General features: G+C 40.3%; 11 protein-coding genes, 2 long non-coding RNA genes and 2 pseudogenes across 18 annotated transcripts; 5 read left to right on the top strand and 10 right to left on the bottom strand.

The window, feature by feature from the left end:
- Positions 1-1,719: 1,719 nt before the first annotated feature.
- Positions 1,720-4,010, bottom strand: LOC115740150 (auxin efflux carrier component 2-like). Its single transcript, XM_048281575.1, has 6 exons — positions 2,867-4,010; positions 2,497-2,710; positions 2,289-2,374; positions 2,044-2,201; positions 1,874-1,950; positions 1,720-1,789 (listed from the first exon to the last, which is right to left on the bottom strand). The coding sequence occupies exons 1-6, from the start codon at positions 4,002-4,004 to the stop codon at positions 1,720-1,722; spliced, it is 1,743 nt and encodes a 580-aa protein (XP_048137532.1). The 5' UTR covers positions 4,005-4,010.
- Positions 4,011-5,040: 1,030 nt separating this feature from the next.
- Positions 5,041-8,166, bottom strand: LOC115740103 (isopentenyl-diphosphate Delta-isomerase I). The gene is made up of 6 exons (XM_030673477.2): positions 7,860-8,166; positions 7,056-7,111; positions 6,651-6,742; positions 5,913-6,015; positions 5,667-5,804; positions 5,041-5,543 (listed from the first exon to the last, which is right to left on the bottom strand). Exons 1-6 carry the CDS (start codon positions 8,087-8,089, stop codon positions 5,290-5,292), a joined length of 873 nt encoding a protein of 290 aa, XP_030529337.1. The 5' UTR covers positions 8,090-8,166; the 3' UTR covers positions 5,041-5,289.
- Positions 8,167-13,082: 4,916 nt separating this feature from the next.
- LOC115740097 (eIF5-mimic protein 1-like) lies at positions 13,083-18,672 on the top strand. Its single transcript, XM_030673471.2, has 8 exons — positions 13,083-13,219; positions 13,820-13,843; positions 13,991-14,096; positions 14,201-14,269; positions 15,702-16,195; positions 16,815-17,076; positions 17,705-17,913; positions 18,295-18,672. Exons 1-8 carry the CDS (start codon positions 13,215-13,217, stop codon positions 18,359-18,361), a joined length of 1,236 nt encoding a protein of 411 aa, XP_030529331.1. The 5' UTR covers positions 13,083-13,214; the 3' UTR covers positions 18,362-18,672.
- Positions 18,673-25,399: 6,727 nt separating this feature from the next.
- On the top strand, positions 25,400-29,997 carry LOC115740089 (probable protein phosphatase 2C 33). Of its 3 annotated transcripts, none has more exons than XM_030673459.2 (7): positions 25,400-25,751; positions 25,813-26,184; positions 26,296-26,608; positions 27,842-28,231; positions 28,323-28,440; positions 28,917-29,140; positions 29,224-29,997. In XM_030673459.2, exons 2-7 carry the CDS (start codon positions 26,120-26,122, stop codon positions 29,692-29,694), a joined length of 1,581 nt encoding a protein of 526 aa, XP_030529319.1. In that variant the 5' UTR covers positions 25,400-25,751; positions 25,813-26,119; the 3' UTR covers positions 29,695-29,997. The 3 variants fall into 3 exon arrangements, with proteins under 3 accessions (XP_030529319.1, XP_048139514.1, XP_048139519.1); XM_048283557.1 differs by having other exon boundaries at positions 25,400-25,927; positions 26,056-26,184; XM_048283562.1 differs by having other exon boundaries at positions 25,400-26,006; positions 26,089-26,184.
- A 1,760-nt stretch (positions 29,998-31,757) lies between these two features.
- On the bottom strand, positions 31,758-34,814 carry LOC115740281 (annotated as a pseudogene).
- Positions 34,815-35,019: 205 nt separating this feature from the next.
- LOC115740091 lies at positions 35,020-44,756 on the bottom strand (annotated as a pseudogene).
- Positions 41,157-42,260, bottom strand: LOC125316151. The gene is made up of 4 exons (XR_007199469.1): positions 42,200-42,260; positions 41,737-41,850; positions 41,480-41,525; positions 41,157-41,279 (listed from the first exon to the last, which is right to left on the bottom strand). It is a non-coding gene; the product is annotated as an uncharacterized LOC125316151 (long non-coding RNA).
- A 2,114-nt stretch (positions 44,757-46,870) lies between the features above and the next one.
- Positions 46,871-52,599, bottom strand: LOC115740090 (serine carboxypeptidase-like 21). 2 transcript variants are annotated; one of them, XM_030673460.2, is made up of 14 exons: positions 50,898-52,599; positions 50,623-50,771; positions 50,220-50,296; positions 49,943-50,065; positions 49,690-49,792; positions 49,562-49,599; positions 49,393-49,494; positions 49,134-49,214; positions 48,812-49,054; positions 48,610-48,675; positions 48,396-48,517; positions 47,721-47,834; positions 47,442-47,487; positions 46,871-47,082 (listed from the first exon to the last, which is right to left on the bottom strand). In XM_030673460.2, exons 1-14 carry the CDS (start codon positions 51,041-51,043, stop codon positions 46,999-47,001), a joined length of 1,494 nt encoding a protein of 497 aa, XP_030529320.1. In that variant the 5' UTR covers positions 51,044-52,599; the 3' UTR covers positions 46,871-46,998. The 2 variants fall into 2 exon arrangements, with proteins under 2 accessions (XP_030529320.1, XP_048139526.1); XM_048283569.1 differs by lacking the exons at positions 46,871-47,082; positions 47,442-47,487; positions 47,721-47,834 and adding an exon at positions 48,008-48,262.
- Positions 52,600-52,749: 150 nt separating this feature from the next.
- Positions 52,750-57,879, bottom strand: LOC115740092 (aspartic proteinase 36-like). Its single transcript, XM_030673463.2, has 10 exons — positions 57,293-57,879; positions 56,392-56,521; positions 56,045-56,292; positions 55,719-55,943; positions 55,252-55,414; positions 55,083-55,156; positions 54,803-54,893; positions 54,451-54,526; positions 53,943-54,014; positions 52,750-53,085 (listed from the first exon to the last, which is right to left on the bottom strand). Exons 1-10 carry the CDS (start codon positions 57,505-57,507, stop codon positions 52,940-52,942), a joined length of 1,440 nt encoding a protein of 479 aa, XP_030529323.1. The 5' UTR covers positions 57,508-57,879; the 3' UTR covers positions 52,750-52,939.
- Positions 57,880-64,422: 6,543 nt separating this feature from the next.
- On the top strand, positions 64,423-67,350 carry LOC115740256 (thioredoxin F-type, chloroplastic-like). Its single transcript, XM_030673742.2, has 3 exons — positions 64,423-64,836; positions 66,803-66,902; positions 67,008-67,350. Exons 1-3 carry the CDS (start codon positions 64,517-64,519, stop codon positions 67,140-67,142), a joined length of 555 nt encoding a protein of 184 aa, XP_030529602.1. The 5' UTR covers positions 64,423-64,516; the 3' UTR covers positions 67,143-67,350.
- A 1,895-nt stretch (positions 67,351-69,245) lies between these two features.
- LOC115740251 (glutamine--fructose-6-phosphate aminotransferase [isomerizing] 1) lies at positions 69,246-76,309 on the top strand. Its single transcript, XM_030673735.2, has 11 exons — positions 69,246-69,709; positions 70,902-71,074; positions 71,841-71,952; positions 72,733-72,878; positions 73,355-73,519; positions 74,020-74,380; positions 74,467-74,717; positions 74,824-74,938; positions 75,110-75,365; positions 75,444-75,615; positions 76,008-76,309. The coding sequence occupies exons 1-11, from the start codon at positions 69,502-69,504 to the stop codon at positions 76,089-76,091; spliced, it is 2,043 nt and encodes a 680-aa protein (XP_030529595.1). The 5' UTR covers positions 69,246-69,501; the 3' UTR covers positions 76,092-76,309.
- A 425-nt stretch (positions 76,310-76,734) lies between these two features.
- LOC115740257 lies at positions 76,735-97,519 on the bottom strand. The gene is made up of 3 exons (XR_004015363.2): positions 97,509-97,519; positions 90,569-90,573; positions 76,735-77,755 (listed from the first exon to the last, which is right to left on the bottom strand). It is a non-coding gene; the product is annotated as an uncharacterized LOC115740257 (long non-coding RNA).
- On the bottom strand, positions 77,907-81,833 carry LOC115740252 (protein KRI1 homolog). Of its 3 annotated transcripts, none has more exons than XR_007196989.1 (3): positions 79,718-81,833; positions 78,616-78,808; positions 77,907-78,339 (listed from the first exon to the last, which is right to left on the bottom strand). XR_007196989.1 is itself a non-coding variant. In XM_030673736.2 (2 exons), exon 1 carries the CDS (start codon positions 81,705-81,707, stop codon positions 79,746-79,748), a length of 1,962 nt encoding a protein of 653 aa, XP_030529596.1. In that variant the 5' UTR covers positions 81,708-81,833; the 3' UTR covers positions 77,907-78,339; positions 79,718-79,745. The 3 variants fall into 3 exon arrangements, 1 of the variants encoding a protein (XP_030529596.1); XR_007196990.1 differs by lacking the exon at positions 78,616-78,808 and having other exon boundaries at positions 77,907-78,096; positions 78,238-78,327; XM_030673736.2 differs by lacking the exon at positions 78,616-78,808.
- Positions 82,959-87,963, bottom strand: LOC115740253 (ER membrane protein complex subunit 10). Its single transcript, XM_030673739.2, has 8 exons — positions 87,593-87,963; positions 87,429-87,491; positions 87,249-87,344; positions 86,673-86,720; positions 86,474-86,545; positions 84,099-84,157; positions 83,541-83,631; positions 82,959-83,453 (listed from the first exon to the last, which is right to left on the bottom strand). The coding sequence occupies exons 1-8, from the start codon at positions 87,902-87,904 to the stop codon at positions 83,295-83,297; spliced, it is 900 nt and encodes a 299-aa protein (XP_030529599.1). The 5' UTR covers positions 87,905-87,963; the 3' UTR covers positions 82,959-83,294.
- On the top strand, positions 91,235-93,484 carry LOC115740255 (protein LIFEGUARD 4-like). Its single transcript, XM_048272948.1, has 4 exons — positions 91,235-91,696; positions 91,912-92,025; positions 92,523-92,680; positions 93,038-93,484. The coding sequence occupies exons 1-4, from the start codon at positions 91,441-91,443 to the stop codon at positions 93,242-93,244; spliced, it is 735 nt and encodes a 244-aa protein (XP_048128905.1). The 5' UTR covers positions 91,235-91,440; the 3' UTR covers positions 93,245-93,484.
- Positions 97,520-104,182: the final 6,663 nt, after the last annotated feature.

Below are 104,182 nucleotides of genomic sequence, written 5' to 3'. Positions count from 1 at the left end.
AAATTAAAATGACAAAAATACCCTTAAGACCAGACTCTTTTTTGAGACTTAATTGTCATTTTATGCCTTTATTTGACACAAAATTCACTTCAAACCCTTATTAGAGAAAATAAAGGCACTTCAAGTCCTTATTTGAAATTTTGCCCCATATTTTAGGGAAAACATGTGTCTTATCTGCATCACTCAATTTTGAATGGACTTCTAGTACAGTGAACATTTTTTTTATATCATTTTACGTTTTAAATTGATTTATTACGTTATGCTCTTCTACGCACATATTAGTTATTAACAACAACAAATCAACTTAAACATTTGTCGCTCTGCAAGATTTTTGGCCCCATTGCCAACTATGCAATTCGCGTGCATGTCACATATGGTCTAAGTAGAGAAAATAAGCTTATACTCATTTATACTAGCTGTAAAATGCACGCTCGACGCACAAAATAAACGATGAGAATAATGTGACTTAATGTGGCCGGTTCAAAGAAGGTGAACAAGGTATTGAACATAAGAGGGGTGTCCAACAATCTTGTAGAGGGACAAACTTTTAGTTGGTTTGCTTTTGTTAATAATAACTAATTAGTGCGGAAGATAGCACAGCATAATAAATCAATCTGAAAACATAAAATGATATAAAAATGGTTGGCAGCACTATAATTCCAATCAAAATTTAGTGAAGAATATAAGACACGTGTTTTCCCAAAAATATTCCATCATGTGAAAGTGACCAACTTTAGAACGAAATGTATCGTCCATTACTTTCTTCAAGTTCGGGCATCCTAAGATGCGCTCGAAGTTATTGCGTCAAACTCCCAACTATTTCTAATTTGTAGAAATCACATTGTGCAAAGTTTTTCTCAGAATGCTATTAGCTAGTGAAGTATTTTATATCTATGTAGAGGCGTCAAACAGGTGGGTCGGCTTGGTTTAGATTGGGTCGAATATGATCCGATCCATATTGACCAATTTAACATATTTTCATGTAGTATAAATGTAACCATTCATACCCGACCCAACCCATACCCGACTCATATCACGAAAAAACTTTCATATTTAATCAAATTTAGCAAAAATTATTAATTATTAAAAAATTATATTACTAAAACATTATGGACAATTTCTATGAGTACTTGAATAAACAAAAAATAATAATAAATCATTTTTTCTTTTCCTTTTTTTTCAAAGTCCAGCAAGGGTCACAGCGGACTTGTCCTCACCGAACTGGTCCAAAAAAAAAAGTAAAAGAAAGAAAAAAAGAAAAATCAAAAGAATATAAAAATAAAAATAAAAGAATCAGAAAAAAAAAATTAGATGGATAACCAATTTATGTCTCATTTAAAATCCATTTAAGATCCATTAAGTTGTTAAGTGACTCATTTAGGATCAAAGTTTGTTAAACAATCCATCTATGAACTACACTATTAAATACAGGTTAAAATATGGGTACTTGACCTATTTTGTCACATTTGCATCTACGGTACAAAGTTTCCCTGCTCTTGCATAAATAATCCTAGAAATGGCATGGCATACAAGATGCATCTTCACCCTATAAACGAAAGATGTACACAGGAACTTGGATAACGCAGACTAACTGCACTGTGAGTAGCCAAACGAGTATCATTTTACAATCTGAGCACTCATATCTTATTATGAAGACATCCATCTTCAACCATCTTCTTCTTCCCTCTGCATGGAGCCCAATTCACTCAAGCTTCCATCCTAGATCGCTGCGAGAACCACACCGTAGAGCAATGCCACCGGCAACGATACCAGTATTCCGAAGACGACCCTGCATATTACGACTTGCCCTTCAATGTTAGAATACAGCAAGGTAAATCAATTGAACGCGCACAGCCGAGGAGGATAAACTTACGCAACGCTCATTATATCGGCATGTACTTTGTATTCGCTGGCGAATACAAATGGAATAATCCCTTCTGGAAGGGCGGCCTGCAATTTACGAGAACCGTGATGTTTCAATGCTTTGCAGATGCCTACCTATATTACAAGAATATCGAGTAGTTAACTTATAAGTTACTTCACCTGTAAAATGGATATGCGCAGAAGATTGCCACGAAGACCCAGCGCAGCCGAAGTAGCAGCAGCCACTAGAGGTCCTACTATGAACCTCAAGGCCATGGCCAATGTTGCTAACGAATATCCGCAAGGTATCAGTTTCGGCTGCGATCCCATGAACAAACCTGTTTGCTCAAGTACATGAGTGTGAAGTCATTCATACTTGGAAAGCATCAATCACAAATGAGTGAATGTGTGTACTGTACAAGTACCTAGACTGAACATTGCCATTCCGAGACCTGTATTCGAGAGTATTTGTATCGACCCCTCGATGATCAGAGGCAAACGGAGGTGCAACCTGCAATTAGGAAGGAAGGACAAGTGAATTCTTGATCATATTTTCAATATAATCACAGTCTCGAATGCGAAAACCCTGAATGCTGCTACAAGTAGAGACTTTAAGAGGGAGAGACGGCGTACTTGAATGAAAGTAGAGACCAAGCTAGACCCAGAATGCTGGCGTATATGTTAGGGTTTCCACTGAGCTTCCTCCAAACCATCAATGCGACGAGTCTTGCCATCACACTCCCTGGAGGCATCCCAAGCTCAGTATGCACTGCATTCCATTCTTTATCGTTCATCTCGGATGCATTCTCGGCATGTTCATTCAATCTTTCTCGAAAATTTTGACCGCCTGCGACAAAGCAAGCATCAAATATAACTGGGAAGCATAGCGCCATAATCTTTTTTGTAATACATTTCGGATGCCACGATTTGTGAGGTGTGACTAGTGAAGGGGATGTTAAGGTTTCGAAAGAACCTGTAAAAGTAGCTGTTTCCTCTTGAACACCAAGATCAGAAGAACCATGTGTGATCCTAGAGCTGGCGTATCCCAACTTGTCTGTGCTCGAGCCCCAATCATACATGTGAAGCCCCTTAGCAGGCACTGCACTGGAGTTATTGTCACTGAATATCATTGGCACCTCGCCGGGAGCCGTCATAAAAATCGAGTGAGAAGGCTGGTGCAATGGAAACCGGAAGTCTTTTATCGACTCGCTGCTCTGATTCCTTCCTTTGTAACTTCTCTTGCCAGTGCGAGGGATTTCCGCATCAACAATCCAATCAGCTTGTGCATTTGTTGATTTTGAATCATGTAAAGAAGATGCGGCCTCTGTACTGCCACTATTTCCGTGTTTTTGGCTTCCATAAAGACCGTCAGGTTTATTAAGGCTTGATGTTCTTGACCAAGACTGCAATGAATAAATCTCTACCCCGGACAGGTTTGAAGCACGTGGGGTTATCGATATGGAACTCAATCTTTCAAGGGATTTACGAAGTGTGGACTCCATGGAGGAACCGGAGGATCTCCTGACCACTACGCGAACTTTACCATCGTCATCTATCTCCGCCTCTGCCTCTAACGGTTCGCGACCATTGAGCGAAACAACATCAGGATCGACCCTGATGGAGGTTATGGCCCGTGCACAATCAGGAAATTGTTCATTGATTAGGATCATTGCACCTTTATATTCAAACAAGATTAGCAGTAGTGTATACCATATTAAAGACTGCAGGACCACTATTTGAACCATCAGACTACCTGAGGATCCTCCGTACATGGCCTGGAGGAGAGGAATGCCTATGATCAGAGTGTTTGGAAGGGTGGAGAGGGAGAAGAAAGAAATCACCCACTCGAGGCTCGCGTTCGGGCTAAAGATGAACCACAGTGCAAGAGAGGCTAGAATCACCACTTTCTGGAGAGCGTCAGCTCCAATAAAGCGAAAATTCATGTCGTAGAAGTTGCAAGTTGCAATCACGTGGAAGGAAAGAATGGGGACGGCGAAAGTGGCCACGTACTTGTTGATGCCGGCACACTGTTGCGGGGTGAAGATCTTCCAAAACCGAATGGAGGCATAGGCTAAGATCATGGCCACATACAAGGGAGTGATCGCCTCAACGACCTTGTAAATGTCCTTACCAGAAATCATGTTTTTTTTTTTCAGAGAAATGGACTAAAGGGCAGTGAACTGAAAAACTGAACGAAAATGGCAGGTTTTGATTGATTAGGCTGCTGAAATTTTTGAGGTGGGAGGGAAGGAAGCAGAGAGAAATGAATCAATCATCCCTGTAGATATAGGAGGAGGCCAGGGGTGAACTGAGTAAAGGTCAGATTGCATGCCTGAATAGGTGTATCAACTCCAGAGATTTATTTCTTTAAGAGGATTGCATAATAAATATGACAGAGATCCTCATCGTTTGCATAAAGTGCAATCTGACGCCAACACCCTCTCAATCATAAAACCGAACTGGCAAAATTTACTTATCCAATCTTTCCGTCACTTCCGACGTCTATTTCGACTAATCCTTGCTCATCAGCTGCTCAAGATGCTGAGTCTTGCATTCACCGCTCAAACAAGACTCCGAAAAGGAAGAAAGGAAAAAAAAAGGGCAAGGAAAGAAAAGCTTGATTCAGTCCTGTTGACAGGCCAAGTTTTCCAGACATTGCAGACAACATTCCAATGTTTTACACCCTACAAGGGATTTACTTTTTTCCCTCTCTTTCCGTCAAAGCCTTGGAAAGGGAAGAGACAGCAATTTCTACAGTCCGTATAGACTCACTTTTTGCGCTCCAACGGTCCTGTTCACTTTGCCTTCTAAGAAGTTCAATGGTTGTTTGCTGGCATTCTGTCAATCGTTCATGGTATCAATGGTATCCCCCCTCTCTTGCGACTTGCAAATTTGGAGGCTCGATTGGTTACCGAGAGATGTCGTTGAGAAAAAACGGGGGTCAATTCGAGCCTTTTGCCCTTGTTTCTTTCCACTTCAACGTGTGTCGTCCAGTGTTATAATTTCCAAATCTTCACTCAGTTTCTCAGTTTTCTTATGCAGGTTGACACAGCTTTCCTGGAAATGGTTGCGTTTATGTATTACTGAAATGAGCACCCTTGACATTTTGTACAACATAAGACACCTCGACTTAAATCTACAATCAGGATGATGGACTTGTCTGCAAACATCATGAGATTCAGAAGATAAAAGAGAATTAATTGATATCATAGACCAATATCCAAAAGCATGTCTTGGCATAAGAAGAGATCTTATAAAAACCAAGGCAGAAGAGAAGCTTTCAACTGAAAAAAGAGCAGACCATTACTAAATAACCACATAATGCCTGCTGCTTCGGAACCTTTCGACATGTGACTTTATTGATATACGGCAGTCGAGGATGCTGTCGTCAGCATAGATCCCAGAAGTGTTCGTTTCTAACCGATCTTAAGTGAGCTTGTGAATGTTTTCCATATCAGCAACCTCCTTGAGAGTCCCTTTTTCGACATGATCCCACCACTTGAATAAGAAATTGTCCACGACTATTCTGAACCAGGGTGACAGCTTCAGACCTTCCTCACCAGCATCAACTTTCCTCAGCAGCTCTTTTAGCTGCTCCCTGTTCACATATTTGATATCGACGACTTCATCAGGATTTGGATGGACGCCGACATCTCGAACAATAAAGAGCAAGTAGTCAACTGCAAATCAAGAATGCAACTCAGTTTACAGACATCTTAAGTTTGCAGCTTACGAGCAAATGAACCCAAGTACCGCAAGAGTGAACTTGAAAAATACAGGGCGTATAAAGTAAGTGTACTCACGTTCATGTTCTCCCCACTTGCCGTCAGAAGGAGCCTTATACAGTATGCGAGTTAGCGGGATGAATTCATCAACTGGCACATCCTCAGCAGGAATGCCCAACTCATCCAAGAGCTTCCTCTGTGCAGCATTCCTGACACCTGGCAATCATATAAAAGGGATCAGGATTTCATGATGCAGAGTAGCATTGAATAATTTACGAAATAAAACAAGTTTACAAAAAGTGCATCTAGAGTGGTGTTTATTACCCAGAGCGTTCTCATCGATAAGCTCGGACTCCCGGTACAACGGATGACTGCAGCAGGTGTTTGTCCATACAAGGGGGAAAGTTACCTTTGTAGCAGATCGTTGCTGTCCAGATACATGACAAAGTCAATTTACCTAACAGCAAGGATGAAAACATTCTTCCACAAAATAGTTAAGTGATAGCTGACCACGATGACACTAACATGGGACAGGAGAAACTTGAATGTGGAAAACAAAGGATCGCTATAGGTAAAGCATATATTGATTGGTGTAGCAGTTTTTAAGCATCCCACTTCTCTGTCTTTTTTGCTAATATAATATGCGTCTTAATTTGACACGCCCAACTTTAAAGTTTACCAATGCAGTCGCGCAGAAAAAAGCCAAATCATACAAAGGCAATAGATTCTAAAACAATTCAATCCAACGGAAACATGAATCTACCTCTCCGCTAGCATCCTTGAAGTTAATGCACACACTGCTTCAGAAAAACAAACTGAAACTGAGTCCACCACAACTAAGACTCCTACTGTTAGCCGAATTTCACTATAGTAGTTCAACATACAAGATTGTCCATATTGTGGGACTACTTACCTATTCCCTGATAAGTTTTTAATTAAAACAAGGATGATGAATGGCTCAATGAGTTATTGAAGAAGACAACGCAAAGTAGTCATTTGCTCCCAAACACTCATTCCCATCATGGGTATGCACTGCATTCTAGCAGTATATTAGCTTCATACCTGAAGCAGTAACTCATACTTTGTGTTGAACAGGAATACACTGAAAGCTCTATGCAAGAGATTTTCCTTTTCAATTTTTTCCATCAAGTGACCTGCAGTTTTCCAAAATCATTTCAGAAGAAAAGGCAGAAGTGAGCAGGAGAACCATTACCGAGCACATCAGGAATAGGAAAGTTCTAGATTAATCACATCCGGTACATGTAGTTTATAATGCATGCACTCAAAATAGTTAAAAACTGAAGCCTCCATGTCCGCGCATACATTTGATTTTACAAAGCAGGGTTATCCTCCACAATGTAATAGTGAAATTGTGCAGAATAGGAAAGGAGGAAGAAAGCCTACAAATCCTGCAGATTCAAACCCAGAAAATCACTCGACTAACATGCACCAAGAACGATGGCTTACAATTATATTTCGATTCATGACCGACAACCTGATCATTTTCGTCAACCAAAATGCATCTGCAAGAAGCCACGGTAATGGAAACATCAGAACATACTAACAAGGGCACAAGGGATAAAAGGTCAAGCAAATTAAATACTTAAGCTTGATAACCTAAACCCCCCGAGATCACAAGCGAGAGATGCAGAATAACTTGGAAATTAGAGGGGCTTGTGAAAAGACCCAGAAATCAATCAAAAACAAAGTCGGTACTAACTTGCTGCTACGTACACATGATGGTGAGTCGGACCAGGGGCGGAAGATATCATAACGAGCAGTAGTTACTGTTCACTGGAAGTGCAAGCAAATGAATGGAAAAAGCAAAAAGCGTGCAGCTATGTCTCCGCAGCCAGCAACTGTTGCCTAATGATGGAGCCAGAAAAGAAACAGAACATGGCATGCGAACCCAACTGATCAAAACAGCCAATCCAATTGAGTTATCACGAGAATCACCGATCACCCGCTTCACAAACTAGTAAAAATTCTTCAGCTTTGATAGGCGAGAAGGACGAAAATAAAATCACACGCAAGAATTTCAGCTCATTTGCCATTGCAACTCTCTGATTCACCTATACAAGGCCTCAATTCTATCCCAAAGACCAAACTTGTAGACAATTAGACGCACAATACCATGAATTAGCAACATGGAAGCTCATAATCCTCACGAAAAAGCACCAAAAGCAAGCGAAATTCATAAATCTTTCAGGCGTCAGCCAACGACAACGAATTCACGAGGGATATTGAAAGAGAGAGAGAGAGAGTGCGGACTCGTCTTCGAACATGAGGCGCCTCTGGACAGCGTCCATTGCGCCATCGGGAGCTTCGCCCATGCTGGTGCTCGCGGGAGATTGAACGGACACAGACGCTCTGATGCTACTGAAGGCCCGGCGGTTCGTGAAGCTCCGGAACGGGACGAGATGGGAAGGGAAAGATGGCAACTTGCAGTGGCAGCGAGAAGCGAAGAGAGCCGGGCTAGAAAGGCGAGCCGTCAGAGACATTGGGTTGGAGGAAGAGGAGGGAGAGCTCGGCTGCTTCGGGTTGGACTGAGAGCATCCGCCATTGTTGAACGCAGAGGTTGGTGGGTTTTTATTATGTTTTTATTTTATTTTATTTTTTCCCATCACTAAAATGGGAAAATAGAATTTTTTTTTTTTTTTTTGTTTCTTTTTGGGTAAGTTGGTGGATGTCATGCATTGATTGATGACAAATTTTAGTCGGCTGTGAGGTGAAGATTAGCTTTGTAGGATTAGGAATTAAGGTTGTCTTTTCTTTTTTTTTTTCTTTTTTCTTTGGTTCTGGTGAAGCATGTCAAACGTGGGAATCGACAAATCTTTGTTTGGGTTTCATTTCTTCGACCATCTTCGATTCCCTTCGCACGTTTCCCATCCACAAAATTAAAAACCTGAATCCCACTGATGATCAAGTAGAAAATGACTTCTCTTGAGGATCCTAGATTTTGTGAACACAAACTACTCGCCAGCGTCACGTGTTATCGCTTTTGTGTTTTCGGTATGGTCTTCTCCGCCCTAGGAGCTTGTGTAGCACAAAAAGAGAGATGGGATTGACCCGATGATGAACCGCCGGCACCTTCCTCGGTGGGGATCCCGGCGTGCTTCTCCCATGGCCTTTGCGGTTGTGGCCGGAGCTCATACGGATGAATGGGCATCTCATAGGAATGCCCCATTCCTTCCCTTCCTTCGTCATCCAAACGAAGTGATCCGTGATCGGTCAGAGGCGAGGGCCGACGAAGTTGACCTCGTTGGCCTCCGGCGAAGCTCACTCTTGTCGACCTCGTCGGCCTCCGGCGAAGCTCGCTCTTGTCGGCCACCGGCGAGGGCAAGGTCGCGCAGTGAAGGTTGGCCGGTGAGGGCGAGGTCGCGTGGCGACGGCCAGCCTTGTCCTCCCCAGCGAGGTTGACCTCGTCGGCCCTCTCCTCCGACCGATTATGGAGGTTCGGCGACCGGCCGGAGGAAGAAGGAAGTGAAGGGAAAAAAAAAAAGAAAGGAAAAAAAAGGAATGAAAAAATAACCAAAAATAAATATATAAAAAATTTAAAACATTATTAAAAAAAAATTCACGTCAACATCGGCCGATGGTCATGTCGGCGATTTTTCAATCAAAATTTGCCGGATGGACTGAATTGATATAAATACAAAAAGTTTAAAACTCAATTGATAAAAAAAAAAAGTTTCGATTTGAATTGACACAATTGTAATAGGTTTAGAATTTTTTTTAATAATTTTCTCCTCATATTTCTTCTTCAATAAAAAGCAATATGACTAACCTAAGAAAAGATATCTTCAAATTGAAATCTAAAGGTTGTTAGGGATAGAGATCTTTTGCTTTTTAACTACAATTTATTGCACTATTACGATATGGGTCACCACTAGCCACTAGGTAATCTTTTGGTAATACATCCATTGGAGGCTTTTGTCGAAATTGGCTAGGGTCGGCTCATATGAGAAGCAGCCTCCAATGTGACTCTTGTGACCTTTTGTTCACACTTGTCGTGGAAGGAAATCTACATGTTTTTTTACTTTTATTTTCGTTCGAGGAGAAATCCACATGTTCAATTATACACATAAACTAAGGAAAATACCACCAAAAATCCTGAATTATACCTGTTGTGACACATTTATCCGGAACTTTTTTTATTTTTGTGATACCAAAAATCTCAAAGTATGTCCTTTGTGACATATTTACCACGAACTTTCTTTTTGTAGCACTAAAAACATCAAACTTGTACTCGTGCGACACATTTATCCTTCATTAAGGTTTCGTCAATAAATGACGTTAAATATCTAGCGTGGCGGTCGACGTGGCATTGTTATTTTTTTCTAGTGTAAATTAGGCTGATGTGGCGCTTATATTACGGAGGAAAAAAAAAACTATGAAACCCCTAAAAGAAAAAAATCAAACCAAAGGAGAGAGAGAACCGTCAGAAAGTCCAATCTAAAAGCTGAAAGGAGACCACATGAATATAAAGAGCAATAAAATTCATTATCGTTCTGATACCATATTAAAAAGTCCAATGCAAAAGTCTAAGCTGATAAATGAAGGAAGACCACATAAATATAAAGATAAGACTTGTTATCAGGCGATGTGAGACAATGACGACGACGACGACAACTTCAACATCGGCCACCGTCGGATCTACAGAAAGAGAGAGGTGGTTATGTTGGCTTTGAGATGGTTGAAGATCTTCAAACGGGGACCGTCGATGGTGCCATCGTTCCTGAGCAACTCCAAGACGTCTTCTAAGGTAATCACCGAAGCTAGAGTGGGAGAAAAAGACACCATTGATATCGTCAACAAAGCTACGGATACACACAAAATATGACAAATTGCAAATCAAGAATCAACCCAGAACTCCAAGACATAAACTACCACATAAAAAAAAAAAAAAGAGAGAGAGAGAAGTTCTCAAATCCATCAAACTTTCTCAGGCCACACCTAGAGATTCTTAACCTACGGCCACAATCTAGGCAAGCCAAGTTGTTACGCTAGAGTCTCGAAGCTTCTTTGCCATCTGCTCGATTTGGGCAAGCCCAGCCAGGACGCTGAACTCGACGCCGTCTGGGACCAAGCCCTGCTTGGCCGCAGGGGGTCGCAGTCCACGGTGGTCGACGATCCTAGCTGGCGAAGTCGGGGGTGGCCCCCCGGACCATCCACAATCTCTCTCCTCTAGTTTGTTTCTTTTTTCCTTTGCTTTTTTAATTTTATCTTTTCAATTTTTTTATGATGTGGCAAGCGCCACATCAGCCTAATTTATTCTGAAAAAATATAACAATGTCACGTCAGCCGCCACATCATATCTTTAACGCCGTTTATTGACGAAACCTTAACGGAGGGTAAATGTGTCATATGAATATAAGTTTGGGATTTTTGGTGTCACAAAGAAAATTTCGGTGAAAATGTGTCACAATAGGCATAATTCGGGAATTTCTGCGCCACAAAAAAAGTTCAGGATAGATGGCTCACATTAGGTATAGTTGAAGGATTTTAGTGGTATTTTCCCAATAAACTATAAAAGTCACAAGGTGAACACTTTCTAGTATTCTTTTACAGTAATAACGGGTTAAGGAGATACTTCCTAAAAAAAATTATATTTTTTTTCTCTTAAAAGTCATGTGCATTGTGCTTATTGACGTAAAAAAGAACAAAAGAAGGGTTAATCGTTGATAAAATGAAAATTTATGGAGAGTTTGGTAACAGTTTCGAAAGTTAGAGGACGAATGCGTAATACATCAAAATTCAAAGCGTAAAATGAAAAGTACATTAAAAAGATTAATTTTTCAGTAACAATAGAAATGCGACGACATTCACCGCATACTCTCCCCTCGCCTCGAGCGGTGATTCCATCCCGTCGGCGGCTGTGCTGTCTTTTGCCACATTGGATGACACCTTCGGCTCCGTCCCCATCTCCGTCGCCTCCTTCGGCTCCGGCACATCTCCGTCCCATCCTTCGGCCCCAACATCCTTACGCGAGGGCTTCGACCCGGCCCGCTCCATATTGTGGGTCAACGCTTGGACAGTCTCCGTCAACGGGATGGTTATGCAGGAGAGGGAGTACTTCAAAACACTGTCAATTAGACTTTCTTTTATCACCTACTCAATTTGATGGTTGGTCATAGTTTCGTAGAATTTACAAATTGAATGAGTTGTTAGGGGCAAATTTGTCCAATCAAAGTATACAGAGTTTGGAAAAGTTGTGGAAGAAGATGTTTTTAGTTGTTTAGTCCAATCAAATGTGTGTGATGAGAGGTAAAAAGAAAACATGCAAGAATGATAATTTATTTAGAAAAGAAATTGAAAAACATGGAGGACTTGAAATCATTATGCGATTTAGGAAAGTATCATGTTTTAAGTACTAGTCAACATAACAATTATCTCGATTGTGTCGTCATATTTCTTTTGGTTAGCATACAAGAGTTAATTTTAAGATTCAATTCCCTCTATAAGCTTAGTTTCCATACAATGGAGATAACATAAGTTAGTAATTAGTGGGTAGAAGTATACTAGAAGTGTCAAAAGTTATGTATGACGATCATTTAAGTGCCAAAAGTTTTCTCCAGAACACTTAAGTATTAATTATTTTTTTTAAATAATCACTTAATTGCCAATATCGATATGTTTGGCCAGAATTCGACGTGCCATTTTTTTATTAGTATTTGAAGTCGATGTGGCTCGCCGGAGGTCCACTTAGCAATAAAAACTAGAGAAAAGTTAAAAAAAATAAGTTAAAAAGTACAAAATACAAAATTAATTAGATTAAAATAATAAAATTAAGCTAAAATAAAAAAAAATTAGAATACAAGCTGCCGCAACCCCACCATTGCCAGTGGTCGGTAGGGCCGTGGGGGTAGCCGGCTGCCTGTGCAACCCTTTGTTCTCTCTTTCTTTTATAGCTTTTCTTCTTAATTTTAATTTAATTTTTTCAGCTCGTTTTTACTTTTATAAATCCACACCTAAGTCCACATGGACTGTATTTTACAAACAATTGGCCGCATCAAATTTAAAAAAAAATTAATTATAAATGCCACGTAATCACTTTGGTCAAAATTTTTCGTCCGAGGCACTTAAATGATCGTTTTCTCTCCGACTTGCCACTCAAGTGATTCGGCGAAAATTTTTAATACTAAAGTGAACGCCATACACAACTTTTAACACGTACTTTTCTCGTAATTGATGACACACATGTCTAACTTGATTTTTACTTATTATTTATTTATTTTCGGTCGAGAACATGTCGTCTAATTAAAGTCACGTTTTTTATTTTGAATTTAAAGTTCTTGAAATTTTGACGATACTCCACATGGAGATTCAAATACGTCGTTTCCATAATTTTTTTTTTCTCTAATTTGAAACAATATATTTTACAATGACCATTTCTTATGATTGCTATAATTGTTTTATTATAAATTATAGCTAAGTTATCCGATTCCGAACCTTGGAATTTATTGCCCTCTTTTTTAACTGCCCATCATATTCTCTTCTCCATTTCTCCAAGAAGACAAATCTCTCTTTCTCCTCCTCGTCTTCTTCCTCTTCCTCTCGAGCAATCTCTCTGGGCGCAGAGTCTCTCAGGACTCGGTCACCTTCGATCCCTCCTCATCTTGGTTTATGAGGTAATCTCTCTCTCTCTCTCTCTCTCTCTCTCTCTCTCTCTCTCACGCTTAATCTTTACGCGCTGTTGTTGGTGCTACCCCGGAAGATCTCATTCGGTCTCGTCAATCTATCGACGCGCTTCTCGACTCGTCTAATTGCGAAAGATCGAATCTTTGGGATCTTCATGTCGTTGGTGTCTGTTCTTTGATCGGTTTCTTGATTTAAGACCTGGATCCTGTCAACCTTCCGTTGTCCTTACATGTAACGATGTGCAGCTTATTCAGCTGAGCTCAGTTCGATTGAAGATTTCTTTTTTTTTTTTTCGGTTCGCATTAGAACGCCCCAATTTTGGTCCTCAAAATTTGGTATTCGGGCTCTCCGAGGTTTTGTTGACTGAAGAATGATGTCGCGTTTCGTCCTGTGTTTCACTTTGCGACTTGTAGCTGATTAATCTCCTCAAAGATTGCTTTTTTACTCTACGTTCGGTTCATCTGCTTTGTCAAAATGGCGGGCTTTTATTTGTTCCTCCTTTCTGAGTTCATTGAGATGACTCAGAATTGTGGTTGAGCTGTAGAGATGGGTGACTTTTAGCTGATTCTAGATTATTTTCGTGTATGCAGCTCGAAGGAGAAACCCACTCTCGGGTAAGTCTGCAGCTTTCCCGTATATCTCATGCAGTTTTGGTTTTTGCTATTCCATGATTAAGACAGTTCTTTTACAACTGCTTAGTGAGGCTAAGTTCTATATGGAAATTGTAGTCTTCTTTTGTGATACTCTACTACTCCATGCAGTGGCACGCGGATTAAGACCCGCAAACGGAATATTGCTGCTCCACTGGACCCTGCAGCATTTGCTGATGCAGTGGTCCAGATTTATCTGGATAATGCTGGTGATCTGGTAACTGTATTTTGTAATGAAGACATTTTCCAGCACTACGCATGTTTGTTGCACCCGGTGACCAAAATTTCATGCAGCTTACTGAATATTTAGTTTTTGATCAGGATCTTCTTGCAAAAAGTGTTGAAGCTTCAGATCTCAACTTCTCAAGATATGGTGACACCTTTTTTGAGGCAAGCCTTTTAATACTGTAGTTCTTTTCCTCTCCTTCCTTCCATTGGCATCATTATCTAGCAATGGCCTTGTACCCCCTAGATATTGAGACTGCTTGGAGCCTTTTGCTAGATGCAATACAACTATGCAGCTTTTTGTGCATATGTAAAGATTTTGTTTTGTCTTATTATTGTCCATATAACCTTGTCAGGATTAGAGCTTCCTGCTGATTGAATTCCAATGAATACTTTTGGGTTTCATGATGTTGACAGGCGCTTGCTAGTAGCCTAGAAGCTAGCTACCAATTATGTTTAAATTAAAATATGGTCAACTGACTAGGTTTACTGTATCAATATTTTACTTCTACAATTTATCGGAGTGTTAACTGCTAAGCTCTGCATGACATATGTTGGAAGTGTATTCATCATTGAACTTTCTGGCTTGGCATGCTAGACCATGTATTTATCAAAGAAAGTGATTCAATTCACTGAAGTTTTGTCATTACAATTGAATCAACAGATCTCTTGTTGCATTCTTTCTAAGTTACACTGACATAGTAGTTCAAAATAAAGTAAAATTTTCACTTGCAAAGAATAATAATTCCACATATAACAAGGATATCATAACTGTATGAAAAGTGAGGGAGAATGTTTTAGACTTTTGTCAAGCTTTCTTTTTCAAGAAAGAACATTTATTGCTCAATGAATTAATAAGTTTCCATCTTCCTAACGTTATGAGGATTAAAAAGAATTTAAATAATATTTTACTCGAAATTTTTGCGTTTTATGAGGTGTGGACTAAAGGAAAAAAAAAATCTTTGCATTAGCCCCTTTCATTAAGAACACCATGTACACTTATGGCCTAATGGATGCTCATTAGTTGGTAAATATATTTATGATATTCATGGGGAAAAGGGATTAAAAATAACCAAGTGATGGGGGGTAAGGGATCTGGCCATAGAAAAGGAAGAAGTAGATGAGAAAGAGATACAGAGAGTGGGCTGCAAGTTGGGGGGGCCAAGTACTTAACTTGTCAAAATGGAAAGCCCAGTTTTCATTTGATCACATTGACACCAAGAGGAATTTCATTGGGCTGAGGGGACCATGGCCCCTTCCAGCCCCAGTCTGATCCATCCTTTGTATACATGTGCTTATGTGATTCCTTGAGTGGGTGCAATTTGCTTTCTGTGAACTTACTCTTGTCATTGGACCAAAAACAGAAACTTACTCTTTTCATAGTCATATATTCTTGGGAGTTGCCAAAGTTATGTTGATGAAGATTATAAGAAACCTTGACTTTTGATATGCGTATAAGCTACAGACATTTTTAATGTACTGCATTTCTTAAACATGAAGCTATTTTTATTGAATTTTTCTGTCTTTATCAGTGGGCAGTTCTGTTTTATATTCATTCTGTTACACCATAAATATTTGAATTGTGTTGCCATGACAGGTCGTTTTCACGGGAGGGCGTACACAACCTGGCACTACTAAACCTGATGAAGGGGAGCGCCACCCTTACTCTATTCTAGACTGTGAGTCCAAGCGTGAAGCAATCCTGCCATCTGTTATCTACATACAGAAAATTTTGCGGCGAAGGCCGTTTCTCATCAAGAATCTCGAAAATGTTATGCAAAAACTTTTACAATCGATGGAGTTTCTTGAAGAAAATGAAAGGAAGAAACTGGCAATTTTTACGGCACTTGCGTTCTCCCAGAAACTATCTGGGCTTCCACCGGAGACCGTATTGCAGCCCCTGCTCAAGGATAATCTCGTGGCAAAAGGGCTAGTTCTCTCATTTGTAACTGATTTTTTTAAGGAATATCTGGTGGACAACAGCCTTGATGATCTGATTGCAATCCTAAAGCGTGGAAAGGTGGAGGATGATCTTCTGAAATTTTTCCCATCGGCTAAGCGCTCTGCTGAAGGTTTCTCTGAGCATTTCACGTGAGTACCTCTTCTTGTAATGTGAGATGACTAAGAAATTTCCTGGTATTGTCTTTGGTGTGTGTCGATTTGTCATTTATGGTCTAGACTATATAACCTGCATACTTGTGATTTTCTTCTTCTCGAGACCTTGTTTCACTGTTTGCTTGAGCTCTGAATCAATCTGAAAATGTTAATGGCTATTGAGAAAGGGCCGTTCCTTGCTGTGTACATAATACAAGCTTTCAGCTTTAAGCTAGCGGGTTCTTGCACAATCTAGGTGGTGAAAACTCAGTTCTCTCTCTCTCCCTGTCACCATATGCAAGCATCTTAGTGCTTTGGTAATAGCACACTGGGTTTGTAATTCTCCCACTAATAAGATATGGAGAAATGTCTTGGCAACCTGAATATTATTATGCAACATCTGTAATCTCTGTGTAAGAATCTTACTATCCAAGTTTTCGCTGTTAATTTCACTGGTAGTAGTCACTACTTTGACTTTATTATCGTCATATTTATCTTCATAATTTCCGTCTTTACTGTCAATATTATAGTCATATCTCTAGTTGCAACCTCCAATCCCTCCTTCAGTCTTTATTTTACTTCAAAGGTTTACACATAAAAGTTTTGTTAATCTCAGCAAGGAAGGGCTTATACCCTTGGTGGAATACAACGAGAAGAAATTATTTGATGGGAGACTGAAGGAGATGAAATCTGCCCTGACTGCTCAGATTGAAGAGGAAACCGATATATCTGAAGTGATAGACACTGTGAAGCAGCGCCTTAAGGATGCCAAGTTACCCGACATTGAGGTGGTGCGACTGCTATGGGATGTCATTATGGATGCTGTTCAGTGGTCTGGGAAGAATCAGCAGCAGAATGCTAATGCAGCTCTGCGTCAGGTGCACTTGTTTTCTGTCTCCCTTCTTTCTTGTCTTTTGTATCGTGATCATCTAGTTTTATCTCATGAGCCAAAATGATTATGACTTTCACATGAATCTTTGCCATGTAAATGACGATGGTGATTTCCCTGGCCATGGCAACCTTTTGAAAACCAGATCAGCTGAGCTGGTTTAACAGGGAGCTGGTTGCCTGTCTGGTCGAGTTCATAGTGCTAGAAAATGTTGCTGATGATTAATGACATGCTGCTTGATGGTTTCGTATACTAGAGGCATATTGCATGCGCAACATGAATGTTTGCCTGAAGGATTTACTTAAAAATTGAGAACAGGAACTGCTATTTACATAGCAGTTTGCTTAGTACAGATGGTTGATGTGCATTGGAGATGAGTTAAAATGACACATTAGAATGTTGGATGTTATTAAGAAGTTGCCATTCCTTAGAAATTCTCCAGCTCTGTGTTCTAACCAATCAATATCTGATTGGTTTTATACTATCTTGACAACAGTTCCACTTTGGTCATGCGGATGTCTTCTCACCTGTTGAAAGTTTATTAACCTACCTTTACAAGTTCTCGTGAAACTTTTACTTTTTTAAAGGTTTTAACAACAATTTGCTTCATTTTGAAGGTAAAAACATGGGCCGGACTTTTAAATACCTTCTGCACAAGTGGGAAACTTGAGCTGGAGCTCATGTACAAAGTCCAAATGCAATGCTATGAGGATACTAAGCTGATGAAGTTGTTTCCTGAAATTGTGAGGTCCCTCTACGACCAGGATGTGCTTGCAGAAGACACCATTCTTCATTGGTTCAGCAAAGGAACCAACCCCAAGGGCAGGTATACCTCCCTTATACATTATTGCACCGATGAATGCCTGCAGAGGACAGCGTCAGTTTCCTGTGTTCAGAACTTTTATTGAGTTGCACACAATTTGGTCATGATATATTAGGAGTAGGAATAAAGGAGGTCAGTATATGGATTGACTTGACACAGTGAGCTGTGTGTGGTTTGGCTGGATCTGAAGTGAGGCAAATGTACATAAACGACTTGTGGCCTTAAGAGACCTGGGTTTACAGCGTTCACTCATTATAGTAGGTGTGTCGAATTGGATCAATTTGCTCTGGATAGTTTCCCTTCTTTTGTCGTACTTGATGTGACCTATTGATTTCTGTGACCTGCCTGCCCAACAATCGCGTCTTATTTAGTTGTATTGTGCAGGCAAATATTTGTGAAAGCGCTGGAGCCTTTTGTGAATTGGTTGGAGGAAGCAGAGGAGGAAGAGTAGCCGCAGCAACAATGGCAGTCGATAACACCATAGCCAATCTCGTTCCTATGTATTACTATCGCTGGTTACCTTTCTGCATAACGCAAGACTTGTTTCCACGTGCCTGGGTACCATTGACTGCCTGTTGGTGATCATGACGACGAAAGACTAGACGCAGCCACAACGGCATATGATGACACCATAGCCAATCTTGTTCCTATGTACTAATATTGCCGGTTAGCTTTCTGAATAACGCAAAACTCGTTTCCACGCTTCTGGGAAACATTGACTGCTTGTTGTTGATCATGATGATGAAAACTGTGAATTATTTTCAAGTATGCGACAAATAAATCTGTCTCTAATGGCATGGTTTGTGGGGGGAGCCTGCAAGGTGGTCCTTTGCTTGGGTCATCTGGAGTCCTAACCCACATGACTGAACGAGAATGAATGAAAAGCCAAGCGCATGTGTCCTTAGAAGGGTCACTGCAATGCATTAGCCTCACCAGAAGGAAGGAATTCAAGATAAAAAAGAAAAAAGAAAAGAATCAGCTTGCGTCATATGCATTGACAAACAAAACTTGATTTCTTCTTCTTTGTTTTCTCTTTACCTTCTTGGTGGACAAATAAAACGTGAGTGCAGAAAGCTAGGATCACCTTTAGGTAGAGAGTCCAGAAAGTCAAAAATATTTTGTGGAGGAACTTCTGGTTTTGGTAGGTAAAGAGGCGAAAACGACACGACTTTTGATCAAGAGGACAAGATAGTCGATGAACTTTGATGATGGCATGAGTTCGGCCCGGTGGTGGCTCGGCTTGTCGATTTTCTACTTTTATTCTTGTCGTCCGAATGATTGTGTTGTGGGGCAGGAAACTGTGGGGGAATTTCTTGGCTAGACTCGCGCTTAGCGAACCCGGTATATCGCAGTACCCGGTATATCGCAGTGCCCACATGATCAACGGCTGTGATTTAGCAGGATCAACATCAATATTTCCCGGAAATTACAAAACAAAATGCCCTTCCCTTGGTTCGAATGCACGGGACAACCCAATTGGTAGTCCATTTGCTTGCACGGCTGAAGGAGAGCTTCTGGAATGGAATTGGATTCCGAGCGTTTTGGTCTTGTTTTGCAATAAATGAGAACCATGACATGAAAAGTAATGTGATGGTTATCCTTCCCCCAAGCAGAAGCCCATGCCACTCTTTTGGCGTTGGATGCACGACAGCCATCGTCTAAATCTCCACTCTTCTCTTGGCCTTTATGGCTAATTAGCTATTGCCGCCGCGGCTCTCTTTCCTTGCGCGCCACGCACAAAGCTAAGTCCGCGAGGAATGGTCATGTACATGCCACATATCTTCGGATCGGGATGTTAAGCGAATCTGACGCGATGCCCGAGTGTTTTCCTTCGATCTTCTCCGCGTCGATTTCGAATCATCAGGTCTGGGCACGACAGGACCCTCTCATTGTTGGGAGGTCCATGCTAAAAAATGTCACTGTTCCAATTCCTCATGGAAGTTCTGAATCCTACACCGTTATGACTCTTATGAGAGGCCTTGAATTCCCCACGTAGCACGTGATGAGAGTGCGACTAGGTAGGGCAACACCTTTTGACTTGCTCTCGCATTGCCAGCCCCCGCAGAATCATTACAAAGTTACCACTTGCGTGTTGATAGGATTTACGCTATTAAGGTTGCGTTTGTTTTGAGAAATATTTCATGATAAAAAAAATAATTTCGAGAAAATATTTTTTTTTTAGGAGTATGTTTTTCCCTAGTTGGTTTTCCGTCGACTGATTATTTGCGATAAAATAAATGTGTGAAAGTCTAAAAAGTAAATACACGAAAAATTCTTCCATGCAAACAAACACTCCCTGTATAAGAACGTCTGCTTTGTTTTGGAAATTGAATGGTGGGTCGGCATCTTCCTCTCGAGTTCATTCAAAGTATTTCATGTAGGGGTGATCGATTCTCGATGAGGTCCGATCTTATCCAAAAATCGGAAACCGGATCGGGAATATCAATTCTCGATTTTTGGAACCATGAACTGGATCGGTTCTCGGGCGATTTAATAGAACCGCTGTATCATTAATAGGGGTGAGCAATACGAACTTTAATTTTAATATATTAATTAGAATTAAGTTTACACTTAAGAAATAACAAATAATCAGTAGATTATTAATTTTACATTTAAGAAATAAATAAATAAATAATAATCAGTCCGATCCCTCTTGAAACTGGATGGAAAATCATGAGTTTCAATTTTATGAAATTGGAAACTGAATCGAATCTGCCGGTTCGGTTCAGTTCGATTCGAGCAATTTTTAATTCGATCAGTCCGTTTTGTTCACCCTTAATTTCATGCACGTGGGATCAATAAAACTAGGGTTTTTCTCCCTGTGCATGCGTGCATTATTTGCCCTAAGGTTGAACATTCGATGAGTTATGAAAGGACAGAACATGGAGCCACCGACTTTCGGGGGTTAAACTTACAGCTGCGTGGGTTGTCTTGTCGTGTCTTGAGATCGACGAGGAGGACATTCTCATTGACAATGGGCGCAAGCCGACGCTGCCACCATGTGGAAGAGAGAGAGAGAGAGAGAGAGAGAGAGAGAGAGAGAGAGAATCTATTTCTTTATACACGAAATCGAGCAACTCTGACCGATTCTAGGATTTGATTTAGAGCGATGGAAATCCTGCGATTCTGCTTATCTGGTCGTGTTCCGGCTCGACACGAGATAATTATTTAAAAAGTTTAAGATTAATTTAAGATACAATGGTCACCATCCCAGGCTGATTCACACACACTATCATACCATCTTCGATCGGACCCATAACCTTCTTTTTCAACCGGCCAATCGACACTATATTATAGTACCGTCAATTTAATCTTAAACTTTTCAACCGAGTCAATTTAGTCTTAGACCTTTATCAATTCAATCATAAAATGAAAAATCGTCAAAAATTTTTATGACTAGTCAAATCGTCAAAATGTTCGAAATTGAATTGACACAATGAAAATATTTAGAATTGAACTGGCAAAATTATTGAAAGGTTTTACGATACAATTGGGTGGCACAATTGAAAAATTTAATATTAAATCAGATAATTTCATCGCTTGAGATGGGCATCGATCGTGCGGATCACCGGCATCATTCTAGGTGCTTCATCACTGTCTTTGATGCATGATGCCTGGCTGTGATGGAACATGAGGGCGAGGAACCAAGTACGTCTCTGGCGTGTTTCACGTGGGGGCTTCGAGCTAATAATTCGATCCATTGAGGCCGACAACCAACGATCTAACCATATATGCCAAGGTTTGGTTGAATTAAATGATGAGGTGTTTAATAATATAGAAATTGTTACTTTATGGAGAAGAGCTTATTCAAATGCAAGTACGATTATTCTAGCTTTTAATAACCAGCTTGGCTATTCTCTGTTGTTTAACTTTGGTGATAACCGATAAGCAGCCATGATTGGAGGACATGCCTTATAGAAATCGAATGCTCGATCACATGCTTCATTATTGAAAGGCTAGAGCATTATAGAAAGGAAAACCGAAAAACCAAACCGAATCGAATTGAATTTTCGATTCGGTTTGTATTTGGTTTGGTTTGCAATTCGATTCGGTTTAGCTACTCATCCTAATGGTTCGATTCGGTTCAATTTTTCTAAAAAAACAAATCGAACCGAACCATTGACACCCCTAATGACAACATTGATGATAGTTTTGGAAAAAAAAAAGGGCAAAATTATGCCATATTTTATGTTGGATTATCCAATCCAAAAGTTTAAAGGTGCGCATGACAACACTTCTGAAGTAGAATTTTCTGCTCCAGAAATGCTTTCGCGGCAGAAATCCGTATGCCAATGCAAATTTTAGAGCAGAAATCTGTTTGATTTTGTAATTTCATTTTTCTACTTTGCGAGCCTTTTTTTTTTGGCTTCGAAAGTAGTTTTGGAGCCGGTTGAAGATGTAATTTTTTTTTTCACTTCTCTTTAAAGATAGAAAAATTAATTTATGATTAGAAGCAGAAATGGAAAAATCAATGGGCCAAAAAAAATGAAACTCACTTGCTTTAGCTGTCGTACTCAAGCTGACACAAAAGCATGTTGGTACTTTCTTGGCTAATTTCTGTATGCTTTTTCATAAAGTTTTGTGCTCATATAGATGGACAGATGGTTAGATAGTCAACAATAATAAAGGATTGGCACAAAAATGCAGCTAGGCAGATGATGTGCTAGTGATTCCCATCCTCTTTTTCATGGTAAGAAATTTCATCAAATCTAGCATCTTACTTATTATTATTATTATTATTATTATTATTATTATTATTATGTGAAAGAGTCACCTTTTAGACAAGAATAAGAACATTCCTCGGCCAACATCAAAAGAAGCCTCGCTTTCGATTTTCCCATTTTCCTTCCACTCTATGGTTGATTAAATTAGATATCACCACGACAATTCACTTTTATATTCTTATTTCGCACCAAAATAAGTCGAATTTAATCCAAGAAAATGGGCGGCAAAACTAATGATAGAAATATGAAAAAGAGGCAAGCAGCTGATCATGAAATAAAGTTAAGAAAACAAAGCGCAGAGGAGCAAATCATACCACAAAATAGAAAGAAAAAAAACCCCACTTTTTATCGGGCTTATTAAGGGGCATAAAGGGAGTGATACCAGATAAAGTTGGCAAAACATGTTTTGAGATAACATGGAAGTTAATGGATTTTGTAATTTAAGTCTAACGCAAAAAAAAAAAAAAAAAAAACTAGAAAAATCGATGAGGAAAGGTAAGGATACCCTAAAACTCACGTAGTTAAGTAGAAGTATCGGACCCTACTTTACGAGAAGAGCTAGACGCCAAGAGTTTCACTATGACCGTGGAGAATACACGGTTTACAATCGCTCAACCAGATATATATTTTACAACCCTAGTTAAAAAAATCAAAGCAAGACCCACACATCTCACAATCTCTTACGGAAAAGTTTGCTTAGAAAATTTACGGCGCGCAAATCCGAACACTCATTTTATTTGTTCTGATGTATAATAACAAGAGTAGAATTCAGTTTTTATACGTTCTATTTGACTTGCTGACACAAAATAGAGATCCAACTCCAACGGGGAAAGTGTTTCAATGAATTTTTACTTGTTTCGACGTCAAACTACGAGTCTTATTTAGATTTGGAAATTTTACTTAGACCCCACCTTTTCAATAATTCAAATTAGAGACATAATTTAACAAAAAAAGATTAAGTTGATGTAAAAAGATGGGTGGGTCTTTTATAGGTCATTATTTGCGAGATTCTACTATCTTTTGAAAATATTCTACCCGAATCTCATTCTATTAATCCCAAATATTATGGCCATATTTCGACCGTCATTAACTTTTAGCTGTCGTACTCAAGCTGACGCAAAAGCATGTGGATACCTTTTTGGCTAATAATTAAAGGGATATGTGCACAAAAAATATTAAAAATTGGCACAAAAGTGTAAATGAACCCCAAAAATTGTAAAAAGTGCAATTAAGTCTTAAAAATTATCAAATTCGTGCAATCGAATCTTTCCGTTAACTCCGTCGTCGTTTTGATCTAAAGATGATTTTTTTAATACAAAATTTATTTAAGTTATATTAGATAATAAGTAAATTTTAAATAAATACAAAAAGGAAAAAAAAGAATGAAGATGTAGGTGAGGGCCGCCAATTGCTCTTGCCCGTGACCCGGCGACCTCCGCAAACCATTCCCCCATCGTCATCGGCCCTTCCTGGAGATGGTGGGGTGCCGGCGACAAGGGCTACAATGCAGCCCTTGGTTGCATTCTTCATTCCCTTTTTTTTTTTTGTATTTTTTTAAACTTTACTTATTATTTAACATAACTTAAATAAATCTTATATTAAACAATGAGATTTAGATCACAATGACGTCATTTTGACCTCATCAACATCATATAGAATATAAAAAATAAAAAAAAGCAACATCAATATATTTCGTTAGCCAAAATTGAACGGAGTTAACGAAAAGACTCGAACGCAACAATTTGACAAGTTTTAAGACTTTATTATATTTTTTTTCAAGTTTTAGGACTTAATTGCACATTCTTAATAAGTTTTAGGATTTTCAGTGCACTTTTTTTTAAAAAATAATTTTCATCTAGTTTTCTATTCATATTTATCTTATTACATAGTCAACAATCCTTTTTCATTAATACCAATAATAATAAAGAATTGACACAAAAAAAAAAAAATCAAAATGCGATTAGGCAGACGGTGAACCATTGAATCTTTTCCTCTTTATAATTGTGATAAATCAATCTAGCATCTTACATTTTTGATAAAGTCTCACACTTTCTAGACAAGAATAAGAACATCTCTCGGCCAACATAAAAGAAGGCCCACTTTTAATTTGCCTCATTTTCTTTTCTTCCACTTGATGGATTATTAAATTAGGAATTGTGCGATGGGCTTTTAAATTCTTGTTTTGCTTAAATAATTTATTCCAAAAAAATTTTCCAAGGAAAAAATGGAGGCAAAATACTATGAGTTTTAGACAAATGTAGAATAAAAATGCACCATCGAATCAAATAAAATGGGAGGTAAAAGATCCAAAAGAAAGTACCGAAAAATCGAAAGAGCGTAAATCCAAAGGAAAAAAAAATGTCCATTGTACATAAGTTCCGGAGCAAAAATCCATTTGATAAAGCAACTTCTGGAATAGAAATTCATTTGATTACGCAACTTCATTTTTCTACTTTTGAAACATATATATATATTTTTTACTCTATAAATAGTTTCGAAGTCACTTGAAAAAGTAGAAAAATTAACTTCCGGCCAGAAGTTGATTTTCGGAGTAAAAGTGTTGCGATGGCCCCCTAAGTTTCTTCATTTCCTGGTTATCCACAATTATTAACTATATACATGTGTGAATATTGTTTTTCGTGTTTTTGTGTAGTTCTGGTTTATTGTTAATAGCCTCCGCAATTATCCTAAGCTCCCATTAAAAAGTCTAATAACTTGTGTCCCTTCTTCACTGTTTGGGGCTCTCTCCATCTCTCTCTCTCTCTCTCTGTCTCTCTCTCTCTGTGCCCACTGGGTGTTTCTGGTGGATCCTCATTGGGATGCTCTGTTTCTGCTTCATCTTCACGGGACCTCTCAACTCCGTTTCTTTCTCAGCTTCATTTGCTTGATTTCGAGAAGCTTCGTGCTTTGATTATAGTTCTTGCGTCAGAGTCGCTTGCTTGCTTGCTTTGATCTGCGAAGCAACGAGTGATGCTGTGGGGCGGGGATCTTTACCTCTCAGTGTAGACATTTGAGTGATGCAAGTTTGATCGTGATAGACGCGGTCGAGTGATTGGTTGGATCAACCGAGTTTTGTCCTTGAAGTGGTTTCTTCTGAAAGGTTACTGGATTGGATTTGTCTGCAGATGCGTTTTTTTTTCGCTGCACGATCTGCTGCCGTTTTTAGCTGCCGTCGTAGAAGGATCATCTCATTCGTGTTTGGAAAGTGAAAAGAGAGAGGAGGAAAGAAAACATTTTGCTGCATACTAGCTTTTTGAAGGCCTTTTATTGCTGCAATTAGCTTGTGCCACAAGGTGGATTTTTTTTTTGTTTCCCCAATTTTTTTTTTCCGCGGCGGGTTATGCGAGTGAAACAGGTTGCGAGCTTAAAAGGGTATGTGGCAATCTGCTAGAATCCAGATAGTATTCTGATGTACTTGTAGACTAATGCTACTGTTGGGTTGTCATTTAAGAAGCCTCATGAAATAAGGGCTGATCAGCTGATTAATGTCTGATTATCGAGTTGTGAATGCACGAGGTTGGAATCCTTGCTTCCTGGTCGTAGCTGAGAGGTAAGACTGAGTCGCAGGATCTATTAACACTACTCGTTAAGACCAGAAATTGAGGTCATTTTAAGCAGGTTCTTGCCAATAGTATCTGACGGATCCATCTTCTGATAATAGGGAGTCTAATTGTGTGGCTGCTCTGGAGTGCTTAATAAGCATAATCAGGGCCCTGAGAATGGGGTCCTGCTTATCCGTGGAAAGCAGGAGCCCTGTCCCCGGCTCACCAATATCTCCGGCACTGAGCGTTAGGAAGAGGAAAAACTCGAAGAAAAGACCAGGGTCGCGAAATTCTTCCTTTGACTACCGGAGGGAGGAACCATTGCATAGGATTCCTGGAAGGTTATTTCTGAATGGATCAAGCGAAACTGCCTGCTTATTTACTCGGCAAGGAAAGAAAGGGACCAATCAAGATGCCATGATTGTATGGGAGGTCAAGTCCTTTCCTCCTGTATTTTGCTAAGTTCTGGGGATGGGGATTAAAAACTTTTTGCATCATTTTAGCTTGTAAAGAGCAATACACAAGTTTCTGAAGGTCTCAGCATGCTTGATGTGTCATACAGGGTTTGCTTCCTTTTCATGTTGTGCACTTAAAGGGATTGAACATATTGTTATATCTCCACGTTAGCTTACAATAGGTACTTAAATTATTTGAACGGTATCAGCTTCTTGAGATTTGGCAATAATGTAACCATCTCTACCCAGAAAAAGCTGTTGCTGTATCAAAGTGGAAAGCATGTTCATTTTTTAAAGTCTTTGAAGGCCTAATTGAGTTGTAGATCAACTTTTGACATTGCTTTTCTTAAGTAGATGACGTTTTCTCTTTACTGTGAGTTAGTCTACCTGCACGAATATGCGAACCCTATCTATCCTATTTCATAATGACTCTCTTTCCATGTGTAGAGATCCATGCTATCAGCTTCTATTTTCTGCTTAAGGAAAGAAACACGATTTTCCTATGTTCTAATTCCTCTCTGCATATTGTAGTTTCATACGGTAATGCTCACCTTACTGGTTGAAAGTTTCGGTATATTAACTTGTTACTTTGGAAATCGGTTTTTGCGAAAAGAAATGGTTGGCTTACCTCCTTTGTCTAGTGAATAATTATGAGTACATGAAGTTCCTCTTGGATAAACACCTAGGCAGATGATTTTGTCTGAGTGCAATTTATTGTAAACTACAAGTGCAGCTATTTGGTTGGGTTCCCCATTTGGTCTGTTCATAAATGTTGCTATTCTGTTGTACCCTTCTTGACTGCTCATCTGCTTATATTGTTTGAATAATTACCTCTTCTTATCTATTCAGTTGTTGCTGACGTATGGTTGTAGGCACTTGTAAATGCTATCATGACGTTTTTTTCTCTTTCCTTGGTGAAAGGTCTCTATAGTTTCACCTGGGAGTTGATGATAATTCTAATTTTATCAAGTAATCATGAAATAGAATGATGAAGTTCTGTGTCTTCTTTGTCTCATGGCTTGAAAAACAAAGAAGGTCTCTCTCTTCTGCACCTTTTATGTTCTCAAAGTCGTGTTAAAGGTTTGGAGACTATGTAGCATTGGATGGTGGTGTCATGTTTTAGCAATGCGGTTTGGTTCCTTGAATAATTTATATGTGTGCTTTTTCAATATGAGTTCTCCTCTCATACAATAAAGTTGTGAATTTTCAGAATTTCTGCTCAAGGAAAGACACAGTTTTTTGTGGTGTCTTTGATGGCCATGGGCCCTATGGTCATATGGTTGCAAAGAGAGTGAGAGATTCACTTCCCCTAAAATTGACTGCTCATTGGGAAGTCTCTATAAAAACTGCGGATGCTCTCAAAGAAATCAGCCTTAGTGCCTTGACGAGCATGAATTCTGAAGATACTGCCTCAATATCTTTGGATGAGGAATCAAGGGTCTCTACTGACCTGGAGGAAACGGAAAAGCACCCTGAGGTCTTTCAGGCACTCAAAAAATCATTTTTGAAGTCTTTTAAAGTCATGGACAGAGAGCTGAGGATGCATGCTGACATTGATTGCTTCTGCAGTGGGACAACAGCAGTGACGTTAGTCAAGCAGGTTACTACCTAAGCATAATTAAGGACCTTCATTCTGATTTATCTTCATAATAAAGGGATCTTGATAATGAGTTCGTCTACGGTTTTGGTAGGGTCGATACCTTGTGATTGGCAATGTTGGGGACTCCAGAGCTGTACTAGGTACACGAGATGTAGATAACTCTCTCACTGCAGTTCAGTTAACTGTTGATCTCAAGCCTAATCTTCCAGGTTTCTCTCTCTCTTTCTTTCTCTCTTTCTCACAATCGAAAATTGAAAAGAAAAAAGGAAATGGGAAAAGTCATGCTTATGAGCTATAATTGCTTAGGGCTAGTGCATTGTTTAATTCAAGAAATTTGGTAAAAGAGAACACACATACAACGAAACTTGTACACCTTGCTTGTCAGCAACCAAGAGATGTAGTTAAAAGGGGCAAATGGCAGGATTAGATTAATCAGTTGTATAGATCATATTGAGCTTTTTATAACTATATGACATTATTTCTGTGAGGTTTTGACTCGAAAGTGATGAATTTTCGGGAACAGTTTACAATGCCTACCAATGCAGAAAGTCTCTTCCTTCTTATGTCTCTTGGGTCTAGATTCTGGAGTTGGATGCCAAAAGAGTGACTGAGTTCTCACCTAATTCTTGCAATTTCTTTTAAGCCATATTTTTCTTAAGTATCTTATTCCTTTGATTTGAGACAGCGGAAGCAGAGAGAATCCGGAAGTGTAGGGGACGGGTATTCTCTCTTCTAGATGAACCAGAAGTTGCTCGTGTCTGGTTACCACACAATGACTCCCCTGGCCTTGCAATGGCACGAGCTTTTGGTGATTTCTGCCTTAAGGATTTTGGTCTAATCTCTGTACCTGAAATATCATACCGATGTCTAACAGAGAAGGATGAATTTGTTGTTCTGGCAACAGATGGGGTACTTGGTCAAGCTGTAATGCATCACCACTTCCTTTAGTTTAGAGATAATAAAAGCGATTAATATTCCTAAATTGTTCACAGGTCTGGGATGTGTTGTCAAACAAGGAAGTGGTAGACATTGTTGCTTCAGCCCCAGCACGTTCCTCTGCAGCTCGAACCTTGGTGGAGTCAGCAGTTCGGGCATGGAAGTGCAAATACCCCACTTCCAAAGTTGATGACTGTGCTGTTGTTTGCCTCTTTCTGGACTCCGACAATTTGTCCACAGCATCCAATTTAAAATCCAAGGAACAACTTACTTTGGGGGATCAAGTTGACACAAGCAGTAACAGAGAAAAGGTTGTTGCAATGGCTGACCTCTGTGGATCAGACGTGATGGTTGAAGATGGTAAAGATTGTGCATCTAGGCATGAGGAGATGCATTCCAAATCGGAGAAAGATTGGTCTGCTCTTGAAGGAGTGTCTCGGGTAAACACTCTCTTGACTCTGCCGAGGTTTGTTGCTCAAAAGGAAACAAAGGCAGTTAGGGATCCAAGGAGTCTCAAACAATCATAAAGAAGGTTTACCTCTGTCATTCGCTTTTCAACACGTCGTTTTCTTTTCTCCCCTTTCCCGTTTCTTTGTCTGCAGAATGGATGGGAGAAAAGGATACACATTTAGGTTTGGCAATTGTTCTGAACAGTTAGGCCCGGCTTTATTAGCATGCCTGGGACTGGGAGAATGTCCAATCTCTCGTTTTTGGTGTTGGATGGATGTGCAATTTTGTAGAAATCCTACTCTCCGCCGATTGTTATTTTCTATATACAGAACATTTGTGCCTCACAATTGTGCTGGAAATCCAATTATTGGCATGAATGATCTTCTTGTGTTAGAATATGGACCAAACTCGATGCATGTGCTTTCTGAGGACACTATGCAAATGACATCTTATTTGAAATTAGATTATTGTTTTTTCCAAGTACATGGGGGAGTTGTATTTGTCATGCTACTTAAGTGTAGAAGTATGTCAGATTGGCCTTCCATCTAACCTTCCATCTAACCAACGGCTATCGAAGTCTGATGCCTCCCTTGGCTTGTAATAGGGAATCATATTCCCAGATCCCTGAACAATGATAAACAATATCAGAAGGTGATACAAGTCATGGTGACTTGTTTACGATGGCTTAATGACTTTGAGCAGTCTTTTCAAAAGAAAGGAAAGTTGCGAAGATTTCACTGTATTAACTAGAGGGTCAAGAAGCACTTCCATTTTCAGGCGTCAACTGTGCAGGTTTTGTAAAATTGGAACTGTGTATGTCATGCCACATTCTACCAAAGTTTTTTGCCTGAGCATGCAAGAACATGGTACTTTCATATGTCTAATTTCTCTTCACGAATCCGAAGCTAATTTCTTAAAGTGAAATAACTCTTGAGCTAATATGGGAGTCTCTTTGCTAATAACCTTGATGGTCAAGAATGTGAGGTGGTTGTCAAATCCTTTCAGATACCTGAACTATTTTCGGAAGAAAAGAGCTTTCCCAGTGCATCACAGGACAATAGCTAGTTCTAATATTTGTGAATACTATTCTTAAATGTGGGTGGTAATATAAAAAGATGAAAACAAATCAAAATAGAGAATCTGATTAAAAAAAAAAAACTTTGCTTCTGACTTGAGATCGCGCAAATCCCACAATTTTTACTTTTTCTTTGATGATCAGGTCTCCTTTGCCAAGTCACATCTTTTATAGAGATTTACTCACAAGTTGAAGTGCATCAATACAGATTCTGATCTTATTATCACCGTAGGCTAATAGGTTAATCTAATAAATTTGTACAGCGATAATATTCAAGAGATTTGGCACCTTAAAGAGTGTCACTCAATGGACACCACAAATAAATTAGAAGAATAAATGTGAAATTTGTGGTTGCAACTTGCAACCAGTGGGTCAACCACTTGCTTTCTTTATGTATAAGATATTGGATTTGCCTTGACTTCCTGCAAGGAAAAGGAAGGAAAGCAAAGAACTCATCTGACATGGACCATTCCTTGCTCCTGATATTCTCTTCCTCATTGGTTGAGGCTCCTGAGTTGCTATAGTTTATTGGAATTCACAGGCGCGATTGGCTTGTGTTCATCGTTTACTGTTTTCTGATAGGGGTAGCGAGGCTCGAGAATATTGTAGCCATTTTAGACCTTCTGTCAGCTGGAAAATACCAAGAAATTCAAGAAATCAGCACCCTAATCTAGTTACATATCTGTTTGAGCATACTTCGTTTCTTCTTTGATTTCTTACTACATTGCACAAGGAGCAGAAATTATGCATAAATACAATATCTGGAAGTTGCACCTGGTAAAAACTTGTCGATATTTTTGCTACAGCTTCCGCTGGGAGGGTCGTTGAATTTTCCCTTTATGTATGCTCAACGTACCCTTCAAGATGAAAAAGATGGATTGCATCAACCAAAAAGTAATTCCGCTAATAAATGCATAGTATCACATGCCAATCCTTCTGCTCATATAGAAAGAAAGTCATACATGGTCTCAATCATTTGATATAGCACTGTCCGTGCTGCACAGCATGGTCTGAACTCCCGGATGTAACCCACCTCAAAGAAGTCGCTCGAGATTGATCCTATACCTAAAAGTGAATGGCGCGCGAGCAGCAAGGCCATCCAATTTGACATCTGTTAAGTCCATTCCCCACCATGTAACCCTGCAGACTGCCTATTCAAATTTCCATTTTGAAACAGAACCTCCAAGCCATTCATTGAACTAATATACTGCTCAGTGCTTTCAGCAGAATACTGGAAGAGGACATACCTTGAAATTGATTAGAGGCTCTTCACCATGTTCAATACCTGTACATGGAGAGATAAAAAATTCAGACTGAACTGAGTAACATGAACTATCCTTTATAGAGGTTAGTGTATTCTTCCTTTTACCACTTCAGAAGCAAGAGTTGATTCCATCATAGGACTCTCTGGAGAAATAAAATGGATTTGAAAGGAACTTTGGGTAAAGGTCAAACCACTAGATGAAAAGAAAGGCAAATATGCAGGCCAAGAGTTGGAACATAGAGAACTAATCGATGAATGGTTTTACAGGCTGCCAGAGCTGCTGCCATACTATCTATGCCATTCAACTCCAGAAATTGGCCAGAGCACTATCTTTCCTGCTGGATTTTCTTGAAACATTTATATAAGTTCAGAACCTCTTTACCTTGAGAAGAAGAGCGTGCATATCAGATGCGGTATGTAGGTCTCCTATCAGACAATTCCTTGGATCGTCGGAGTAAGATAAACCTACTCCACATGGTGAATCCAGATATAGTACGTTGGAAACCTGAAAGATGTACGAAAATCTTCTATCAAGGAAATCATTTTCTTAAGAGAATGAGCGACCAATGATGTATATTCCCTCATAAGATCATCCCAATAAGTAGCGTACCTGGTAAATTTGGTTTCCAATAATCAAAGTTCCTTGTCAACCTTGGACCAGCTGAAGGGATTGAGGTGCAATGTGGGAAAGCTTTCCTTTGACTTTCCTGCTTTAAAATAAAATGGTCCTTGTGAGATTTGTGAGACCATTGTCAACTTTTCTAAAAGTTTAAGTTGTTAGATGAAAGCGTGGTTTAATAGTTAATTACTCTATCACTCCCTCTCACGCTTAGTCTAGTCTTTTGCCTAGTACTGACTAGACTAAGCGTGGACATACTTAATTAGGGAGGCAAATAGGGCCTGGAAAGATTTAAATTCAAGACCTCCTGCTCTAATATCATGTGAAATTTTGTGGGACCACTGCCAACTGTTCAAAAGCTTAAGCTGTTAGATGAAGGCGTGGTTTAATATTTAATTACTCCATCAATCCTAATGGAGGCAAAGAAATGAAACAGAAATACATCTTTGACAGCAGAACACATGTAACAGAGAAATGTCTTATTATTAAATACCGTGTTCGAAGATAAATCCACCAAGGCTAGAGCACCCAGCTCCACCATTAAGCCATAACACTACAGGGTCTTTGCAAGGATTTCGTTCAGATGCAACCAAGTAACAGCACATATTCTTCTTTAAATGCTTTGCATCTACTGTCACATAGCTGCGAAGGTTGAAATGCAAAATATTTTCATGATAATGAAACACCAAGAGTCAAGAGATCAACAATAGCTTGTTACAGGAACATGTTGTAAGAACATATTACTCTGCATGATGTTCGGAGGGAAAAGTGCCAGTGAAGCCAGGTAGGTAATAATTAGAGATTCCCTAGGAGCTGCTCTAGTTACTGAAACAGTGTAAATTAAGCTAGACGCTATGATGGATATTAGTTTCAAGATGACCATGCTTCTGTATCTACTAAATGATATAAATGTGAAAATAACAGATAAAATTACTATTGGTAGTGTAGGGAAGATTAGAAGTAGACTATCATGTATTTCTGAGTGGGAGTGGGAAGGAGAGAGAACAGAGGAAGAAGAAAAGCAAACATAGAAAATAAACTGAAGGTGAGTGAGACTAAGTACACATCCGAAGTAGGAATGTGCAGTAATGAAATAAGACGTGCAGGAGCTTGGTGTGATGTAGTAACCGAAAATGAACTGATTTGGGGGATAGTACTGGATAACACACTGTAGAAGACAGTGATTACAAGAAAATTTGAATGGAACAAGGAGTAAGTAACAAATGAAAGAGAAGTAGATGAGTTGCCTGCGATGCTTTATGCAACCATTTGCATTATTCTGAAGGATCTCCTTATTGGAACCGACTGAAGATAGGGTATTCTGTGTAATTCTTGTTTTAAATTCTTATAGTGCTTTTTAATGTAAAGTCTGCACCAAGCTTGTATTTTGTCTAATTCACTAGCTTGCCCTCAAGAAACTTGATCCTTGTTATGGTATTTAAAAATATATGTTTTGATCACGAGATGTTCGTGTTAGTTGTGTTAGTCCCACGTGGGAAAATCAGTATGATGTGGGTGGTTAATATATCCTAATGAGCCCATAACTTGTAAGTTAGATTGAGCTCCCAACAAATGGTTGATAGTCCTGTTGGCATGCCCCTCTTTCATTCAATTATTTTTTTTTTTCGACAACAGGCCTAGATAATCACCTCGATGAAATTGCCATGTCGCCTTTGCTGGAAAAGGAGATGGTGCCTCTGTTCTTCAGCTTTAGCGCTCTCTGAATCATATGATAGAACGGTACACCAGCTTTTGGGTGCTGGTGTCATCTATTTTCATTGCCATTCTTTTTCCTGAGGCATTTATTACGGACAATGAGCTTGACATCTTTAGTTTTCTTGCCACACCGTGTAAATTTTTGAATTTCTTATAGGTAGTTGAAACAAACTTTTCTATCATGTCATAGATGGCCATGGTCCATGGTTGTCAAGCGAGGATCCAATTTCCTAGAAATTGAGCGTTCCCTGGGAACTCCATATCAAAACTGAGATGTTCTCTGAAAATTTAGCCTTAGTGGCACTGCAGGAGTGGCTTCTAACTTGCTGCCTCAGTGCGCGTCAACCCGAATTCTGTCGGGATTACTCTGAAGAGACATTGCTGCCTTGGGGTGCAGGGATGAGGAAGCAAGGGCATCCATTGAGCTGGAGGAAACAGAAAAGCACGGGGACACGAACAGCTTTTTGAAGGCCTCGAAAGACACGAACAGCGAGCTGAGAGGCTTGTTCATCTTATTAGACATTATTTCATGATTCATTCCTCACTTTTGCATCCGCAAAGTAGATGAAATTCTTGGGTTATTTGGCTAATATACTTCGCAGAGGCAATCCAGACCATAATAATCATGCCTAAAGTAAGCGTGTTTGGTGTGGGATATATGTCGAATTTGTTCTATTCCTTTGCTTTGGATGCTTTCATCACAACTTATCGACCCAGGGAGAAAGGGCTGTGAAGTTGAAGATATTACCGAATGATTTTGCAATCGTTCTGGTACATAGAAGAAGTTGTATGTCCTCATGCACTAAAATTGTATGATGAGATCATTTTGATTCAATGAACAGGGTTCACAATAACGCTATATCGGTTTTCCATCTGACCAGCAACTATAAAACTCCAACGCCTCTCGTGGCTTGGTTTGAGGGACCATGGGCCCCGCTCCCTGCACCAGTGAGATAGATGGTAGTATCTGGAGGGGATTCTCTGAAGAATTTAGAAGGAAAAAATGTGGCAACGGTATGCATCCTGCAGCCTTCAATGAAGTTCCTTCGTCTTACAGACTTTCACTCGGTAGTCAGCTTAATGAATGATGAAACAACGATAGTTAAGAGGGAGCATATGTTGCACATAAACTTGATTGTTAAGAATGTGAATTTGTTGTCATATCCTTGCAGATACCTGAACCATTCAAGAAAGCATGCATAGTTAATGTTCAACAGCATAGCTTAGTTCCACTGCAATTTGGTGTGCTTAGCAGCAATTGGTGATGAAAGGAGTGGGATTGACGCGTCCTATTCGGTAAAAGGTCATTTTCTGGTATTAAGTGGTCACACAATTCTGCAGCTGCTGCTGATGTGACCGGAATACATATAAGAGTCAAACTTACCCTGCGACTTGATTGTTAATCATCCAAGGCCACCACACATCAATGATCTTGTATCCCATTGATCTGGTCCATGCATGAGTCCCAGTGAATGGTACTGCCATATCATGATCTCCACTGCCAGTACACCAACGAAAGATGAATTTACAGTAGTCAATACATTATTAAGTCAATGCACAAGCAAACTTCTGTTGGTCTGTCCAATTTAGCAAAATGTAGAGGTGCCACCACAACACACAAAGTTAGTGCCCAGAAAGTTCCACCCTAGATTTTTGCACAGATGCTCTTGACTGATGCTCTCTTTAGCTCAGTCAACAAAAGTTCCAGGTCACTACCAGTGTCCTTGTTTCCAAGAAGTTGGACATTGTTGTGGCCCTCGTACTTGTCTATCTTGACAATATGAGTTTAGCCCATCCAAGTTCTCCTCAGCTAGTAAAAACCGTATGACATGGTAAAATTGGACCCTTTTTCTGGAAACAAATGGGGTTTGATAGAAGATCTAGCGTGTTACCATGTTATAGTGGATGCAGGATTGCTCTGTCAGATATCTCACCTATATATGAGCGCTCGGTATCCCTGGGAAGTCAAGTTTTTGTGGTAAGGGATCATGCTTCCGGTATCACCCGAATAATTGTTCATGACTCTTCTGGCACTTATCCACCAAGAACCCGCCATGCTGGCCTATTGAAGGCAATCCAGACCGGTCAGTTATTTGACACTTGATACAGTGATGCGAAATGAGGACAATTTTTTCATTACTGGTGCTGCATGAATAGCTTTGCGAACTGCTTCATCGTTCAACCATGCAACTGCAGCTTCATCATCCTGTGCCATCACAATTCAGCATGTAAAACTGATTGTAAGTACTGGAAATGAAGTACTAAAAGAAAAAGAAAAAAATCCTTGAAGAGAGCTAATAAAGCAAAATCAATTCATACTTAGTAAAACTTTGACTAACTCACCACACATTCAACGTGATACAGTAAAACTTTGACTAACTCACCACACATTCAACGTGATGCTCATCCTGTGGTCCAGGGCTTGAAGCTCCAGTGTCTCTTGCGGTCCAAAAAGGTGAAGCTTGACCAAACATTCTCGTTCGCTTTGGGGGAGGCTTCTTATGCACCCCCATTTGGTGGAAGCCAAAGGCATATTTGTGCTTTCACTTTCATTCTTGGTCTCTGAATTACTGTAGCATGGCTCGAGAATGTCATACCCGTTTAGACCTGAGACAGCCTAGAAAGTGGACAAAGCACTTGAGATAATCAGAGCCTTGACTCATGTATAATCTACTTGAGTACCTTTCCCTCTTCCTTAAAATTTACAGAAGATGCACGGAGTCCTAAAGGAAGCTTTCTTAATTGCCAGTATAAGACAGTACGTGACATTCTCACCTGTTCAACTTTTTCAAGATTTGTTTGACAGGTTTCACTAGGAGGATTGTAGAATTTCCCACCTCCTGTGGTTTGGCAAGCCTGAAACGATCAAATATGATCCTTGTTAAGCTCGCCGTTAATTAGCATACAGATGGCTTTTCGTATCACACAGGGATTTCAACAATTAATGCTTGATCTGAAGTTAGTCAGTAGTTAGTTTTTGTGTGGCACAATTACTCACGCCAGTGTCAATTATCTTGCCACAGCAGCTTTAGTGCAGTAAAATCTCTGAGCGAACTCCCTGATCCAACCCACCTTGTAGATGTCACTTGAGATCAGCTCCATTCCAAAAGCAAAGGGCACATCAGCATTGCCATCAAATTTTTCATCTGTGACCCCATTTCCCACCATGTAACCCTTCATCATGCCACTTAGGCTGAGATCTCAACTAGCTGTTTCAAATTCATGATCATTCCCTGAATGCTGCATTGCCTAGAACCATTACAGCATATGAAGAAAACGTACCTTGAAATTGATAAGAGGCTTTTCACCAATATGAATTCCAACAGGGAGAGTAAATCTCATATTACTTATTCAATCCAATACAGGAACCTCGTCTCTGGTGAGTATGTATCACCTTTTACCACTTCCGAAGTGAGAGTTGGCACATAAACTCCTGCATAAGACTCTCTGGAAATGTGGAATGGATTTGACAGGAACTCTGGATAAAGTTTGAACCACTAGATGGAAACAAAGAACCAGTATTAGCTCTGACGCATTATTTTGGCCTGCTGGTTTCCCAAAATTTATCCTGATTATTTTAGGACCTCATTAACTTGAGAAGAAACACATGCGTACCAGAGGCAGTCTGTAGGTCTCCCGTTACATAATTCTTTGGATTATCGGAGTATGATAAACTGACGCCACATGGGGAATCCAGATATATTATGTTGGAAACCTGAGAGATGGGCAAGAATATGGTATCATACAAAGGGTCAAGCCTAGAAGATGATTTACATTAGAAATGACAGTAAACCCAATCCATGAGTCGATGTGGCATGCTTGGTTCATATTCTTCAGTTTTAATCTGGAACAAACCATACTGCTTAGTTGCAACTGAAAAGATAGGTTTCCACGACCTTGGACCAGCTGAACTGGTTGAGGTGCAATACGAGCAAGCTTACCTTTGGCTTTCCTGCTTGGAATTCAAATGGTCCTGGAAACAGGCGCTAGGCTGTTAAGCGGAGCACGCTATGTCCGAGGGAGATATGCTCATCACATAAACTATGGTCGCCAGGGATTAACTAGGATAACATGTTCGTAGACGAAGCCATCAAAGCTGGAGCAACTGGGTCCACCATTGAGCCACAGTACTACAGGATCTTTTGAAGGATTCCTTTCTGAAGCAATGAAATGGTAAAACAAGTTCTTTCTTCCAGGACTTCCATCTATAGTCACATACCCGCAAATTCGGAATTTCAAACTCCCGAGATAACACAGATTCAAGTAAAAAAACCGCTTGTCGCAAGAACATATGTGTGGTTGTATACCCTTCATAATGTTCCGGGGGTAGAGTTCCTTGGAAGCCTGGCAACGAAGTTATGAGAGATTCCTTAGGAGCTGCTCTAACAGATGAAACAGTGAGAAGCAGCGCGGCTGATATGCTTCATACGAAACTCAAGACTCATATGTCTGCATGAAAATGGAAATTCTCGAAGCTCATGTATCCCGCGTAACCTATAAACATTTATAAATGGAACCAGGAGTCCAATAGATTGTGTCGTCAGGGTCGGGGTCGAGATCGAGAGTAAAAGATGGAAGAGAAGAGACAAATAGGAGAAGCTGAAATGAAAGAGACAAGCAGAATGAGATGGTTGATATGCTTTGGTTCAACCATTCCTCATTTGACGGAATTGTATCAATCAAAAGGGGTGGCGGCAAAGTTGCATGGTAATCCGAGTTCTGGAACCTTGTAGTCCCACTCCTGTCTATATTGATAAAGGAAAACGTGTTGGGAGCAGGCAGAGTTCCAAACTTCCAACACTCCTTCACACGAGGAGATTGTCAAGGAAGAGCCCAAATCTTCACAAGTATCTAGTTTAAGCTAATATGACATGGACAGATTAAGATTATTAATCGCTCCACGCCACACCAATTCTCTGACATGGGATTTTGCTGACATAATTCACAGCATGCCTCTCAATAATCTCTGCCTTAAGTGTGAGCTCAATGATGGGTCTGCTTCCCTTAATTCAGGTTTCCTTTCACATTTAGATATCTCTACTTGAATTTGCACTTTGCCACGTGTGAGGACAACAACAACAATATCGCCCACTCTCCTTCGCCAGACAGAACAATGAAAGTTGCCATCGGGATGGTTATGATTCACTATATACTGGAACTAATATCCAATTAATCATTAATTCTAATACCACATGTTAAGCATGAAACATGTAAAAGAAAAGGAATTATAGAAGAAGACTGATAATTTTTGTACGTGAAAAATCTTTCAAAATCAGGAAGCAAAAAAATCATTGTACCCAACTATGCAATCTTATTCACTATCGGTAACAAGATTTAGTTCAATTACAAAGGAGATGCATATAAAAGTATGGTGGAAATTACATGTATACCATTTTTGAAAAAATGCGCCACGGGGCGTGGCCCTGAACCTCTTCCATGAGTTTTGGCAAAAATAATAATACCACAAAACCTGTGACAAATTTATATCAAATTATTTTTTTGAGCAAAATAAACTCCAACCTAGTACACTTATAACCAAAATAGACCCAAATCAGTACATCTATAACAAGTTTACCCCACACTAATTTTTTTGACTAACAAAAACCCCATACTAGTACACCTATTTCAAATTTACCCATCATTAATTTTCATTGAATTGGATTAATATCATTAAAAATCCCAAATTGATGCACATATAACAAATAGAGGGTAAAAACCCCAAATTGGTATAGGATCTCTCTCCTTCAAAATTAGATGTGAAAGTTTACTTTCATCCGGCTCAAGTAGTTATACCAAATAAAAAAAAGGGTTCACCTACAAACACTTTACACCCAATCATTCCGGATAACGCTTGCATCTTTGTCAACCGCCAATTGTCATCCAGTTCATTAATTTGATAGCAATATTTAATGAAAACCAACGGAGGATAAATTTGTCATAAATGTACCATTTTGGAAATTTTGGAGGTCAAAAAAATAGTTTGGGGTAAATTTGCCACAAGTGTACAAATTTGATATTTTTTGTAGTAAAAAAAAAATACTTTAGGGGTAAATTTATCATAGGTGTATCGATTTGAGATTTTTTGTGATAAAAAAAAACAGTTTGAGATAAATTTGTCACAAAGGTACCGATTTGAGATTTTTCGTGGTAACATATACGTTGCTTCATGGCTTTTATGGGACCATTGCCAATTTAATATTTAATTATTCTAGCAATTGCCTTAGCGAATGCTCTCATACGATTATGCTTTCTACGCTTTAACAATACACCTAAGATGATCACCGCGACAAAATTTGCTAACAATCGCCACGTCGCCTTTCCTGGAAATAGCGATGGTGCCTCCGTTTTTTTAGCTTTTCCGCTCTCGTCATCACATGATAGAACGGTTTGCTAGCTTTTTGGGCGATGGCGTCATCTATTTTCACTGCCATTCTTTCCTTTGAGTCATTTATTGCTGCCAGTAAGCTCGACATCTTTAATTTACTCTCCACAAATTTGTTGTATGTCCTTGAAGAGACATGCTGCCTCGGTGTGTAAGGATGCGGAAGCAGGGACATCCATTTCAGCTCAAAGCACAGGGACTCGAACAGGTTTTCGAAGGCCTGAGAAAGGCATGAACAAAAGAGCTGAGAGTTTTGTTCATCTTAGGAGGAGAGGCAATCCTGAACATAGTAGCATCCTAGGTAAGTGTGATTTGGTGTGGGATGTATGTCGAATTTGTTTCATTCAATCGCCTTGGAAGCTTTCATCACAACCAACTTTCGAGTCCTGGAGAAAGCTTGGTGGAGTAGAAGATCTTATCGAATTTGGCTATCTTTCAGGTACATAGAGGGAGTCGAGTGTCCTCATAGCTAAAACTGTGAGATGAGATCATTTTGATTTAAGAACTGGGAATACATTAACGCTAGATTGGCTTTCCATCTAACCAGTGACTATAAAACTCCAATGCCTCTCATGGCTTGGTTTGAGGGACCGTGTGCCCGGCTCCCTGCACCAGTGAGATAAGCAGTAGAATCAGCAGGCTTTTGTCTGAAGATTTTAGAAGGAAAGAACAAGGCAACGGCATAAATCACGCCGCCTTCTATGAACTTCCTTCCTCTGATGGAATTTCATCTGCTAGGTAGCTTTTCAACAAAATCGTAAATGATGAGACAAGATTACTTATAGTGAGAGTTTATTGCACATAACCTTGATTGTTAAGAATGTGAAGTTGTTGTCATATCCTTGCAGATACCTGTACCAATTCAAGAAAGTATGTATAGTTAATGTTTGAGCTGCATAGCATATTTCACTGCGAAACGGAGAGCTTAACAGTAATGGGTAGTGAAAGGAAAAGGTTTGGCGAAAAGTCCTGTGGGTAATAGGTCACATTTCTGGCACTAAGCAGTCACACAATTCCATGGCCGCTGCTGATATGACCCAAATGTTTTATAGGCCAAACTTACCCTGCGACTTGATCATCAGTCATCCGAGGCCTCCATTCGTCAATGATCTTGTATCCCATTGATCTGGTCCACGCTTGAGTCCCAGTGAAAGGTACTCTTCTATCATGATCTCCACTGTCAGTTCACCAATTTATGAGCAATACTAAATCAGACAGTGCATAAACAAACTTGTATTGATATATCAAGTTAGCAAAATGTAAAGATGCCGCCACAACACACTAAGTTGGTGCCTAGAAACATCTATCCTAGATTTCTGTGCCAATGCGGTGTTCGCTTTAGCTCAGTCGACAAAAGTTTCAGGTCAATACCAGTGTCCTTGATTCATAAACAGTTGGACATTTTTGTGACCCTCCTACTTGTCTATCTTCACAATATCAATTTAATTTCATCCAAGTCCTACTCAGCTAGTAAGAAACTGTATATTTGTGGTTAAATCCTCCGTTTGTTCTGTCTGATATCTCACCTGTATATGAGCACTCGGTATCCCTGGGAAGTCAAATTTTTGTGGTAAGGGATCATGCTTCTGGCACATATCCACCAAGAACCTGCACCGGTTGCCTATTGAATGTATTCCATATTGATCAGTTATTTGACGCTTGATGCAGTGACACAAAATGAGGAAATTATTTTTACTACCAGCGCTGCATGAATAGCTTTGCGAACTGCTCCATCATTTCATCCATGCCACTGCAACTTCATCATCCTGTGCCATCATAACTCAGCATATAAAACAGACGGCAAGTACTGGAATTAAAGGGAAGATTGCGAGCACCAAGTAAAGCAAAAGTACCCCCCGAAGAGAAAGTCCTCAAAGAGTGCTGATAAAGCAAAATCACATAATACATAATAAAACTTCGACTAACTCACCACACATTCAATGTGAAACTCGTCCTGTGATTCGGAGCTTGCAACTCCAGCATCTCTAACAGTCCAAAAAGGTGAAGTTTGACAGAACATTCTTGTTCGCTTAGGGAGAGGCTTCTTATACACCCCCATTTGATGGAAGCCCGAACTCATACTTGTGTTCCCACTTTCGTACTTGGTCTCTGAATTTGGGTAGCAAGGCTCAAGAATGTCATACAAGTTCACACCTGAGACGGCCTAGAAAGTGGCCAAAGTACTTGTAAAAATTAGAACCTTGATTAATTCATATCTACTTGAGCACTTTTCCTCTCCCTTAACATTTACATAACATGCACAAAGAACTAAAGAAACCTCTCTTAATTTCCAGTATAAACAGTACGGTGACATTCTCACCAGATGAACTTTGCGAAGATTCACCTTGCAGGTTTCACTAGGAGGATCATAAAATTTCCCACCACATGTGGTTTGGCAAGCCTGAAACGATCAAATATGATCCATCTTAAGCACATTGTTAAATAGCATAAAGAAAGCTTCTGGCATCACACAGTAATTTCAACATTCAATGCTGGACCTAAACTTAGATTTTGTGTGGAAGAATTAGGGCATGTATGGTAACACTCCCTGGAAAGTGTTTCTGTTTCAAAAGTGTTCCGTGCCAATGTTAATATCTTCCTACAGCATCTTTAGTGCAGTAAAATCTGTGAGTCAAATCCCTGATCAAACCCACCTCGTAGATGTCATTTGAGATTAGCCCTATTCCAAATGCAAAAGGCACAACAGCATTGCCATCAAATTTTTCGTCTGTGAGCCCATTTCCCACCATGTAACCCTGCATTAAGCCTTTTTGTCTGAGATCGTATCAAATTTATAGATCACTGAATGATATGGAATACGAAGAACATACCTTAAAATTGATAAGAGGCTTTTCACCAAGATGAATTCCTGCAGGGGGGTAAATCTCCTATTACTTAGTGATTCCAACACAGGGACCTGGCCTATTGTGAGTTATGCATTACCTTTTACCACTTCAGAAGCAAGAGTTGGCACATAAACTCCGGCGTAAGACTCTCCGGAAATGTAGAATGGATTTGAAAGGAACTCTGAATAAAGTTCGAACCACTTGATGGAAACAAAGAATTACTGTTAGCAGTGACAAATAATTTTGGCTGGCTGGTTTTTCCAATGCTTTTCTAGATCAGTTCAGGATCTCATTACCTTGAGAAGAAACGCATGTGTATCAGAGCAGTCTGTAGGTCTCCTGTCACATAATTCTTTAGATCGTCGGAGTAAGATAAACCAACGCCACATGGCAAATCCAAATATATTATGTTGGAAACCTGAAAGATGTCCAGGAATTTGGTATTATAGACTGCAAGAATGTGGCATTAAGTGTCAAGCCGAGAAGATGATTGATAATAGATATCACATTATATTCAATCCATGAATCAATGTGTCATGGTTGATACACATTATTCAGTTTTAATCTGGAACAGAACATACTGCTTAGTTGCGACTAAAAAGATAAGTTCTCAATGACCTTGGACCAGCTGAACAGGTTGAGGTGCAATACTGGCAAGCTTCCCTTTGGCTTTCCTGCTTGAAATTTAAATGGTCCTGGAAAAATGCACTAGGCTTTCAAGCAGTGCACGACATGTCCAAGTGAAATATGCTCATCACATTAAATATAATCACCAAGGATTAACCTCCATACCATGTTCATAGATGAATCCATCAAAGCTGGAGCACCCCGGTCCCCATTAAGCCACAGTACTACAGGGTCTTTTGAAGGATTCCTTTCTGAAGCAATGAAATAGTAAAACAAGTTCTTTCTTCCAGGACTTCCATCTATAGTCACATACCTGCAAATTCCAAATTCAAACTCTTGTGCTAACAAAGAGTCAAGTTGAGAAACAGCTTGTCATGAGTACATATATGCGGTTACGTACCCTGCATAATGTTCAGAGGGTAGAGTTCCATTGAATCCTGGCAACGAAGTTACGAGAGATTCCTTAGGAGCTGCTCTAACAAATGAAACAGTGAGAAGCAAAGCTAGTGTTATACTGGATATGAACTTTGAGATTGTCATGTCTGCACAAATTTAGAACTTCTTGAACCTCATATATCCCGTTTAACCTATGAAAAAAATTTATAGATGGAACCAGGAGCTGAATTAGAATGTGTTGTTGTTCAATGGATAGAAAGGGAGTAGGAGATGAAAGAGGAGACACAAATAGGAGTCCCTGAAATGCTTTGCACTATCGTTTTGTATGGAAAAAGTACCTTTGTCCCGGACAGAGCAATGTTAACTGATTAAAACAATGAAGAAGAGAACTTGAAACAAGTATGGAACAAGTGATAGATGAAAGAGACAAACAGAATGATTTGTTTGACATTCTTCGGTTCGATCATCCAATTTTTTAAACGGATTGTTGTATTAATTGAAAGGGATGGTGGCAAGGTGGCATTCTGTTTCTCGCTCTAGCCCCTTGCTAGTCCTTTCTTGTCTACAATTGTTTTTCGATTACAGTTTCCTCTTGCCTGCCCTTAAATTTTCTTTCTCCTTCTTGTTTTCGCCTGGAAAAGTTCCGGCCTGCAACCAGCACATTCAGGTCTTAACGTCATTCTTAACCACCTAAAATTCAGGTGTATTGGACTTGCACGAGTCTGGAGCCGTGCAATAACTTCCATCAATCAAATTGTTTGTTCTGACTATGCTGCTCCACTGTGCTAGGAAAACATGACGAATTGGCTGGGTAGCATATTACAAAACAAAGTTTCAGAGAGAGGTAAAATCAATGCATAATGACACAAATGGTTCCTGAACTTTGGCCCAATGTGCAATGCGGTCCCTGAACTTTTAATTTGTTCAAGATGGTCCTTGGACTTGGTGCATGTTCAATTTAGTCCCATAGCTACTTATTTACATACATCATGTCAACAGCATAATAAACGGCAATAATATCTAGCGTGGAAAGAACATTATCACGGAATCTTCTCTTTGTGTGTTTGCTATCTGAGGAAGTAACAGGACTTTCTTCAAAAGACGATATTCTAGTTGGTTGCAATGACAGAGCATTCTGTCCGATTGAACGCTGAAACTCATAACTTCTGAGATGTATTAAGAATGGAAACACTTGGGAGACGATAGATGAATGGATGAAACAAACAAGAAAGAGGGGGCTGAATTTAGTATATGGCTGCTTTGGTTATCCAATAAGTAAGAGACTAGTCTCACATTCCTATTCGAGGTGCGGAAATGAACTTAATCTGCGATGATTCATTGCAGAAAGAGTCACGGATTTCATTTTCTGGGCTTAACTACATCGAAAAATCTGACAAGCGGGTCCATATCGGCATTAGTCCTACTACATAGGACGGCTGGGATCCACGTCAGCGATTTCCAGTCAAAATAGGCCAGATGGACCATAATGGCATAACGTGAAAAAGTTTTGGACGTTTAGCAAAATTTGAAAGTTTTAGGACTGAATTGGTACAAGACATCAATGACCACGTTCGTCGTATCTCGAACAATCCTAAACTACGCATTTGCAAAGCAGTTTCTTGATTTACCAACGACCTGGGAATCTCGATAAAGAAAAGAGAAGATAGACAAGGAAACGATATTAATTTCAAGGGGCATTTCAATAACTCAAGATGTCTCACAAATGAAGAACATCGTGCCAATGCCATATACATGAATTTAAATTTCTCGAATTCTGTTTTGTGTGCAACTTTCATTTTCTCCCGCTTTGCTGACAATATTTGGCGTTGCGCTTCGGCTTAGATGGTCCATTTGGTGAGCCGATAAATCACTTTCTTCTGTTTATCCTTTGTAAAATCATGTAAACCTATGAGTAAGCTGGTGGGCGGTTTGTGCGTACTTGAATGCTTTGTGCAATAGTCTTGTTGTCTATGGGAAAGGTCATTTGTGCAGGGGGAAAGTTGGTCGAAACCAACGGAGCGAATAACTCAGACATGAACGTAGAATAACAAGCGAAAGATGCAAAGAGACAGACAGAAGTGTCATCATGTAAAATTCCCCCACATCTTCGACATGATGAGCTATCTTAATGAACTGCATGACACTATGACAGTGCACGATATCTCCCCAGGCTTCCAGGAGGCATCAATCTTGAACCGCCGCTGTAGAACACTTCATTTGGATTTGGCATGTCATTGTGCCTTTAATACGCATAAGCGATGGGTCCATTTCTTTATTCGCTAGCAATATCCGGTGTTGGATACTATATATCACCCTAATCAAAGGTACGAGGATGAAGCATTCACAGATTGCTCACTGTCCCTAATATTCGTAATCTTCTCGCGGCTTAAAGCGTAGAGATAATGAATGTTGCTATCATGAGAAAATCGAGCAATCTAGTGAAAGCTGTCCAGCTACTAGATCGGGTTTCCATCCAGCCAGCAAGTATAGAAATCCAGAGCTTCCCTGGGCTTGTATTCTGGAACAGTGTGCCCTGCTCCCTACCCAACCAAATTCAGAAAAAGTTAGAAGGTATTAGCATGGGATGTTGAGACAAATTTTCTTTGGAAGGAGAAGAATGCGAGGATACATAATGGAGGTACTGCCAGAGCTGATAGCAGTCGTCAAACGTTGGTTTTGGACAATGAAAATCTCACTTGTTGAGAAGAAGAAATAACCACAAAAAAAAAAAACCGAAAGGAATTCTTATTCCTAAGGACGCTAGCAATCCTGTGCAATATGATGTAGGAGTCAAAAATAAACAAAACTCCTACAGTTTTAGCAGGTCGAAAGATTTGGTACGACTGCATTGCAACATTTGAAGATGGACAAGACTGTTGATGTAGTTTCACCGACATACCTTGATGGTGAGGAATGTGAGGTTGTGATCATATCCTTGTAAGTACCTATGACAAGTCAAGGTCCAGTTTAAATCAGCTATAGTATAGCGGGATTTCATTATGCTCGCAAGTAAAGGGACTCCTGACAACGTTTACTTAGTGTTCGTTACAGGGTTAGGTATACCTGTTTTGAGTTTGCTGGGGTATTTTATGCTATCTGCAACAATCTCTCACCTTCATTTTTTGCGTTTTCTCTATCATGAATACTAGAATTGAGACATACAAGTTTGGAAATTTACCCGGCTACTTGGTTGGCTGACACCCAGGGCCTCCATTCATCCAGAATTCTATAGCCGAGGGATTGAGTCCATGCTTGGCTTCCAGTAAATGGCACACACATGTCATGGTCTCCACTGCCAGAGAACAGGATTTTTAGCTTTTTTGGGGATCCTAGGTTTCTTGGAGCTGCTCAAGAAAAAAAAGAAAAACCAGGAAAAAGGAAAAGAAGGTCGTGTATTGCCTGCTACTTTGGTGACAGAAAAATCACATTCCTCTATAATGTGTCAACCTGAAAATGAATCTATCACGAAGAAGGGAAAATGAACTCTCAAGTCTGTAACTTTTTAAATGGCTCGATCATTTAAAATCTTGGCCAGTGGTTCACATCGCGTACAGTCAGAATGCCACTAGTTTGAGACGACCAGGAAAGGCTAGTCAAATACACACGAACAGAGCCCAACATGTTGGGTCTAGAAAATAATATAACGCCACCAATGCAGCTCAACATGGTGGGCCTAGAAAATAATGCTGTCCCAGGGATACTGATAGCAAGAGAATCATCTTGAACCACGAGATAAGAAAGAAATGACTGTTTCTTTTAACATCATAATAATTTTAATATGCAACATGGAGATATCTGAAGGGATAACCCACAAATTAGCTAAGTCCACAACCTATTTGACCTGGAATATTACCTGAAAATTAACGCGCGATAATTCTGGGTAGTCAGATTCTTGTGGTAAGGTATCATACTTCCAGAGTTCCTACGATACTTGAGTCGTCCAGTGCATAGTTCCCATGGACCTGACACATTTACCTGCATTTTCATTCACAAAGGAGATAGTTGAAAAAACCCTGGTTGTAGAATGAATGTGTCAATTCCATATTTCAGAGAACCAGTCCAAGTACCAATGCTGCGTGAATTGATTTCCTAACTCGGTCATCGTTCAGCCAGGAAGTTGCAACTTCATCGTTCTGTAATCAAAATAAAGCATTCGTCATAATAGCATCGTCTAGACACATCTGACCCTCCAGCAAGAAAAAGAAGCATCGTGTAAATGGACAAGTCTCTGCTGCGTATGACATATCAGCATTTCATCAAGTAGCTTACAACACAGGCGATGTGAAACTTTTCAGCCAGTTGAGGCCATAATGGAACAGTGCCATCTCTAACAGGTAACCACAGAGGCCAAGCACGACCAAACATCCTCTTCCTCACAGCAAGAGGTCTCTCAGTTACTCCCAACTTCTGGAAGCTTAATGGTAAGATCATACTCCAATTTGTATCTTGCTTGTTCAATGGATCATGATAGCATGGTTCGAGGACGTTGTATATGTTCAGACTGCCGATTGCCTGAGGACCAACCCTTATCAGCAGAGAGCACACCAGTTTGTCCCTAATTTAGAAGTAACTGTCAAGATCGTCATGATACCTTTTTCACTTTACGCAGGCTAGCCAAACAACTCTCACTATCGTTGTTGTAGTAGACTTCCCCACAATTTGCATAAACTTCCTGCGAGAAATGATATTAGACATTCATAGTGCCAACAGAGAGAATAAATTTGGTTGAATCTGGGGGAAGATGAAAGAAATTAGACGTAAATAAAGATCCTTTTTTTAATGTTGCTTCCCAAAGAGATCACTTAGAAATTGTCAAGATATCTGGTACAGCTAAAGAAGATTGAACCCACATGAAAGATACCATTTGAAATTAGCCCCATTCCATGCACAAATGGTATAAGGGCAGTGCCATCAAATTTCGCATCTGTTACCCCGTTTCCCACCATGTAACCCTGCGCAGGATGGAAAAGTCTCAGTAGATGATATTGCCATCCTTATCAGGATCGCTGAATTACTTACCTTGAAATTGATAACTGGTTTAGCGCCTTCATTTATACCTGCAGAAGGACCATTTACTAAACCTGAATTTCGTCTTTGATTATACTTTAAAAAAAAAAGGATACATCTGCTAAGCAGGCAATAATTACCCTTTACTACTTCAGCTGCGAGAGTAGGAACATATACTCCGGCATAAGACTCTCCAGCAATGTAAAATGGGTTATTGATGAACTCTGGGAATAGCTCAAACCACTAGGTGCAGGAAAATATAATTGGTCAATTAACTCCACCAAACTCAGGTCAGTAACACCAATCAAGTATGTCGAATTCTTTTGGTGTGAATGCTAATTTCTTAGGATTATGCACACTGAAATACTTTTGTCTGAGTAAAGATGACGATACCTTCAGTAGGAAAGCATGAGCAGCAGCGGCTGTTTGTAGGTCTCCTGTATCATAATTATGAGAGTTCGTCGAATAAGACAGGCCAACTCCACAGGGTGAATCCAAGTAGACAATGTTTGAAACCTGAGAAAATGAAAACGATTTGCTTGATAAGGAAATTGAGACTATGTCGATGGGAAGAAATGGTCATTTAAAACTTAGGCTGCAAAATAAGTAGGAAAGTTTCCCTCCTCGTCAAAGTGAAGAAGGAAATGACAGTTCAAAAGTAATAAAGGACCTTGGACCAGCTGTATGGATTCAAATGCAATGTTGGAAGGGCACTTCTAGTCTTTCCTGCTTCGAAGTTGAACGGCCCTGTGGGTATGGTCAGCTTAATTACCAACGTAATAGCATAATTCAAACTCATAGACGAGGACAAAGCAACGAGAAAAAGTCTTAACAGACTAGGATCTCATGGGTGTAATTGTGCACAGAATACGTAGTCACCTTTGTGCATTCGCAACTATTCAATTCAAAAGTATTCATACTATATACCGAAATAGACAGTTACTCTACATGTAAGCCATCTAATCAGACCTTGTGCTCATGAAGCTTTAAGAAGTACCGAATTTAAAGCATGCAATCCACCTTCAGAGAGCATCTGAGAAAATGAAGAGATTAGAAATGAGAATCAAGCATACCGTGTTCGTAGACAAAGCCATCGAAGCTGGAGCATCCAGGCCCGCCATTCAGCCACAACACAACCGGGTCTTTGGCGGAATTTCTTTCTGACATGACCAAGTAGTAGAAAAGATTTCTTCCAGCTGTATTGTCATCTATGTTCACGTACCTGCAAAACCTCAAACAAGATTTGTATTGCTATTATAAACCCAGAAGAAAGAAAGACTTTTTTTTACGGTTATTAATTTAGATGACCAAAATCTTTCTTGCATAATACAATCTAAAAAGAACCAACCCGGAGTAGTGGCGTGAAGGGAAAGTGCCAGTGAAGCCGGGCAAATATGTGACGAGGGACTCTTTTGGAGCTCCTTCAGTGAAAGCAACACTCAAGAGCATCGTGCAGAATAATAAGTCAACGCAAGAGCGGTACTTCTTCTCCATGGCTTTTGGGGAGGCAAACGATCAAGGTTGGGAACTGATGACTCGCGCTAGCTCAAAGTACACCGAGGTACAAACACAGAGTGATATAGATTCATCTGAGAACAAGACAAAAGTCGTGCTTGGACGCTAATGGGTCAAAAAGGGAGGAGAAAAGCCGAGAGCAGCATCTTCTTTTTTTGGGTTGTCGACCGACCAATCATCCGGAGCGGCAGTGGTGGCCACTGTGAAAGCAGAGAATGTGCGGTCGATGTAATGACTGAGATTTTTTCAGGTTCCTTCGATTGCTGCTTTGGAAGAACTCTGCTTCTCTCTCTCTCTCTCTCTCTCTCTGTGGGAAGGTTGTAACACACAGCCAAAGCAGAGGGAGGCGTTGCAGGAGCAGACAAGGAGCAGTAGTCAGGAGTCAGACATTGATAAGAGCATGATGGGGGCGTGAACTTCAATGTGTGTCTGAGAAAAAAACAGAGGACGGTTGCACTTATTAAGTATAGTTTGCCGTGTGATTTTGGCTTAATTCTCGAACGGTTTGGTCAGTTGTTAGAATCTGTCGGTCATTTTTCCTACCTCATCCGAGACTTATGGACTCCCCATCAAAGCAACCAACTGAACAAAAGACACCAAAAGGGAAAAACCTTTTTTTTTTCCCTTTGTTGAGGCCTGCGGGGTGGTGGATCAAGATCCAGAAGTAATAGGTGAGCTTATTACAGATGATGGAACTGCCCAGAGCATCTTAGCACGCTCTAGTGTAGTGACCCTATCTGTTCTTATCCTGTTAAAGGGGAATGGCCTGATAACTTCTCTCATGTTTCAAGAGTGAAAGTGATTGATCTAAAGAGCAAACATTACTGCCTGCCGCCTGGCTATACCGTATTTTTCACTGCTGGGAGACTATTTAGTAGAGAAGAAGATGCTGTGGCTGAATTTCCTGTCAAAGTCACAGTTTAACCCATTTGACTCTGGTTGATTTTACCATCTTGAAGCCATAGCCAACACTTACAACCATGCTTTCTTGCTTAACACTCGTCACTCCCGGTTACGTTCAACCGATTCTCACCGGGGCGAAAATCGTTCCTCTTGCATCTGCATTGAATTATACTCACTGCTCAGGTGAGTTTTCGCTTTCCTTGTGCCCCCATGATTCGCATTCCATTCCCATTAAAAGAAAACAGGCCAAAGCTTTCAAATGGGTAGAAAAGCATGTTCTTCACACTTCCCTCATTTCAAAGTGAAATTAGTACGTGCAAAAAGCAGTTTCCGCTTAATTGCCACCTCTTTCTCAAATGCCCATCCAGTCAACACCCAGATAACTCATAACCAGGACCCATGATCAAAGGAACGCATAGAAATAGTTGGATCCTCTCAAATTTCAATCACTCGTCTGCTAAATGATGCTTCTCCATTCTTCACCTCGATTCATAATCACCTCGATGTGCAGTTATTCCAATTGCCTGACTTGTATTATGACCTTTCATGTCTTCGCTGTATACAGCAGACTAGAGGTAGATTACAGTACCATGGACACCAAAAAACTGGCGGATGTGATTTACAGCACCAAATCAACACGACATGTATACAAAAATACACTGTCAATGCGTTCAGCCACCTGTGGCAAAGCCCCAGACAAATGGTGAAAGAAAACATTCACTACAGAGAAAGGTTTTCTTGTCCTACTAAAGCTGTTGAATGGACCAGTTAAGATCTCTATAATCAGCAAATTGGTATGCAGTGTGAATGCCTTTAAACAAGAGAGTATTTTACAGAAGAGAGATCCTCGTACAACCCTGAAACAATTGTAAAAAAACTGTTACCCGAGGTAGTAAAGTGTAAGAAAGAATTGCGATTGTTTGTAAGCATCGTTCTGTTTTGTTTGGTTGAGACTTTGAACTTGTTAATCTGCTATAGGAGACTGTGCAGCATATATACGAACAATGAAAAAACCGAGAATACTCGTCCAATGACAAGGGTGGCACTTGAACTCAAGTCATGCGCACCCACAGAATACACTGCTCCACTATTATCCTTCACCTTGATGCTCGAAGAACCTGGAATTAGAACGGAAACATTACTGCCAATCCAAATATAAGGTGAGTGCTTGTATTGAAGGCTTTAAGATGAATCTGATCTAAATCCTTTTCTTTTCTTTTTTTTCTTTCTGAGAAAATGTCGGTGGATCTTTTATTGGTTTAAAACTTGAGGAATCACAAAGAAGTGCTGGCGGGAACTTAGTTCCAACTTCCCCCTAAGCAACCACATAAGCAATCTTGTGTAAACAAATTGGACTGGATCACACTAATATTGCACCTTGAGTTACTAGATTTTTCGTTGGTTGACTCATGTCATACCATCAGCAAATACATGTTATGAAACAAAAGGAAATGACAAAAGTTCAAAGAACCATGGGATATGTCATTCTGTCACTTTAAATCTCATAAAAATTGCAAAAGCTATTTGAATTGCCAGTCTAGAAGGACAACAAAGCATCTAGCCAGAGACAGACATATCTCAAATTAACATGTTAAGAAAAAAAAAGAAAAGAAAAAGGACCAGTCACACCATGCACTGAACAAAATAGAGGACAATGAATAACTGTCTGATCTATGACAAGTTAACTGACAAGACCTTGTCAGATATCCAAGAAAAAGGCTTAAAGTTATACATAGTGGAAACTTGCATGTGGATGTAAATGCCCCGGGTTGATATAGTCAATGATTTATGTTGTATTTGAGCTCCCTTTTGGTTTTGGGAGCAGTTTTGTATATGGCTTAGTTTTTGGGCTCTTTCATATGGGTTTGCACCTTCTTGGTGCCTATTGTTGAACTTTCTAATCTGCGAGAATAATGAAATCCACAATAAAAACACAAGTTCTACCAGTAAACACGATTAAGAGGACAGCACTCACAGTTGTACTCTGTCCATCCAATTGTCTGATTCTCCAGATTATACAAAACCAGTTTATTTGAAAGCACCAAATCTGCATTTAGACATACAGGTAAAGCTTCAATATGTGATCAAATCCCGTAGTGTTTAACAGTGACTGAATGATCCTGCATGGACCAACCTCTCCAAAGTATATAAAAATATACATATATGTATTTATATAGGCAGAGAGAGAGATGTATTTGTCTGGCTGAGTAACTAGGTAAAAGCTTTTCTAGCTAATGGTAAGAGTTGTTAAATTAAAGGAACAATCGTCCAGTTCCTCCTCTTTACCAAAAAGTGGCAAAACCACTGGTGCACTGACTGATTAGTCAATATATATGCAAACTCAGTTCGTAGAGTGGGCAAGAATCGTAGAAATAAGCCCCACTTTTATAGCCATGTGAACCTAAACAGTGAATCCCGGTGACTGACTAATGCTTTGAAACTGCCAGACGTATTAAAGGTTTGTTAGTAAAAGTTAGCAGTACCTCCCAGAAGGGTCATGTCCTTTCCATCCTTAGATTGGATCCCGCTGTCCATCCAACCAAAACACCAAGCATCTTCCTGCATATAGGTCATGAAACAAGTGATGTTTACCAGAACTTCAGAGGTACTCACAATCAATTCGTCAGTTTCATGAAAGAAAGAAACCAAGACAATCTAGTACGATAGCCATTTGGTCCTTGTGACATAAGCATAAGCAACATAAAGTTAGAATATCCTCAACATACAACGCTTGGGAGGAACCGAAAATCAAAATAGCTCCATTGATATTTCCATGTCTAAAACAAATCTAGACTAGAAAGCTAACTGTTAGTGTGTGAAGAATCTATTACTTACACGGATCTGGAACAAGTAATCATGAGGATAAACTGTCAAAGTCAGAGAACCGGCAAAATGAAACTTGACCACCGGAAATCCATCGTCAACACTGCAATCACAGAGGAAGATAAAATAAGAAGGATTCCTTTTTACTCTCTGTTCAACCATGACTTTACAGAATGATAGATTGACAAAAAATGTCTTCACGCGACAGGCATGCTAGAACCTAAGGGCTTGAGAAACATATAAGATAAACATAATTTCCTCAAAGTATGGAGATGAAATGAAGAGGTGTCACCTTCCAACAAACTGGAAACAAGAGAATTGCTCCTCGACAGTATGTAATTTCAGTCCAGGTTGCTTAGCCATGATCTAATCACATAAAATTAGTAAAATTAGCACGATAAGTAAATGAAAAGACAGAATTTAAGGGGAGAACTAAGTAAGAACGGTTAAAAATCGTATACCGCATTCATAAGTTGCTTATAAACCTCATCTGGAAGATAGGCTAAAGTTGTGCCACTGTCAATTATTGTTCCCTTCCCGTCCCCACTGTCAAATACATCTGTCGGAAGTGGTAGAACATCACCACCCACCTCAACTTCCTTCATAATAACATTGTAATGCGGCCTAGAATAGTAATGAGGTACAATTACAAAGAATGCCAGGAGCTGATTAAATGGGGCACAAAAGATCATGACAGAGATGCATTCTTTGATGAGCAATTGTCAAAGAGATGCATACCTAAACACTTTACAGCCAATATCTCCAAAGAAACTTTTAAGGGATCAGTCCCACAACAAATGAATAAGGCAAAAATGTTTCTATTGAAAACCATTTGCTTTATACATTTTACAAATTGAAAACTTCAACCTAATGACAACAGAATAATAATGCCACAACAGAGATGAGAAGTAGAAGCTGCGCAACATACTGGCTTGGTACCAAAGGAGTAGTGTTGACTTTTGGCTGCATAACATCTCCAATAGCAAAAATTCCGCCACCATTTACACTATCCAAGCAGTGTGCAAAAATCTTTTTCACCTTTCCTGATGAAGCAAGCTGAGAAAGCATGGATGAATTCGCTTGTCCAAAACCGAGAATCCCGTCTAGAGCTTCAGAGGATGAGCCAAGCTCTCCAGATTGTTTATCCCCACACCTATTAAAGGGAAAGAAAAATCCATGAACAAAGAGAGCCAGGCCAGAATTGCCAGGCATGCTTCACAATAGAAGAAGTGCCACATGTAAACTGCCACACACCCAAATGTGATACTCCCATTGGTGGATGACGTTTGAAGGTTTCCAGTCACTTGATCTAACTGCACAGAATCCTTCACAAAGTATCCAGCGGTGGAGCTTCCATCACCATATACCACATTATACTGGCAAAGCAGATCCGGCCTGCATCCTGGAAGGGGACCATTGTATGTGGAAGTGCAGAACCCTTCATCGCACGTCACCAGGTTTCCGGTTGATGAGCTCTTAGGATCATAAAGTGAGAGTTCTATCTGTATCAGAACAATCATAATGTATCTGAGCTCAACGAAAAGGAGCTAAGTTAAATCTGAAGACAATAGTTTGAATATTGGGAACAAAAGAAAACATACGCCAAGGTCACTTTTCCTTGGACACTTGTCACAGCCGATACAATTCACCCACAAGATGTCGCTTCCTGTATCAACCTGCACATAGTAGTCCTTTGAGGGAGTTCCAATCCCAATTTTAGCGAAGTACAGCCTGCAAGAGGCAAAAGGTCACGCGGCTTTAAATTGACTATGCCAGACAACTGAATCACTCAGTTAGCTTCATGAGAAGGTTATGGCCAGAAATTTAAGTCCTCGGTCTACATTTCGTCAAAGACAGAAAAGTACCATGAGACAAAATTAAAATTCATGTGCTGCTTCTTATTGGAGGAGGGCAATAAAAATAGAAAGCTACTCTGCAGTCAAATTAATTAAAGAAGCACCCATTGAGGCTAGAGCAGTTACCTTGATTAAACATACAATGAAAAACAACAAATGGAAAAATGGCTTCTAACAGAGTGGCAATTCAATTATGAAGAATGACCAAAGGAACTAGTGCTCTACCAAAAGCGGCTAAAGGAAGAACAGCAGCAGAAATCCAAGTATCAGAATTAGCAGGTAAACTTAAGCACAAGATTAGCCAGCCACTTAGCCATATCGTGCGTTCTTCTTTCCAAATTAAAACGAAAGAAACTTAATGCCGACATTAATCACCACAAAACACGGCCTCTAGGAGCGAAGCAGAATCTGACTTCAATGCAGAGGAGAATGCACCGGGAAGAAACCTATTCTAGCAGAAACCCGTATGAAGATTGATAAGCCGGGACAAAAATCTCAGGAGGGTTGGATCCAAACAACGCCAAGAAAAAGGTGCATAGCAGATCAAACGGATTAACAAGAAGCAAGCAGAACGCAAAATTGGAGACCTGGGAACCAGACAAATTCCATGTGTACACAAGAGAGAGGCTGAAAGAAGAGTGCAGACCCAGTTTCAGAAGGATGGCCATTGCCGCCCAAATGGAGATCGACGGCGGAGAGGAGCCTCCCGTGGCGGCGAGCGTCGTGGGCTCTCATGGCGGTGAGACTCCTGTCTTCGCGTCCCTTGAACTTGTTATGAACTTTGAACACCACATTCCCACAAACCACCGGGGTCAAACTCAACACCGCCGCGATTGCCAACAACAATCTCCCCAGATCCATTTTCCCAGACGATACACAGATTGTATGCAGAAAGCACCAACCCACAAAGCAAGAACCAAACTTTCCTCTTTTTCTTCCCCCAAAGATTGGTGCTTTCTGCAACTAAAGCATTCGAATTTGGTTCATGGATTCCTCAGATGCAGAACCATCCGTACACGAAGAGAGAGAGAGAGAGAGAGAGAGAGAGAGAGAGGCGTTTACAATGGAAGCAACACCGACGCCGGTGGTGGGGATTGTAATAACGGGAAGGAGGGGAAAAAAATAGTAAAAAACTTTCGATCTCTGCCCGTTTTGTGTTGACGTCCGTATCTCCGACAAAGTCATGGTCCTTGGAGTTTCCTTTGCTTGCTCATGGTCAATACGTCTCTCTCTCTCGGCGACCCTCTCTCGCTTTCTCTCTCCGACCAGGTCGATATTCAACCTTCCCTCTCGAATCTCCACGCACAGGAAAACACCGCTAAAAATCCTAAACCATGCAAGTCGTGACAAATTTATTCTAAAATTTTTCCCGTGACACAAAAAATTTCAAACTTTTATCAATATAACATATTTACCCCAAATTATCTTTTTGTGATACAAAAAAATCCCAAACTTATAATCATGTGACACATTTATCCTCAATATTGAGATAAATATGTCACACGGGTATAAATTTAGGATTTTTAGTGTCATAAAAAAAGTTTAGAATAAATATGTCATACTAGTAATAAGTTTGGAGTAAATGTGTCATATAAATAAAAATTTAGAGTTTTTGGTGTCACAAGAAAAAGTTTAGGATAAATGTATAATAATAGGCATAGTTTAGGATTTTTGGTGGCTTGTTCACTGTTAATTAAGGTTTTATCACAAAACGAATCCGCTTAAAACCAAAACGATAAACAATTAAAGGGTTCACATACGATCAAACATTTATCATGATTTGCATGGTTCCGTTACTTCACTCTATCGTATTTAGGATCACTTCTGTTGAACGTACTCGATACTTCACCAAATGGGGTGAACGAGGTCGCACTCCATAGCATACGTCGATGCATAAGCAATTGACACGATACAAAGGCTGCCCGTTATAGGTAGACATGGCCACGGACCGGTTTGGGCCCGAAACCGGCCCAACCCCTCACGGGCCGGTTACGGTTTAAAAAAATTTGGAACCGGTTCCGAACTGCAAAAAAAAAAAAAAAAGGGGAAAAGAGCCGTCCAAAGGCCCAAAATTGGGTCGAATCGGAACCGGCTCGGAACCGGGATTGCCCCTTCAAGGGCCGGTTCCGGTTCAAGCATGACCAGTTCCGGTTCAAGCATGGCCACAAATCGGAATTGACGATTCACGGCCCGTGGCCATGTCTAATTATAGGCCCTTACTTGTATTGGTATTGAATGTTGACTATTAAGCTCATACGACGTGTTTCTTCATCACTTTTTAGGACGATACTATGCATTCTTTTATCTCTCGAAGAATGGCACAAATGGTCCCCCTAACTTACGCTAAATGTGCGATATGATCCTCAACTTTTAATTTATTCATAATCCTTAAACTTTAGCTCGATATATAACATCATTTCTGAACTTTAACTGTATGATTGATTTCTCCCCCATTGATTGGCTTTCGATGATGGCCTTGATGTCCTCCGCCAAACTCTCACAATAAACACCCCCCCCAAAAACCACAAAAACCGCCACGGTACAGCGAGGAAAGCTTTCCCCCGTGGTTTTACCTTTGTCTCTCGCCTCGCGTTGTATCGATCGACCAAGCGAACTCGAACATCTAGAATGACGACGTGGGTGATTTTCATGTGGACTGTCGTTTGACTCTCCCCGAGCATAAGTAGAGATGTTCGAGCACGCAAACGCGTTTGAAGCGAAAAGAGAGAAACAGGTGGTTTCGGCACAAATATATTATCGGGTCAATCGGGGATAAATAAGTTTATCTAGAATCTTAAGAAGAATGACACTGCTAGTATCAGTACTTTTTGTCCATTTTACAAATGAATATCTAAACATTCTTTGTCGTTCGACCACATACCTCAATTTTTCGAATGTAAGATAGCCTTCAAAACCACGGAAGGGCAATGCAACTCGGACGCTACTGGTGTTAACTAGGCATCACCTATGAACATTGGTGTTAGGAACGCGAATCTTTGAAGAGAAGAAGAAGAAGACAAGCGAATTTTTTACGTGGAAAAAACCTTCTAAATCAGAAAGAGAAAAAGGCATAGTGTCGCACTAGGCTATCTCTCCACTATCAGTTTTTTGCGTTATAGATATAAAAGATATTGCTCTAATATATAACGGGAGTTTATGGCATACAAAATTGAGAAGTAAATTACAAGTATACTATGTAGAAGCTCCGTGCTTAATAATTACAACTATACCATGTAAAAGATCTATGCTTAATATTGTTTTTCTCTTTTTTCTATCGGACTCCACAAAATCCATCAATCTCCCACTTGGAGGCTGATCTTCAAAACGGCAATAATCTTTCATACTCTTCACTCCTCTTTGTAACCAAAAAATTGTCCTAGTGAGGCGGCCCCCTCATCACTATCCATGGAGGCCAACTGAGGCAATGCACAACCTTAGTTTCTCAATGGTGACAACCTTTGTTAACATGTCTACTGGATTTTCTGCACTAAGAATCTTCTTCAATAACAATGTCCCATCATCTATTAGCTCACGAATGTGATGATACTTCAACTCAACATGCTTTGTCCTTGAATGAAATACCGAATTCTTTTCAAGACAAATAGCACTTTGACTGTCACTAAAAAGAACATTGATGTCTTGCTCCTTGCCTATTTCCTTCAGAAAATTTTCAACCAAATCATCTCTTTACCAGCTTCAGATAAAGCAACATGCTCTGCTTCGGTGGTTGAGAGGGACACACACGTCTAAAGTCTATACATTCAACTGATTACATTGCCACCTAAAGTAAAAACATAACCCGAGGTGCTCTTCCTATTATCCAAGTCGCCACTAGGATCTGCATCAACAAAGCCTTGTAAAGTTACACCGTTTTTCGCAAAACATAATGACATACCCGAAGTGTATCTCGGGTATCTTAATAACAACTTTGCTGATTCCCAATGCTTTATTCCTAGATTAGCCATGTATCTTCTCACAACTCCTACTACATGAGCTATGTCTAGTCTAGTACACACCATTGCATACATTAAACGCCAACAAGACGACGCATACGACACCTTAGCCATATATTCTGCTCCTTGTCTGTCTTTGGCGATCGCTTCTTTGAGAGCTTGAAGTGACTTCCTAAATGAGTACTTCTGGGTTTTGCATTCTGAACTTCGAATATGTCCAAGACCTTCTCAATGTACTTTTCTTGAGATAACTTTAGAATTCCTTGAATCTATCCCGCATGATCCTCATCCCAAGAATCTAATTCGCTGCATCCAAATCCTTCGTCTCAAATTCTTTTGACAATTGCTGCTTTAGTGTATTGATTTCCCTCATGCCAGATCCCGTAATGAGCATATCATCCACATATAACAGCAAAATAATATAGTAGTCATCAAATTTCTTGAAGCAACAGCAATGATCCATCTCACTTCCGGTGAACTTGTTACCACACATAAATGTATCAAATTTCTTGTACCACTATCTAGGAGCTTGTTTCAAGCCATAATGACTTTTCTTCAACTTGCAGACATAATTTTCTTTTCTAGAAATCCGAAAACCTTGTGGTTGTATCACACACACACACACACACACACACACACACACACACACACACACACACACACACACACACACACACACACACACACATCATCATCATCATCATCATCATCGTCGTCTAAGTTACCATGGATGAATGTAGTCTTTACATCTAACCGCTCCGGATGTAAATTCTCAGCAACAACAATACTCAACACTAGCCTAATAATAGTCAATTTCACAACCGGAGAGAAAATATCCGTGTAATCAATTCCTTCCTTTTGCTGAAAACCTTTTACTACTAAACTTGCTTTGTACCTCTTGCCGCCATCGGGTTCTTCTTTGACCCAAGACACCCACTTGTTCTGCAATGTCTTCTTCCCATCTAGTAACCGAATTAACATCCAAGTTTTATTCTTCTCGAGTGAATCTAACTCATCATGCATTGCTAAGTCCCACTTAATAGAATCTTTAACCTACACTACTTTAGAAAAATTTTATGGTTCGCCAACATTAGTTAAAAGCAAAATAATTCAATGATGGAGAATACATATGTACAGGTTTAGATGTTCTACTAGATATTCTCAAAGTGGGCTTAGGAGTATAAGGTTCTTGTTCTAATTTTTATTAGAGTCTACATCAGCAATTTAAGGATTTCTAACCATAACACTCTTAAAAAATCCTTCCAAATCAATCTCTCTAGTATCCATCGTTTGCTTCTTCACACTAGATTCTACCACAGCTCTATCCTTGTACAATAAGTTTTCATTGAATGTAATATCAGCGGTTCTTACTATTTTTCTATTTTTTCTCATCCCAAAAACGATAGCCAAAATAATCAGAACAATATCCAATGAAAAAATATTTTTGAGCTTTTGCATCAAGCTTATCTCTATTTTTAGAATCTATGTGGACATATGAAACACAACCAAAATCTTTCATATGCGAGAGACTCACCTTTTTTCCACTCCATTTTTCTTCTAGGAGCTTGAAATCAAGTGAAACCGAAGGTCCTCTATTGATCAAATATGCTGCTGTGTTAATTGCATCCGCCCAAAACATCTTGGGCAATCCCGCATGCATCCTCATACTTCTTGCATGCTCATTCAAAGTTCTATTCATCTTCTCAGCAACTCTATTTTGTTGCGGTCTATTGGGAACGCTTCTTATCATTCTGATTTCATTCTATGCACAAAATTGCTTGAACTCCTTGCTATCATACTCACCACCATTATCGGACCTTAGACATTTAATTTTCAAGCCAGTCTCATTCTCTACTTCAACTTTCCATCTTTAAAAGAGCGGACACGTCAGATTTACTTTTCAAAAAATAACTCATACCTTTCCGGTGGAATCATCAATAAACGTGACATAATAGCGCAATCCTCCGAGGGAATGTACAAGAGCTGGCCCCCACACATCTGTATGCACCAACTCTAATTTTCTTTCTTTGGTTCTCTCCCAATCTTCGAAAAACCGATACGTGTCTGTTTATCCATAACACAATCCTCACATAGACCAACATCTATGGACTTCAAATCAAGTAATTTTCCCTTAGATGCTAACAACTTCATCTCATTTTCGCTCATGTGTCCAAGCCTATAGTGTCACAATTTAGAATCCACTTTTGACTCAACAACAGTTGCGATTTCTCTATTGCTTTCAGCCATGTAAAGTGTTTCTGACTTTGTTCCCCGTGTTACAACCAAAGCACCTTTAACTATTTTCCAAAAGCTATCCACAAAAAGAGTTCTGTATCCCGTGATGTCTAATTGACTTATAGTGATAAGATTTCTCTTAAGCCCTAGAACATATCCGACATCATGCAACTTCCATTGATATTATTTAGTAGTTTTAATGTAAACATCACCATTTCCCCTATTATTCAAAGGTTCATCATCAGCAAGATAAACCTTTCCGAATTTTCCAGCAACAAAATTATGCATTGATTCTTTGCACGAAGTAGAGCGAAACGACGCACCTAACTCTAGAATCCAAGACTCAATTGGAGTGTTGATGCTCAAAATTAAAGCATCATTATCAATCATCTCTTTAAGAATTGCATTCACTGATTTCTCTTTTTCTTGATTTCAATCGCGATACTAAAATTTCTTCTTTGGGGCTCTACAATCTCCTTTCAACACCCGAAAATTCACCCGACTCTTTTCTGCGAAGATCCTCGCTAAGAATCAAATCTCGGATTGCTTGAAGCTCCAACTTTTTATTAGAGATTATCATCGCTAAGAAACAAATCTCGGATTGCTTGAAGCTCCAACTTTTTATTACCAGACGAACCGCTCACTCTAGTCACAGTTGCATTTGAACTTTGAGGTAGAGAAGATAATAAAATTAAAGCTTTTGCCTCGTCGTCAAATTTGATTTCCACCTAACAAATATAACTTGCATCCAATGAGAGACGAATCACACCCAAAGCTTATCTATTTAAGAATTCCCACTTTTCTTACTTCATCGATTCCGATTTGTCTCCTGACAAAGGCCGATGCAAATTCTTCTTGCCATCGAACCGATCGAGCTTCACCTTCCCTTTGTCCATACTCGTCACTCCCACTAATTCGCCAAACCAGGCTCTGATACCGGTTGCTAGGTGGTCTTAGGTCTATCTCATCCCAAAAGCTAACTTAAAGGATGAGACTTTCCCTTACACTTATAAACCAACCATCACTCCTTTCCACAACCGATGTGGGACAAACCCAACAATTAGCATCTGGTGCGGCCTCCCGAAAAGACGTCATTCGTCGCATGGTTAAGATTGTCCGCCTCAGCACACGCTCTCTCTCCTCGTCACCCAACACCTAAATGGAGTTAAACACGATTTTTTACTAAGTGAGCAAGCTAAGTCGGGAATGCTGCTTAGATTTTTACCGAGCATGCGAGTCCCGGTCAGCAAAATCACTTGGCACGACATTATATTTACTCACATTGAAATATATTTTAGAAGTCAAAATACTTGACTGCACAAAAAGAAAATTAAGGTAATTATTGCCTAATGTGTCATCGCGTCGCGTAATGCGTGGGCTTTTCCCCGGAATTCAGGGCCCAAACTCATATCGGTGGCAAAAGGCCCAACTAGCGCTCATCCCTCTCGTCCTCCGCCTCTCGTTTCGCGAGTCGGAAAAACTCAGGCGAGCTGACGAAAACAGACACGCTGTGCGCTCGACAGGTCCACAAGCCGAAGCCTATTTACGTCCTTCCACCAGCTTTGCCCAAAAAGATCGCCATTGCCATTTGTCCGTTAACGAGGACGAGAGAGCTAGTAGTACCGCGACTGCTGCTGGCTGCTGCTCACTGCCACTCTGCTCCCTCCCTCGCTCGCTCGCTCATGGCTCTTCAGCTCTCCTCTCTCTCGGCTTCCTCCCTCCGTTCCCAGAACTCTGTGCCCTGCTTTTCGTGCTCCGGCTCGAGTTCGGGCTCCACCTCCAGCTCCAGCTCGAGATGGTGCTTGTCGGGGTCCAAGAACGTGAACTTGCAAGCCAGTGGCGGCGTCGGTCGTGGTAGAAGTGGGGTGGCGGCGAAGTGTGGCGTGGACACGACGGGGGTCTACACGGTGGGGAAGGTGACGGAGGTGGACAAGGACACCTTCTGGCCCATCGTCAACTCTGCCCCCGACAAGACGGTCGTTCTTGACATGTACACCCAATGGTGCGTGCGTCCTCGCTGATCCCATCCTCATATCTCTTTTTGTTAAGCTCTTTCTTGCTTTCCATATAATGTGGCAACCGTTAGTGTCTCTAGGATAGGGAGGAGTTGATTGTTGTTATTGTCTTCGGTGAAGAGGAAAAAAGAGCGAACTTTGGGGGCATCTTTGGGATATTAGAGTGTTTCTGTGACCTGTTCTCCTGCAAAATTATGGAATTGTGAGATACTCTTGAAAGGGTTCCTTCATTGGATGTTGAGATTGTTGATCCCCGACCTGTAGAAAGTTTGAGATAGCTTCTGTTGTTGGACTTGGTGGTTGCTGGGTTGTGTCAGAGGTAGGAGTTTCCATCATGCTAACGAGGATTGCCCATACTAGATGAAGTTCGAAAGCCTTTTCTCTATTTATGTGGTTTGCTCCTTCCAAATGGTGAGCTGCTGAACGCATTTGAGACCACTTGCTTCTAAAGGAATATCCCCAGAATTCATTTTGCTCTTTGTAACATGACCATTCGGAGAAGCAGCTCAGACGAGGGAGTCGGATCGGTAACTGGAAACTTCGGATGGATATCCATAATGGTTTCGCCTTCTCTTGTCTGTTATTATCTTTGATGCTGTTCGTTTATGTAGATGCTGCAAGAAGCATTGAATGAGCCTCATAGAAGGAATTTCGGATGACAGCCTGACGGTCTAGGTTGAATCAGAACAACATTAATCCAAAGCAGAAACAAAACGTGCCAGGTCTCATGAAAGTTGCAACAAGAAATTCTCTTGTAACATATCTTGGCTGCTGGTTTTGCTGGCCAATTTCTTATATGGTTTATGCTTGGTAGTGTTTCGTAGCAATCAATTTCAGTGATTTTGCTATTATCTGAGAACGTGTTGGGACTGTGTTTAATGACTTATCCCTTTCGCTGTATTCATTTGTGTATATCCTATCCATTTCTCTGCCTCTCGTTTGCAGTAGTGCGATGTGCAAGTTTATCTACCTAAGTAAAGAGCAACTTTGTTTTGCATCCATTTATCTGTGGCAGCATGCCGCGATATTTGCATGTTCCTGTTCAGTTTCTTGGTTAGAATAGGAGTTTCATTTTTGTCAAGCACCTCTGTTTTACAAGGCTACGGGTACTTATGGAATAAGTATTCTTCATATATCCTTTGTAAACTTCATGTTAAGTGGTCATGCCTATTACTCAAGTAGTCTATATTCAAAACATTGTTCTCCTTTCATGTTAAGGGGTCATGCCTATTGCTCAATAATGACATATTGCACATTGACAAATCACAAATCAGATCCAACTAACTATTCTGGGTTGCTTTCCAGTTCCCAATTTATGACCTTTAGATCTTTGCCGTAGTTGTAATAACTTGTAATTACCTCCACTTTTAACAATGGTGCCATCTAATTTTTTACTTCTCTTATCTCTTTGAGAATGTCAGAAAGTTTGGACCATAGATATCACCCCAAAGCACATTAATAAGGTGCAGCATTATTAACGTAGCTCCCTAGAATATATGGCTCATATCTAATTCCTTCTCCTCTCTATTGTTCGAAGTAACATCTTAACTCGTATGCCACATCCTACCGTATGTAGTCATCAAAGCTTCGGTATGCTTTCAACTTCTTGTGGCTGTGTCTTTTGTCTACTGTATTGCCGCTTTTTTTTTATTTTTTGGTCGAATGCCAGACTTCATTTGGCATATTGTCCGGAGTTTCAGCTGCTAAATAAGTACGTGTGAGGTCTTGGTAGCATATTCATGTGTCAATGCCTCTAGATGCTGAGTTCTCGTACTCTTGCTTCTGCTCGTATACTCGCCTTTAGATGCTGAGTTCTCGACGTCTTGTACACTAGCCTCATTTCTCTCTCTGAGTTATTCAATTCTTATTGAGTTTGGGTGTTAATAATATTTGAACCTTTCTTCACATGTCTGATTCTCGATGGTTGATATTTCTCGATCGAAAATTTAATAGGTGTGGTCCTTGCAAAGTCATGGCTCCAAAGTTTCAAGAGCTAGCCGAGAAGTATCTTGATGTTGTTTTTCTGAAGCTCGACTGCAACCAAGAAAACAAGGTACATTTCCTGCTACCCTCCAAAGATGAAGCATCTCTCTCTCTCTCTCTCTCTCTCAGTTTTCTTTGTTTTTGTTTTTCCCTTTCTGTGAATACTTGAGGGCAGTCATTGGCAAAGGAGCTTGGCCTAAGGGTGGTTCCCACGTTCAAAATACTAAAGGAAGGCGCGATTGTGAAGGAAGTGAAGGGTGCCAAATTCGATGATCTTGTTCTTGCCATCGATACAGTCAGATCCGGCTGAAGAAGGCCCTCTTTTAACCATTGCAACCTGTCGACCTCAAATCGGATGCTGTTCAAATAATCTTATCAAAAGTGAATATATTGAATCATTCCATGTTTGGGATAAGGCTGAGCATGCTAATTATTCCACTCTTCTCGTGGATGTTCTTGTGATATTTTCTTGTGTGATATTTTCTTCGTTAACGGCGTTCCCAGTTCCCAATTCCAAATGCCTGGAGGATCACTTGTTATTATCTCAACCAAGCACGCACCAAAGCAAGTTTGCAATCGACATTGTGTTGCGTTGAGACGGATACATACATCTCGGTTGGACTGAGGTATGGTAACAGCGGAATAATATCGTTTGTACTCTGAAATGTCTTATTGTATCAGTTCTACCAGGAAAAAAAGAAGGAAAAGAAACACTACACAGAAAACTTCAGTCCCAAGTCAAGTCAAGAGAAATAGAGATCAAAGACCGCAGTGGAAAAGATCTTTAGTGAATGAGAATCCGAGCGGAGCACCGCCGAACGAAGAGTCACCACAAGCCCTGAGACGACTTCTACAGAGCTAGGAGGCGGGCTTGTACGGAAAGCTTCCTTCTCAAGCTTCCAGCAATGCCGTATGCTCGGCCACGGTGGCCGACACCGCTTTCCGAGCTGACATGGTTTTCTTCTTTCTCTGTTTGTTGGGTAGGAAGTCCAAAACCAAGTCCAGGGACTGACTCAATTTACTATATGCGCCCGCCAGCCCCACAAACAATAAACGCAGGCTAAAAGCAAGAGTTAGAAACTTCACATGAAGTTGGCATGTAACATGTGCTGATTGCTTCGAGACAAAAAAAAAAAAAACATGTACTGATTGCATTATACATTCCCGTTCGGAGCGTCCGATGATATTAGCCTCCCCTGACCCTGTCACGACTGTTCGTTGCAAACGCGCCTAAAATAGTCCGATAATTCTCAAATATTCAAAAGACGGAGTGTATGGTGACTAAATACAATAATGAAATATTACATAATCAATTATTATCAATCAGAATGATATTCAAAATATTAAGAATAGTTAAAATATAATAATTTATCTAGAAAAATCCTGAAAAAAGCTCGGGTGGATGTGCCTTTACGAAGATATCAGCAATCCGATTGGTAGACAAAGTGAAAATAAGTCTTGCAATGTCATGGATCCCATGATGTCAGTATGAAATAACAGTCAATCACAATGTTCTTGATCCTCTCATGGAAAATATTATTATTAGCTATTTGAATAGCATTTCGATTGTCGCAATAAATGACGGTAAGGAATTATTACATAATCAATTACAATCAATCAGAATAATATCCAGAATATTGGTGATACGCATGTTATGATATCTCTAAATATATTTAAAAATATCTAACATATATATATATATATATATATATTAGTTTCTCTACGCAAAGCTAGTTTTGCTCCAGTTTATTTCACATAGGTGTCCTCTTTCTTTTGATAGGGGAAATGATCCAATCTAACTAAATCTATTTGTACGAATGCCTATTCAATTATAATCTTTGTCCTAAACTTTTGCGCAGAACTTGGAAGTATTCCTTCAAACCAATTTTCACCGAAAACGCCGACGTGGTGATGTGCCACATCGGTTGACCATTGATGACTGGATCACCCCATCAATAATTTTCGATGAAAATTAGTCCGAAGGGCTACATTTGAATATCACGCAAAACTATAGGACTTAATCGATGAAATTCAAAATTTTAGGGAGGAATTGATCTATACAAAAAGTTTAGGACTACTTGGCTAATTATTCCAATTTTCCGCATGAATATTGAATTTTCTTTTTCAACATTTGAAAGTTCGAGGGTGAATGTAAATTGCCTGACAATTTAATCAAAAAGCCTATTTTCAAAGTAAATTCACAATCCCCCCCCAAAAAAAAAAGTCAATTCACAATCTATCGCTCGATTTGACCAAAAAAATGAAGCTATCTGGGACGTCCACGTCAACCCACCAGTCAGGACACGCCACGGTGGACAAGCTGGTGCATGCGACAATTACCAAAACACCCTCCGTCGTCGAGCCGCCTCGAACCTCGGGAAACAAGCCAGCCCCACGAGGGCGACTCGTCTCGTGTTCATTCGCTCGAACACAGGTCGTTTGGTGGCGACAGGACCGCCTGCTCCGGATGAATCCTCCGCTGACGAGTCGTTGATCCTCCACCGATCCTTCGAACGAGACGAAGAAGAAGAGCGGGTCAAGGGTCAGAAACGATCTCCATCTCTGACTACTTCCTTCCTCTCTCTCTCTCTCTCTCTCTCTCGGAGAAGTCGGAGCTCGGAAGCGAGAAAGGAGGAGGCGAACGTCGCAGACGACGAGGGAGAAGGAGAATGTGCGGCATATTCGCCTACCTGAACTGCAATGTGAAGAGGGAGAGGAGCTACATCCTCCAGGTCCTCTTCAATGGCCTCCGCCGCCTCGAGTACCGCGGCTACGACTCCGCCGGCATCTCCATCGACTCCTCCTCCGTTTCTCTCCCCCCGCTCGTGTTCCGGAAGGAGGGCAACATCGAATCCCTCGTCAAATCCGTTTACCAAGGTATCGTTCCCTTCCTGCGCCCCGATTTCGCTTACCTAATGATCTGACGAAGCTTTCTTCTATTATGCCTCTCGTTTGATTGGAGAGAACTTTTAGAACTGGATATTGATTTCGGGATGATCGATTGCCCGTTTAGTTTATCTGCCCGCTTGACATTATTCTTGTGGAAAGGTTTCTCCTTTTTTTCAGTTACGGTTACGCTTTGCCGATTATGGTCGCTGCATATGATTTTTATGTGCACCTCTGATACAGTTCGTTTTCTCGATCTGAATTAGACTCTTTTTGTTTCTTAGTTCATTTATTTTGTTTGTCGTCACGAAGAACGTTGTTCTGCGATTAGACAAGCGCCCTCGTTCAAGAAGCCTGCTATGTCATTTGTCATTTTGTCCCCTGTTAACTAATTTCAAGCAACCGTCCACATGGTCATGACAATGAAATTGGCCCTTGTTCAGTGGACTTTAATCAAGACCAACCTTTTTGCTTTGTTTGTGGAAATATGCTGAACTCACTACGAGTTGTTTCAATACCTAAGCTTCCTGCTGAAATTAGATATTCACCGAGCGGGGATTTATTTTTTTTTGTTTGCTAATGACTGCTGCACATAATCTATAAGCTTATTTTGGGGTGAAGGTCCATCTTTTCTCCCAGATTCTCTTTGAAATTGATTTAGCAAAAATACAAGGTGAGAGCACTTTCCCCTTGAACAGCATTAGGATTTTTTTAGAGATAGAGGACATGTTAAGCAGCGGTCCACATGTTCACTGTCAAGTTTTCAATGCAGTGTTTGGATTGTAAGTAAGTATTTTTACGTAGACCATGCGTGTTCACCTTGAATGCATTTGTACCATTGAATCTATTGGGCCTTGTGTAGACTCTATTGGCCCCACTGGATTAAATGCTGCAGATTTATTTGGGTGCATGCAATACTCAACGCCTTTGAACTGGGAACTTACTTTTCTACAGGATTTTTGTATTGATTCTGTTAAGTGAACCTTCTATATGACCGTTCTACTTTATTTTACTTTCGTAAAGGATTTTTCTCTTTTATTCTGTTAAATGAACCTTCTATATGGCTGTTCTACTTTGTTTTATGTGTGTGATGGATTAATTGACGTCTCCATCTTTCAAGTCTTGCTCTTTAATTTTCGTCAGCCAAGTTCAAGGAACTCATTGTTGGTTATGTTATCTTCAGAGGTTGATGCCACAGACTTGAATTTGGAGGAATCCTTTCTTACTCATGCCGGAATAGCGCACACACGGTGGGCAACTCATGGAGAGCCTGCTCCTAGAAATAGTCATCCTCAGAGCTCTGGTGCTGGAAATGAGTTTCTGGTTGTACACAATGGGGTCATCACTAATTATGAGGTTGGTTTAGGCTTAACGGGCATCTGTCTGGACTATACTATAAGATCCATTTATTTTCCGTTTCCATTTTGCTATATTCATTATAAAATCTTTCTTTCACCTTTGAGGTGAGTTGGTTTCAAATTTTCACGTAGGTTGAAAGTACATCTTTGTCATTTTGATTACTGTAACATTATGACAATGAATGCGTACATCTCCTGCGGTATCGCTGATTGGATAGTCTGTTTGGATGATTTTATGCCATAAATCTGTTCATGCATCTTAGAGATATTTAATCTAGACAACTACTCCTTTTTCAGAATGTGAGTGAAGGCATGGCTGCTGACTAGAGGGAGAAGTTGATTCAATCAATGATGCTTTATTTGCTTGATCTAGTAAGGAGTGTTATGAATCAGCCACATGAGCATTGGTAACAGTAAACTGAGCCAAGGCTTATCTTTCTGTCATATTATCATGGACTTCCCATCGAAGTCTTCACAAAGAACATGTAGCTTGAAGTGTGGATCATTAGCAGCAAATATCCTTTGTTGGCCAAGAAACCTTGTAACCGGTTTTGGACCTCAATTTACCCCAATGAAAAACATTTTAGATACCAAGATGCTTTCCTAATGATACTGTATGATATACTCCTAATTTATATGTTACTCTGTGATGAGTCTGTAAAATGTTGTACATTCCCAATGATATTTCTCTCTAGCTCAAAACTAACGAAGCAATTTTGCTGGTAGATTCTTGTGAGGTCTTACCTTTTCATTTACATTTGCAGGTCTTGAAGCAAACACTAATACGACATGGATTCTCATTTGAATCTGATACTGACACTGAAGTGATTCCTAAGCTCGCCAAGTATGTTTTTGATAAATCTAATGAAGATTCAGGTAATACCTTTAAATGCAGTGAAAGATCATCATTGCATGGTGACCTTAATGAGCTTCTTAGTGAGTTTGTGTGTGAAGAAAATGGAATCTCAGTCAACACAATTATATGAGACACTGAAATTAAAAAAGTTGTTGTAGTTAATCATTTTGATTTTAGCTTTACAATCTTCCAATACAAGCTACATTAATATGCAGATTTTCGCATGAATCATGTGCAACTTTATGAAGATTGTAGTGTTGGATATTTGTTCTACTATTTGCAAAAACTAGAGCCATCTGATGGATAAAGCTTCTCTGACATCTTTTTTTGAAAGTATCCTTTAAGTCTAGTCGGGGTAAGGATAGTCTATCAAGCTCTAATTTTCTTTTCCCGTGGCCACGGTCACTGAAGGATGAGCGCTGATCATTCGATAACTTATATCTGTCAGGCCCATGTTGCGCCAGTACTTTTCCCAACAAATGTAGGCACTTCAGATCTGAAAAAAATTGTATTGGTGACTCATTTCGTGTCTGTAGGGCCTCGGCAAATGGATACTTAATTCTCCAACAGCATATTAGCATATGAATGACATCATTTTTGGAAAAAGCATATTTTATTTCTCAAATTGTTTGGTTGTTGTGAATTAACTGGCAACAGGACCACCAATAGGATGGTGTCAACATACATACATGTTTCAAATTATTTACTTGGTGTCTTCAGTGTGCCATCATGTTACTTTACCCTAGAGAACAATGCTTAGTGATATTTTATTTATGATTGGTATATCATTGGGACTGCAGGTGACATGGCTGTCACATTTAGTCAAGTTGTGCTAGAAGTTATGAGGCATCTTGAAGGAGCCTATGCCCTTATTTTTAAAAGCCGGCATTATCCTAATGAGTTGATCGCTTGTAAGCGTGGTAGTCCATTGCTTCTTGGTGTCAAAGTAAGTTCCATTTAAAACTTGGGTGGCTTGTTGCAAATGAGTTACTTTTGATCACATCTCACAAATTGTTTTCTTTTTGTAATTGTTTTGTCTCTTTTCAGCTTCAGTAAGAGCTATGCCATGTGTGTACTTCAAGAACCGAATCTATTAACCATAGTTCAATCAAATGTTTCTGCTAATCTGTGACGTCTTGGATAGCATCTGTTTTGCTTGGTGGAGACGGTTTATTGATTCTTTACATTTGGTCATTCCTATTAGATCGGAGAATGAATAGCATTGTTACTGTTGGCCATGATGTTTAGGTCTCTATGATGTGTCAACTCTAGCTTAGGCTTAGGAGTTCTCATTCCATATGTGTAGTTGTATGCTCTCCTGCGTCCATTCCTGTGTATGTCTTACCTATGCATTTTCCTTGTCAGAAATCTTGTTTGTCTTGTTATTTATCATAACTGTAACATAGTCATTTTTCCATTCAGGAATTGAGAGAAGATTCAAGCAAAGGATCATTATTCCATGATGATAAGTATCCTTCCCAGAATGGGAATCCCAGGGAACTGTTCTTATCCAGTGATGCAAACGCTTTGGTTGAGCACACACGAAAAGTTTTAGTTATTGAAGATGGTGAAGTGGTTCATCTGAAGGTAAATACATAGTTGTTGCGAGGAATTTAAGGGTATTTTTAGCCTTTGTGGTGTAGTCTGCCTCATCAGTCTCTTGATTGTATTTTTTATTGATCTACCAATTGTATCTTAGATGTTAAGATTTTAGGTGTGGGGGTTACTTCAGTTTAACTTGAGTTCTATCGCTTTCATCTCAGTATCAATTTGTGAATGTGTAGCAATGTGGTAAAATTTGCTCAATATCACCAGCAGTAACCGAGAAGCTTTCTGCTCAATGTCGCCTGAATGCTATATGGCTTGACTTCTTGCATATAGTTGAACAACAGTTTGTCCTTTTCCATTGGAGGAGCATGTTGCCAACATGTGAGGTGAACTTTGCTGGGGAAAGTTCTGTTATATTGCCTTAATTGAGGGCTGATAATATGATCTTTACATGGATCATTTCTTTCTAGATTTTAGTATCACAGTGACTTATGAGAAGCCAAATGCTGTATTAATCTTACTAGTGCTGGTTGCATCAGGATGGAGGGGTATCTATCTTAAAGTTTGATGGTGACAAAGGAAAACGTGGTGGTTTACTTTCCAGGCCGGCATCAGTACAGCGTGCACTTTCTGTTCTTGAGATGGAAGTTGAACAAATAAATAAAGGAAACTACGAACATTATATGCAGAAAGAAATTCACGAACAGCCAGAATCCCTAACAACCACGATGAGGGGCAGACTTATACGTGGAGGGACCTGCAAAGCTAAGACTGTCCTTCTGGGTGGATTGAAAGATCATCTCAAGACAATTAGGAGAAGTCGGAGGATTGTTTTTATTGGTTGTGGTACAAGCTATAATGCCGCTTTAGCTGCAAGGCCCATCTTGGAAGAACTTTCAGGCAAGTATCAAGTGGTAGCTTATGAGGGTTGGAGACGGTACTTTATTTTTACCAACTCTTTTCTTGTTTGCTTGCTTTCAAAACAGGAATTCCTGTCACAATGGAAATTGCAAGTGATCTGTTGGATCGCCAAGGCCCAATTTATAGAGAAGATACAGCCGTTTTTGTCAGTCAGTCTGGTGAAACAGCAGATACCTTACATGCACTGGAATATGCTCTCCAGAATGGTGCATTATGTGTAGGAATTACTAATACTGTTGGCAGTGTAATTGCCAGAAAAACACATTGTGGTGTCCACATTAATGCTGGTGCTGAGATAGGCGTGGCAAGCACCAAGGTGAGAGAGTACCTTTCAACATTCTCTTACAGAGTCGATCCTCTCTTCTCCATTGTTTCTTGTTGAGTTTTCATGAAACTAATTAACAGATGTGCTTTTTGAGTAGGCATATACAAGTCAAATAGTAGTTATGGCTATGTTAGCTTTAGCAATCGGAGGGGACGCTATTTCTAATCAAGCCAGAAGAGAAGCAATAATCGATTGTCTTTTCGACCTTCCAAGTATGTGTCACTTCCTATCTCACCTTAACAATTTCCGAGTTCACATCTAAGTTGTGTATGCCTTTCTGTCTAAACTTTTGTTCACTTCTAAGTTGTGTATGCCTTTCTGTCTGAACTTTTGTTGATGAATTTTTTGTATGGAACATTGAATCCCTTGTGAATATCTTGAAGACAAAGTTCGAGAGGTGCTGAAGCTTGACCAGGAAATGAAAGATCTTGCTAAGCTACTAATTGCAGAGCAGTCACTTCTCATGTTTGGCAGAGGATACAATTATGCTACAGCTCTGGAAGGTTCTTTAAAAGTAAAGGAAGTAGCATTAATGCACAGTGAAGGAATACTTGCTGGTGAAATGAAACATGGTCCTCTGGCTCTTGTTGATGAGAGTCTGCCCATTGTAGTGATTGCTACTCATGATGCTTGCTTCAGGTTAGCTTTTGTGGCATAGGTTAACTCATATCTGTGAAATTTTATTTGGTCTAAAAATGAAGGTGTCAATGTTAACAGCAAGCAACAGTCAGTTATTCAGCAACTCCATGCCCGTAAAGGACGCCTGATTGTCATGTGCTCGAGGGGGGATGCTGCAGCTGTGTCTCTTGGTGGAGCATGTAGTAGAGTCATTGAAGTTCCTCAGGTGGAGGACTGTCTTCAGCCTGTAGTCAATATAGTTCCTTTGCAGGTACTGAGTACTTATAACATTATCTTCGTGCTTATCTATAAAGAAAACATCTCTTTATACTTGCCAAGATGCAACATTGTTTTTGCCTGTTTTGCTGAACGCGTCATTACTTGCTGGATACGAAGCTATGATGTAGATGAGGTGAAGCTGGAAGGAATCATCTAGCTTTCTGTTTCCTCGATTTGTTTTATGCTCTTGGTGTTTGTTTTGGCGTTAAGGGTTCCAAAATCCTCTCTATAATTTGCGGCAGTTCAGAGAGATTCTTTTTTTAAGTCTTGACTAGCACAAACAAAATCAATTTTATTGATTGAGCCTTTTCATTATGCTGTTATAACTATTTTGTTCTTATACAGTACTTTAACATGACATAATTTATATCTTTTGGGGTGCAGTTGTTGGCGTATCATCTCACAGTCCTAAGAGGATATAATGTCGACCAGCCTAGGAACCTTGCAAAGAGTGTGACAACCGAGTAAACAGCTTACTGACAGATTTCTTCTGATCGTTTTGCCCTGGCAGCAAAATGGATTATGTCACGAAAATGTAAATTATCTTTCCGACTTGAGTTTACGCTCTACTGATCGTAATGATTGACTAATACATGTACTTCCCTGACTAAGGCCATGAAAGATCTCCATTTCTAACCAATTAGGAAAGACTCCCATGAAACCCCCTTTCTGTGCGTCCACGGCTTATGCATTTAACTATTAATTTGCCTAAAGTCGTTATCACCTGAACATTGTTTTAGATGATTGACATAGCAAGAATGGCTGCAACATAGTTTCATCTGGGACGCCACGCAACTTGTAGCAATATGTAGTGCATTAATGCCTTTAATCATATAGATCATGAAAATTTCTGTTGCTGAATTTTCGTTATCTACCAAAGTCAGAAACTCCTTTTTCTATGATGAACTTTGGTTGAAGTTATCCCTTGCTGCATCGTAAAATGTAAAAGGAATCTGGTGGAGGTTGGAAGAGGAAGATTGTATCGTATACGGGGAAAAAGAGTAGGTGGTGGAACAAAGGAGTGGGTGACCAAAAATGCAAGATTGATGGACTCAATGGAGTATCTGAGACATGACTTTGCTTTCGCTCAGATCTGTGTAGTCTTTTTTTCACGAGGCCTCTTGGAATGGAGAGAATTCAATGTCAACTCCCTCCAAAGCAGTCGTTCATGGTCTCACTTTGACTTTTTGCTACCTAAGTCCATTCTATTGATCAATCATAATACAGGATACAATGCGACTCTCACTAATTACCAACAAAAGCAAAGCCATAAGAATTAAGATCCAAATGCGCCTTTTATTGTTTATTCCCTGCTCGCGTTTCCATTTGTAGTTTTGTGGCTGTCAACATGGACCAATTGCGAATTCTGGTGCAAAGCGTGCTTCCATGACTGTACGAGGCAAAATTGGCCGTGCTCTTCCGCCATGCAGTCGGCGAGATCGGGACACCCGGACAGACATAAGCACGATCTTGTGTTGAATCCACTCATAAATTTTTTTAGCAAGACCATGCAAGAGGACCACGAGAAGTGTTATGAACAACAACAAATAGAGGAAAGAGAGAGGGGCTTTCGAACAACAACGATCCAAGCGAAGCCACCGAAAGCAAAGCGGCGAGCATCATGAGGATGTGAAACGCTCGGGCACAAGAAGCAGGGGTCAGCGATAGATGAGCAACGAGTGCCAATGAGCAATAGAACAGGAGACAGAAGATGGCAACAGAGGTGGTTGAAGAGTGGGTGTCAAATGGGGACTTACGATTCCCTTGATATTTCACCTCGATGAAGTTGATCAGCACGGGAACAATAAAGGAAACAACGGCATGGTGGTGGGAAATGAAGGCAGGGGAACCTCGGATGTCGGTGTGGGGACGACGGCCGAGCGGCATTGGAATAGGTTTCTAGATAATCCCTAGTCCTATGTATCAGACGATGACCGAAGTAATCAGACAGAAAGATGGGCTACTAAAACAGAGATAAGACAGAATGTAACGGAGTGGCAGCTAATCTTGCTTTTTATAATGAAATGGCTGCACTTGCACAGTGTCAATCTCTTCTAGAGTTGTGTCACCACACTGTTGAGCAAGTTTGACGAAGCTTCATCAAAAAGAGTTACATCATGGTCACCCAATCTCTTATAGGGAAGATCACCTGGCTTTTTTCCTGCTTTATATGGCGCTGGGTGGTCACCGCATTTTCAATTCATAATGGAGCCAGGAAAGCAAACCATCCAATGAGCCAAAAGAACATAAAGTGCCCCCGAATGCAAAATTCCAAGTCAACAGTGATTAATCATGAGATTTTGTTCATTGGTCGCCCCAATGGGGTTCAGTAAAGCTCTCTAGGTTAAAAGGCGATCAAAATCGTTTTTAAAGTTGAGAAAGTGTACCACAGAGCAGAGACATGGATGGAGGAGGAAGAGAGCGAGTAATCGCTCTTCTACGGCTTTGCTCTTTGGGCCACTGCTATGGTCACCTGTCCCCAATTATCAAGTTTTGTTTATACTTTTCAAGTCCAAAAATGCAAACTCGAGCAATGCAAATCACTATATCCCCATCTCTCAGAACAAATGCACTGCTTACATGGTCCCCTTCTATGGAACAATGGACACCGTACCTATATTACCGACTCGGTCAGGCTTGTAACGCTTAGATGTGCATGGCCAAGATGTCAAGAATATCTCCATCCTCATAATCATGCGGGTTACTTGCTTAACCTCTATCAGCTAAAAGCAAAACAAAAAATATTACCGAGTCATCGTTTCTGAAGCCAAATATACAAATAAAAGAATCATTGCAATCTGAACGTGAAGCATGCCTAGGAGACAGGGGTCAGACAGTGAAGTAATTAGTCAACAAACGTCAATGAAGAAGACATAGAAAGTACTAGAGAATTCATACCAAATTTATGAGCTTCCTAAAGATCATACAGTGGCTAGCGCAAGACTGCTTTGACATATCTAGCATTATCTCATCATTATCTTTTCAATCCCACCTTACTAAGTAACAACTACTCCTCGATGATTGCCTTCTTAACAGATCAACATGTCTTGACAACATCGTTAGTTTGGTCTGTTTCTTCACTGGTTACCTCTATGATGCATGCTTAAAAAGGAAAGCTTGCACAAATGAAGAACTGACTTGCTGCCGAAGCGAGAGCTACCGCGTCCCTGACCTTTTCAAGTTTTCTACAGAACAGTTGAAGGTGAATCTAAAGTGCCATCATCTCAAAAAATTGATGACAATTAAGTCATAGGCACAGGACAAAACACAAAGGGAGTGGTATCAATGACCACTTTCCTCTCCACTCAAGGTGAAAGCTTTAGTCAATACCATGCGAATAAACAAATTATGGTCCTCGAATGGAGTGGAAAGGAAAAGTACAGGCTTATCAAAATCACTTTTCAAAATACTTAAAAACAAAGACACCATCGAAACACATGCTCAGCTAGTACAAATCTAGAAATACCGTACTCTCCCTTTTTTGACTTCAAGCCCACCAATTCAATCACTCTATAAGCACATGAGGATTGCACTCAGTTTGACATAATAACACGCTGAAAGTCAGCTCAAGAAAGGGTAACACATGTGCATTAATTATGTAGGCTCTTAAGTCAATAGTCTAAAAGAGAGTTTTGCTGCTGTAGTCCCACATTAAGCCAGGCATTTGTCCACGACAACTATTTCCATAAGTAATGGCAAATTTATCAGATAAAGGGGTAATAGGGGATTAAGCTTGTGTGAAAAACTTCATATTCAAAAAGCTTCATATGAAAAAGAGACCACCCCTCAAAGGACTAGCTTGATCAAGATTGACTAACAACAAGAGAAACTATCATTGTGTCCAGAAGATCAATCACAAAACAACAAAATGACCGTTCATCAATGAGATGACATGATAAGACACCCCTATAAACAACTTTTCCACCTGAGCAATGAGTAAATATCTCTATAAGATTAAAGAATTTCGATACCTCAGAAAAATTTAAGCATCTTCCTTATAATGAAACACTCAGCATCCTTATGTCTGAAGCATCACAAAACGGGTCTCAAAACAATACACTGACTCGAAAGCTGTAAGGCCAGAGTCCTCCTACCTTGGTCTAGTGCAGTCACATTGAAATTCTAGTGCTTGGTTATACCCTTAGACTTGGGGGCTATTTTCCCATAAGCTATGAGCCTCGAGTTTGATAACTTGACCCCAGCTTGGCGTTGCCTTCTCCTTGCGTTCTTAGACAATTTACGCGAATCGTCATATGATTCAACTTCCAGTGATTTTCCATCTTCCGAGCTACCCTTATCAGCAGTTGAAGCATTAGAATAATCTTTACGCCTCTTTTTCTTATCGTACTTCTGTTTTCCTTGTTCAAGAAGCTCCTTTGTCTTCACTTTAAGCTGGTGCCTCTGATTGTTGTGTACTCTCCATTCCTTCTCCTGGTAAGGAGCAAGCTTCTTCAAGGAAACATACTGATTTAGTTCTTTGTCATCCATCATCAGAATTTCTGGAGTGCTCAATCCATATCTGTTTGGTTTGATCTTGGCATACTTAAACCTTGTCTTCAAATCTCCAATTGTATCCTCGTAATCTAATTTATAATACTCCTCCATCATTGCCTCTTTAGCTCTCTTTAGCAATGATAGTTTCCGTTTTCTTTTACGCTTTCCATCCTCAGGATATATAGTTTCTTCATTCTGTGCCTCAGCGATATGATCAGACTCCTCCTCCTCCTCATCACCATGACTATTGTCATCTTCACCTCCATCATCTAACTTGTGTTTTAAGCTTCTTTCTCTAGCTGCTAAGAATCCATCTGTCTCTGATTCATCCCAGCCAATTGGAAGTCCAAGCAATTCATCTTCTTTCTTGAAGTCTGGTTTTTCAATTTCTCCACCTTCTTCATCTCCATCACTGCCAAAGTCAGGGTCCACATCTTCTGCATGGTAATACGTTTCATCAAAAACTTGCTTCATCATCCTATCATATTCATTTGGATCAAAGTCATCATCAAGATCAATTCCGTTCAATGGGCAGTCCTCATCATCACCTATCCCAGCAATCTGCTTAAACTTTTCAAGCTTCTGCTTGATCTCCTCCTTTTTCAAATTCTTCAAGTGCTTCAACTCATCCTTCCTTTCCATCTCGGCGGCCTTCATCCTCTCCTCCTTGCTCTCTCTCTGCTTCTTCCTAGCCTTCTCTTTCTTCCTCACTGACCCCTCCATGGTCCTTGAATGACCCAATACCCTGTCGCCCGCATTCTCCTCGTACCTGAAATTGGTTTCATAATCCTCTTGCTTCTCAATCTCCTCCTCATCCCTCAACAACTCATCCAACTCCTCCTCATTAACATGTTCTTTGTTCTTGTTATCCTTGTCAACCCACATCTTATTCAAAAAGAACTCCTTCAGAAACATCTCATTCTCACCCAAACCCTCACTCCTGCCAAAATATTCATCCAGCCTCTGCTGAAACTCTGCAGCATTACCATCTTCAACCGGATGACCATCATCTCTCTTCTTCACTGTCAAAAAGTCACCATCATCGCCATCGGCCTCTGCGGCATCCGCAGCTTTTAGAAAAGCCCTTCTCATCTCCTCTTGCTCCTCACCGTAGCTCTTCTTCTTAGCACCCTCCGTCTGCTCATCATCAAAATCAGGTCCCTCCTCAATCAGGTGCTTGGCCACCACATCCTTCAAGTAAAGCTTCCGTTTTCTCTCCTTCGAATCCCCTTCTCCGTCTCCGTCGCTCTCTTCAGACTCGAAAAGAGAGACAGTTTTCTCTTTAAGACTCGGGTCTTGGCTTCGCACCTTAATCAGCGCATTAAAGAACTCCAAGTCCTTCTTGCTGTCTTGACCCACATCAACATCGTCATCTGATGAGGATGAAGACCCGGAGGAGGATTCATCACCTGACTCAGAGGAAGAGGAGGAGTCATCTTCGACGAGGCCCTTCTTCTTGAGTTCCTGAAGCCGCTGGAGGTCCTCGCGCTTCTTGTTATGCTCGAATCGGCGAGCGTAGTCCTCGTTGATCTCAATCTTCGATACGTTGTCGTTGTCGGAATCGCCGCCGTCAAACAGCTTCAACCCCATCCCTGAATCAAAGAGTTAGCGATCGTAAATGCAGAAGAAGAAGAGGAAGAAGACGCCGCACGTTGGGAGAACTCTGCTGCCTGATTAGGGTTTAGCATCACTCTCTCTTTCTTCTCTCTTTTTTTCTCTTTTTTTTTTTCCTTTTCCTGAGAAATGACCGAAACATGAGTGCGAAACTTGGGCCGACCGAGTTGTCATTTCACACATTTTACCGGATTGCCCTTACAACGGAATCGAACCGACTCGATCCGAACCGACATGTCGTATTTGAGCTCGATAGTACTATTTTTCTTTTTTTCTCAAACGGCAGTTGCAATTAACTAAGTACAAATTGCCATTAAATGTTCCTTAAAAGTAGACCTTAGGGTGAACTAAGGTGATTACCCGAAAAAGAAATAAATGATTACGATGTTATACGATAAAGTGAAAGAAAATGAGAAGTTAATAATTAGACTCGTTTAATGAGTGCGTTAAGCTAGGCAATAAATTATCCGACCCATATTAATGCATTTCTATACAATGCAATGTTGACGACCCATATTTAATCCGTCCCAAGCCATATCACTAGAACATGTTTTTTTTTTTTTGGGTAAGGATATCACTAGAACATGTTAAAGTCAATCTAATTTATGGAAATCCAAACTCACCACTTATGAAAATATGGTACTTGGATAAAATTTTATGTCAAATTCAAAACGTAAACTAACAAAATAAAAATATGCCAGTAAATAAAATAGAGAACGTAAAAGAAAACCTTAAATGTTAAAATACTTGTAAAGACTTACAAAAGTGTGCATGTGTTGCGACAATACATTACTCTGAACGCATGTTATGTTGTATTGATCCAAGTCTATTTAATCATTTTTTTTTGCCGCCAAGTCTAATTTGTCAATTGTACACATCACCAGTGGATGTCCCGCTTATCTACTTCTGTCTATGTGAGGGGAAAAGAAACGATTGTATTCCGCTACAAAATATATGTTCTACAAAAGTTTCCAGTGATCCTGCGTACATAGATTTTTATTGATCTTTGGAGTTTTGTGTACTTCCAAATTTTGAAATGAATATCGACTAATACACGAGTTTCCACTAAATTTAGTGGAATGTAGTTGATCAGTGTTCGCGTTCATATCTCCATACAACATAGCCAACATGTTCTATTAATGAATAGATCCCATTTAAAAGACTTAAGATAGATTCTGGAGAGTTGATCTTTGTTCATGATTTCTCAGATAAGATGTTAGAATCTGCTTTCCCAAACAAATGATTCGATGCGATCTTATTCGGGTAAAGCAAATGGGTTACCAAGTAGCTATCACTTGATTTGCCGAGGCAGGTACAGAAAACAGGTACAGGGTTCAACCATTCACCACAAGTCCCATGTCCACCATGCCACTGAGATATGAATGATGCATCTAAGCGAAGCCTCCTGTCAATGCACGAGGCTTTTTACTTTCGCTCAGCAACTGGCTCGATGCCGTGTTCTTTTATGACACGTGATAGAGTTGTCGAGCCACTCTTCGCATCCCCCAACTCTGCAACAAGACCTATGCGAGAACAGAATCTAAATTCCCGTGAATCCATCTTTCATCTTCTTCTCACAGCTGTCGGACCACGCTGAGCTGTGGATGCACCCTGTTGTGGTTGGGATGCCGACTGGCCACCCGCCTGCTCCTCAGGAGGCATATTCATTGCCTGTGTTACGGCGTTCATGACTATGAGTCCAAGAGGGATCGCGTACATCCACTGAAAATCACAGGAATCAATGATGAGCGATTGGAGATTTTAACTTCTGAGAGGCTAATATGTAGGGAAGGGAAAAGGCGAACTCACATATTTGGCCCAAAATGATCTTTCCGGTGGCTTCACAACTTCAACCTCTCCGTTCTCTCCAATGGATACCTCTTCCGTGAATACTGGAGTCCTGCAACAGGCGAAAAATACGACAAATGAAGCATTTACTATGTCATTTGGATAATGCCATTTAGGTACTCAGTATGCTCAAATTCTTTTATGCACCAGACAGACTCGCTTAGCATTTTATTTCCAAACGTGAATGAGATACTCTTACACCAGAAGCCAAAACATTGTCTTCACTCTCCCAACATCAAACTCTTAAGACAATAAACGCCCACTGAAATTTTGCATGGAATTAAATGGCAGGAAGTCAAGTTCCATTTTTCATTTGATTGGAACTCCAAACACACAGGAAACTCTTCCCAAGCACAAGCTGATTTGTTATCACCAATACATCTCCGTAGTGAAAATAGAGTGAAAACATGAGTTGGCTTTTATCATATTCATAGAATGAGCTGCCAGATTAACCGAAATGCAAGCCTATGAGAGATCACAAATAAGAAAAGGAAAAAATGATAGTACTAGATCATGTACCTTGGTGCCTGCTCACTGTTCTTCAAAACAGTGTGCGAATTAAACGACCACTTTGCTGGCTGAAACATATGAAACATTATCATGAATGGAAAGGTTATAAAGGCATGGCCAAACCTCAAAATGGAACATCAACAGATCATCAATGCTGAATATGCAATGGTTTAAAAGGCTCGTGCTTTTGCCACTCCAAATATGGCTGAAGACACCGCTGCCACTTTGAATGGACTATTATCCCTCGCGGGTCCTAGTTTAGCATACTGTTGGAACTTAAAAAATTTCAATTGCAAAGACAACTGTATGGCCCACTCTTGATTTAAACTTATTTCTTACTTTTTTTTTTCCTTCTTTTTGTTTGGTTTCTTCTTCTTCTTCTTTTTCCCACTTGGGACGATACTGATCCTCTTTTCCAACAAAAATAAATTAGCCAACTAGTCATTGTGTTAATGAGTTGCATGTTACTTTTCATTTTGTACAGCAATGCTTAAAAAATAACCTAATGTACAAGTAAGAGTGAACGAATCGTGTACTATTAACAAATGCCATTGTTTTAATTAAAATGTGATTATATGTCATTACACTATAGTCCATGTATTTTATTAGCTCAACTTTCATTTTATTCGCTGAATCTAATAGTCCATTTTTTTATTTATTATTAATGTCATTACTACACAATTTTTTAATAGATACTTTCAAAAAATAGATTAACCATATGAAAGAGTTGAGTACACTAAAAATCTTTACATTCATTATTACCATGCAAATTCAAAAGGAAAAGATCAGTCAGGTACTCAAACAAAGAGAGAGGTAGAATCATTATTACATGGAAAAGTCATTACTATGGTAATGAAAGATGAGCAGTTAAATACACGGATTATAGCGTAATAATGTAGTGAATTTTTAATTAAACCAAAGGCAGTCATTAATACAAGTAGATGATTTTTTTCAAAATCAATTGTGCTTAGGCTATTTTTTAAACAATGGTTTCCTAGTTCAAGATAAAGAAAAATAAGCAACTCATTAGCGCAATAACTAGTTGGCCATCCGCCAAAACAACCATTTTGTGGAGAAGAGGATCACCAGTTTCGTCCCAAGTGGAAAAAGAAAACAAGAAAAAGAAGAAACCAAAGAAAGAAGAAATTAAGCCAACAAATTAGGTTAAAATCAAGAGTAGGCTGCAAATTCGACCTTAAACATCACAATTGAAACTTTTTTAAGTTCCAACAACATGTTAAAGTGGAACCCGCAAGTGCTAATGTCGTCCATTCAAAGTGATAAGTGTCTCCAACTATATTTATGGTGGAAAAAGTGCGAGCTTTTCAAGATTATAGAAACATTTTTCCTAACATGACCTCCTTGACCCAGCTTTTCCAATCCCAACCACAACCTGACTACCACTAATTAACCAGGAAGAAGTCCCAGACCTTTTTACGGTCAATGGCCAAGTTAAGAGATGGTTATAAGAGAATGCCATACTCATTATCATCAGCGTAAATTAGGTACCAGATGAAATATTGTTTTGATAGCTAGTCATTCAGTCTTCAACACAGATATTCAAAATGAACTGCATAATGACCCCAACCCAAGAAAGAAAACGTTTGCATCCTGTAACTTAAAAAACTTCAGCAACCACGCTAAACCTTTTCCCATTAGCTATGACCACCTTTATTATCACAATAGTTTGTTGGCAATGCCCCTAAAGTACTTGCTAAGCCCTATCTTATGTGCTTCAACAATGTGAGAGTAAGATCTGCATGACTAGCTCATCCTTTTTATATTTAGGTCAGGTCTTATGAGGTCAGATTTACATTCATGCAAAATCATAGAGAAACTCTCAAAGAGCTTCCATTTCATTATTTCAAAAAACAAGGACAAATGTAGAAATTATTCTACAAACACTGTTCTGATTTTTGCATTGGTTGGCTGCAAATTCATGATACACTATCTCTGTTTTTGGACTCTGGTATCCACTTGCAGCTATATATACAAATACTGATAACATTCTAAGTAAAAAGGAAAGTGAAAATAAGAATCTGTTTTACTTCACAAGACAAAATATGCATGTCAATGCCTAGTGGCTATAGAACCAACCAAGATGTAAGTCAGCCGACCCGACCCTACTTTTTGTTTCCGACCTATTTGACTTTCTGACTACAATTATTTAGGTATTATCCCTAGATTAGATTGATTCTTCACCAAAACACACAAAACAAAGACATAAGATGGTAAAGGAAAGAGATGTTTCCAGTTCATATAAATAAGAAGCTTTTTCTACATCCATATAATCTACTAATATAGTCAGCATTAGAACATTTTGGACAGTTCTTTCTTTCACCTGCACATAGATGGTATCGAGAAGAGAGAACATTATTACTTACTAGTTTCAGTTGGCGAGGATAAGGGCATGCCCCAGGAGAACCATAGTTAACAGCCAAGATGTTAACACCATCCTGCAATAATATTAAAAAAAATCAAATTACTTGGAAGATAGAAACAACATAAATTTTCCAACGAAGAAACCACGAACTACAAATGAAATGTATCCAGCTAATTGATCCATGCCAAGTAGATATTTACCATGTGTATCACAAAATGCTCATCCAGACCATCGCGTGGAAGACATCTCTGGGGAATAGAATAGGATTGTCAATCTTGCTTTAATTTTAGAGGGGCAAAAACAGTTAACAAGAATAATTACCACTGATAACCAATCAGAACAAAATAGTTCGTCCCTTATGAAAGGAATCAGCATGCTCAAACTAACTTCGTCGCCATCCACCATATGAAAATCGAAGCCTCTGTCTGTGTGGTTTGGGGGAGGGGACATTCCGTTTACTGAATACTACAAATAAATAGTGCCACAGTGTACTTTCCTATTCCCTCTAAACTCCGTTTAAGGAAAAATAAAAGATAACCTACGGTTTACATTTTGATCACCAGAAGGGGTTCACAACCCAAACTTCAGTTCAAGTTAAAACCAGCTATAAATATGTGAAGTTAAGCAATCTTTTCATAAAAAGCACTGCTTGCTGAACAGGAATCTTGGCCAGCAAATGGTCATGCTCAAGCGACCAATCAAAAGCAAGTCGCCAGGGAGACATAATTCCATGTCACAACACAGTCTCATGTGGTTGAAGTAAAGTAAACAATTACCGCTTTGATGGAAGAAACGATGTAGTCCCTCCCAGGAGGACTCAGGACATTGGATGGCAGCCTTATCCTATAAAAGTCATCTTCTTGCAGCAATTTCTGCGACAAAGAGGGCCAAGCCACGGTCAGAACACAGCAAATCTACATTACATTATTTGAATCGGAAGTAAACTGTGGCGTCACCTGGAACTTTTCCTTGTCGACTTCAGTGAGAGCATTCCTCGAGAACCGCAGCTTGGTGAGGGTCTACTACCAAAGCACAGAAGCAGCTCAATCAGGCGATCAATTCAGAAAAGCAAAAGAGAAAGGAAAGGAGGGAAAGAGGAAGAGGAATTAGAAGAGCTGACCTGGGGACCGTGGGACCAGGTCTTGAGGCGAGCGGAGAAAGTGCCGGCGGGAGAGAAATCGGAGTCACCGAAGGCGTGCTCGAGGGGGAACTGGATCTTCGAGTCGGAATCGGCAGCGTGATTGTCCGGATACCTCTTCCGGGATCGGGGCGGAGACAGCGGATCGATCCCTCCTCCGATCGCCCCAAGATCGTCTTCCTGCTCCAACACAAGCTCATCGGATTCGAAGGCACGCGCGCTGTGGGGATGCGATGCGGTTACCAGCAACAACACCATCGCCCTCAAGATCCTCCACGCCTTGTCGCCTTCCATTGCTGCTGCTGTGCCGTGCTCCAACTATGCAAACTCCGACTTCACTTTCGAGGTCGAGAGAGAGAGAGAGTAGCGGATGTTTATGGGAGCGTGGCACTGGTTATTCATTTGGGCCACAGCCCATAGGTGGGCGAAGCCTAACTACACCTATCTTTACTTTTGCATTTGTCACGAGGCCCAATTCCTGCCTACACTTGCTCGTCCGGATTTCTAGTCGGAATAAGACTAGATAATATAGTATAAGAAATATAAGAATTTTGTTATGTCCCATCTACTTTTTGGTGAACTACGGATTTAAAGTCGGATAAACATAGACACGGCTAATATCGACTCTATACATCAAGATATTTTAGAAATTATTCAATAATAAGTTCTAACGAGTAAGTAATTATAGAGTAGAGATTGTGACATCTGAATTTAAGCACAATATCGACAGAGCAAATCCTGTAGAATGTGGAGTCTTGATTTAGAGTTGAATCCTTTAATAATGACTTATTGGCTTTGGTCGTTGTCTTGCTGAGTGAGTAAACAAGTGCTGAGTAATCTAATTATTTGGCCTCTTTTCGCAAGTTGAAGATGCGCTCATGCATGTCGTCCAAAAGAGTCCTTTAGAATGTCGAGACCCCAGCCTTTTAAAAGTTGATGATCAACCTTGAGTTCTTCATAACATGTTGAGACTCCTTTTAAGTGTTACAAAGGTTCAAGTGATTAAAAAACGAGGAACTTGATCTCATATAATGTCAAACAATCGATTAAAGAATAAGGTCGTAGAGATACCCAACTTTGCGGCCAGAAACCCCAACCTGGCATTGTCGAAAAAGCTCCCCTCGCTAGAGAGGCAGCCCAACGCGGAGGAGAGCCGGTGATTGTGGGAAAAATACGACTCTCCTTGTGTTTGCCCTCTTGAGAAATCCTGTCTTAGTCCATCTCACCCTTCCCTAGGATTATTTTATCCTAACTATATCCTCATTTATCCCGACTTATATTCCGACAACCAAACGCAAATTAAAAGAATTCAAATTTAGGTCCAATCTTAAATATATTTTTTATCTCAGACAAATCCTAAACTTTAGGTCCAAGCCCAAACCTATCTCGAGAAATTTTTTTTTTTTTGGTCTAAGAGAAAAATCCTCAATGTTTAAGAGTGAATTAGAATAAACTTTATGTCTCGATTTCTCTTTCTTGCCTTCATGCTCTATTTCCATTATGTGTGTGTCTAATACTAATACAATCGTTTTATGTGACATCACTAGCAATGTCGCAATTAATCTCTTGCTTAACTACATACCCGCATTTAGAATTTTCAGGAAAGGATTCCTCTGCGAAATTCATAGCATCGTAAGGGTTGGATTCCTATGGGCAGTCGCCGGCATTCGCCATGGCCGGCGATCTGTTGAGAAGAAATCAAAGAAGGAAGAAGGAAAAAAAATTAAAGAATGTAATCAAAAAATAAAAAAATAAAAAATAAAAAATGATTTTTATGCAAAAAAATGAAAAATAATTAAAAAATGAATTTTTTTAAAGAAAAATCAAGTCCTTGACAAATGATGGAAATCGTTTTCTAATTCATTTTTAAGTCTTAGCCAAATACCGAAAAATATCGTCACTTTTCTAAAAAATGACCTTCCAAAAAAATATTTTCCAAAAATATCATATTTTTCGAGAAATAAATAGAGTCTAAAAGAAAATTGCTTTTTTATTTTCGGGAACGAAAAGAGAAATATGGATATTTCAGAGAAATAAGCTCGTCGTGAATTTACGCCAGTCTCGAAAGCTTCCATTACTCCGAAGAAGGCCTCCTTCCGGGGGGCCCGAGCGAGATATACGAGCCTTCGTTTCGCACTATTTCGGATACGAAAATAATGGAAAAAGTGGATCCATTACTCCGTCCTATGTGCAGACGGCATGTCAACTTTAGATATGATTTTGTTTCTGCTACTTTTTAGTAAGTGTGCAGCACCCATCCTAGAAAACTCCCGAACAAAGGCAATGTCTAGACCTATGTCCCACGAACGATCTAGGAGGGTTCGACCTACGTAGCGGGGTCAACGCAGACCGGAATGGCAGCAAAATCCAGCACTCGCAACAACATCCTAGAAGAACCTGGCGTCTCTCCCCAAAGGGAACATCCTCGAACAATGGGAGACAGGTCGGATCTGCTTCGAAGCAACGCTTTCACGAACCCCACGCCAAAAGCATATATGCTGCTTGGTTGCAGGATTTCTATTCCTTCTTCCCACACATATGTGCGCAATAATAGTTCCAAAAAACAAAAAAAGAAAGAGAGAGAAGCCCCCTAAAGATCTAGCCGAAGCGAAATGAAACCGTCGCGGTATTTAATCGTCCAAGATTAGCCCGATTGGTCAGGATAATTGTGATATTTCCAACTCGGGAATCGAAGATTACCGTTCGGATCCCACCAGATGCGTTTGTTTATAGTAAAAGTTCGAGATTGAAAAGGAATGGCCCTTCGCGTTTGTTTTACCGCATAGAGAGATTATGAGAACGTCCTCAGGTTATACTTGGTAGCTCAATCAAGCGAATTAATATAAAGTACAGCGTCGGCCATTAATCAAATAAGGCACACTTTGATACCGCAAGTCTTCATGGAAAGATTAGATTTCGTAAAAGAAATTCTCAAGATATTTGATAACCCCCTTCCACTCTTGCTTTGCGACACCCTACTAAGAGGAATTATCGCATAATGTGTATTAAAAAGAAATGTTTGGTCGATAGCATATAAGATTATTAATTACGGGAATCTCACTCTAATAATGTTAAAAATAGACTCCGTTTGAGGTTCCGTTTATTTCGCGAAAAAATAATTTTTTTTAAATTCTTTTTTAAAAAATGATTCGTTGTATCACTTAAAATAATTAGTCAATGAAAAATATTTTCATTATCGACGATAATTTAGGTCTAAATAATTTTTTCACAAAGGAAACATTTTGCATTCGTTCGTTTTCGTATGCGATACGAACGATCCTTTCTCGAAAATTATTTTTCAAATCAAACAAACGGAATCCATAATTAACTATAAAAAAAATTGATTATATAACATCTTGTGGGCTACTGTTATGCTAACAGTCTATTTTAGATCATAAAAAATAAATAATAATTAACTAAAAATTATTATGAATCTCACTATTTTAAGAATTTGTAGCTCATGATATACCCGCTATTCTCGTAGTTATCCGAAAAAGGATGCTCTGCTAGCAAAGTTCTGTAGAAGGAGAGCTAGACGCGACACTTGTGCTTCAAGAACATCCTCCACCGCCGTTATTTCTCTGTAAATTTGCTCGACCCATCAAGAACCTTCCTCTCTTTCACTCTCTCTCAAGCCATCGCCCCAACGTTATTATCCCCTTCACTCCTCCCCCCAACCTCCACACTCCATTCGTTGCCACGCCCAGAAGCCAAGCAACAAGCTCCACCCCCACCCCTAAAGCTTTCCCATCTCCTCTCCCGCTTTCCTTCGATCCGAACGCGCCCCAGAAGCAGACAGACGGCCAAAGGAAGACGAGCGAAACCAGGAAATGTGGACGCATCCCTACAGGAAGAGCGACGTGGAGGAGGGGCCGGGGGTGAGGCCTCTGTACCCGGCGATGTTGGAGAGCCCGCAGCTCCGGTGGGCCTTTATCCGTAAGGTTTACTCCATCCTGACCTTCCAGTTGCTCGCCACGGTCGCCGTCGCTGCTGTCGTCGTTTCCGTCCACCCCATCGCCCACTTCTTCGCCGCCACCCCGGCCGGCCTGGCCCTTTACATCGTCGTCATCATCCTGCCGTTCATCGGTACGTCCGGTCCCCATGTTCTTCAACCCTGTTCCGGTTTTATATGGTCTTTTTAGCGCCTGTTTTGGATTGGCTTGTAGTTGAACTGAGGTCACGTCTGTTGACAAAATGTCATGCGACTGCTAGATCGTATAGTTAACTTAGCCCTGTGGAATTGACGTGGCATTGTTGGCAATCAAGAGCATGAGAATGATGGTTTTTGAGATTTGATGCAGTGCTCTGTCCATTGTACTACTACCACCAGCGGCATCCCGTGAACTACCTTCTGCTTGGGATATTCACCATCTCGCTCGCGTTCGCAGTTGGATTGACTTGCGCATTCACGAGCGGTGAGTGCGAACCTCGAAGTGTTCTGCTGTTATTTTTGCATCTTGAGCTTTTCTCAGTGTGATCCTTGCTTTTCAAGAGATGGGGTATGTATATTGGATGATGAATGAGGAAAAAACTATCAACAGAAATCTTGTTAAAAGACTCATCTTGATCCTTGGCTTGCAGTCTGAGGTGTGCTCTGCAGTGAGAGCATTTGCCTACTTATGTCGTAGAGAATATAATTAGTCATGAAATGCAAAGCTTTTGATCGGTTTCAGGGGATGCCCTGTTGCTGTCACATGAATATGCTTGCGTAAATCATGACTGAAGCAGCATCAAATGATCCAGTTGCGTCAAATCATACCATGTCTTGTTGTTGCTCGGCTCTGGCTCGCTTGATCTTTCTAGCTTTACTTGATTAAATTTTTACCGGGATTGAGCGTCTTTTAACTCAATATGTGGACATAGTAATCACCACAGGAAGTCCTAACTTTGTTTTTCTCAATCGTGGGAGCAGGGAAGATCATCCTTGAATCTGTTATATTGACGGCCGTGGTGGTTGTCAGCCTCAACCTTTACACTTTCTGGGCTGCGAGGAGAGGCCACGACTTCAGCTTCCTGGAGCCCTTCTTGTTCGGTGCTCTCCTCGTGCTTATGGTCTTTGCTTTTATACAGGTAAGACTCCTGCTTTTATACAGCTATGACTAGATATAGAAAGGTGCATTTCGTCATTTTGGATCGCCTTGTACACGGTTTTTTCGAATATGAAGAGAGTGAGGCGAGAGGCATGGGATGATGATTGTCGCTGCTATTTTAATCACAATCTTTGTTGGCTCATGTCGGCATCTCGGTAATGATCAGCTTGTTTTGTGCTATAACAAGTGTACTAACCAGATGTAATTTAAGGTTTTTCGCAACCATTTTGCACTCTGTACCCTCGATGTATCATATATGTGCTGCTTTACATACAGTCTTTGTTTTATACATCTCACTGTCATTGATGGCATCGATGCTTTGCAATATTGGATGCAGCTACTGTTCCCTCTCGGTAGGATCACGCTCATGGTTTATGGATGTTTGGCGTCGATCATATTCTGTGGGTACATCATATACGACACGGACAACCTTATCAAGCGCTACTCCTACGACGAATACATATGGGCCTCTGTGTCACTGTATTTGGATATAATCAACCTCTTCCTGTCCGTGCTCACGATCTTCCGAGCTGTGGAGAGCTGATGGGTCTTCTGCTTACTGCTATGGTTCCTCTCTTTTTAAAGCAGAAAACACCTAATGTACAGCAGCCGATATTGTTTGCCAGAAAACGATCCCTAGCGACTATGTCAACCAATTGATCGGTTTGATGATAATCTACACGTTTCTTCTGTTGTTGTACTTTTGTTTCTTTAGTGACTAATCTGTATTTGTAGAAGATCATCTGTGATCTTTTGCGAGTGCTACATGAAATATCCTTTTAAGCAAGCACTAAATGTCTCATTTCTCTTGTCAAAGATGGCGGGCATTGGAGAGGTTCTTGAAACATGAAACTCTGTTACTCTATTGGAACTAAAAAGAATCAATCCCAAAACATGATTTTTGTTTCGGTCCTCGTCCTTGGTTTTTTGTAATTGAACTCTGAAAGGACTATGCTTATTGAGCCTTTTGCTTGTTGGACAAGCAAGCTGCTCTTCGGCAACGGCATTTGGATATCTTCCAGACAGACTTGCCGACACCCTCATGAGTTTACTGGCTTCGTCTTTCAGACCTTACATTGTCCGATGCCGACATTGTGTTGCCACACATGGTCTGGTTTGAATTTGTGTTCTTGCTTTCAGAGATGCAGGTCATTTTGGCATGGTCCAATCATGTTTAGTATCTTCGCATTTGGGGTTCAAAGGTCATATCTTTCTGTTTGACATGCAGAACAAATTGACTTACGAATGTGCCGCTCAGTCTGTGCGCATCATACAGAATCGCGTGGTTTCGCTCCTAGTATTGTGTGCTTGCTGAACTTCATTTGTTGTATCCTCAACCTTACTCGATCTCCAAACTCTTGTGTTTCGGGCAAGAATCGAACCCGATAGAGACGAGGAACATGGCATGTGAGTCACTCGTGAAACTCTTCACAAGGAGATGTGCACACACCAGGCGTCCACATGCACGAAAGGCCGCCAGTGCCTTTGTGAACCTTATAATATGCAAAAGGGGGACCTAGCGGCAAAGAAAGGGCAAGAACCGAGGATCCAATCGAGATATTCGATGGAGCGATCTTCGGAACCTTCAAAAGGAGATGTGTTTGCATTTCATAAGCAGGAGGTGATCGGATCTCGGATCTCTCTCTCTCACTCTCTCGATCCTCCCCGACGTTCTTGTTCTTTGTCGTTGCGGGCAGCATGGCAAGTTAGTTAGGCGACACTAAACCTTAATGACTGAGAAAGCCTTGTGAGAAGCTCTAAAAAGTTGAAAAGAAGAAGAGATAAGAAAAGGAGCATAAAAAGAAAGTGAAGTTCTATCTAGATGATACCTTTATGCTGGGGGCATGGATGGGTCATCCTGCCTTCCGTCCTTTGTCTTAGGCAGAGGATGAGATTCTCCTCAAGTGATAGCCATGCTTACTTTGGATAGGTTCAGTCCCGCGATGCTGAGTGCCCAACTCTATTGTCCTAAAGCAGAGGAAACTGAGAGGGCAAAAGTGAAGCTGTACTTCTGTTTACGACAAGGCGGGCCGGTTTAGGACGAACTACGATTCCGACCCCAAGGATCTCCCGTGGTCGCGGCTCACCGCTTCAGATTTTAACTTTCCAATGTCCCCTCGGCTTCCTGAAATCCGTTTGCCATCTCTCCTGTAGCATTGACTACCAGCAATCTTTAAGTCGGGGATTTCCGGTCACGTGTTTGTCGCACGACTAATTTGCTCTTAATTGCCACGCTAAAATGCGCGTATTGATCAAGATAACTTGAAGAGAAACAAACGGGAATGCAAAAACCAATGAGTCTAGATGTCGCGGAAAGAAGATTGTGGATGATCAAAGTCGTCAAAAGTCGGCCCAAGGCAATAAACTTCGACCGGCTCGTCTGCTCTTAATTTAGTGCTTCTAGTAGCAAGGAAAGGGCATAGCTGGATATGCTTCGCGAAGAGCTTTCCACCGATGTCGAGTTCGCCTCTGTCACCGCATCTAGATCAGTAGATACCGCGGCTTTTTGCCATGGCTTTCCATTGACGTCGCCGAGAGGAAAACTTGTAATTTAGGTGGATCGGCTTATGCATGAGCAATTGCATCCTCGCAAAGCTTTTAGCTCTACAAATCATGCGGATCAACTGGCATTTCACTTTCTTATCCTCAGTTCTCTCGGGCTTCTGCCATTCCCTATCATATAGTTGGAGTTAGAGACAGGAGTATGATATTTATTGCATTGTTCTCTGAAACAAGTTCATATTTTCGGAATATCCTAGGAAGAAACCCTATCGAGCCATGAATCGATTGACACACATCCATTTACAGATTTTGTTAACGAATGTTTTGAGGGCGCTTGGTAAACGTCAAAACGGAAAAACGTTGTCATTTCCAAAGACTCTTCGATTCTCATGTTATACACAATCAATGCATTAAATAGAAAGATATTACGTTATTGATCGCAGTTAACAAGTGCCTCGAGAATGCTCATTAATAAGGCCATACCGACATGGACCGAAAAAACAAAAAAACTGCCGACGACTATATCTTGGTTCTATCGGTTCCTCGGCAAAATAAAGAAAATCACACCCTACAAAATATAAAACAAATAAGAAAATTGCAATATGACTCGATAGGGTCACCATCATACAATTTTCTCGCTTTTTCTTTTTCTTTTTTTCTCTTTTTCTCTAAGATACTAACAGATCAAAGTTTCAGAAAAAGATGAATTTGCTCCATCATACAATGTGCTTCGTTTTCTGTCTTTCTTAAAAGGTTGTGATATCCTTTTAGGGTCACCGCACTTAGAAAAATTTTGAAGCCGCGTCGGATGAGCAATCGCCAATTGGGACCATATTTGGGGCACCCAAGATTGTACACCCCATCATGCTTTTTTCCATCCTCATAAAAGACGAAAGAGACAATGTCCAAAGACATGAAGAGTCAACGTACGTTGACTCCGAAGATGCAATAGCCAATAATGCAGCTGAAATGGCGTGATGGGTGTTGGGGGGTAACCCTAGTTTCTCATCTTTCGACAACGTTCGGAAGCACCTTTTTGGTCCGGTGGTATGGGTCGAAATATATGGGGGAGAAACAGGAGATGGCCAGCATATTTGCAAAAGGGCTCATGCGCCCACTAAGATAATGCACTTATTTGTCACAAGAATAGAAAGATTGGTAAATGTCACATGTAGGCAAGTGTCGAGGTCACAATGGCATTGACGGCTCGATTCAAGATCATCATGGCCAATGGCGACTTCGACGAGGCCATCCATGGTATGTACGGCCTCGAGGTTGCAACTCTGTAGACGACTTCATGTTGAGGTGGTATGGGCATGTGGATCCACCCTTAGTGGCAGTCGTGAGTGGCTTGGGGGCCACGACGGTAGGTGGTGGCGGTGGCGGCGGGGTATTGTGGTGGCTAAGTTAAGGATTAGGGTTAAGATTTCGCGGATCAAAATTGTATTGTTGGATGTGGAAAAAAGTTGTAGAGATGATTTCGAAACAAAACATGGCAAAGTTATAGATAAATGCACAATTCTGCATAATTTGAAGTGCAAGTATGTGATTTTAAAATTGAAGATTTAAAGTGGTAGAGTTGCGAAATTCAAACGATGCTTAACTGTGCCATCCAACCGATTAATACACCCTCAAAGCACTCCACTGTTGGCCCAAGTGGTTGTGTTTGTTGAGACATTCTATTTGTTTTAGAAGTTGACCAAACTGCTTTTATATCTTGAAGATACTTTGTGTTGTTCTTTGAGGACATCTTGTAACTATATTCTTGTATTCGATTATCTACTGAGTTTTATGTACTAAAAAAAGCAGGTAACATGGACAAAAGCAGACTCTATCATTTATTTATAGCGGGATGTATTCTAATCTTCATGCGATCCTCAAAGATGTTATAATCTTATTCTTCAAGGTTTTATATTTTGATTTCTCTCACTAACAGCTCATGATCTGGTTGGTATTCATTTCCTAAGTGACATTAATTGTCTAGGTATCTTATAGATTATCTTCATAACTTTCCATAGAATCTTCATTGATTGGCAATCGCCCCGAAGATAATTTCCTTTCTTAGAGACTATTTGTGGATTCAAGGATTTGATTGTATGGATGATCAAATCCTTTCAAATATTTGAGCTTTCAACCTCAATGGCTACGTGATTTCTTTCATCAATTTTCCAACGGCTAGCGTTTTTATCCAACGGGAAGTTTGGAAGACGAGCAGTAAATAAGGCGCACAAGGTGCGGTTATGAAGCATGATCATGGAACCCAAAAACAAGGGTAATCGGTTGTGATTTCAAATTTGAACACTAACCAGCGAATACATTTGTGTAGGGGCTATGTAAAGCCAAGTTGAATCGCTGTAGAAGGATCCACGGTTACAAACACAATTCTATACTTTTCAGCAATCACACTTATCATTACCGTAGATTCAATTAACGCGGTTTAGATCCTTGTCACGTCACCATATTCACGTCCGAATCGCCACTAAACTCGAAATGTCATAAAAATCGAAAAATCGGCCTTTAATGAAAGATGGCCCTATTTGGTTCAAGATTGAGAATGAGCATTGGGGCTCTAAAGTCTCTTGGCCAAATGCAAATAGTATTTGGTTTATTTTTTGGCTCACTTTGGGGAGATGCAATTGCATCTCAAATGCTAAAGGACTTTTGCAAAATGCAACTAATTTTTTTTCTTTTAAATTTGTCGCCTTGCCATCACTCCGTCGTCGCAGCTGCCGCCCACCGCCACCTCCCACCTGGTTGCCGCCCGCCGCTCGCAAACCGCCACCCATTGCCGACGGTTGCCACCTGCTGCCGCCAACCTCCGCTGCCACTCACCCGCCGCTACCACCATCGACAACACCCGCCACCATCACCGCCGATCGTCCCCAACCGTTGCCACCCGCCCCTACCATCGATCGCCACTGCCCCCCGCCACCGCCGCCACCGCCCGCCACCGCCGCCACCGCCCACCACCACCAATCACCAATCGTTGCCCGCCGCCGCCTCCCACCACATACCGCCAATGCCGCCAACCGCCTTTTTTTTTTTTCAAAACGTAAAAATACTTTACAAAATTCATTTTTCACCAAATAGTATTTATGTCAAAGTTGTTTTTCCAATGTGCTTTTAAAATACACTTTACCAAACATTACTTGCATTTTGGAAAAGGCCTTTAACTCAAAGGTATTTGCATTTTCTCAAAGTTCCTTGGTCAAATGTTGAACTAAACAGACCCGATATCTCGTCGACCGGGACCATTTTTAGCGAAACAGGTTGACCTTTGTGGACAACGTTGTTTGAACACATGCATGAATCAACTTAAGAACAGTGTTTCGTGATTCGTAGGTTGTGCGAGACTTGCCCATAGGAACCGTTCGTTCTAATCGATCTCTTCTTCACTCCCACCTCCATAACCCCAAGCGGCGTCGTTTCATCACCTCCCCATCTCTTTCGTCGCCTCCTTTTTGCTCGCATATTCTTATACTGTCTTTTTGCGCGGGCCGTCACCAGAGTCCCCGAGTCCCCCATCCATTGCGTGCGTGGCAGAAGAAAAGCCATATACATTGCTTTTCGTCCTCAATTATCACAAAGGGCGACGGAATAAAGTATGGATCGACGACAAATTGGGGACCCAATGTTCACATGTGATGTTGTGTTTACGGTGGGAAAATCACTAAAAAAATCATAAATTTATTACAATTGTGTTAATTCAGTCGTAAACCTTTTATATTTATGTCAATTCAATCCATCCGATCAATTTTGATCGAAAATCGCCGACGTTAACGGCGATTGTCTTACATGGCATTACCAACGGCGATGTAGAAAATTTTTATTTTTATTTTTTCTTTACTTTTTTTTTCCCTTGGCACCCTCCAAGCCCTAAGCCAAGGGAAACAAAAGAAAAATAAAATAAAAGGAAAGAAAACGAAAACGAAAACGAAAAAAGAAAAAATGGTAAGAAATTCAAAATATTATTAAATCATTATTGAAATTTGTTTATATCAGTACCGTTGTGCCACGTAGGATGGTCGGCAATCCTGTCAAAATTGGCGGGACGGACATAATTGACAAATGTGAAAAAATTTAGGGTAAAATTGGTAAAAGAAAAATTTAGGATTGAATTGACACGATTATTTCTATCCGGAGAAGATGGAGTGGTCAGTGAATGACCCACTAACGACAGTGGTTTTGGATATCAATTATTCAGGTGCTAAGACCGGTGAGCTTCAGCTACGATTGGTCAACGCATGATGTACTAGTCCCTGTAGCCACCAGACGCTGTGGTCGGTACAGACAATGGAAAGATGATTCTCTCGTGCCCCTTGTTTGTCAATGGAGTGCAACTTAAGTGGGCGTTCTGTTCTCTATGTTCGAAGGACGTGGCTTCCACGAAGGTCAACCCAAGATGCAGACAGAGAGGTTTATGATTAGGTGAGGAGGATCCCGGCCCGAAAGGATGAACACTGGGTACAAGGTGTTTGGAGCTGTCTTTATTGACCGTGTTTTGCCGGAGACATTGTCGAGGGTCAATGTGCAAGCCAAGGAAACAGGAGGAGACACCGAAGGTGATGGAGGTGATAGAAATTGCTCCCTTCACAATCAACTGTTCACGGAAGCATGTTGCCAAATACGAGGATTGGCTTCTCCTAAGTGTTTGGTCTCGACTTGAGACTCGTTAAAGGCGAACCTTAACGTCCGCCCGAATTGGGCAATATACATGGCAGTCCGATGCCAAATCGTGCATGGAACGAGGGCTATAGGCTCTATTCTCATCTCGGACACATATAATATGAGTGCATGGATAGGAGAGTTCACAAGCTCTCGACTAGTAAAAACAGTATCGCTATATGATTATCTTAATTGAAGGATCTATGAAAAGAACAGAACACCACGAATTCCTAACCCCTTAATCTAATTGAAAGCCCGCCCTACTGAGAGGAGTTCCTATATCTATTGCCTATCCAACCCGAAGACTCAACTTTGTGGTGGATGGTTTGGCTGCTGGTCCGCCGCCTAGAGTGCAGCCTGCTTGCTGAAGACAGTATGTGGGGTTGGAGTCGGTTGGCTCTAGCTCAAGCATTGACGAAGAAAGGCTTTCAATTTCATGGCTTATTTTAGAAATCCAAAAAAAAAAAAAAGAACATGATGATCGCGGCTTCACCACTAGACTTTTTGTCTTCCTTCTAGACTGTTTTTTGGCATGGGGACTTAGTCTGATCGACTGTGCCAATCATATATTAGAGGCCAACTAAGACTTCCATTGGGACTCTCTTAGGAAATTTATAAGTTTTCAATACAGTTTTGAGATTGTGTTCGTGTCTCTCTGTCGGTCCCGTTTCATAGTGGATGCACCCACGTATAAACGCACGTAATGTGGTCCTGAGAATTCAGTGGTGCCTCGAAATTGTTACGGACCTCAAATGGCACGGTCTGTAGCCACCCTTGATGCACTAACTTGAATCTTCACATGTATGACATTGATGACATAGATCTCCAAATTAAGATTACAATGTTTGTACAATGATTGTCATTCTATCGAACCATCCCACGATCCGAGTGAGGTTTGCCTAAGGTACGCATGCATGACACACGTGGGCTTCATATCTGTGGTCGAGTATTGATCCTGGCATATCAAATTGGAAGAGACTATTGGCTACTAAGCATATCAAATTGGGTGACCCACAATTCAAAAGGGTCTAAACTTATTATCATTTTGCCAATTTAACCATAAATATATTAACTGTGCCAAAAATTTTTTTTTTTTTGGTCGGAATTGTGCTAAAAAACTTGTGTCAAAAATTATACCAACTGAGTCCTTAACTTTTCTATGCTTTGCCAATTGAGTCTATACTATTAGTTTTGACCAAAAATTGCTGAGGAGGACGCCGACCGTCCTACGTGGCATGGACAGCGCCGACGTAAATAATTTTTAACGATATTTTCGATATTCTTATGGAGCATAAGGTTGGGGCAATGAGTATAAGATTAGATTAAGATTCAACCACCAATTTGCGCAATCGGGCCACGTGCATGTACACATCCATAATGCACAAATCCCATTATCCTATTCATTAGATATAAAGCCCGCCTGGGGCTGCACACGTTGACTATTGGGTTATTGCACAATTGAATCAGCATGAGCACTTTCCGGGAATTATTGGTAGACCTAGACCCACACAAGATAGAATTATACTAGGTGAAGCAACAACTTCAAATTGTCACGAAACATACCGATCTTTAATGCTTTTACGACCTATTAGTTTCGCGCATTAGCAAGGGCTTGGATAGGAGCATGCACTTTAGTCCCTTTTTTTACTCCTCCTTTTTAAGTGTGGGGCTTGATTGAGCTTTTGCTCCCATGTTCTTTCAATTTTATCGGTTGACTCTCCGGTCTCGACGAAATCATCGTCTTTCGGATTGTCTCGAACCTTGTTCTATTACTATGACTCGACCCTTTTTGGTCAGTGAAATTTTCAAAACCTTATAATGCGTAAGTTAGGCTTTTTCTATGATTTATGATATAAAAAAAAAACGTACTATTTTTTGCCATGATTTCCTATTTATTGACAAATGCCCTTGCTTAGGGATTTGTGCAGGTTTGCTTCACAGAGTATTGTTTTATGTGGGAATGACTTAGGAGTTGCGGTAGGATCATAGGATATTCCTTTTCGATTGAGATTTTTAGAGAGTTTTGACTCTGTGAGCTTAGAGCGAGGCTCGCTAGAGATGATTTAGCCCGCCTCTACTCATCTCTAGCAGACTAGGTGCTAGCCCATGGTCTCCTAATATGCGACAACCCTTGTCATCAAGATTACCACATGGCATATCTTGAAAATAGTCCTCTTTAAACATAAATGCCCCACACGAGTTCATTCATTCTAGGTGCTCCGATACTTCTGGACGCCAACCCTTCGACGTTTAGCACTTATTTGCTTCTATAACTCTAGACGTTCTCACTTCTCAACATCGACATCTTCGAATATCAAGACTTCAGCAGATCGAACTGTTGAGAACTCTTTATGGGCGGGCGCTATCCCGCTTCTCTCGGCTTCCGGTGACTCCAAGCGACTAGACACTCCTCGTCTAGCATCGCTCAAGCTTTAAACTCTGGCTTAGGATGTCCTTGTCTCCATTCCATAGGCACCCAACGAACACGATACTTCCCTTTTAAAGAATCTAACTTTCCTTCGATAGGTCATGGGGCTTCCTCTCTAAAGACCTCATAAGTCGACCGGCGTGACCAATCGGGCTAAAATCATGGCATGGAGGGAGAAAAACTTGAACATCTTTTGTCCATTTTCACTAATATAACTTAGGAAAGTTCGAACTTTCTTGGCTTTGGCGTGGTCGGTGAAAAGGTCACAAAGGATTAGGAATAATTGAGTTTAAAAAAAAAAATCCTCTTGAGTTTCCCACTTATTGTCATCCAAAGTTGACCTTTCATCTCTCTATGCCCTACCTAAGCAGCCCTTTTCCTTCCCCCTCCATTTCCCCATCTTATAATATAGTTTTCCAATACGATATTATTCAGACATACATCTAGAATAATGATTTGTATAATCTATACCTGTATAGATTATTCAGATGATGAGCGAGTAACATTGGGAAGCGTGTGGTCGTGTTTTGGACTTAGACCGAGAGGCGTTAATCGAAGAACTTTTGGACATTTCTCCATAGCCATCGCATGGGACCGAGGTTCTCTTCCTTGTTTGGAAAGCGCTCGATTCATTTATTCTTTTTTGAATTGAAAAAGAAATAATCCTCTATTCTCATTTGCAAATATAAAATGCCATAAAGCTTTATCTCTTTCTTTACCTTTTTGTATATGCTATAATTTATACACCTTGAAAGATGTTGGGGTGTGGTTTATACTCCTCATGGACACGAAAGCACGGGGATCCCGCTTCGTAGTGAGCGGGGCGAGGGTCGCGGGGCCAACACCTTCGAGCTACCAAAGAGTTTTTATAGTTTGAGCCCATATTTTTTTATTGGTAGTTTGGATTTGAGCACATGAATAGCTACTATTATATGATATCTTATAAATTGAGAGATGTAACAGAGAGTGTCAGGTGCTAATTATAATGAAATCCTCTACTGAACGTAGCCCTAATTCAAGTGCCAATGAGGATAAACCTTGTCTCGATTTCCTTTTCTCGCTTTTAAGCTTTACTTCGCTTGTGGTTTAAGTGCCGAATCATAACAGAAGAGGCGTTAAATTTCATAGCTAGAACCTGAAGCTATTGTGACTTGTGTGAGTATCAAGAAAAAGAGGGTGGAGAATACATTAGACTATGTTCTAGGTCATTAGTGAGGATTAAACATCGACCATAATAAGATGCTCAACAATTAACGAACATTGTTACATTAATGAAGAATATCATACACATTCAGGAACATTGACCATAATAAGAAATTGGCAATTCAATCGATTATTTGAAATTTCCACATTTGTTCTGTCAATGGTCGAATACGAGTTCCATTGATGGTGAACGATATAATGACCCATGACTTGCCTAATAATTAAGAAAAGAGCTAGGAAAATAATTAAGTGACATATAAAAATTAGGGGATGTTACGAAAAAGTCCTAAATTTATTATATTTGTGCTAATTCAATCATAAACTTTTCAATTTAGCCAATTTAGTCATAAATATTTTGACAATTTGCCAATGTATGGCATAAATTGATGGTGTGGATGATGTCTTACGTGGCACAGCTGTCGCTAAATTTTTTTGACTTTTTAAATTTATTGAAATGTTTTATTGAATTTTCTTTTTTTTAATTATTAAGGGCGGCAGGGGCCACTAGCCACCGAGGGAGGGCTTATGGGCCCTCGCTAGTGGCTGGGCGAACCCCGCCACCCTTAACAAGAAAAGAAAAGAAAAGATTTTAAAATTTTTTAAAAAAATTTCACGTCTGCTACGGTTGTACCATGTATGACATTCACGTTCACATCAAATTTCTGGCCGCTTTATTGGCTTTAG

Source organism: Rhodamnia argentea, chromosome 1 (assembly GCF_020921035.1).
Source record: "Rhodamnia argentea isolate NSW1041297 chromosome 1, ASM2092103v1, whole genome shotgun sequence".
Taxonomy (NCBI): Eukaryota; Viridiplantae; Streptophyta; class Magnoliopsida; order Myrtales; family Myrtaceae; genus Rhodamnia; species Rhodamnia argentea.
Note: the sequence above shows the minus strand (reverse complement) of the source record. Positions and strands in the feature narration are given on the sequence as shown.

What these genes read in the sequence shown, in the direction of transcription:
- LOC115740150 (XM_048281575.1), bottom strand. Translation starts at nt 4,004, where the DNA reads ATGATTTCTGGTAAGGACATTTACAAGGTCGTTGAGGCGATCACTCCC. An exon ending in ACATGGTTCTTCTGATCTTG is followed by an intron (nt 2,711 to 2,866) that starts GTGTTCAAGAGG and finishes GCTTTGTCGCAG; the next exon opens with GCGGTCAAAATTTTCGAGAA. An exon ending in TGGTCTCTACTTTCATTCAA is followed by an intron (nt 2,375 to 2,496) that starts GTACGCCGTCTC and finishes TCCTAATTGCAG; the next exon opens with GTTGCACCTCCGTTTGCCTC.
- LOC115740103 (XM_030673477.2), bottom strand. Translation starts at nt 8,089, where the DNA reads ATGTCTCTGACGGCTCGCCTTTCTAGCCCGGCTCTCTTCGCTTCTCGC. An exon ending in TCATGAATCGAAATATAATT is followed by an intron (nt 6,743 to 7,055) that starts GTAAGCCATCGT and finishes GGAAAACTGCAG; the next exon opens with GTCACTTGATGGAAAAAATT. An exon ending in CAAGTGGGGAGAACATGAAC is followed by an intron (nt 5,544 to 5,666) that starts GTGAGTACACTT and finishes CTTGATTTGCAG; the next exon opens with TTGACTACTTGCTCTTTATT.
- LOC115740097 (XM_030673471.2), top strand. An exon ending in GGTTTCTCTGAGCATTTCAC is followed by an intron (nt 16,196 to 16,814) that starts GTGAGTACCTCT and finishes TGTTAATCTCAG; the next exon opens with CAAGGAAGGGCTTATACCCT. An exon ending in CTAATGCAGCTCTGCGTCAG is followed by an intron (nt 17,077 to 17,704) that starts GTGCACTTGTTT and finishes TTCATTTTGAAG; the next exon opens with GTAAAAACATGGGCCGGACT.
- LOC115740089 (XM_030673459.2), top strand. Translation starts at nt 26,120, where the DNA reads ATGTCTGATTATCGAGTTGTGAATGCACGAGGTTGGAATCCTTGCTTC. An exon ending in ATGCCATGATTGTATGGGAG is followed by an intron (nt 26,609 to 27,841) that starts GTCAAGTCCTTT and finishes GTGAATTTTCAG; the next exon opens with AATTTCTGCTCAAGGAAAGA. An exon ending in CAGTGACGTTAGTCAAGCAG is followed by an intron (nt 28,232 to 28,322) that starts GTTACTACCTAA and finishes CGGTTTTGGTAG; the next exon opens with GGTCGATACCTTGTGATTGG.
- LOC115740090 (XM_030673460.2), bottom strand. Translation starts at nt 51,043, where the DNA reads ATGGAGAAGAAGTACCGCTCTTGCGTTGACTTATTATTCTGCACGATG. An exon ending in GCCTGCGTAAAGTGAAAAAG is followed by an intron (nt 49,055 to 49,133) that starts GTATCATGACGA and finishes GTTGGTCCTCAG; the next exon opens with GCAATCGGCAGTCTGAACAT. An exon ending in TATCGCGCGTTAATTTTCAG is followed by an intron (nt 47,835 to 48,395) that starts GTAATATTCCAG and finishes GTTCTCTGGCAG; the next exon opens with TGGAGACCATGACATGTGTG.
- LOC115740092 (XM_030673463.2), bottom strand. Translation starts at nt 57,507, where the DNA reads ATGGATCTGGGGAGATTGTTGTTGGCAATCGCGGCGGTGTTGAGTTTG. An exon ending in AATGGGAGTATCACATTTGG is followed by an intron (nt 55,944 to 56,044) that starts GTGTGTGGCAGT and finishes TCCCTTTAATAG; the next exon opens with GTGTGGGGATAAACAATCTG. An exon ending in GGACATGACCCTTCTGGGAG is followed by an intron (nt 54,015 to 54,450) that starts GTACTGCTAACT and finishes GTCTAAATGCAG; the next exon opens with ATTTGGTGCTTTCAAATAAA.
- LOC115740256 (XM_030673742.2), top strand. Translation starts at nt 64,517, where the DNA reads ATGGCTCTTCAGCTCTCCTCTCTCTCGGCTTCCTCCCTCCGTTCCCAG. An exon ending in CTTGACATGTACACCCAATG is followed by an intron (nt 64,837 to 66,802) that starts GTGCGTGCGTCC and finishes AAAATTTAATAG; the next exon opens with GTGTGGTCCTTGCAAAGTCA. An exon ending in ACTGCAACCAAGAAAACAAG is followed by an intron (nt 66,903 to 67,007) that starts GTACATTTCCTG and finishes ACTTGAGGGCAG; the next exon opens with TCATTGGCAAAGGAGCTTGG.
- LOC115740251 (XM_030673735.2), top strand. Translation starts at nt 69,502, where the DNA reads ATGTGCGGCATATTCGCCTACCTGAACTGCAATGTGAAGAGGGAGAGG. An exon ending in GGGTCATCACTAATTATGAG is followed by an intron (nt 71,075 to 71,840) that starts GTTGGTTTAGGC and finishes TTACATTTGCAG; the next exon opens with GTCTTGAAGCAAACACTAAT. An exon ending in TTGTCTTTTCGACCTTCCAA is followed by an intron (nt 74,939 to 75,109) that starts GTATGTGTCACT and finishes AATATCTTGAAG; the next exon opens with ACAAAGTTCGAGAGGTGCTG.
- LOC115740252 (XM_030673736.2), bottom strand. Translation starts at nt 81,707, where the DNA reads ATGGGGTTGAAGCTGTTTGACGGCGGCGATTCCGACAACGACAACGTA.
- LOC115740253 (XM_030673739.2), bottom strand. Translation starts at nt 87,904, where the DNA reads ATGGAAGGCGACAAGGCGTGGAGGATCTTGAGGGCGATGGTGTTGTTG. An exon ending in CCTGGTCCCACGGTCCCCAG is followed by an intron (nt 87,492 to 87,592) that starts GTCAGCTCTTCT and finishes CTTTGGTAGTAG; the next exon opens with ACCCTCACCAAGCTGCGGTT. An exon ending in GATCATTTTGGGCCAAATAT is followed by an intron (nt 83,454 to 83,540) that starts GTGAGTTCGCCT and finishes TGTGATTTTCAG; the next exon opens with TGGATGTACGCGATCCCTCT.
- LOC115740255 (XM_048272948.1), top strand. Translation starts at nt 91,441, where the DNA reads ATGTGGACGCATCCCTACAGGAAGAGCGACGTGGAGGAGGGGCCGGGG. An exon ending in GACTTGCGCATTCACGAGCG is followed by an intron (nt 92,026 to 92,522) that starts GTGAGTGCGAAC and finishes TCGTGGGAGCAG; the next exon opens with GGAAGATCATCCTTGAATCT. An exon ending in TGGTCTTTGCTTTTATACAG is followed by an intron (nt 92,681 to 93,037) that starts GTAAGACTCCTG and finishes TATTGGATGCAG; the next exon opens with CTACTGTTCCCTCTCGGTAG.